Source organism: Chiloscyllium punctatum, chromosome 9 (genome assembly GCF_047496795.1).
Source record: "Chiloscyllium punctatum isolate Juve2018m chromosome 9, sChiPun1.3, whole genome shotgun sequence".
NCBI lineage: Eukaryota > Metazoa > Chordata > Chondrichthyes > Orectolobiformes > Hemiscylliidae > Chiloscyllium > Chiloscyllium punctatum.
In genome coordinates, this window is record NC_092747.1 from 115,224,279 (window position 1) to 115,356,927 (window position 132,649).

Here is a 132,649-nt window from a genome sequence, read left to right on the forward strand (position 1 = left end):
GGGATCAGGCTGTTTGAACCTGGTGATGAAAAAAGCTTAATAAATGATGTCAGAGTAAAAGATCCACGAAGAAACAGTGACCATAACATGGCAGAGTTTAGCATTGAGTTCTAGAGGGAGAAACTTGGGTCAGAAACAAGTGAGGACAGAGCTGGATGGACTGGGAAAGGAACTTAGCAGCAAAAATGGTGGAGGAATAATGGCCGATATTGAAGAAAATGGTTCATGGCCCAAAGCAAAGACTTGTTCCAGTGTGGAAGAAGGATTCGAGGAACGAAATATGCTAATCAGAGTTAATCAGGGAGGTTAAGGACGGATTGATTAAAAAAAATGTGGCAAAGATGAGTGGCAAGCCATAGGATTCGGAAACTTTTAATAACCAACAAAAAGGTGACCCAAAAATAAAAAAGAGGGAGAAAATAAACTTTAATGATCAACTTGCAAGTAATATCAAGCTGGACAGCAAGAACTCATTTAAATATATCAAAAGGAAGAGGTAAGTCAATTTGAACATAGGCCCCCTACAAAATAATAATGTGGAACAAGAAATGACAGAAGAATTGTGCAAATACTTTGCATCAGTTTTCACAATAGAAGACAATACAGCATTCTGACATTACTAAATATTCAAGACGCAAAAGGGAAAATAAGATTATTAGAGAAAATGTGTTAGGCAAACTAATGGGGCTAGAGACCAATAAATTGTCTAGAGCTGATAGAATACATCCTCTGATAATAAATGAGATAGATACCGAGTTGGTGAATGTACTGGAAGTAATCTTCCAGGAATCCTTAGGTTCTGGAAAAGTCCCAGAGAATTGGAAAACTACTAAATAATGCAGCTATTTAAAAAGAGGAACCAAAACAAAAGCAGTTAACAATAGGCCAGTTACCTTAAAATGTGATATAGAGTTATAGAATCATAGAGATGTACAGCATGGAAACAGACCCTTCGGTCTAACTCATCCATGCTGACCAGATATCCTCAATTAATCTAGTCCCATTTGCTAGCCCTTGGCCCATATCCCTCTAAACCCTTCCTACTCATGTACCCATCCAGATGCCTTTTAAATATTGTAATTGTACCAGCCTCCACCACTTCCACTGACAGCTCATTCTATGTGCGCACTACCCTCTGTGTGAAATAGTTGTCCCTTAGGGCCCTTTTATATCTTTTCCCTCCCATCCCAAACCTTTGCTCTCTAGTTCTGGACTCCCCCACCCCAGGGAAAAGACCTTGTCAATTTATCCTATCTATGCCCCTCATGATTTTATTAACCTCTATAAAGTCACCCCTCAGCCTCCGACGCTCCAGGGAAAGCAACCCAAGCCTATTCAGCCTCTCCCTATAGCTCAAATTCTCCAACTCTGACAACAATCTTGTAAATCTTTTCTGAACTCTTTCAAGTTTCACAACATCCTTCCGATAGGAAGGATTGCACACAATCTTCCAAAAATAGCCAAACCAACATCCTGTACAGCTGCAACATGACCTCCCAACTCCTATACTCAATGCTCTGACCAGTAAAGGATACTAAAACCTTACCAAACATTTTCATCACTATTCTATCTACTTGTAATGCCATTTTCAAGGAGCTATGAATGTGCACTCCAAGGTCTGTTTTTCACAACCCTCCTCAGGACCTTACCATTAAATGTATAAGTCCTGCCCTGATTTGCCCTTCCAAAATGTAGCACATCACACTTACCTACATTAAACTCCACCTGCCACTCCTCTGCCCATTGGCCATCTAATCAAGATCCTGTTGTAATCTGAGGTAACCTTTTTCTGTCCCTTATACCTCCAATATTGGTGTCATCTGCAAACTTACTAACTATACCTCCTTTGTTCACAGCCAAATCATTTATATGTGAATGAAAAGCGGTAGGACAAACAATATTGGGAAAATGCTAGTCTATTACAAAAGATGCAATAACAGAGGAGTAAGGGATATATAACATGATCAAACAAAGTCATCTTAGCTTCTTCAAGGAGAATGCATGCCAGACAAATTTACTAGACTGTTTTGAGGTGGTAACAATCAAGATAGATAAAGGGGAAGTGGTGGATGTAATATATTTGGATTTTCAGGAGGGGTGAGATAAGGTGCCATACATTAGGATGCTTAAGAAGGTAAGATCCCATAGTGTTGGAGATAGTATACTGGCAAGGACAGACCATGAAATACAAAATGCTAAATTCCATGTTCAATTGTAAAAGGGAAGGCAAATGGAATGTTGGGCTTTATTTCAAACAGAATAGAGTATAAAAGTAAGGAGATCTCATTGGACCTATACAAGACCCTAAACAGACCATAATTTGAATACTATGAATAGTTTTGGGCTCTTTATCCAAGGAACAACATGCTTGCATTGAAGGCAATCCAGAGAAGGTTCACTAGGCTAGTAGTGGGTATGGAAGGACTGTCTTATGAGGAGATGTTGCATTGGTTGGGCCTGTACTCATTGGAATGAGAAAGAAGAATATTGAAGCATACAAGGTTTTTACGGGACATGACAGGATAGATGCAGAAAGATTGTTTCCCCATGTGGGAGAGTCTAAAACCCAAAGGCATCAACTTTGAATAAGGGCTCATACATTTAAATCAGAGATAAGGAGGAGTTTCTTCTCTCTGAGGGTAGTAATGTTTTTACCACAAAGGGCTGTTGAGGCTGGGTTATTCAGTACATCCAAGGCTGAGATTGACAGATTTTTACTCAGTAAGGAATTCAAGAGTTATGGTAAAAGGCAGGTAGGTTAAGAATGATCAGGTCAGCCATAATCTCATTGTCAGGTAAAGCAGACTTGATTAGCTGAATGGTCTACTGCGATCCTTGCGTCTTATGGTTTTAGGAGTCAGTAAATTTAGTTTGCTCCATCATTCTCATTTCTGCTTTACTACAGATATGAACTATAAAAATGATCCCTAAGAGTATAGTATATCATACGGGAGTGACTCTAGGTTAAATGACAGCTTCTATTCACAGTGCTTTAAAATAGCTTCTAGCATTTTCTGCAGTTTCTTTACATTTCCCTGAGTCCATACTCAGGCTTAACTAATCAAATATTTTGTGCATCAATCATAGATGGACTCAATCAAATGCAGAACAACTCAAGAAAGGAGGAAAGGCAGGAGTGAAGGAGCAATGGAAGGGAGAAAGAAAGCAAGGAAGGAAAAAGAGGGAAGGAGGAGAAAATGAAAGGGAGGAAGGGACAGATGGAAGAGGAAAAGAAGAAAGGTGGAAGAGAGGGAGGGAAGGTTCGAGGGAATGATGAAGGGAGAAAATGTGGGAGCAAGGGAAGGAAGATAGGAAGGAAGAAAGGAAGAATGAGTGGAAGACAGATACTGGGGTAGCTATTTTACCATCCATTGGAACAGGCATTTGGGGACTTGGTTTTATCTTCGGGGGTTAATTTTATGCTCCTATATTTTATTAAGTCTCAATAATTTGTGTGAAGAACACAAAGTGACGAAAGGTTGTAACAAGATGATAAAGTTTCCAGATAATTTATGAGCTGATGTTCTGTGCACTGCATTTACCATGCCTGCAATACGCTGTGAAAACTAAGACATCTAATCAATATGATTCAATCCCTACACTGTAACAACCTAATCTCAGAGCCTGTTTTGTACTCCAGATTATAAAAGAGTCATATGAAGATGTATAGGAGATTAATTTTGGTGGAGTGGACATACCAGATATTTAGCTGTGGTATGCAGTGCTTACCAGAACTGCCCCATATATAAGACCTTTGTACTCTTGCAATGATTGTTGATAGACCACCACAATTTTCAATTCAATAATCTAATAGACTTAATGTTAACCAGTAATAAAGAGAAACTGATGTAAGGTGACAAAAATCCCAGTTTTGGAGGCCATCATTTGCAGGCCAAGACACCCCAAAAATATCCAAATCTTGGATGGATCAATGAGATGTTTGAATGCCTGTTTTAAGATGGCTCATACAGTATTGAATCTTCTTTGGACAGACTTTCTAGGTGTGAATACAATGGCTTCCAAACATTATTTTTAGAATTCCTGTAGAGTCAGGACAAACATTTCCATTCACTTTGGTAACTGGTACTAAACATGCTTGCAGGCTTCTAGCCCTTCCTGATGAAGAACTTTTGCCTGAAATGTTGATTTTCCTGCTCCTTGGATGCTGCTTGACCTGCTGTGCTTTTCCAGCACCACCCTGATCTAAATTCTCTAGTTATGCTCCCCACTCACCCAACTCTCCTCCCACACATACACATCCTAACACTTAACTTGCAGGATGCTGTCAGACAACAAGCCCAAAATGCATTAAACCAGAACTATCATGGTCGTGACTCCAAGACACTCGATCCTTGAAACTATTGCCATAACACCATTCAAATGTTCATTTTATGGTGCGGCAATAGAAGTGTCTTATAAAGCACAGCACAAGATGATTTTCATTCCGAGTTTAGGCTTTGGTTTTGGGTTATGTAAGACTGGCAAATTTGAGATTTCATTCTCTCATTTTGTTTTGCAATTTTGCATCTGAAGTATGCAATACTGGCATGAAAGACTTTAATGCCCGAAAGAATAAAATTGATTAATGTATATTGAAGAAGCAAGTGTAGAGTAAAAGTTAATTTGTTTATAAAAATTTTTTCCTACTACACAAAAATTAATAATCTCCATTGAATTCAGAAAAAGAAGTTGACAGTAAACTTTAATATGTAATAAAAATTGTGTAAGTCTGTACAGATGTTTTAGAATGTAAATGCATTAATTGAATCACTGAATATTAATAATATGTACTTGTTGTTCTAAAAGCATAAAATTGATCACATATATTGCACATTAAAAACTACAATGTAAAACTATATGCTGCTGTCAATCCAAGTATCAACACCATCTTCATTAGTTGACTTCACCCTGTGGAGATACCTGAATAGCTGTGTACTTTATTGGTGGAGGAGGAGGTTTAAATGGAGGCGGCCCATTCCTGTTAGGAATCAAAACCACAATGTTATTTATTCATAACATAAACTGATTTTTTTTTTTGCTCCAAATATTTTGTTCTGAATTTCATATGATTCCCAGGCCAGCATGCACTGGAGAAGGTTTTCATCTCCTGTTCCTGGGGTGTATTCCAGTCTCAAAGCAAAACCGAGATTTAGAAAAGCAATCTACCCACACTATCTATGCCCAAGAGGTTCTACTTGCTACTGTAAAGACTTTTTTTAAAAATAAGGGAGAATGAAGATAATGCATAACGGAAGTGCAGTTGTGGAACTGCCTAAAGAGTGCGTAGGACAAAAATCACAATCATGTATTCTACCCAGTGAAGACGGTTACCTCGAGAAATATCCAAAGAGTGCAGTGTGCCTAAATCCTATAAAATCACTAGATTGCATGGAGAAAAATTGAGGAGGAAAAGAAGCCAAACCGAAAATCCAATTATGCACAAAACACACTCAAAAATAAGCTTGATCAAAGAATGCATGAAAGACTACCAGGATTACAATTAACATACTAACGACATTCAAGTTTCTAGAACATTGGGTTCAGAATACCCAAAAGTGAAATTTACATCACACTGGAAGGCTACACCATTACACAATTCAGAAAGACTATTATTTGGAAGGACTAAATAATTTTGTGACTATCTGATTATAAACTTGCTTTCACTCTTACTGTATATAATTTTATCTTGGAAAATCTCAGATGTATTATTGTTTTAAGAGCTGTACTGTTTTAAAAGCTGGATATGCTAATGAGGCAAGGACCATGATGAAACCACCTGATCAACTATAATATGCAATCCAGCAGAATCAAACTAGATAGAAGATGCACACACAATTATCCATAACTGAAAATTGTAATTTGAGCTGTTAAATTAATCTGTGTGAAATCTCAAGGAAACTGGTCCATGTTTCTAAATCTGTGTTACTTACCACACATTTTCTATTTCTACCTCAGTTTCCTCCATGATTTCATCTTTTTGTACAGAAATGGACATTTTGGTCTACTTCCCATTCTTGTCTCATGCTGAAGGATTGAATTAATTTTACTCCTAACCCTAGCCCACCTTGTGCAAATGCTGCTCCTTTGACAAGGTTTTATTGTCCTTGGTTTTTATTTTCAGAGGGGTCATAAAGGCAGAGGTTCCGATATGTCTTGATATATCTACTTGAAAAGGCCTTTAAGCTTATTTCTTTCAAACACTTGTACAATGAAAGGGGAATGGCCTGTTCTCCCAGTTCAGGATTTTATTTCTGGTTTGGATTTAGCAAACAGTCTGCTTGAGGCTGCTGATCAAAGAAACAGCTTCATGCTGGTCCTCTCTTTCTGAAATAACTCCTGAAAGAACTTGTGTTTGGCTTTACCTTCTTTTGCCAAAGGGCTGTTTATGGGGATATTGCAAGTATTTGGGACAGCATCATTAAGTTGCGATAGAGTCGACTGAGTTTTCAGATAGGTTACGTTATTCTAAATTTAGTTCTCTTTTGTTTGTGTTTCAGTCAGTAGTCCGTAAATAAATTCTATTTTGTTTAAAACTGAGGGGTTTGACCAGCTGCATCGCTCCTGGAATAACCATTCTACACCTGCTTCAAACATCTACAAAAGCTAGGGTCTGGGCTACCTTCTTGAAATGTTTTGAAAGGGTCTGGCCTGGTTCCTAACAACCCTTACTTTCACATGTTCCATCCAAACCTGACAGTTCCCTTCCCCAACTTGCCTGGTCTTGAAGTTGACTTTACGTGGAATATCTATGAGAAACCCATCATACATAGCTCAGAGGTTCTCATGAAAAAGCATGAAGTCTGAAATGTTAGCATGTTTCATTGCTGTTTCCAGATTTTCTGCTTTCATTTCAGATTTATAACATGTGTACTATGGTGGTTGTTGAAAACAATTTGTAAGCATTTTGATCAAACTGAAAATAGCATCAATATGAAAGTTAACAAAATAATACATACATTTTTTTCCTGACTTGCCAGTATTTGATGAGATAAGGTAATATAGCAGTACAGATCACCAAGATCAGAATTACCATTATCACCACTGCCACTGACACAGTGCCTTCAGTGTCTGCAAAAGATACAATAACATATTGATAATTTTAAAATAGCGCTTACTTTTTATTCTGAAATGCTGAATAAAGCTTCATGGAGTGTTGGAAACAATTGTAAATATGAATGGATAATAGGGAGACTTAAAGAGCTATTTCTCCATAATAAACCCTAACAGTGCTAAATTTCTGTGTCACATGTAGGTAATTGGGTGAACCAGGTGGACATTTAGGAACAACATGTTTTAGGAACTAGAAAGAATAGAGAAGTTATGGGTTTAGGGGAAAATATATTATTCCAACTTAGGTTTATATAGCTTTCTTTTTCCATGTATCGATAGGGTGAATTTCATAAATTTGTGCTCCCAAACTAGATATTCACATGACTAGAGTGCATTTTAGACATTCCGACAAACAAATTGCAGTATTTCAAAAAAAAGACCTACCAACTTGTCAGGGTCAGTACAGATAGGCCATAAATACAAGACTGTTAGGATTACTCATAATCTCCAAGAAATTTCTTTTGGTCGATTTGTGTAAATTTCACTGCAGGGGTACCTCTATAACAGGAACACCCGTGGTTCAAGATAATAGCTCAACATCACCTCTCAAGGGCAATTGGAGATGAGCAACAAATATTGACACCATGGCAGAAAATCAGCATTAACACTGTTCCTCAGCATTATCAAACATAGGCAATAATGGGTGATAAGTGAAACTAGGCTTAAAATTAATAATCACAAGCAACTGAGAATTGAAGTGAAGTTGATCTCCAGTGTTGGGGACAACAGGCAATCATGAATCTCCAATGAAAGTTGTCTTTGGTGACACATAAAGCAATCTTTTTATTTCTCAGTGGAGATTGCTTTTCATTGAGGTTGAAACTAAAGGAAATTGGGCAGATTGTTCAAATATCTGCTTGTGGACAATCACTCATTTAATACTACTGGCAAAGTCCAATTTCTCCCCATGTCCCATGAGTGAATAAAATAAGGAAAAAGATTAGGAATTTGTATCTGATACATAAATGGGTCTTCATGCACTTGATATAATTAATATACCTATATTAATTGAAAAATATGCACAGTTAAAATGATCCTTCTTGCTCAGTAGGAAACTCCTGTTTTCCACTGACTCTAGGTCAATGAGCATTATGGGATAATTTAAATAGTACGAAAAGGTGAAAGTATCTGCCATGTGGAAATAATTTATCAGTATCAAGATATGTCAGATATATATCATCAAGGAATGAGTGTTAAATATTTCTGTTTGGCTTAACACTTTAAAATATGTTTTATTTCCCTAGCAGATGCAAATCATAAACTGTACAAAATAAAGTTATCTCTGCTTTTCTCAGGCTGATTTCACCTTCATTGAGTTACTAGATTTGAATACGTGGACAATAAACAATTGTGTTCTTTTATTGAAGGATGCTCCACCTAAAGAAAGTCTATGTTTCACCAAAAATCACTGGTCTGAATTTGTTAACCAAAGGATAATGTGACTGTACCTTCTTGTTTTACGACCATAGATGTCACTGCACAAGTTGACTTCTTAAGTCGTAAAAAATGTCCCTCCAAACACAGGATTGAACTTAAATGCTGAGTATAAAAGTTAACTACCAACATGGATGGTCACTATCTTTGTTGCTCACCATTTCGAGCTGGCTGGTTGATCCTTTGCACAGCTATAAAGTACCACAGGTAAATCATCCATTTTTTGCATGGAACATTTATATGTTAAATTCACAAAGTCAAAAAAATCTTTACCCACATTTATAAAGTAATATTTACCTTTGTCATCCATGTTAATGAGGGTTGTCTCATTGCCATAATTCGCTGTTGAGTATAATGTGGTGCCATTGAATGGTAGTTCGGTATTTTCCAGAGATGATTCAGTACCGTTGGTTAATCCAAAGCTAATTGATGACTGAATGGTGGTAAACTGTTTCTCACTAGTGGATAACCCAATTGTGGTTGATGGTCCATGGCTGCTGGATGATGCAATGGCAACGCTAGTAGATGATCCAAATGCAGCTGATGTTTGAGAAGATTGAATGGTGGTGGACAATCCAGCATTAGTCAATAGTACAGTGCTGGGAGAGTTTTCTGAGATGGTGGCTGAACCAGTGGCAATTGATAGCTGCATCATAGTAGTTGACCCACTTCTGGTATAGGATTCATTGCCTAAAAAAGATATTTTCATGTATTAATTAGTGATATGTATAGTAGAGTAGGGAGCTACATAGCAGGAAGCACAATTTAAAATAAATCTAGAATTAACTATATTTATGAAATTAAGATGACCAGGATTCATTGAGGAGTCTACCTTCAGTTTAATAAGTGAAAACCAATGCAAAAGCCTGCAATAGTGTACTGACACCAACAGATTCATCAGTGATCCTTAAGAATGAAGTTGTTGCGAAATTTGTTCTGAAGCCTGTGGGGATAGTAGCTCACTGATTAATTACTTGAGTGTTTGGGATATTTCACCCTAAAAGGATCTTTGTGCAACCTTTTGAATAAGCTACAGAACACATAACAGGTGATGGAATAGGTGGCTTTATGTTATATAGAAATGGAGGAGGAATCAGAAAAATAGGCCCCAACCATGTTTTTGTATTGTTCTACTGAAATGCTGTCAAAACTTTGACTAGGTGCAGAGTGATTAAATCACTCCAGCTGTTGAATTGTTATAACTTATTTTAATAAATACATGAACAGATAAAAACATTTACTTTCAGAGGGTAAAAATGGAAAAATGAGATTTATATCTTCTTCTGCTGTCTTGTGATTAATTTAGAAGCAACACAGAGAGCTGTGTAGATGCTTCATATAGATCTCACAAAAGAACAAATAACCTAAATCATTAAATTAAAGCAGTTCCTCTTAAAATCATATAGGAAATAGTTACAAGCACTTGTGCCACAGTTTGAACTTATTTCAGCTCCTTTTTTTTCTTGTGTCAATTACAAATCTTCACTTGCATATGGAAGCTCACACTGCCTATGAAACAAAACATATATGTAAGTTCTAGGAAATCTAGGATAGCATGCCCAAGGTGAACAGTGAACCATTGTATTGTGATTAAATAGTTCATGGGAATTCCATTACATGTTACACCTGAATGGGGTAATGCACTGGCAATCAATTCCCATTATTCTTAGAGTTGTTACAAAAGTCAAAGTTTTAAAAGAAACATGCAAAACCTCCAAACTACCTAATTTTTATACCCTAGTTGACAGAAATCACGGACCAGGTTTCTGTACTTAACAAGAAATCAGTATTTGTTAGAGGCCATTCAATTCTATCTAGAGGTAAACAATTAAACTAAATTAAGGGCACTCAGAAATTAAAACTCTAAACCCTTAACTGACTGAGACACACACACACACACACACAGGCAAAAAAAAAATCACATGGTGGAAGGGCAACTGGAAACACAGTTAGCCCATCTTTATTCACATGATCTGTCAGGTTGGTTCTTGTGATCCAAAGTTTCCCTCATCGTTCTTTTACAAGGTTTACAAGAGGCACAAAGCGGTTGGTTCATGTGGAAAACTTTGACTTATCCAATTCAAGATCAGAGTTTGCATTAACTGCTGTAGGAAGTATAGATCCATTTTTTTTTAGGTTTACAAGAGTTTACTGCAGACAACTGAAAAAAAGAGTTTTTGGCTGCAGTGGATCTGCAGGGTTCTCTTCTAGTTCAAATAGTTTCTCTCTGTCTTATTCCCAGCCCAAGCTGTTCAGCCACCTGACAACCAATCACATGGCAGTTGACAGCCAGAGGACCGTTGTCATTAATGACTGGTCCCCAAGTCCACAAACCAATCAGCTTCACTTATAAACAACCCCTCAGCTCCAGTTCGTCTGGACGTTGCTGGAACCGACAGCTGTATAAACAGGGTTCATTTTTGGTATCAAATTCCTTGCTTTCAAAGTAGCATACACCCGTGTAAATCCCAGTTCCTTCTTATTTCAATCCACAGTATTAAAAATTACAGAAAATAGAAGACACAATCTTTATGAACACCAGAAAGTGACAGCCTTATAGACAATCTTCATAAACAACTAAACATATTCTTTCATAAATAGAATTTCTTGCAGCAGCTGGTGGTGAGATGAAATGCATTATTTTGTCCATGCTATGTTTTATTTTCAATGTTTATTTCACCAATTTGAGGATTAAACTAGATTTACTTGAAAAAATTACCCAGCCTAGCTTGGAGCTTCATTTTCCAATATCTTAGCTTGAATGCAACTTCATATTTCAATACTGGTTAATTCCAAAGCAACAGAATACTTTCAGATAGTTTTCATTACAATTTTGTACAGTGATTGACATATTAAGGCAAAAGCAAATTTAACTTGAGTAACTAATACAAGTATATGTATTTTGTTAGAAACAATTGAAGCCGAGTAGTCTGTGGAATGGTAGACTTTCTTGGTTACCTGAAGTTTCCACTTGACTTCTTTCCACTAATCACCATAATTTTTATTTTGATTGAAAAAGACTATGGAGAAATAGTTCACTTGACCAAATCATTGACTTACAACCAACAGTATGGTGGATTAACGGCAGAGACAATTACAATCACATTTCTACGACCTGTACCCAACCTTTCAAAATTCTGCCTCTGTGTTTTTAACTATATGCAACAGAGGATTAGAGTAATGTAGCAATAGTCTCAGCCAGGAAAGGCATTCAGTCTCTTTAACCCATTTACCTGCTGTATTCCTGTATAAATAATGCGTGATTGGCAGCTTTAATTTATTTTAATAGCTTTACTTTTGATTTCCCTTGATTTTGCGACAAATTTCAAAAGGGACTGTGTGTTTGATGGACCAGTTAAGTTGGATGGTTAGCATATGATTTGGATTAATATCAACACCACCCGTTCAATTTATGTTTGAGCTGAGATTGACTGGAGAGCTTCCTCTTTGCACTGCCCCTGAGAGTGGAAGACAATGACAAACCACCACTGATACAAACTGCCAAGAAAACTGCTCAGTAAGAAGCTCAACGCAGATAATGAATCAAGGGCCTGCCTTTGGGAAGGATGCACATAAATGCTGAGGATGAATGAACAAACATACCATGTGTATATCTAGTGGCTGTATTTCTAGTACATTAGTTCTTATCAGGCCATCAAGAAAAAGATAGGAACTCCCATCGAAACTGATATCATAAGCTTTATAAACCAATGTTGTTAGCATACAGGTCAAATATTATTAAAGAGGCCGGTAAAGAATCAGATTAGTCATTGAACATTTTCTGTGTTCAAAATGAACAAATACACTTTATTAATTATGATAATTTGTTGCTCAGTTTTTCATCAGGCGTACTGTTTTTATTTTAAGTAAACCTGATCTATGGTTTATTCCTCTGTGCTACACTCTGAATTAGTTTTTATCCTATTACTTCTAGAAGAGTATAGAATCGTAGAACTGTGACAGCACAAAAGGAAGATATTCAGCCCTTTTTATTCATGTTGTCTCTGTACAAGAGAAACTTCGCTCATTCTATTCACCTCCCCTGCCCATCCCATGTAACCCTGCTTATTTTTCCTTCTCAGATGATCATCCAATTCCCTTTCAAAGGCCACATTGAATCTTCCACCATCACACTCCAGGACAATACATCCAGTATATGAACCACAGACTGAGCAAAAATGATTTGCCTTTGGTTCTTTCACCTTGAATTACTGCCTTCTGATAATTGTTGCCCTTTGGTTTACAACTCACCGCACTGAAAGAAACAGTTCTATTCTATCTACACTATCCAGAGCCCTCGGGATATTGAATAACTCAATCAAATATCCTCTCGGAGATTCATAGATTCATACAGTCATACAACATGGCAACAGACCCTTCGGTGCAACTCATCCATGTTCAAGTTTCTTCATCTAAGGTAATCCCATTTGCCTGCATTTGGCTCTCATCCCTCTTAACCTTTCCTGTTTTTGGACCTGTCCAAATCTCTTTTAAATATTGTAACTGTATTTGTATCTCGGGCAATTCATTCCACATGTGACTGAAAAAAACTGCCCCAGAGAAGGAGGACAAATTCTTTCACAGCCATTTGTGAATTTAAATTCAAATTTCAATTTGAAATGTACAGAAGTAAAAAAGGAACTTTTAAAAATCTGAAAGGTGATTATTGGGAATTCTAATCTCATTCAGGTCTGATCCATGCATTACTTTTATTCTTCACAATATGATTGCCTCTGAAAGAATCCAATGAGCCACTAAAAAGGGCATAGAAGATAAAATGAAGCTAAAGGAAAACTCAGTTATAGTGATTGGAATCAGGTGAATCCCACTGACCATCAGATTCTTGACTATGTTTGAGGTAGTTCAATGTAGTAGGAGGTCAGTACAATGCTGTTTGGTTTGCACTGTTGCTGAAGATTAATTCTGACCATTACACCAATCAGAAAAGCCTTGGCTGATCAATATAAATAAGGGGTTCATAATCTCCTCAGTTTAGGGACTGACTCTGAGCTAGCTGATCATAGCCAGTGTACTGTCAGGGAGTTTCTGATGGACGGAGATTTTGTTTCAAGTTTGTATACTACAATACTAGGCCTCGGCACCAGCACCAACTGTAACAATATCAGCAGCAGTCACACCATTCCACAGGTATGGCTCCGGGCAGAGCCTAGGGAGTAGCACCAAAGTCAACGCCACAGACAAAATCAACAGATAGGGCCCAGCACCAGCACAACCAGGAGGAACAGCAGTAACAGTAGTAGCAATAGTACACAGTCTTTCTCATTTTACTCTTTTTTAAATGGAAAACAGCCTCAATTTCTAAAATACCTCATGCTAATTGAAATGCCACATTCCTGGAACCATCTTTCTAAATCTTTACTGCTCCCTTTCTAATTCTTTCACATCCTTCCTAAAGTGCGAGACAGGTCCCTTTCTCTGAAGGACAGAAGTGAACTGGTTAAACATTAAACTAGTTCAACACACAATCATCCATTTTACACCTGAAAAGACAGGCCACCACCAGTTGAAATGTAGGTTGAGAGGGGAAATCTTAGCCACCTCCCTGATATCTAACATTCACCTGATAGAATTTCCAGGAGCACTGATAAATGGAAGACCAGTGCATCCCACATGAAACATACCCAAAGTTACCTAAATATGAAGGTTGGCAGTCACCAAGCAGTTGTGTTCAGCAGTCATCAGCAGTTGTAGAGTTTAAGGCAAGGTGGAACAGTTGGGATTAATCTTCTGCAGCAGTGCAAACCAATCAGCATTGTACTCACCTCCTATTATGTTGAACTACCTCATACTTATCTCCTTTAATCAAAAAGAGAGGGAGACAGAAAACAGCAAGTTAAAGACAAGTTAGCCTAACACTTATCATGCAGATGTTAGAATATGATGTGATAGGACATTCAAGGTCATTAGCAGAGACAGCATGATGGGAAACATGTTTAATTCAATTACTAGAGTTCTTTAAAGAAGTAACATGTACTGTGGATAAAGGGTGACTGGTAAATGTAATGAACTTAACTCTCCAGGAGGCAATTGATAAGGTGTCACAACAAAGGTTATTGTAGAAAATAAAAAGACTATTATAGGAGTTACATATTGGCATGGATGGAAGATTGGCTAGCTAATGTGAAACAAAGAGTGACATAATTGTTTCATTTTCTGGCTTGCAAGATGAAATGAGTGTGGAATCAGTGCAGGGGCCTCAACTGTTTACAATTTACCTGGATATTTAGATGGATGAAAGTTTTGGTTACTAAATTTTCTGATGGCACAAAGACAGAAAAGTAATTTGAAGAGAAAGCTACAAGACATAGGCTAAGTGAAAAAACTAAGATCTGGAAAATGGAGTATCGTGTTGGAAGATGTCCATATTGGAAGGAAGAATAATTAAAAAGACATTATCTAAGTGAAAGGTTGCAGATCTGTAACAAGCAGTGTGGTTTGGCTGTTTCAGCATATGAATCATAAAACATTAGTATGTAGATGCAGCAAGTAATTAGGAAAGCTAGTGGAATGTTATTGATTATTGCAATTGAACACCAAAAATAGGAAGGTTATGCTTTGATTATACAGAACGCTGGTGATCTCTGGAGTACGGTGTACAGTATTAGTTTCCTTTTTTAAGGAAGGATGCAAAAGCATTCGAAGTGTTTCAGAGAAAATTTACTGTAATAATACCTGGAATAGGCAGATTGTCTTATGTAGAAATGTTGGGCAGGCTAAGCTTGTATCCTCTTGAATTTCAAAGAGTAAAAGGCAATATAACTGAAACATAAAATGGAATCTGAAAAATCTTGATTGGGGGAATGCGGAAGGGATGTTTCCCATTATAGGAGAACCTAGAACGAGGGATCGGTGTTTAAAATGAGAGGTTAACAATTTAAGACAGAGATCAGGAAAATGTGTTCTCACAAAGGGTCATCAGTCTGTAAATTGGTCTTCCACAAAATGCAGGGGAAGAAGAGTCTGTGAATATTTTTAAGTCAGAGGTAGATACATTCTTGACAAGTAAGAAAGTGGAAGGTTATCAGTTACAGGCAGGAATGTCGAATAAGAAGATCAGTCATGATCTTGCTGAAAAGCAAAGCAGATTTGAGAGGTCAAATGGTACACACCTGCACCTAATTAATATGTTCAAATTTCTATGATACCAAATATTGGGCAGGCATATTGCTGACAGCAAATGATTAGTTTCTACTCTATGATGTAGATCTCTGGTCAGACCAGTGGAGCTTAAGTTGACCCTGCAGCTTTATAATTTATTGGTTCTGATAGATCTCAATTTGGAATGTCACAGGGAGAATACATATTGGAGAATTAGATTCAAGGGATAGCATAACCTTGAGTCGGTCACATCCTAGTCCAGTTTCTTGTCAGCCTGTATAACTAAACTCTGCACTTGACAATCAAAAATGTACATTCAAATTCTCAGGGATAGGGAAAACAAAACATAAATTTCTACTAATTTCCAAATCTCCACTACATCCAAACATAATTGCGACATTTTAAAAGAGACGGCACACAAGTGAAACGATGATTGATTCAATGGATAAAGGAGATGACCCTACGTAAGCCCATGAGGAACATTTTAACTATAGAGAGAAAAAGGTTAATGATAACTTGATTGAGATTTCAAAGCATTACTGCTTTTATTCTGGTTTTGTTTCTCATAAAGGGATCTCAAGGAGAACCTACAATATATAAAACCTAAATCAGACAGAGGAGGTGAAGGGAGGCTTCATGAACATCAATTTAAATGAGCAGAACATAATTTTAAATTAGATTCTTAAAGAATGTTCTTTCCTCAAAGGATTCTAAATGTTAGAAATGCCTGTAAATCAGTAGAGTTCAATATATTTCAACACAATAAAATGCATTTGGTTGCTAGGCTGGGTGAGATTTAATATTGGAGAGGTGAATGCTATTGGGTTTGAAAGACCTTTCCTTCACCTTGACTGATCTTATTCTCTTATGAAAGTAATTATAATGTTTTGTGTAATAGGTATTCTGGGAAAAAGCCTCAAGTCTGAAAATGTTATCCAGTACAATCTGACTTTCGAGTGACCTGTGATAAACCTGACAAAAAGTAAAGCTCAAAAAAGTATCCTTCTGATGAGGAGTTTGAATGAATGAATGAATTACTTGGAGAACAAAAAGAGAACTGCATCCATTGAAGATTCGAACCATCAGCCCCCAAGGACAAGCTGCCAGATTTAGCAAAAATTCTAACAAAAATTAATAAACCTGAACCATTAGGCTAGATCTTCTAATACTGAGAGCAACTAATGAGACTTTTGCTTTTGCTGCACTCTGTGACCTCTCAGAAGTCCTGCCCCTGTACACTTGCAGTAATTTAATTTTGCAATTGGCATTTTCTATTGCCCAGGTAAATCTGAAAACATCTACAGTACTGACATAAGCTTCAGAGACTTGGCCCCTAATGCATGACACTTACCTGGTAATATTTACTATAGTATTGTCCTAATGTTTATTTCTGGCATCAATCAGTGACTAACAACAATGATGAGTGGCCAACCCACCCACCCATGCCTCAGGACTTGCTCAACTGCCCCCAGTGCAACAACGTCTTTCCCCAAATACCTACCAGCCTGACCTCACTATCTGCCCTGAGGTTTTCCATGTAACGCACACCCCGATACATTCACACCCCAAGACCTCTCACTCTGTTCCCCACTCACATACCTGCTCACAGTGTGTTAAAAAAGGGATGTGTCATACAAGCATACTAACATATAACTGAATTAGGAGAAGAAGTAGACCATCTAACCCTTTGAGTGTGCTCCTCGACTTGATAAGGTCTGATGCCTTTGGTTGAACATCACTGCCAGCATGTGATCTCAGTTTTTGAAGAGACAGATATCTTGAAGTTCATTAACAACACTAATTACTTGTGTTGCTGTAAGATCACAGATGTATACATAGTCAGAGTTCTGTGCTTATAGAATGTTACTCTTATATTATGTAACTAAAACTGATTGACTGAACATACCATAGTGACTCAATCCAATTGAAAATGAGGACTAGTATGTAAATTTAACACAACTAATTGAGAATCTAAGAAAATCATGTTACATTTAATGTTCAGGAATTTTACTGTACGAACGATGCATTCTGTGAAATCATTCAACTGATGGTAGTGACGAGAGGATGGACCATTATCAGATCCATTGAACATACTCAATATGGCAGTCAGTGTATCAACAACCAATGCACCAGCTATATTTTTAATTCGTTATACAAAAGGGAATCAGGTGAACTAATCAGTCTGCAGAATGCAATTATGTCCTTGGAAATGGAAAATGTCAGCAGCAATCTTGCGTCGCAATTCAGAATGCATCTTGTGTAAAATGAGAGGGTGTCTCAATTATTTATATTGACATAGAAATCTGTTATTAAAGTTTGGAATCTTTAGCTATTGAGTTTACGACCTCATTGATCATAGAAATGTTGAAATCTATGCATGCATGTGGACCAGTAATGGCTGGACCAACTGCTACACTACATGAAAGAGTTCAACGATTTGTCTTGAGGAGCCATATTAACTTTGAAGATAAACAATGCTAATGCAAGAGATGCCAGTACCATTGTATGCAGCAAGGTTATCATATGTGAATTGTACTGCATTGTGCAGGTTTATCGAAGTACATGATGAACAGATGTGTAGAGAGATGATATTCAGACTTACACCAGTTTTTATCTTGCCATTTCATGCAAGTTGTCCATTTCTTTTTGGGTATATCACTTGGATGGATGTAAAGGCTTCAGCTCTATCGATACCATCCATGGGATGTGTCATGTTAAGCACATGCACTGTCTGGCATCTGTAAGCAGTGATATTCCAGCTACCTCTTTGATTTCGCTGATGTCCTTGCTTTATTTTTCATTCCCTCTTCTTCATGTGTAGCAGTGCAGCATTGTGTTTCACTTTAACTCTCCCTGGACAAATGTCCTCCTCTAGAAAGCATAGCTTGCCTTTATCAAGAAATGCTGAACGCTGTCTTGGTGGGTGAGACTAGAGACATTGCATTGACTAGACCTGATGACGGTTGCAATAATTGCCTTAGAGTCAAGAACCTGAAGATGTCGCTGACCAGTAACAGTTGTTGTAAACCAGCATCTGTTTTCTAACAATGTGTTAGCAGTATATTGTTTGGGTTCATTTAGAAATGTCTTTCTGAATTATTTAATGGTTATGGAGACAAAGACCTGTTCCGTAAGCCTTTAAACTAAGTTTGTTTTGGTGAAATCACATCCAGTACTTTTTAAAATTCATTTGTGGGACTTGAGCATTGCTAGCTGGCCAGTATTGATAGCCCATCCCTATTTGCCCTTGAGAAGGCGATGGTGAGCTGCCTTCTTGAATCACTGCAGTCCACTTGGTGTGGGTTGACCCACAATGCTGGTAGGGAGGGAATTCCAGGATTTTGACCCAATGAGTGTGAAGGAACGGCAGTATATTTCCAAGTCATGGCGGTGTGTGGCTTGGAAGGGAACTTGTAGGTGGAGCCAATCAAGCGGATTGCTTGGTCCTGGATGGTATCAAGCTTCTTGAGTGTTGTTGGAGATGCACCCATCCAGGCAAGTGAGGAGTATTCCATTACACTCCTGACTTGAGCTTTGTTGATAGTGGATAGACTTTGGGGTGTCAGGAGGTGAGTTACTCAGCACAGTCTCTGACCTGGTCTTGTAGCCACTGTGTTCATCTGGTGAATCCAGTTGAGTTTCTGGTCAATGGTAGACCCAAGGATGTTGACACTGGGGAATTCAGTGATGGTAGTACCACTGAATGTCAAGGGGCAGTGGTTAGAGTGCCTCTTATTGGTGATGCCTGGCATTTGTGTGGTGTGAATGTTACTTGCCACTTGTCGGCCCAAGCCTGGATATTGTCCAGATCTTGTTGCATTTGAGCATGGACTACGATTGGTGCTGAACACTGTGCAATCATCGGTGAACATCCCCACTTCTGACCTTATGACAGGGGAAAGGTCATTGATGAAGCAGCTGAAAATTGTTGGCCTTGGACACTACCCTGAGGGACTGTTACAGAAATGTCCTGGAGCTGAGATGACTGACCCTCCACAACCACAACCATTTTCCTTTGTGCCAGGTATGACTGTAACCAGCAGAGTGTTTGCCACCGATACCCATTGAATCCAGTTTTGCCAGGGATCCTGATGCCATACTTGGTCAAATGCGACCTTGGTGTCAAGAGCTGTCACTCTCACCTCACCTCCGGAATTCAGCTCTCTTGCCCATGTTTGAACCAAGGCTGTAATGAGCTCAGGAGCTGAGTGACCCTGGCAAAATCCAAACTGGGCGTCACTAAGCAGGCAGTTGCTGAGCAGGTGCTGCTTGATAGCACTGTTGATGACCCCTTCCATCACTTTACTGCTTGGTGGAGAGTAGACTGACTGGGCAGTAATTGGCTGTATTTGTTCTGCTTTTTGTGTACAGGACATACCTGGGCAAATTTCCACATTGTTGGGTAGCTGCCAATGTTGTAACTGTACTGGAAGAGCTTGGCTAGGGGAACGGCAAGTTCTGGAGCACACGTCTTCAGTACTGTTGCTGGAATGTTTTCCGGGCCCATTGCCTTTGCTGTGTCCAGTGCCTCCAGCTGTTTCTTGATATCATGTGGAGTGAATCAAATTGGCTGGAGACCAGTATCTGTGACGCTGTGGACTAGTGGAGGAGTCCGAGATGGATCATCCACTTGGCACTTTTGACTTAAGATTGTTGCAAAAGCATCAGCCTTATCTTTTGTAAAGATGTGCTGGGCTTGTCCATCATTGAGGATGGAGCCTCCTCCTCCCGTGAGTTGTTTAATTGTCCAGCGCCATTCATGACTTTATGTGGAAGGACTGCAGAGCTAAGATCTGATCCATTGGTTGTGGGTCGGCTTAACTCTGTCTATCACTTGCTGTTTATGCCGTTTGGCATGCAAATAGTCCAGTTTGGTAGCTTCTTCAGTTTGGCACCTCATTTTTAGGTATGCCTGAGACTGCTCCTGCCATGCTATCCCGCACTCTTCATTGAACCAGGGTTTTACGTCAAAACTTGCCATGAATTGGCCAATGTTTTGACTTAGGTGTTGTTGGTGCGACATCAACTCAAAAATGTGAAGTTCTTGAAGCTTCAGTTGTTCTTCTAAAGTCAAAATGTGTTGTCAGGATCTTTGTTTGTTCCTGAGTGCAAAGTGTCCTTGCTGCAGCATTACAATGAGAGTTGCCAGTGCAATCTGAGATGTAGCATTGAGATACAGTTTAAAGGATTTGGAGATGTGCTATAATGGTTCTTAGAGGCTGGTACATGTCAGATTCCATTGTTCATGTCAGTGGCTAGATGTGTGCTGACCACCTACCAGCCCCAGTCATTGCTGACCAGCTCACTCACACCAGCACTTCTGAACGCAGAGTCCAGAGAAAGAATAAAGTTGTTTTAGGATGAGGACCAATAGCCCCTCTAACCAGCAACACCCCATACTCAAAGTCGACCTTTCCCACCCAAGTCAAAACACCCACTGGCTGCTTTTTGGTGGAACTATTTATAGTACTAGCAATGAACACCTCTTGATGTGGCACTGCAGGGATAACAGAGCTGCTGACTAAATCAGATTTGCCAGGAGATCTCTGAGTGACTGATGGCGGTCTCAGCTCCAGTTAATGAACTCTCTTTAGCGCATTAAACGGCAATGAGGCAGCTGATGTTGTGAAGGATGTATTTCCTGCTATCACTCTGGTCACTTGGGTGGATCATCCATTCTGTTCTGATCCATGTGCCTTACCCTGTTCCCAATGCCTTACCCTATTCCCAATACAATTTTATGTCAGGCAAATCTTTTGTTAAAATACCCTTAGGAAAAATGATATTTTCACCATAACATTATTTTGTGTCATTTGTTTCATTATTTTTGATTTTCCACAGACACACAGAATATTCAGAAATCAGGTAGGTAATGTGTACAGGCAATCTGTTGCTTTTTCAGTCCTCTCAGTGAAAACTGAATCTCACGGGCAACTTGCTGACTGGAGGTTTGGGAAAAGTGGAATTTGGCAAAGCCTTCTGGAATCTTCATAGAAGGTTCAGGTTAAAGTGAAGAGGAGGTTATGATAGGAGGCAATGCAAAGGGGTTGATTGTGGATTAGAGGATCCTTGTGGGACCAAGAGAAGACACCATAAAAGTTTTATTGAGAATTAAACCTCTTTATGGACTTCTGGCACTAATAGATAGGACCTTGCCTGAACTACATTCAATTGTGTTAAAAGTTAAAAATCACACAACACCAGGTGAAGGAGCAGTGCTCCAAAAGCTAGTGCTTCCAATTAAACCTGTTGGACTATAACCTGGTGTTGTGTGATTTTTAACTTTGCTCATTTCAGTTCAACACTGGCATCTCCAAATCAAGACCTCAATTGTGTTGTCATCGTATCTACATCACAGAACCAAGTTTAATTTTGCAATGAATCCTCTTTAGCTCTCTGCATAAGGTACTTCACTTAAAGTTTCTCCTCATCTAAAACTGACATTTAACACCTTGATCTTACTTTTGATGGTGACATTAATGTAAGAACTGTGATGTAGATTAGTTCCTGGAATATTAACATCACAGACGTAAATTCCGGTGGTCTCTTCCGTTATATTCTTCAAGATCAATGGATTGGAACTTGATACTGTCCCATTAACCTTCAGGGAAAAAGACACAAGAATTTATAGAGAGGCATAATTTTCAGTTAAAATGGGACTTAATATTTAAAAACTGTTGAATAGGCTGCACAACTGAACAAAATGAAATACTTGAGATGTTTGAATATGTTGTGGCCTGTTACTTCGTCAGCTTCAAGCAAGGTGAGTGTGATGTTGAGTCAAAGCATTGATCTGGGCTAACTCAGTTCTTAAAGTAGTTCATCCCAACTAGAAAAGCTTAACATGTCACAACAAGTCTAAAATAATAAAAATAATTCTGACCGCAAATTTATTTCTTCTGACCTGACATAAAGTTCAATGAAGGATTAGTGGTGCTGGAAGAGCATAGCAGTTCAGGTAGCATCCAAGTAGCTTTATAAAGTTCAATGAAGCCAGGTAAGGCTGAGAACCAAAATAGGTCTGATACTGGAAATAAGAAATATAATAAATAATGTTGGATATACTCAGCAGATCTGGCAGCTTTTATGAAAAGAGAAACGGGTGAACATTTCAGCTGAAAGCAACTAGAAAGTCCACCCTATCTCTCAATGGCTCCTCTGAGCTACTCACTTTAGAACACTCCAGGATTCCTACTCATCTTTTTCAGCAAATACAAAATATGAGACAACCATTCTAAAAAAAAATCACAAAGACTATGTTTTTCCATGTCAGTGTCACACAATCTTTCTTCCCAAGGATAACCCCAGTGTAGCAAGCTGTCAAAGAAATTAATTCATGGCCCATGACTTGAAATTTTCTTTAGATTATTTCTATTTATGTGTTTTTCATTATCATGCCTACCATATCAGGAGGATTAGCTGTCATTGAGCATATAAATATTGGTGGAATCCAAATTAGTCTGAGATGCTGACAGAGCCAAGGCAGAAGCAGGTGCATGGTAGAGTATAAAAAGATAGGCACGCCCAGCCTGCAATTATTAACTTCTGCAAATTTGCCTTTTTATATTTTATTTCTTTTGCTTTTGATGTAACTTGCATTATGTAACAGTATCGCCTTGTAGCAATTTGTATACGTTTATACTCGAATAAACCTTTTTCGTAAATGTTACATACGCTGCCTATTGTTTTAGTCTATCTTGCAAAAAGACTACATTTGGCAATATGGTGGGACTGTAAGTGCCCGAGTTGATCAAATTCACAATGATTATGCTTCCAGCCAACACGAGTGGGCTGTATCAATCAGTATTACTTGGAACCAGGGCGGGGGGAGGGATTTCTGGTCACAAATAAGATTCTTTCAATGCCTTTGTGGGTAACTTACTGCTGATAATAGCCTGGATGTTCACAATAATCCTGCTGTTCATCAGGCAGTAGGTGGAAGGAAAAGGGTGACATTTCAGACTGAAGCAGGCCCAGAGAATTTCCATATTGTTGTTAAATCAGTACATAATACCATTGTCAGATATTGCGTTTAAACTGGACTACAGTCTGAAACCATTCATAATTGCACAAGGCTATTGTCTTGGGCCAAGGGATCGGTTACCAGTGAGAGTGTTGGAGAGTGTATTGTGGCCTTGAAAGAAGCTGTGCATCCAGTGTAATTTTGCAGCATTTCAAGAGAAAGTTTTACAGGCCAGTTTATGTAACTTAAAAAGGTGAGGAGATTTGGAGTAAGTCATGCACATTGCTAAAAGTAGCCTGCAACATAACGTGGTAAAAACAATGACTGCAAATGCTGGAAACCAGATTCTGGAGTAGAGTGGTGCTGGAAAAGCACAGCAGTTCAGGCAGCATCCAAGGAGCAGGAAAATCGATGTTTCGGGCAAAAGCCCTTCATCAGGAATACAGGCAGAGTGCCTGAAGGGTGGAGAGATAAATGAGAGGAGGGTGGGGGTGGGGAGAAAGTAGCATAGAGTACAATGGGTGTGTGGGGTTGGGGATGAAGGTGATAGGTCAAGGAGGAGGGTGGGGGAAGGTAGCAAATAGTCCAATGGGTGGATGGGGGTGGGATGAAGTTGATAGGTCAGAGAGGAGGGTGGAGTGGATAGGTGGAAAAGAAGATAGGCAGGTAGGATAGGTCATGGGGACAGTACTGAGCTGGAAGTTTGGAACGGGGGTGAGGTGGGGGAAGGGGAAATGAGAAAACTGGTGAAGTCCACATTGATGCCCTGGGGTTGAAGTGTTCCGAGGTGGAAGATGAGGCGTTCTTCCTCCAGGCGTCTGGTGGTGAGGGAGCGGCGGTGAAGGAGGCCCAGGACCTCCATGTCCTCAGCTGAGTGGGAGGGGGAGTTGAAATGTTGGGCCACAGGGCGGTTTGGTTGATTGGTGCGGGTGTCCCGGAGATGTTCCCTAAAGCATTCTGCTAGGAGGCGTCCAATCTCCCCGATGTAGAGGAGACCGCATCGGGAGCAATGGATACAATAAATGATATTAGCGGATGTGCAGGTAAAACTTTGATGGATGTGGAAGGCTCCTTTAGGGCCTTGGATTGAGGTGATGGAGGAGGTGTGGGCACAGGTTTTACAGTTCCTGCGGTGGCAGGGGAAGGTGCCAGGACCTGACCAGGTGGTCACAGAGGGAACGGTCTTTGCGGAAGGTGGAAAGGGGTGGGGAGGGAAATATATCGCTGGTGGTGGGGTCTGTTTGGAGGTGGCGGAAATGTCGGTGGATGATTTGGTTGATGCAAAGGTTGGTAGAGTGGAAGGTGAGCACCAGGGGCGTTCTGTCCTTGTTACGGTTGGAGGGGTGGGGTCTGAGGGCAGAGGTGTGAGATGTGAACGAGATGCGTTGGAGGGCATCTTTAACCACGTGGGAAGGGAAATTGCGGTCTCTAAAGAAGGAGGCCATCTGGTGTGTTCTGTGGTGGAACTGGTCCTCCTGGGAGCAGATACGGTGGAAGCGGAGGAATTGGGAATATGGGATGGCATTTTTGCAGGAGGTAGGTTGGGAAGAGGTGTAATCCAGGTAGTCGTGGGAGTCGTGGGTTTGTAAAAAATGTCGGTGTCAAGTTGGTCATCATTAATGGAGATGGAGAGGTCTAGGAAGGGGAGGGAGGTGTCAGAGATGGTCCAGATAAATTTAAGGTCAGGGTGGAACGTGCCAAACAGAATTGTCCATGGACATGGCACAATGTGACTCAAGAGAAGCCATAGTTAACAATTGTCAGGTCTCTGTTAAAAGTCGTCAGCCAAAGGTTCAAACAAGGATAGTTACTAAGTCCAATTGTTAATGCTCAGGCCAACTTTGGACATTGAAATGTCCATGTATGAACATACAGTGCCATAGCTCAAGAAAAGGGTCAGCTCTTCAACGTATATTAGAAGAAGACACATAGAGAAATGGTGGAAGAAGCAGCAGCAAGTTGATGAAAGCTCAGTTGAGATCCATACAATAAAATGTATAATGATATCCAATGAAAATTCAGAGCCTAGGTAACATTGGATCGAGTCACAGGCGACATGGAAGTTGACATGGAGGCATCAGTCAATGTGATTCCTGAAACACTCAAACATTGAGTCAGCTTCAGTTGGAGAAATCACACATAGAATTAAGAAGTTATACAGGAGAGAGAATCCCAATTATGGGAAAGAGAACTATAACTAAGAAAAAAACAAAAGGCAAAATTGGTCATTATTGTAATGAAGGATTAAAACCCAGCTTTGCTCAGAAGGAACCGGTCATAAATACTGGAGTTAAACTGGAGCGAGATTTTGGGCATAGAAACAAGACTCATCACACAAGGTGTCATAATCACCAATGATCTCTGAGTGGTTAATGAAACTGACCATCTGATTCAAGAATATAATACTAAAGTATTCAAGGGTCTTATGGGATCTCTGAGTCAGAAAGTCTAGGTTTAGGTCCCACCAGCGTTTGAGATGTTTCATATCATATCTGAACAGGCTGCTATAAAATAATTATAATGCTAATGTATGGGTTCAGAGAAATGCCAGAGCATTTCACTGCAGACCCTGTGCACTTTCCCCAGCTGTAAGGAGAAAAATAGAGCAACATCTGAAAAAACGGCCAACAGAGAGTACTGCATACATCGAACGGAGTAATTGGTGCATACCAATAGTGGTAGCAGCAAAGGTAAATGGTAGTGTAAGAGTATGCAGGCTTATAAAGTAACTGTAAATCAGGTACTAGATCTTAAAAAGAGTCGAGAATGGGACGCTGAAAAAGCACAGCAGGTCAGGCAGCATCCAAGGAGCAGGAGAATCAACATTTTAGGCATAAACTCTTCATCAGGAATGAGGCTTGTGGGCCAGGGGACTGAGAGATAAATGGGAGGGGGGGTGGAGCTAGGGGGAAGGTAGCTGAGAGTGTGATAGGTAGATGAAGGTGGGGGAAAGGTGAAAGATCAGAGAGGATGGTGGAACGGATAGATAAAAAAATGATGGACAGGTCAAGAGAACAGTGCCAAGTTGAAGGCTTAGGACTGGGATAAGGTTGGGAGGAGGAGAGCTTATGCTTGAAATGTTGATTCACCTCCTCTTCGGATGCTGCCTGATCTGTTGTGCTTTTCCAACACCACACTCTCGACTCTGATCTCCAGCATCTGCAGTCCTTACTTTCTCCTATGAGATCTTAACCAGGCAATAATTTGCCAGATGTCAAGGATGCTCACTATCTTGTCAGGAGGCCAGATTTTTTTATAAAAGTAGATCTGAAAATGCCAAACTCCAACTTGAACTAAGTGAGGAGCTCAAGTTATCTTTGACTCTTAATAACCACATGAGACCATTTCAGTTCCATAGGTTGCCATTTGGTATTTCTACAGATTCCCCCCCCCGCCCCCCAGAATATTTCAAAGGGTAATGAACCAGTTTGTACAAGGAACTTAAGGAATAGCTATTACTCCTTAAGTTGTTATTATCTGAAGATGATATATATTTCAACTCTAAATAGGCAGATCATGATGATAGAGTGATGTAAGTTCCCCAAATTTTGGAAAAGCATAGAATTCAGATGAAGGCAGTCAAATGTGATACGTTTGAAAGTTCTGTCATGTATTTGTGTCATAGTGTAGACAAAAATGAGTCATCCTACCCAGAATAAGGTTTAAGCAGTGAGAAATGTGCCTCATTCTGAGGACATTTTATTTTGGGTCCAATGAATGATTGTGGTAAATCCATATCAAATTTGGCAATCTTATTCCATCCATTCATCAAATTCTTGAGGAAGAGTCTTCTGTGGTTTAGGAACAAGGATTGTTACAAACCGTTCAAGTTCTGTAAAAGTAAATTGGAAGGTGGCACAATGCTTGTGCACCACAATGTAAAGGATTCAGCTAGCCTGTCATTTCCCTCCATATATATTATGCACTGTCATCCTTCATGTGTTGAAGACCAATTGTACGTGAGTGCCAGTGAGTGGCATTATGCTCAAATAGAGTTTGAAATGCTGTCTTTGGTTGTTTTTGGAGTAACAAGTTTGTGTTTGGCCACATGACCTTAAGTACAGATGACCAGAAGTTAATAAAGACAGTGTTACGTGGGAGCCAGAGATGTAATTCCAGTTTTTAATGTGATTTCCATAATCAACACTTAAAAATAAATTTGACTAAGAACCTAGTGAGAGGCTCTCTTAGGGAACCAGGGTTAGATAAGGACATAGACGCAGTGAAAAAGTGTAGATTATGCCAAGCTGTAAAGAAGAAGCTGCCATTCAATTGTGGAAATAGTTAGTTAAAGTGAGGCAGAGGCGGCACATTGATCTTGCAAAATGTGAAGGGTAACAGTTATTCCTGGTGATAGTCATCCCAAGTGGGTGGAGATGTTTCTGATGAATCAAATAACAACTAGAAAAACTTTAGAGACTTTGTATAGTTTGCTTGCTGCTTATGGATTCCCAAAGGAATTTATAATCTAACAAATTAATCTCATTTTACTTTTTGTTTTCAGAAGTGCTTTCACCATGTCATTACATTCCATGACACCATTCTGCTTCAAATGGAGCAGTAGAGCACACAATTCAAATTATTAAGCGCTCTTGTCCAATAAATCCTAGATACAAACTAGAAGAAGTACCAGATTGGCTCATAAACTAGTGAATTGTTTTGCTTACTTATTGTAACACAGCACATTATTGCCTGAAAATGGCCACCTGTGTATTGTATCTCACAAGGTATACTAAAAGCTGGTTTTCTGCCTGTTGGCAGATTTAGCACAGTCAGTATAAAACTAATGAGCCACACAGAAAGACAGTTACGATATGGGTAGAGCCAGAGAAAGAAATTTGAAGTTGAACCAAACCAAAAGACAAACCAAAACCCCCAGACCTCACCAGGAACTTTCCTTGCTGGCTATATTCACGGGTAACGTTCACATCTGTTATTCTGACTGAACCATTGTATTTCCTTAGATTTGCTGTTAACATTTTCTATAGTTTTAAAAGGCTGAACTGCTTCTAACCATATTGATCCCAATGTTCCTTGAATTACAAGCAAGAACAATACATAGCCTGGCACTTGAGGTGTGCAGTCAGAAGATGAAAAAGATTGATTAACAATATAACCTAATCGACGGCAAATGACCAACACAGAAGGATGTGTGAACAGTTTGAATTCTATGAAACTGTGAAAGCCGCAAACCTTACAGAGTTTGTGCGAAAAAGACTCACAGTTGTCAGACTCTTATTTTGGGGCAAGTCTGAATGACCTCTTCAGTAGTTTGGAATGGGGTCAGAAATTGGACTAAAAATAACACAATTTTGAGGATCTAGTGCTGCAGATGGAGCAGTCTGGTCAACTCACAGAGGAAGCAACATTTACACAGAGACTGACTGACAAGTACATCTCTACAGAAGGTTACTTGAAGTCTTAGTGAAAAGAGAAAATTTTGTGGGGATTCTTGTGAACAGACCAGTTTGGAATTGATGCATCTCTTTTGGGAAGTTGTCTTGAGCAGTCAATGTGGACTTTTTAAAAATGTTTTTCTACATACATAAACACACAAAATATTTTCCTTCTTTCTTTATCATAGTTAACTTTCTATCCTTGTATTTTATCAATCATAATTGTTTGATAAAATTGTTTTTGTTATAATGCATTATTCTTATTACATTCAGTGTGTAGCTCTGAGCCCAGGTAAAACTCTGCAGGGACTCTCACTCCCTTCAGGAGCAACTGTTCAGAAATGGATGCATTACTATATTTTGGTAAAAAGAAGTTTCATTTCCATTATGTTGCAGTTACAAAGTAAATGTAGCCTGAATGTGGAGTAAGAGTTGAAGCTAATACTAGTGAAGACAGGAGAAAATTTTATTTGGATTTTCATCAAATCAATTCAAGTCAAAATGTTCCACAACTTTCACATTATTGTGAACTAGTTTGGTATTGTATCAATAAATGTGGTGTGAATAAACTATAATTTTAAAACACTAATATAGAGGAATAAATGCAATACATCACTCATTAGGTTCGATTTTATAGAATGCAATGAAGAAATGTTAGACTATTCCAACAGTTTTGTAGTTTCTTGTAAGTAACACATGTATTTACTTACGGAAGCTACAGTTTTGGAAATTTACTTCACATTAATCCGTATCTATTTACCCTAGCCAAAAAGCAATGATAACCAATGGTATCCCCACTTTGTAAAAGAAAATCATTCATATTTTAATAAGTTTTCTCTTTTTCACATATGAATCAGACCACTACCTTTGTCCATTTGTAATGTGGAGTCACTGAGCTGTTGACATGGCATGAAATATTCAGAGTATCTTCAAGAAATACATCGTAGGGCCCTTCAGGAGTAAATTCAATTCGGCTCAGATCTGAAAACAATAGTTAGGATACCCATTAAAGGAATTCAGTTAAGCAGTGTAGGCGACACAACAAAGGTGCATTCACTTCAGAAAGTGGAAACTTATCCCTGCTGCCTGTTGGTAGCATGTAGAGAAAAGTTTAGCTGGAGAGTTACAATCTCTAAACCTGATTTCCTCCCATCAAATTATTCCATTACTAGTGTGTAATTATCACCACTCCATTCTTCTCTTGAACTTGCATTCTGTAATAAAATCCACTCCATTCCCATTGAATTAGAAAACTTTCCCATAATTTATTCATACAAGTTATTGTAATGTTGTGTTCTCTTAAAACCATTTATTATTTATCACTTTATCATTTAGTGACAGTTCAATGCAAGCACATTTGCTGTGTACATTTTCTCTCCCTGTTGAGAGAGCAGCCCTTGATCCTCTGGGAATACAACAATTTTACCTTTTTGGATCACAAATCTTAGTGAGGCAGTGATACTACTCTGATATTTGTGATAAGTATGTATCTCCCTGACATTATGCATGCCACCATTTTGCTGGTAAACAGTAAACACGAGTGAAAACAGACATTTATTAACATGTCAGGCTGTGGTTTGTTTAATTCAGTGGCAAGGCAATGAGCAGGATAATGCATTTGTGACCAATAAAGGTTGCTAATAAATCAGTCCACTGTTACTGATTTAGACAAGGTTCATTGACTGAAATAACCTGCAGCGACAATGTAACCTTGCTTTGCATAATGTTTCACAAATCATTACGACGTAAAAAAGAAATCCCAATCTTTCGCTTTAAAATTGTGCAGTAAACATTATGGATTTCTCAACTGTTTCAATAGCATTATTGTTCAAATGCATTTGACCATGCCCCACAAATGAGATAATGTCCAGATAATCTTTTTTAGTGATCATGTCAAGTTGGATATATTGACTAGGATACTGTAAGAACTCCCTGCATTTCTCAGCTGTTGTCTTGGAGATTTTACATTCACCTAGAAGTCAGTCAAACCTCAATCTAACATCCCACTTGAAAGATTACCTTCAAACCCCCTGAAATGTTGGCTTGGATTATTTGCTGATGCCTCTGGATTGATGTTTTAGCTGGTGGCTTTCTATAGCTCAGAAGTAATTTACTTTCTGTGGAGTGTTTTCAGATTTCCTGAGATCACAACAAGCACTTTATAAATTTAATTACTTTTTTCTTTACTGGATTATTTGAAGGAGGAAAACACACATCATAAATTGATTGACAGCTTGCTGAGGTTAACTTTAACCTGATGATCGCAGACGAATAGTACAAACAACATTTCAGCTTGCCAAGCAGTTATTTAATTGAAGAGCTTTTGTAGGTACAGCACTAAGTGATGAAAAGCTCGCAGCAGCATAAACTACATCCATTACATTATTGTTAGTTAAAGGTCTTCTTTCTAAATCCCTGGAGTTATTCAATAACAACTTGCATTTTAAATTACCACCATTAACCTAAATGCATCATAGTGATAGAGGGAGAGAGAACATCAGGAGCATATTCAATAACAAGGTGAGACACAAATTATTATTTGATTTTCTTTTCCCACAACTCTTTCTTTTGAGCATGCATCAGAATTATATTAAAAAGCTACAACCACTAAGTTGCAATTAGTTTTTAAAAAATGTTCCAGTGCATTGCTCCACATTAATCCTTAGTCAATGTTAACACTGTGTAGCTAGATTAATATTGACTCCAATGTTGTTAGAAAGCAAAGAAGCATTTTTATTAAGTTGGCATTCCTGTCAGAAAGTTCCTGATAAATTGGCAAAGTGTATGTATATTAAATGGCAAAACATAAAGGAAAGGTTCATTATAATGTAGGAAACAGTCTAAAGCTCTGCTCTGAGCTGTGTGCGGAAATAGGATGCTAAACAAACAAAAGGCAGTGATTTAAAAACTGCTTGGTTAAAAAGTTCAGTTTTAAGAATGGTTCTCAAGGTGCATAGAGACATGCAGCAGCAGAAGGTTTAGAGGCAAATATAACTTAATTCACCTGTGGGGACCTGGTTGGCCAGAAAATCATAGGCAATTTGGGATTGGCCGACACATTGTGAAATGTTCAGTGGAGTGTAAAGCCCCTGGAACAAGTAAACTCAACCAGGGTTAGGGATGTTATAGTTCTCAGGAGAGATCTGGAGTCAAAGCCTCTGAAAGTCCACCAATGCAGAAATAGGTGGTTGGTTTGGGGGGGCGTGGGATTTGAGTTGGCAGTTGGTAGCCAGAGTAGGAGGGCAGGTATAGTTTTCCACAGGATTCTTGGTCAGGGATGTAATTTAAATATAAAATTTAGATGAGAGAGTCAGAAATGGGAGGTCAAAAACCAAGGGTACTAAGTAAGAGGCCCGTAGGTTGATTGATTCAACATCCGGTGATTTTGATTTTGGAGGCGTCAGGGCAGTAGTGGAATTGTGTTGGGATTGAAGCTTCAGAGAAATTATAGTTTGATGGAGGCCCAGTCTTAGCCAGACATCTGGATTCAGGGAGGGGGTGTAAAGGCACTCACCTCCTGGATATCGCAAGTCCTCACTTCAACCAATTTTCTGATGTTTTGTGCTCTGGAAATCCTACTGATGAAGTTTTGTTTTCAAAAGTGGAATAAAACTGAGATTTCTCATTGATTCTACTGGTACTAAGGCAGTATTCCTATGGTATTTCAATCAGTGCCCACTGAAACCATTGTGCTCAGTCCTCAACCAGTTTTAAATACACTTTAACCTGGAGTAATAGTAGGTAACCAAGATATTTATGCTATAAAGAATTGCACTGTAAAACTTTTAGCTTTTCTCCTTATTTCTCCATTTTTGTATCTAATCGATTTTAGTACCTAAGATTTGTACCTTGGTACTTTGTACCTAATAGGGCGTTGTGAGTAGCGTCATTGTACAGTTTTCACTGTACTTCTTTACTTTGTCCTTGAGTACACAAGACAATAAACCTAATTCTAATTCTAATGATAATTATATTTGTGTCTCAGATCTGACAATATTCCCTTGAAAGTCAACATGAAGTTTATCAATGGGTTATAAACAGAATTCTTTGCTCATAGATCAGTAGGAGACAGCATGAGGCCTAGTTTTTGGTTGCAGTTTAAGTGACTACCTCTGTTCAATCTGCTTTTCTGATTGAGAAGTTAAGAGACTCACACAACCATTTTTAAGTTAATTAAAGATATAAGCTCATGGAACACTGTGAATTACTACTATTGATTCCACCTGTACAAATCAAGTTGGAATATATTTGTCTGGTAAATGTTTTGTGAGAAAGTTGCAGTCCTCTCTCACTACATACAGCATCCACCATTGCTTGAGGGGATATATTTGAAGTTTCCAGGGTCAGCTTAAAAAGTGTCTTTTAGTTTTCCTTGTATTCAGCCGGAAGTGAAAACAGCAGTAGATTATTTCTAGATTGTCTCAGATTGATACAAAACCATTATCATTCCCTGATTGAGTATTGAAAACCTTGTACATTGCTTGTGTCCTGTGATATCAGGAGAGGATGGCAATTAAACTTCTTACAAGAAATTCCACTGTATATACTCAAGTGTTGGTGTACAAAATTCCCATGATATAAAATTATTCCTCTTAAAATGACATTTTCATATTCATGCTGGCATTAAAGAGTTATGTTCAGAATGCAATTTGTAGTTAGTTTGTTGCCATGACAAAAAAAAAGTTTTTATGATTACTCCAAAGTGTCAACTGTCTTTTCAATATGTGCATTATTGAAATATACTACTTCTAGGAAGTCAGATTTGGTTCTTAAGTATTCTACGTCTTATTGTTGCAACAATTGATTTGAGTTGCAGATTATCTCAGTTACATTATCAAGAAAGATAACTACAATGTAAAAGGGGCGCTATTGCTTCATTGCAGTGTATAAACAAACACAGAAGTTTGAACCTTCGCATTCTGATGAATAACCAAATCATGTACTGGGTAGGATCTAAAAATCGACAGCAGGACCCAACTGTGGGATTCCTGGTAAAAACAATGACTGCAGATGCTGAAAACCAAATACTGGATTACTGGATTTCGCTGCTCGTTGGATGCTGCCTGAACTGCTGTGCTCTTCCAGCACCACTAATCCAGTATGTGGGATTCCTGTCCCATTCTTATTGCTGGCAGATTTAATTAACACAGGAAAATGAGCAGCTTTTGAGGCCATACCCACCTGTCCCAATATTGTCAGTTTCAGTGCAGAAGCGGATATTTCATACCCACTGTAATTTTCCTGGATCTGGCTCAGTTTCGTAAGGCAACATATTTCACACCAGCTCAGAGTTGTCATGAGCCAAGAGGGAACCATGGTTTAGAGTTAAAAACTGTATGAAAGATAAGTTCTAAAAATATTGCCATCTTTACATCATTATCAAATCCTATATTACAGGTTATATGAGCTTTCAATAAAATGGTAACCCTTTGTTTTACAAAGAGTAACTGGCCACCGAATTGAACAGCACTATGGAGATGAAAAATGGGCAATTTTGGATTACCCTACACACTCCTGAGTACATTATCCAATGATTAAAGTGCTATTTTGCATTCCAAATTAGTGAAGTTCAGATTTGACTGTGTGAGCCATCATTTCTCCTTTATGCTTTCCTCGAGTTCAGCTGACCCTTCTGTTGGCTGTTTCAAAGCTTTGGCGGAATGATCAAATTTCTGACTGCCTTCGAGGCAATAATACATTCATCTTATGATGTTTTCTGGACACACTTATTCAATGGAATCTCATTGCAAAGGTTTTGCTAAATTCAAAACCAATTATTGATTTAACATACCAGGGGTATTTATAGTCATTCTGTCAAGGCTCTGTATGAATGCAACTCTGAGTTCAAAACCCAGAAAATAGAGCTCTGAGGAAGGGTCACTGGGTTGGGTTAGTCACCTTAGAGCTGACTCCAGGGTAGTAACATTTACTGAAACACCAAGGAGATGCATGGTCAGTGTTGTGGGAGGTGGGCTTGGTGATGGTACTGAGGGAAGGTGATGTATGCAGGGCACATGCCCTGGCAGCACAGAAGTGGTCACTGACCTGCTTGCCTTACCACTGTTCCTCAACACCGTGGGGTTGACTCTGAACTAACTAATAGGGCTTCCCGTACTGGTCCTCTGGGAACAAGATGCTTCTCCTGTGAACCACCCCACTCCATCCGACTTCAGCTCCCTATGGGAGAATCCCAGTGCCTTCTTCCCCTTCTCTGAAATGCTCAGTCTCTCTCCTTGACTGAGTAGAGAGTCTCGGAATTCCAGTGCTTAATCAAGTGTGCAACAGACTTTTAAAGATAACACAGGTACAAAGGATGCCAGGGTTTCAACAGATGCCAGCTGACTGGCGAGCTGTTGTAGGAAAGATGGATAATAAGATTTGGCAGAAATCAGTCGTGACAGATCACAGAGGGGCAGTTTAGGTAATTAATGAGACAATTTTGGTAAGATAGAGTGAGAAATCTTACTAGGTCTCATGCCAAAAAAAACACACCAATATCAGGTGCAACTTGAGACTTAATCAAAAAAAAGTAAAATGCAGCCCTGTTTGTTTGTCATGACAGATTTTGGGGTTTGTCAAAGACATTCCAATGTTACGGTAGGTCTTGTAAGTTCTGTTTATAGTGAATACTGAGTGGGTTGAGGGGAAAGTGAGGCCTGCAGATGTTGGAGGTCAGAATTGAAAAGTGTGGTGCTGGAAAAGCACAGCAGGTCAGGCAGCATTTGAGGGGCAGGCGAATCAACATTTTTGAGCATTCCTGAAGAAGGGCCCAAATTGTCGACTTTCCTGCTCCTTGGATGCTGCCTGACCTGCCGTGCTTTTCTAGCACCACACTTTTCGACTCTGAGTGGGTTGAGAGGAGTGTGATTTATGAGGGATTAGGAAAGTGAGAGAAAATAGGGATGAGGGTTTACGGAGAGTATGGGGGCAAAAGGAGGTATTGGTGCGAGGTTGTTACGAGAGGTAAAGGTGAGGGAAAGGGTAGTGATTGAGGCTACAGGAGGATCCACATTTACCTCTGGAAGTGGAGAACTGTATTAATGAGCAGAGGCTGGCCTAGGAACATCATAGCCTCGTTTCGTTTCATTCATTTCCACCTTTGGCTTTCAGTTTCTGAAGACAGGCCTGACTCAAGCTTTGTCCCTGACACTCCACCAGGAAAATAATATGGCAGGCACTGCCAATCAAAAGGCAGGAACACAATGTCAAAAAATCCTGTAAATCTCTGATTCTCAGTTCCAAGATAAAAATCAAGCCTGGCATAGAAATAACAGGGATGGAGAAATCAGAGATACTGAGAATATTACATTTTACTGAAACTTAGTCTAACACTAAGTGGATTGTGTGGTTTAATGGCCACTAACAGTCTGAATCATTTTGTTGCAATCAATACTCACAGTTATTGAGAGGTATCATTTTGGAGTGCATCATTCTGCTCTCATTTCCAGGCAGTAAGAACACAGCTTCACACCATAAAAACTTCCAATGATTTGTTTCAGTCTCTAAGGACAATCTTTGCTTCACCTCATACAAGCCGCTTGAATCCAGGAGGATCACTGATTCTATAACAACATCTGAAAGAATATGTCAGTCCAATTTCAATGTTTTTCTTATGCAACACCAACAACCCACAAATATGACATATAAGATAGAGAAGTAAAGGAACGTTCAATTGTGTAACACCTTTAGGATATTCCAAAGCATTTTATAACCAAGGTCACTGCTGTAATACAGGAAACAAGGCAGCAAAGTTGCATCTCGTAAGATTCTTCAAACAGCAGTAAGTAGTGTTAGTTTTAAAATTAGCTGGTTGAGAGACTGCCCTCTGAAATGACCCAGAAGCTATTCAGATCAAGGGCAATTAAAGATGGGCAAAAATGCTGGTTTGGTATAACATGAAAAACTAATACAAAAGAGGATACAGGATGAACGGTATGATAATTCCGCAACAACAGAGGTGTTGGGAGAAATGGTGCTGAAGTAGTACTGAGCTTGATTAGTGTTTTAATGAAGTGCAATGGGCAGTGTGCAAATGAAGGGTCAATGATAAATTCTTATGGGACCACAGTTATTACTGAGGGAATGGGAAAATGGCCAAGTGAAATTTCAGCAAGGATAGATAAGAATGCAACCAGATGAATGCAGTGGAGAGTTGTTAGGTGGTCAACCAGGTCAAAGATGAAGAAGGATGAGTTTCATCTTCATTGCCTGCCTGACAATTCTGGATTCATCATCTTGTTTTTCAGTGAGTGACTGAGTGACACTTACGTAATCACCAATAACTACGGTTTTAGTAAAATGTAAAGTTTTTCTACCATTATCCCCATCTTGAAGCGGAAGTCCATCAACGTAGAATGTGATATTTGGCTCTGGATATGCTCTTTGTGAGATGCAGGTAACATTCTGAATCAAAATAAAACATTGTTTTATTTATAATTTCAAGGAAAATATTCAAAGATAATGAATGGCATAGTTGATAATGCTTTTGTTTGTTCACATTTTAAGATGTATGAGAGATTTTTAAAATTCCAGCAGATTAATTTGATGTGACATTTCATTCCCACTGGCTACCTAAGAAAGTAAAAACAATGACTGCAGATGCTGGAAACCAGATTCTGGATTAGTGGTGCTGGAAGAGCACAGCAGTTCAGGCAGCATCCAAGCTCCTTGGATGCTGCCTGAACTGCTGTGCTCTTCCAGCACCACTAATCCAGAATCTGGCTACCTAAGAAGTCTAGTGCTGGAAGTAAAATTTCAGTTGGCTTAAGATTCTGTCAGTGCTAGGTAACATCTAGGTAAATTTATATGATAAAAATGTTGTTAAACTAATAAACTTCGAACATTAACTAAACTATCAAATCTTCCAAAAAAACAGGAGTTAGCAAAGGCCAATGTACCTTGACAAATGATTTAACACTAAAATATTGAATCTGATGAACCATCCACATCAGCAATATTTTACATCAATCATCACCTTATGAAGTTGTTTTCAATGTCGGAGGGCCACCATTAAAGTGTCAGATATAATATGACATTCTGTATACAAGACCATGTTTGGTAGTCAAGGCAGAGGGCAATAAAACTGCATTAGCTTTGATGAAAAAGATTGAGAGTTTAAGAAGAAAGCAACTTTCCATTTAAACCAATCACTGTTTCCCTTAATCATTTCTCTTTCAAAGGCACTTATCCCAGCATCAGGAAGATGGGGTTTCACCGAGAGTTGCACCCATCTACTCCTCTTTCACCATCTCCATCTCGTTACCCCCTTTTTTAAATTATACTGTTATTATGCATTAACTTCAGCAAAAGATGATTACAACACCAAGACAAACTGCAAGGGAATCTTAAGGGTGAAAGCAGAACAATATTAGTGGAGGAGATTACAATATTTACCAAGTGTAGCTTGGTCAAAGGAAAATAGTTCAGTTCCTCGTGAATTTCTGGAGTTGTCGGTTCAGCTGAAATATAGAGATTCCAAAATTTATGCGGTTGAAAAGATTTGTCCCTACCTTAAATGTGATAGAAATAACCCATAAACGCACATATTAAACATAAACAGTACAAAAGTCAAATGTCAAGCATCACTTAAGCACTTCTTAATTCCTGGAAATGCGTACAAATATAGCACTTGAGATAAGTTGTGAGTTTGAGACATTAGGTAGAAACTTTTAAAAACGAAATCTTTCAGTGGTGCTTTTCTTAGTTTGACTCAGTGATGAAACTTCTGACTCTAAAGCAGTTTAACATTTATGCCACACTCCATGGTTTAAGCATATTACCAAAACAGTAGAGGCAAATATTTTAATGTCAAGAATGCCATTTTTTGGATGCAGCTTTAAACTGAGGTCTTATTTTCCTGCTCAGTTAGATGTGCAAGATCATATTATACAATACAAGGAAATTGCCCAATACCATGTCCAATGTTTCTCCCTCAGGTAACTCCAAAGCTATTATCAACATCTTAATTTAAAGATTTATTCCCATTCACAATCAGAGATAGATCTTCATCTTCATCGCCTGCCTGATAATTAGGTTGAGCAGATTCTCTGCCCCTTATAAAATCCTTCCAATTTTGATTCCATTCACATAAATGTAATGGAAATGTATGTTACTGGAATGATGGATAATCTGTTCTGCTTAATTATTGCCCAGATGTCCACAGGCAAGTTTTCCAGCAGAACCTGCCAGATAGCAATCAAAATTAGCTTTTCCTCTTTGCCGTACAATAAGGTTACTTGTAGTGCCCTTTACTTTTCACTTTCCTCCAGCTGTGATCAGTTAACTACCAGAAAACAGAAATTGAAACTGGAGTTGTATTCTCCATGTATCTTAGCTGCACAATAGGCAGTGAATTCTATTACAACCAGGTGAAGAGGGCTAAATCTATTGGCCTCTTTTAAACCCTTGTGGTTAGTCAAAACAAATACTTTTATTAGCTCAAAGATAATATACTTAAATTAGTTACAATCAAAATTAAGGCTCCAATTACAAGGTTTATTTAATGAAGAGGAAATGTATTATTTACCAGTGCTGAAAATAATAATAAAATGTGACACCAGATGCCCTCAGAAATACGGATATAAAGTTTAATTTAATCTCATACAGAGAAGAAGAATAAAGCTATGCAGTTCAAAGTTTGGGAGAAGATTTGTAGCTCGAGTGCTTGTTGTTACGGTTCTGTTCGCCGAGCTGGGAATTTGTCTTGCAAACGTTTCGTCCCCTGTCTAGGTGACAACCTCAGTGCTTGGGAGCCTCCTGTGAAGCGCTTCTGTGCTGTTTCCTCCGGCATTTATAGTGGCCTGTCTCTGCCGCTTCCGGTTATCAGTTCCAGCTGTCCACTGTAGTGGCCGGTATATTGGGTCCAGGTCGATGTGTTTGTTGATAGAGTCTGTGGATGAGTGCCATGCCTCTAGGAATTCCCTGGCTGTTCTCTGTTTGGCTTGCCCTAAAATGGTAGTGTTGTCCCAGTCGAATTCATGTTGCTTGTCAGAACACTACCATTATAGGGCAAGCCAAACAGAGAACAGCCAGGGAATTCCTAGAGGCATGGCACTCATCCACAGACTCTATCAACAAACACATCAACCTGGACCCAATATACCGGCCACTACAGCGGACAGCTGGAACTGACAACCGGAAGCGGCAGAGACAAACCACTATAAATACCAGAGAAAACAGCACAGAAGCGCTTCACAGGAGGCTCCCAAGCACTGAGGATGTCACCTAGACAGGGGACGAAACGTTTGCAAGACAAATTCCCAGCTCGGCGAACAGAACCACAACAAAGCTATGCAGTTACAAAGCCTTGGTATCCTGGAGGAATTAAATTTAACATGAGAGCAAAGTTGTTTAACTGATCACTGGTGATCTCAGCATCAGTGAAATTTGTAGATACCCTTAAGAATTTGGTAAATGATTCTACCTTCAATTTGCTTTTTCACTAGGTACTGTTTTTGAGATGGGGAGGAAACAGAGAGAGAGAGAGAGAGAGAGAGAGAGAGAGAGAGAGAAAGAGAGAGAGTATCGTCCATTCTTTGCTACTATAAATCCATACATTACTTTTTCTCCTTCTATTGCTTGAAACCAGTTGCTGAAATAGGTTTCGTTTGCGTATTCCAAGTATGGCTCCAATGTCTCTCCAACTAGATACACTCTGGCAATCATCCATGTTCAATATATTCCATTTATTAGGCACATGCTAATTTAAACAAAATATACTTTATTTTTGACTTCTCTTTCAGTAACTGGTTTCAGTGCCTTCAGGTAAAATGGTAATTTCAGTTCAGACAGTTTTATTTATCTGAATTGATTTCCTGAACTTGCCTCGATCTATGGCCGGGTGATTTTTGCAGTCCTTTTAGGTCAGCATTTGTCCATTTATAACCAAAATAGTCCATAAAAGGTCACAAGCATTTAAATCAGATGGTGGAAGTTGCAAATTGACATTCTGTATCTTACTACTATTGTGACAATTCATTAACCCAACAGTTGAGTAGTGTGTCTTTAAATGTATTGGTACAGCCAAGTGTTTGTGCACAAACATCACAATGAGGTCCTTTCTAAAAAAAAAAGTGAATTTATTTTCTTCAGATTTAGTTATTCTTTCAGGTATGGCATTTATTGTTCATCCCTAGTTTGATATAAATGAAGGATCTGCCGAATTACTTGAAAGCACAATTAATACTGAACCACACTGGTGTGGAACTGGAGTCATGCTTGGTCTGATTAACGTGATTTATTTATTGTCACAGACTGGATTTATTCCATTTTCTAAACTTATTAAGGAACCAAGCAGTGTTTTTTATTTGGATGTCACAATCTGACAGCATCATAGTAACATTTACAAATAACAGATTTTTATATCCAGATTTCTTAAAATCAATTAAAAACATCAAAGCAAAAGTTGAATTTTTGTTCTCTAGCTTATGATTTCAGTAACACGACCATAACAGTACTCTTTCCATGAATGTTTGTTGTTGATTTTAAATCTTACTCATTGAGAAAGAGGAACTATGCAAGAAGGTCCATGCATCTGATTTGCAATGCTTTCAAATTTCTAGTTATTCTTGGAACATTGGCAACACTATAAATTATACATTCTGACCAACCTATCCCTCTCCAAACCATTTCCATAATTTGCATTGTTATCAAGCATATGAAAACAGCAGAGCTGAGAAAACTTCCTTGGAGGTCTACATAATGCCAAGCAGGCCCACAAAGTGTATGAACATTACAAATATGTCTTCTAATTCACTTTTAAACTGAATAAGGGATTGCTTACCATTACAATGACTTTAAAACAATTAAACATTTTATTTTTCAACGGGCTTACCAAATACGTTGACTTTAGTTGTGACGTTAGTCCTTTGATCATCTAATGTCGTCACCTGACAGATGAATTCCCCATCATCCACTGCCAGAACAGGATTGATCTCCAAACTATAGTTTGTCCCTAATTGGATTCTGTCTTGGTATTGGCTGGAAATATTAATTTCAGATCCAAGACTATTTGACTGAGTAAGTTTTTCAACAGTTCCATTGCTTTTCTATTAAAATAAAACAAATTAGGAAGAAGAGTTAGCTTAAAAGTCACATCTTAACTATCAGACAAATGTTCAACCATCACAGAGGAGTCCATAAATGTATCGATTATGTGGCCCTGTGCACAATATTAATGCACACTATCCTCCGCACAACATTTCATTCTCGAGTCAAACTACAAATATATTGCTCCTCTTGATATGTTGTAGTTATACCATTATTTGAGTAAAACTCATGACATCCAACTTTTAAAAGGACCGGAGCCTGTAATCTTTCCTTTTGCACAATGTAAGATGCTTTTACATCACTTCAATTAATACACTGTTATATCAGACAATCTTCAGAATCAGCACTAAAAAGATGATAGTGGGATCAGTCTTTATTAAAGAAATCATTTACCAGAGTGTCAATCATGTGAGAACACAATCATCTGAAGATTTCCTCAAGAGAATCCTGATCTTTCATTGTTACTGCTTCAATATCCTAGAATTCCCTAAGACCATCTTAGGAGAATCATTACCACATGGATTTCAACTGGAATGCATTTCTGAGGATGTAACCCACTCTTCAGAACTAAAAGGGTAAGTTTTCTTAAAAATGCTTTTAATCATTTGTTAACTCCTGTATCTGCAACACAAAGCAATATAAAATTTACAACCACCTCAATGTCCATTCTAACTGTCAGCAAACCAATTTAAGCGATGTACTGAATATTAGGGTTGCGTTGCAGGATTATAAGAAATCTTTTATGCAATGATTGTCTCACTGTGAAGACATTTGCTTTCAGAATTAATTGTCTCAGAGAAGGTAAGAGTGAGCCATGTTCTTGGAGCACTGCTTTCCATCTGGTGTAGATACATTCACAGTATCATCAGGGTTGAAGGGGTGCACTGTTCCTTCAGTCTTGCAACAACATGGGTCATCACATAAATTAAAATAGTTTTTGCAATTGCCAAAAATGGTTGATTAAATACCTTATTCCAGCCATGCTTAAAATGAAAAAGGTGTCAAACAGGTTTCTTAGTAAACACAACTGCTGGTTCATCAAAATAAAACATATTTGATAAAATTGCATGAAATGGTTTACATACCCAATAATGTACAAGAATTAATGCTTAGCTCATTAAATATCAGCAAAACACACACAGACCCTTCAGAAAAAGAGTGAAAAAAGACTGTTTTGCAGACAATAACTTAAAAAAGAATCCACACTTTTGTAGAATCTCCACAGTGTGGAAGCAGGCCATTCAGCTCATGGAATCCACATCAACCTTCTGAAGCACATCTCACCTAGCCACAATCTGTTCTGTTGAAGATAATTGTAACATAACAACTTTACTTTCAATGTAACATAATCTTCAAATCCGCTGAGAGATAAAATGGAAATTCAAATAAATCTTTCAATGAGATTATACTCGTTGTCCTCATATAATTTCTTGAGATTGACATGTTGTCTCAGTCTTTTTTGTAGAAGAAGACCTTGCAGATCTCAACTCAATACAGAGTCATAGAGATGCACAACACCGAAACAGACCCTTTGATCCAACTCGACCAGATATCCTAACCTAATCTTGTCCAATGTGCCAGCACTTGGCCCATATCCCTCTAAACCCTTCCTATTCATATACTCATCCAGATGCCTTTTAAATGTTGTAATTGTACCAGCCTCCACCATTTCCTCTGGTAGCTCATTCCATATACACACCACCCTCTGCGTGAAAACGTTGCCACTTAGGTCCCTTCTAAATCTTTCCCCTCTCACCTTCAACCTGCTCCCTCTAGTTTGGGACTCCCCCACCCCAAAGAAAAGACTTTGTCTAATTACCCTATTCATGCCCCTCATGATTTATCAACCTCTATAAGGTCACCCCTCAGCGTGTGACGCTCTAGGGAATACTGCCCTAGCCTATTCAACCTCTCCGTATAGCTCAAATCCTCCAACCCTGGCAACATCCTCATAAATCCTTTCTGAGCCCTTTCAAGTTTCACGACATTCTTCCTAGAGGACGGAGACCAGATTGCACACAATATTCCAAACGTAGCCTAACCAATGTCCTGTATGTCGATATGTTTCAACAAATGGCTGTCGTGGTCTTTGTGTATCCTGATTTATAAGGCTATTAGATATAGGAACACAATTAGATCATTCAGCCCAATTGGGTCTGCTCCAATGTTCGATCATGGCTGTTATGTTTTGCAAGTCCATTCATCTATCTTCCCCCTGTCGCCTTTATTCCTCTTAATAATCAAGAACATATCTATCTCTGTCTTAAGTTCACTCAATGATTTAGCCTCCACAACCTTTTGTGGCCATGAGTTCCATAGATTCACCACCGTCTGGCTGAAGAAAGTTTTCCTCATCTCAGTTCTCAAGGGCTGTCACTTCACTCTGAGGCTGTGTACTTGGGTCCTGGTCTCTCATATTACTGGAAGTATCTTCTCCATGTCCACTCCATCCAGATCTCTCTGTATTCTGTAAGGTTCAATCAGATACCCCACCCCCCAATATCTGTCTAAACTCCACTGAGCACAGACCCAGAGTCCTCAACTGCTCCTCATATGACAAGCCCTTCACTCCCAGAATCATTCTTGCAAACCTCCTCTGGACTCCCTCTGATGCCAGCACATCCTTCATAAAATATGAGGTCTAAAACTGCTCTCAATATTCCAAATGCAGTCTGACCAGAGCCTTATATAGTTTCAGCAGTATACCCCGTAATTTAACTCTCTTGAAATAAATATTAACATTGCATTTGCCTTCCTAATTACCAACTGAATCTGTGTTTTACCCTTAAGAGAATCCTGAACTAGGACTCCCAATCCCTTTGTGCTTCAGGTTTCTGAAACCTTCCCCATTTAGAAAATTGTCTATGCCTCTATTCTTCCTACTTAAATGCATTAAGAAAGTGACATTGATTCTGTAGCTCAGAGCAAACAGGCTGTTACTATTTTATCTTGTGATGGCCCCTAATGAGTTGCAAAACCAAGTCAAATCCTTATGAACCTTATCCCATCTATCCATAGTGCTTTGTGCTGAATTTATGAAGCTCAACTGATTCCCCTATCCACAATTCATGGTGTTTGGTAGTCAGCCACCAGACATCTTTTTAAGGTTTTCACAAAATCCTCTGTGCTTATTGTACGTGTGGTTCCCAGCTGTTTGGTAATAATTCAAATTTGAATATTTAGCTTTATGAACTGAATTGCATATTACACCAAGTACAATTTCTTCATAAAATGGGTTAATTCTTTAAATATTCTCAACCAAGGAGAAGAATCCTGTCTTCCCTGGGGTATCAGCATAAGCCATAAGTCCTTCGTCTCAGGAATTACTTTTGTAAATCTTTCCTGTCCTCCTTAATGCCTTGACATTCTTCCTAAAGTGTGATTCTCAGCACTGGACTCAATACTCCAACTGAGGTCAAAGCAATGGTTTATTAAGTTTCATGATGCTCTACTCTCCCTTTTTAATGAAATTCTGATGTATCAGATTTGAATAGCTTGAAACTCCAATTGGGATGATGTTGTCAGCTATTCCTGCCAGCACAATAGGAAATTCAATGAAACAATATTCCTGATAAACTTTGGATTATTTGAAATTGGCGCACATGTTTGAAACATCAACCAATCAGATCAAAGCTGGGTCATGTGAGATTGGGAGATTCAACCATCAGATTTGTCAACCATGCTGAAGCACAAGGTTAACATTTTGTGATAAGTCAAGTATCAAAGAAGGGCACCTGAACAAATCAACCACACATCCATTGATATGTTTCCAATGTGAGGACTGACATGTGAAAACATCAAAGTGAGAAAAGCCTCCACTTCCAGCAATGTCTCTGATCCCACACCCCCTTTATGTGGATATCCTGATAAAGTCCTAAAGGCCAAAGGTAACCTTGTGCATCCAAGTACTTGATGTGCTTGTCGTTACATTGGTGGATTCCTGTTTAATAAAAAAAAAACTTGTTCGCAAGAATCAATAGTTTGATAGCTTAGAGTGTGTTCCACAGTGATGACCATGATGTGGAAGTGCCGGTGTTGGACTGGGGTGGACAAGGTCAAAAAGTCCCATGACGTCAGGTTATAGTCTGACAGGTTTATTTGAAATCACAAAGCTTACAAAGTGCTGCCCCATTATCAGGTGAAGTCACTTCATCTGATGAAGGGGCAGTCAAAGAATCATAGAGATGTACAGCATGGAAACAGACCCTTTGGTCCAACTCATCCATGCCGACCAGATATCCCAACCCAATCTAGCCCCACCTTCCAGCACCCAGCCCATATACCTCCAAACCCTTCCTATTCATATACCCATCCAAATGCCTTTTAAATGATGCAATTGTATCAGCTTCCACCACTTCCTCTGGCAGCTCATTCCATACATGTACCACCCTCTGCGTGAAAACTTTGCCCCTTAGGTCTCTTTTATATCTTTCCCCTCTCACCCTAAACCTATGCCCTTTAATTCTGGACTCCCCCACCCCAGGGAAAAGACTTTGTCTATTTATCCTATCCATGCCCCTCATAATTTTGTAAACCTCTACACGGTTGAGATTTCAAATAAACCTGTTGGATTATAATCTCGTGTCATGTGACCTTTGACATAATGATGACAGCATAGAATGCATGTTTGTGGGATAAATGTTTCTGTTGCTGCGCCATACTATTTAGCCACCTGAGCTAAGGGACATCAGGGAAACTACCTTAGAACATGTGTACATTATTAATGGAACCTGCTTGACTTTCTGTTCAATCTGCAATTCCTACTTGATTCTTCCCTCTTTACCATAACCATAGGAATACACATTGAAAATCTGCTGCTATCTCTGACAATATCTATTCAATAAGGCTGTGTGTTTTAAAAAGTCAATTTGATTGATATATGAATCTTTGCTCACTTTTCTGAGGTTTCCAAAAATATTTTGACCAATAGATTGGTTGATAGTTAAGTTAAAGGCTTTTCCTACCAAAGATCATTAACCTATTACCAACATGCTATTTTCATTTTAAGTTACCTGCACACAGGAGTTTAAACATTCAATTCGTGCTGCTTGTGAGAAGGGTTTCAAAAACATTAAATTGTAAAGCTTTAGGATAAATGATCTGAGTGAGCCATCAGTTTGAACAGAAAGTATTACATATTCTGTGATTTCAATGGAACCACTTCACAGCACTGTTCAGATTCCAGTTGTTGGGTCCCAGTTTTGCAAATATGAAAAACATAGGTTGTGCTGTCCAAAGGACAAAGTTGTAGCAAAAGCTACTAGACCATTGGAATCGAGAATAGCACTAAAATCACCAAGTATAACAGTTGAGAAATATTTGCTTTTCTGGGGAGATGGCCGCCTAATGGCATTATCATTGAACTGTTAATCCCAGAGACCCAGTTATCACGCTGGGTATGCAGGTGCAAATCCTGCCATAGCAGATACTGGAATTGGAATTCAAGAAAAAATCTGGAATTAAGAGTCCAATAATGTCCATGAATCCATTGTCAGGAAAACTCCATCTGGTTCACTGCTGTCTTTTAGGAAAGGGAACTGTCATCCTTATCTGGACTGACCTAAAGGGAACTCCAGACCCATACAATATGATTGACTCTTAATTGTGCTCTGGGCAACAAATGCTGGCCTAGCCAGTGACACTCTCAAACTGTGAATGAATAAAGATAAAGGTGTGCTGCAGCTAGTATCTGAAGGAAATCACTAAGCATAGCTGCCCAGAGATGATCTTAACATTCAGTTGATCATGTTATAGTCTTTTCTGTGGTGCATGGAACATCATTTTATGAAATGAAATAGGAATGGCAGAGTAATGGGCCGCAATCCCAGAGCATCTATAGTAATTGGTTTAAAAAGCAGTAGTGATTCAATGTAGCACCTGATTTGAATAATTATGAATTAAAATTTGCATTAATTATGTTGAATGTACTCTTGGGTTTGCAAGGCCACCTATTCATCAAACATGAATTACTTAATTTCCACACTTAGACAAGTGTATCAATTTCATGTGAACTAATGGTGAAAGATTCAATGTTTTATGTCATGAATGAGCTCCCAACGGAAACTGAGTTCAGATAAACCATAGTGATACAGTAAACTGGGTTGGAACACTTTGAGCAGCTAAGTCCCCCACAGAATAAAATTCAGAGATACTCAAGAAATAGGACTTTGCTTTAGATCAATGCAGCATGTTTAAATCAATCTTTTATTTCTGGAGGCTAGATATTTTTGAGAATAATTTTATCCCTCCCACTCTATCTGCTGTGTTGAGGGTTAAATCTGTAAAGATGTGAAACCTGATGTACTGGGAACACATTGACTTCCAATTTAATTGCTGCATGTTTGGGAGTGCCTGAGCAATATGTTCTGGAGAGACAGATCTGTGGCTATAAGATTAAATGAGGCACTCTTCATCAGATTTTGACAGTCAGTTAAATTTAAAGCAGGACTATTTGGTTTTCAAAGGCTGGAGAATTCTAGCAGCTAGTAGGAGATTAGATCTCCCGGCTACAGAAGTTAAATGCTTTTTAAAGCATGATCTTCTAATAACATCACAATCTTCCCATATTACTCAAAGCTTTTCTCTCTCCACTTTCTTCCTTACTTCAGAGTTCTGAGCCGCCCAATCTTTTCTTCCAAACTGATCAGATACTCAGTGGGAAAGCGAGTGATAAGTTGCTATTGTAGTCCTGCCACTAGATTGGGCAGGTTCTCTGCAAACTGAAGACTTCTCATTGGCACACATCGCTCCTTCACCATCACCCCGGCCCCGACACAAAATAATTAGGGCCTTTGCATCACAAGAAATGCTGACTGCTCTTTTCTGTAGAATAAGTCAGATGAATATTTTTTGACCGGTGCAGACTCAATGGGCTGAAGGGCCTTTTACTCCTCTGTAGACCCTCTGACTCTATGATGACTGTTCATGTCAGGTTAGAAGCAACCAGTTTGCCTGATACAGCGTGAAAATGTGTCCACATTCCTCTCCTTTAAGACCACATAATAGAAGTATCAATTGATTTCAGAGAAAATGTTTCTATTGATGACCTATTATTTCTGGAGGCTAGATATTTTTGAGAATAATTTTATCCCTCCCACTCTATCTGCTCAAATGTGTTTATCGCATACATGTTGTTCTGGTATAACGTGCATTTCATTAACACGAATTAACTATAACACAATTGATCAATTGTGGTCACAGTTTGGATGATGCAAAAGGTATACTGAACGTGTACAGAGATTTTCTTTAGCGATCTTGTACAACAAGGTTTTCTACAGCTGTTTTCCATAGCGCAGGGTTGCACAGGAGCACAACTCTCGCATTGTAGCAGAACAACCTGTATAAAGAATATTTAATTGTATGTTCCTGATATAGAACTTGGCTTAATGGAATCACAAAGTGGGGGACAGTGAGAGGAGATTGTACACAGCGTAACCAATATTTCTTGCACATTAACAATAAAACCACGGATTATATGCAGACTACACAATGCAAGCCCCTGGCGGAATGTTTAAGAAAGCATCAGAAAATTGATCATCTTCATATGCAATGTTCTATGTTCAATGTTCTTTCATTGAAGGGGTGTTAAATTGGCTTGCCTGGCCTGGTGTCAGCTTTTATGGAACAGCAACACAATGTAATCTTTCAAAAAAATTCCAAATATTTGAATAGAAAGAAACACTCATTCCACCTCTAAAGGCTGTCTATTCCCAATGCTTGTACTAGATCTGAATCAACAGCCTTTAGTGATACCTAAAGGCCACATTGGGTCCAGATACCCTTCTTTTATCATGCGTACTTTAATGGCAGCCAGTGCCATGTCAAACTATGTTACAGTGACCAACTTATAGCAAACATAGTTTGACATGTAGCAGTGATTAAATGACATTAGTAAATACAAAGCTATGCAGAGCCTCAAGATTTGAAACATTTCTGTTTGGTAGAGGATTGTTAAATGCAGGTACATACTCGAAACCACACCAGGCTAATATTTTGCCAAGCAGGAATGTTGAAACCACAAGGGAGTTGCACCGTGCTGTTCACCATTGCTTCAAACACGACCGGTGACACATTGTCCTGTGAATTAACTGCAGAAAAAACATCACAATTAATAAGCATGAAGAAATGAGTATAAAACAAAGCTGAGAGTGATGAGAATGTGAATTGGCTCAGCTTATTAAATAATTAATCCAAAACCTAAAAGTCAAAGGGAGTGATTCTCTCCAAACACTTCAGTCTCTGGTGAGACTATGATGTGCTGTTCTTAAGCTGCAGGGACTGTTTAACTCCTGTTCGGTGCAGTAGTCACCACCTTGGTAAAAAAAAACTTCAAGTGGTTGCTGGGAATGGCCACCTCAAGGAACGATGGAGACCTGATTGGCAGTAAATTGTCACTTGGTAAACTGGCTGTACAGTATTTCGTTAACTAGTGTTTCAATTAAAAATAGCTCTGAATAGCAATCAGCTGACCAGACGAGATCAGGTATGAGGCCACAACTAAAGCTAGATTCAGTTTTCACTTTCATTTCTTGCTGGGAGCTCAAAATTGCTTTTTGAGATGCTTTGTTAGGACTTCACCAACGTGTCATCAAATATACATGACAACTATTCTTTGAGGATGCACAACAATCAACAGACAGGATTGTTGGGGAACACTTCAGCGGTCCAGGACATTCGACCTTGGACCTTCGGGTGACCATCCTCCAAGGCGGACTTCGGGATAGGAAGCAGTGAAAAGTGGCCGAGCGGAGGCTGATAGCTAAGTTCCATACCCATAGGGAGGACCTCAACTGGGACCTTGGGTTCATGTGACACTACAGGTGACTAATATTACACACACACAGACACTCCTACACACACACACATATATACACTCTCTCTCACAGGCACTCACACCTTCACACCCCAGACACACACACACACACACACATACGCACACACATATACATATACATTTGTGGGGTAAATTTGTACTTACAGAGTTACATTGTACTTTGCTCAAAAACTGCATGAATCTATGAAAGACTCTGTTAACTCACTTTTTAGATTAGAATCAGTCTAAACATCTAATCAGAACACAGGGGACTAACACCTTCAACATCTTATCTAGCTGACACCCATTGTTACAGTTAACCTGAGAATGTAACTTTTTAAAAAAGTTTTGTGATTTACATATGAAAGAAGTGAAACTACCATGGTCATTCTAACAGATGAGAGACTTAACAAAATATCAAGGTATTTTTCAATGTATAATTTCAGTTACATCACACTGTAAACTTTTGCTATAAATTCTGTGTCCTACAATTGTGTCCTCCACAACCACCTAATGAAGGAGCGTAACTCCGAAAGCTAGTGCTTCCAATTAAACCTGTTAGACTTTAACCTGGTGTTGTGTGATTTTTAACTTTATTCTTTGAGGACTTCACCTGAATAGAGTGCAGTGCCCCTCTTATCTTTCAGGAGAAGGTGGATGTGTGGTCGTTGGCATCTTGCGAGAAAATCTCTTCAGTCTGCAGAGGAATGGGAAGGATGTAAGGCAAAATGGTGCAGCTCCAGTTGCTGTAGAAGAATGGATAAGACAAGGTGGTGTCCTGCCCCCGGTGAGTACAAGGGAATGTTCTGCTCTGGATCTCCTCCTTCAGCACCTCCAGTGCCATATCTGTGCTTCTATGCACATTCTCCCTCAATTCCCGAGCTATTCAGAGATTTCCATGTGTCTCAGCCACTGCTCTGCATGAAGGCAGTCTCCAAATCTTATTCTTGTTCTTCAGATCAGTAAAGGGCCCCATAGCAGCTTATAAGAACAACTAAAAGCATCACGAAAGGAAACTTCAAAATTAACAACAAGAAATTTTATCATTACATAAAGGAAAAAAGGGTGGCTAGGAGCAATGCTGGCCCACTAAAGACTGAAAGAGGGGATATTGTCAACGACGATGAGGAAATGGCAGCCATGTTGAATAATTACTTTGCATCAGTATTTACAGTCGAAAAAGAGGTTAGCTTGGGCGGCACGGTGGCACAGTGGTTAGCACTGCCGCCTCACAGCGCCTGAGACCCGGGTTCAATTCCCGCCTCAGGCGACTGACTGTGTGGAGTTTGCACGTTCTCCCCGTGTCTGCGTGGGTTTCCTCCGGGTGCTCCGGTTTCCTCCCACAGTCCAAAGATGTGCAGGCCAGGTGAATTGGTCATTCTAAATTGCCCATAGTGTTAGGTAAGGGGTAAATGTAAAAGATGTAGATGTAGGGGTATGGGTGGGTTACGCTTCGGCGTGGCGGTGTGGACTTGTTGGGCCGAAGGGCCTGTTTCCACACTGTAAGTAATCTAATCTAAGTCTGGAGGAAATTAATAATGGATCAAGAATAGGGACTGAATAAAATTAATGTAAGTAAAACATCAATAATGAGATAATTAACAGAATTAAAGAGTCACAAATCCCCAGGATCTGACTGTTTCCATCTGAGGGTGTTTAAGGAAACAGTGGTGCACAGTGTAGTTGCCTTAATTAACTCTTTTAAAGTTCTCTAGGCACTAGAGTCATCCCCCTGAATTAGAAAATTGGACATGTTACTCTGCTGTGTAAAGAAGCACAAAAGAGGAAACCAATGGAATTACAGAGCAGTTTAGCCTAACTTTGGTGGTGGGGAAATTGTTGGAGTCTATAATCAAGGTCACAGTAACTCAACAGCTCGAAATTGTTCAGTTAATTAGAAAGAGCCAGCTTGTATTAATTGTTATTCCTGACAAACCTTATTGAATTTGTCGAAGAAGTGACTAAGCTAGCGGACAGGGGAATGTCTATGGATGTTGCCATTAAGGACTTCTGGAAAGGATTTGATAAAAAGTCCCACTCCAGAGAATGATAACCCAGGTAGAATCCCATGGAATTGAGGATCGATTACTGATGTGGCTAAGAAGTTGGTTGTGTGGAAGGTGACAGAAAATAAGTAGAAAATGGGTAGGTGCATAAATTGGCAGTACGTGACAAGTGGTATCTCACAAGCAGCTACGGTTGGGGCCGCAATTATTCACATTGTTTGTTAATGTCTTGAGTAATTGTGTAGAAATTCATATCCAGATTTGCTGACGACACGAAGTTAGGTGGCATTATAAACAATATAGATGATAGCTTTAAATTACAAAGAGGTATTGACAGGCTAAGTGTGTGGACAAAACTGGGGCAAATGGAGTTCAATACAAACAAGTACGAGGATTTCCATTTTGGGCCAAAAAGGGATAGCACAGGGGACCTTCTAGATGCTATGAAGTTAAATACAGCGGATGTCCAAAAAGACTTAGGTGTATAGATCTTTAAAATGCCACAAACATATGCAGAAAATAATCAAGTGGGCCTAGCCCATTGGTGTGTCGCATGGCATAGTGATAATGTCACTGGATAAGCAGTTGAGAATCCCTTTTTGTTTTTTATGCTTTTTGTTTGGGTGGTATGTTGTCTCAGTGGTCAGCACTGCAGCCTCACAGCGCCAGGGACCCAGATTTGATTCCCGCCTTTGTCGATAGTCTGTGCGGAGTTTGCACGTCCTCCCTGTGTCTGTGTGGGTTTCCTCCCACAATCCAAAAGATATGCAGGTCATGTGAATTGGCCATGCTAAATTGTCCATAGCGTTAGTTGCATTAGTGAGGGGTAAATGTAGGGGGGTGAGTTATTCTTTGGAGGGGCAGTGTGGACTTGTTGGGCCGAAGGGCCGGTTTCCATACTGTAGGGAATCTAACCTAATCTTAACCAAGAAAGATAATGGAATGCACTCTTCCTAGGGGAGTGGAGTACCAGGATGCAGAAGTTATGCTGCAGTTATCCAAAACCCTGGATAGAATAGAACAGCAACAGAATGAAATAAAATAGAAGAGAAAGTAAATTTATTGTCAAATACACTTTTCCATGAAAAATACAGTGAAAAGTTTTATAATTAGTCCCACCACAATGCCTACATCTGTGGCAGAAGACATGTATAATAATTTTTAAAAAGTAAAAGGTAAGACAAAGTTCATCACAGTTCAGTTAATGACTCCTGAGCTTGGGGAAAGCTGATGGAGGAATGGTGGAATACCCTGAAGAAGCAGTTGCGACAGGACCGACACACCGGGCTGCTGGAACACTGGGCTGGAAGCTTCCACCGAAGAAGATCGCCATTCTGGACCGAGACCTCCACTCCTGGACAAGGCCACAGGAATATATGGGTGCTGAAGACGAAGAAGAGCTCCATGTGGGGATAAGACCGCCACACCGGGAGACTGTCACTTTGGGTCGACACCGCGTTTTTCCTCTTTTAGGCAGCAGAGCCTCAGTGCGGACTTGGAACCTCGGCCTAGCTTGTTGGTCTAGGCCAGGAAGTCAGTCCGGGACCTGCACCTTGGTTGCCTGGTCATCCTGGGCTGGGGTGGAGCTATATCTACCATTGGAGGCCTTTTCCTTCACCCTCCACTGTCCAGGCTTAAAAGGAAAGAAAACTAAGAGAAAAAGAAAACGAAAGAAAAAGAAAAAGAAAGCTGATGGGAGTGGAGGAGCCTCGGGCTCAACCCCTACTCTGCTGCCATCTTGAAAATGAACAGATCTTGGCCCAACACCTTAAGAAGGGTATATTGGCCTTCGACGGCGTACAACGGACTTTTGCAAGAATGATACCTGGACTTCAGAGGTTAACGGCTCAGGAGAGATTACATATTAGGCGTGTTTAGAATTTCATCAAGAGTGTGGCACTGGAAAGGCACAGCAGGTCAGGCAGCATTCGGGGAGCAGGAGACTTGACGTTTCAGGCAAAAGCCTTTCATCAAGAATAGGCTTGGGTGCCATTCCTGATGAAGGGCTTATGCCCAAAACATCGATTCTCCTGCTGCCTGACCTGCTGTGCTTTTCCAGCGCCACACTCTCGACTCTGATCTCCAGCATCTGCAGTCCTCTCTTTCTCCTCCGTGTTTGGAACTTAGAAGGTAAGGGGGTGATCTGATCAATGGCTTCAAGATATTAACAGGAAAAGATAGGGTAGGTAAAGATAATCTATTTTCACAGGTGAGCGATTGTAGAGCTAGGGGGCATGGCCTGAGAATTAGGGCCAGACCATTCAGGTGAGATGTTATCGAAGTGTATATGATCATGAGAAGCATGGATAGGGTGAATGCACTCAATGTTTTCCCCAGGGTTGGGGAATCGAGGACTGGAGGGCATCAGGTTAAGGTTAGAGGGGAAAGAATAAAAGGGAACCTGAGGAGCAACTTTTTTTTACACAGAGGGTGGTATGCCTATGGAATGAGCTGCCAGCAGAAGTCATTGAGGCGGGTACATTAACAACATTTAAAAAGCATTTGGACAAGTACATGGTTAGGAAAGGACTAGAAGGATATGGGTCAAGTGCAGGGAAATGGGGTTAGCGTAGACCAACATTTTGGTCAGTATGGACCAGTTTGGGTCAAAGGGCCTATCTCCGTGCTGTAGAACTGTATGCCTCTATGACACTGACCCAGAATCCCTTCCACTTCCTGCCTGCCTGCTGCCGTATGTTGAAAGGATTTCCAAGCTGAGGCAACCAGTGTGGTTGTGTTATGAGCACGCTTCTTTTGGCCATCATGTCCTGCAGTAAGAATGGAACACAGAGCCTCTGCCTCAGAGGCAGGGACACTGCACACTGCATCACAAAACCTAGAGGCTGCCTGTACAGCTCTACAAAAAGTTTCTGAGTGGCACTTAAGTGGTAAACTTGCAGTTTTGCAATGCGCGGTTCATTGACAATGATGTCAAGTTTTCCTACCTTTTCTCAACAATCAACACTGGACGGCTTCCTTTCCAATTCCATTTTGAATTATTTTATCACTTTTGTACGTGACCACTGTGAATTATTGTTTTTTCAGTGTTGTGTATGTGCACCCATTGTGAACTGATTGGATTTTGCCCCAATTAGGTCTTCCTTTTTATCATACCAACCCATATTCAAACCCAGCCGCTCACTTGCACAGAAACATCTTTGATTGCAGGCAATGGGCTAAATGAATTCTTTTGTGCATATTAACTCCACACATTATTTTGTAACATGAAACAACTTTCTATCACATCTGTCACATTGTCCGTCTAAGTATAATAACATTTTACAATTATTTTACTTCCTTGTTTTGGACACACTATTAAACTCTTTGTGGCATTTGTTATGATCAGACAAGTCAGAGCCCAAAATGAAACATGGATTCATAGACTTCACTTCTTCATTCGGTTTAATTAATTAATATAGTGGTTAGCCACTAAGATATTTATAAAGGAATGCAGACTTTAATTGACAACAAAACAGAATTTTATGAGAAAAAAGAAATTTTAAAAAGAACAAAATGCAGAGAACAACTTGATTGATCTTACAGCATACAGCAAACAAATTGTGAGTCTACTTCTCAATGCCAAATCACAGAATTATTAGAGTGTAGATGAAAGCCATTCATCCCACTATGCCTGTACTGTATCTATTATCTTTGAGTAATCTCTGTGTTTCCTCCTTATCCCTGCACAAATAACCATTCAATGCTGTCTTGAAAGCCTCAGTTGAACCCACCTGTATTCTATGATCCTATCAATAAAAGTAAGGATATTGTGTTCTTTATTAACTGCTGTCCATCTGTCCCGCCACCTTCAATGATATGTGCACATATGCAGCCAGTTCACATTGCACCCACACCCCCTTTAGAATTGTCTCCTTTATTTTACATTGTTTTTCAATGTTCTTCTGACCAAAGTGCAACACCTCCCTCTTCACTGCATTGAATCTCATTTGGAACCTATCTGCTCACTCCACCAACTTGTCAATCTCCTTTTGGAATTTCATACTATTCTCCTTCACACTTTACAATTCTTCCAAGTTTAATGTCATCTACAAACTTGAAAATTGCCCCCTGCACACCAAAGTCCAGATTATTAATATATATTAGGAAAAGCAAGGATCCCGATACTGAAACCTGGGCTAACACAAGATGTATGGCAACAATTAGTGAAATCCCCTTCGGCAGTACTTTCTAAGTCTATGACCCCCTATTGCTGAGGATAAGGGCAGCAGCTGCCATGAGATAGCCTCACGTTAAAGTTTCCCTCCAAGTCACATACTATCCTGACTTGAAAATATGTCACCATCCTTTTATTTGTTGGTTACTCAAAATCCCACCACTCTCTCCCTATGAACATTTGTGGGAATACCTCTACAAAATGAATTGTTGTGTTTTATAAAAGATTATAATGCTGTTGATAAAGTTTGTTAAAACTTTCTCTAGCCTGAAAAATATCCAATGACCATTACTTTTTTTAATCACTTAGTCAATTTCGTATCCACGTTTTCACAATGCTTATAACATGACCTATAATTTTCCTCACAACTTTGTTCCTCTCAATCTGCCCATGACAGAGAAGTTATATCCCATCTCAACTTTTTAGGATTTTACTGAACTAGCACATTACAGTTTCTTTGCCATAGACTAAGGAAATAATTTAATGAGTCCTTTTTAAACCTAGTTAAGTGAACTTTTCCATATATTAGAGAAGCTAAACCTTCTCGGTTCTAATAATGTGCTGATTTCTAACCAAACTCTCCTGGTTTGGAAGATTCACAAACTAACCCCTTCTGCTGAGTTGACTGATTCCCTGAGTTGCCCTAAAGTCTAACTTAGCTGAGAACATATACTTGCTTCTGAACACAACTTCTGAATCGAACTTAATAACACATGTTCAATTCTACTCAGTTGTCTCAACTGAGAACAAGTTTAAAGACATAAAGAACTGTGGATGCTATAAATCAGAAACAGAATCAGAAGTTGCTGGAAAAGCTCAGCAGGTCTGGCTGCATCTGTGGAGAGAAATCAGAGTTAATGTTTTGGGTCCTCAGAACGATGGAAGGGTCACTCGACTCAAAGCATTTACCCTGATTTCTCTCCACAGATGCTTCCAGACCTTTGAGCTTTTCCAACAATTTCTTACAAAGGTGCTGTGTTTTAAATCCAACAGTATAAGCATCTTTCCATTAACACCACAGGAGTGTGCAATCATCTACTGTATGCCAAATGTTGTTTTTAAGAAATACTTCCTAACTCTGTTCTCTTACCTTATGAAAAGCACCTCATTGAAGATCCCAACACCCATCTTTCTCTATTTTTAAATCTAACTCCAAAAACTTTATATCCTTCATCACATATTGTTCACTGTCATTTGATGAATATAATGTTGTTCTTACATACATGGCAAGAATGGAAATGGGAAAATAAACTCCCAATGGAGAGAGCTGAAAGCTCAATTATTATTAACAACTGTTCACAAATGAAATCTCTATTCTAAACATTAATATTTAAACTTTCTATAATAATATTGCTTTCTTTACTCACTCAACAGAAACTATAAGTGAACGAGACTATTTCAACAAATTGAGTAATCTATCTATCAGAATTTAAAGTTGATCATTTTTTTCTATGATCCATTTTTCACCAGCTGAGTTTGGACGTTTTTGTAATATTTGGGTAAAATAAGAGGCGAGGGACATCACACACATGCAGCAGCTGTCTTTTTGTATATTTGAATTAATGGACAGAAAATCAGTCTAATCCCATAGTGAATTTCAGCCAGTTCCTGACTTCTTACTTCTGACTTTGTTGCTCTCTTGTACATTTCATTCCAAAATGAAAAGCAAACTAGCACAGCACATTTTACTCGCTATAGAACCAAGTTAATATTGTCGGACAATATGTTCACGTTAGCTAATTCTTTCATGGAAAATGGTAACAGTTGCAGCTTTATTATAAAATGACAGTTTTTTTTTTAAAAAAGATGTTCTTGCAGTATCAGCATTATGAACAAAGGCGAGCAATTATTACCCACCTCTAATTGACCTCATGAATGTGAAGGTGATTGGCCTTTATAAATCACTGCAATTCATTTTGCGAAAGTATTCCTACAAATGCTCATTGGGAGAGTTGCAGGACTTTGAGTCAACAACAAATAAAAGGATGGTGACATATTTCCAAGTGAGGATAATATGTGACTAGGAGGGAAACTGGTACGTGGTACTATCCTCATGCAACTGCTGTCCTTGTCTTAGATAGTAGGGGGTCACAGGCTTAGAAAGTACTGTGAATGGGGGTTTCACTAATTGTCGCAATGCATGTTGTATTGCTACTATTATATACCAGTTGACAGGCTTTGGCTAGTCAAGAGATGTGTTACTTGCCCCAGAATTTCAGGCCACTGCCTTGTCTTGCATTCAAAAGGAATAGAGTTGATCAGAGATCAGAGGCCAAATAAAATGCCAAGAGCATATTAAGCATACAATTCTAACATCGTTTCTGTGGTTTTTCTGTGTGAGCCCTTTCAAGCTGAAGTGATCTGATGTGAATTAAAGTAATACCTTTCTGGTCCAACTCAAAGAGTCTTCTTGAGTAAGTAATATGAAGTTTATTGCATTTCAAGAACTATTCATAGGTTACATGAATATGACCTATGTTACTAAAGAGTCAGTAAAGTTCATATTAGTCTCTGGTCAGTATCCTACAAGAGCCTTATTTACTCTGATCAATTCTCCATGATATTATCACAATGGGGTGATAATATCACAGCCTTTAATCTAGTGTTGTTTATACTCTTATGCAGCATCTTCCACCAATTGTTTTTCCCTAATTATTATAACTATATTGTTATACATTTGCATACATCTTTACATTTACCTCTACACTATCTAATCAAATTTTTGACTATACAAATTCAAACAATCTTGCACTTTCACTATTCTCCCCAAACATGTACTTTTTGGAATTGGTTGAATGAGTTTGTGAGGGAGAAGGGAGTTTGTGAGGGAGAAGGGGGTTTCTGAGGGAGATGGGAGTTTGTGAGGGAGAAGGGGGTTTGTGAGGGAGAAGGGAGTTTGTGAGGGAGAAGGGGGTTTGTGAGGGAGAAGGGGGTTTGTGAGGGAGAAGGGGGTTTGTGAGGGAGAAGAGAGTTTGTGAGAGAACAGGGAGTTTGTGAGGGAGAAGGGGGTTTGTGAGGGAGAAGAGGGTTTGTGAGAGAAAAGGGAGTTTGTGAGGGAGAAGGGGGTTTGTGAGGGAGAAGGGGGTTTGTGAGGGAGAAGGAGGTTTGTAAGGGAGAAGGGAGTTTGTGAGGGAGGAGGGGGTTTCTGAGGGAGAAGGGAATTTGTGAGGGAGAAGGGGGTTTGTGAGGGAGAAGAGGGTTTGTGAGAGAAAAGGGAGTTTGTGAGGGAGAAGGGGGTTTGTGAGGGAGAAGGGAGTTTGTGAGGGAGAAGGGAGTTAGTGAGGGAGAAGGGAGTTTGTGAGGGAGAAGGGGGTTTGTGAGGGAGGAGGTAGTTTGTGAGGGAGAAGGGGGTTTGTGAGGGAGAAGGGGGTTTGTGAGGGAGAAGGAGGTTTGCGAGGGAGAAGGGGTTTGTAAGGGAGAAGGGAGTTTGTGAGGAAGAAGGGGGTTTGTGAGGGAGAAGAGAGTTTGTGAAGGAGAAGGGGGTTTGTGAGGGAGAAGGGAGTTTGTAAGGGAGAAGGGAGTTTGTGAGGGAGAAGGGGGTTTCTGAGGGAGAAGGAAGTTTGTGAGGGAGAAGGGGGTTTGTGTGTGAGAAGGGAGTTTGTGAGGGAGAAGGAGGTTTGTGAGGGAGAAGGGGTTTGTAAGGGAGAAGGGAGTTTGTGAGGGAGAAGGGGGTTTCTGAGGGAGAAGGGAGTTTGTGAGGGAGAAGGGGGTTTGTGAGGGAGAAGGGAGTTTGTGAGGGAGAAGGGGGTTTGTGAGGGAGAAGGTGGTTTGTGAGGGAGAAGGAGGTTTGTAAGGGAGAAGGGAGTTTGTGAGGGAGGAGGGGGTTTCTGAGGGAGAAGGGAATTTGTGAGGGAGAAGGGGGTTTGTGAGGGAGAAGAGGGTTTGTGAGGGAGAAGGGGTTTGTAAGGGAGAAGGGAGTTTGTGAGGGAGGAGGGGGTTTCTGAGGGAGAAGGGGTTTGTGAGGGAGAAGGTGGTTTGTGAGGGAGAAGGAGGTTTGTAAGGGAGAAGGGAGTTTGTGAGGGAGGAGGGGGTTTCTGAGGGAGAAGGGAATTTGTGAGGGAGAAGGGGGTTTGTGAGGGAGAAGAGGGTTTGTGAGGGAGAAGGGGTTTGTAAGGGAGAAGGGAGTTTGTGAGGGAGGAGGGGGTTTCTGAGGGAGAAGGGGTTTGTGAGGGAGAATGGAGTTTGTGAGGGAGAAGGTAGTTAACATGGGTTGTCTTCCCAAAGGTCTGAAGTCTGTGGCCCTCCTCTTAAACTTGAGAGTCATTAATCTCACATTCATAGAGTCACAAAATTGTCAGTCTGCAGATGGAGGATATTCAATCTATTCTGTCGACACCAACAACCTACTTGATCAACATTTCATCCACTACCTTAATCATTCATCTCTTGTATTTCAGTTACACAGAACTTTGACCGTGTGTGCTTATTCTTTTCAGGTCTTGGTGTGGCCCCTGCTATAGTCAACAATGTTTTCTTTTGAGGACCTTGGATATTCACATGTTGCTTGTTTCTTCTTAATGGTGTCTTCCATGGAGTTTTTTGCACTACATTGTCAATTTATGTCAATGGAATTTGATTCTTATTCCACCTGTTGGTTTGTGTGTCTTGAGTAGACTTCCTACTTCACCTTCTTGCCTTTTTTAGCCTCTCTGTTATCCCCTCACTGACTTTTGCTGACTTCCTCAACCTGGACATTCATTCTTGCTTGATGTGATATCCTTCATTGTCATTGGTGGTTATTTATGGTAAGATGCAGATATCAGATATTTTGGTTGAACTTAACACTTCTCCATTACCTCAGCCATTAATATTTGACATGAATTGTCATAAGCAATCGCTCAATGTACTTAGATACAAATGTCTCAGTATAGTTGCAGATGCATCTATTTTCTGTCTATTACTATATATCCTTTTATGAGTTGTAGTCAATGTAGTTACTGCCTCTTAGTTTGGACTTTATTTTGAACTTGGTTACCATTTGGAATCTGAATTCTCTTCAGTTTGATTGCAGTGGAAAATATTTCGGCCATACTGCTGTAGTTACCTTTTTGATGGTATGAACATTTTGTTCACTTGATGAAAGTGCCTTTAGGTGATTCTACTTTTTGTTTAGGTTCTGATGTGAACTTATGGAGCCTGGCAAAATTTTCTTCAAACTTTTCCTTTTTACTTAACTGTTTAATCTCTTCCACCTTTTGAATAAGATTGAGGTCAATATAAGCTCTCCCACTCAGCAGTGAAAATCCTTTGTTGTGAAGTATTTACAGAGTTTCTAGTAATTGGTGTCTCCATGTTGGACAGTTGCTTGTAGCACACTTTGACATTAAGTGTAATGCCACTTAGACAATGTGATTGCATTTCTGTTTGCTAGTAAAAGCATTTTTTCAACAGAGACTTGTTGTCCAGTAAAGGTGTGACACTTGCTCAGATTTCTAACTTGACACGCTTGCATCTAACAAATTTGAATGAATATTTTGGAGAGCTATGTAGATGAGGGGAGTGCAATTGATTTGGTCTGTATGAACCTCAGCCAGGTTTTTGACAAGATCTTGCATGGCAGACTGATTAAGAAGCCAAGAGCCCATGACATCCACAGCAGCTTGGGCAATTTTATCCAACATTTGCAGGAAGCACAAGGTGATAATTGAAGGATGTTGTTGTTACCAGAAGTCTGTGTTCAGTGATGTATTACAGGTTCAGTGCTGCTAAACAATGCTAAATGGAATTTCATCCTGAAAACTGACGGGATGCATTTTGGGAGGACTAACGAGGCAAGAGAGTACACACTGAACAGTGAAACCCGAGGAAGTACAGAGGATTGGAGGGACAGTTGGATAAGCATTAAAAAGGTAAATGGGATGCTTGTCTTTATTAGTCAAGGTTCGAGCATAAGCCCTTCATCATTCCAAATGAAGGGCTTATGTTCGAAATGTTGATTCTCCTGCTCCTCGGTTGCTGCCTAATCAGCTGTGCTCCACCCTTCAGGCTCACTGCCTTTATTCCTGATGAAGGGCTTTTGCCCGAAACATTGATTTAGCTGCTCCTTGGATGCTGCCTGAACTGCTGTGCTCTTCCAGCACCACTAATCCAGTATTTGGTTTTCAGCATCTGAAGTTATTGTTTTTACCTCTGTGCTTTTCCAGTGCCACACTCTTCGACTCTGATCTCCAGCATCTGCAGCCCACATTTTCTCCTCCTTTATTTATCAATGCCTTGTATACAAGAGCAAAGTGGTCATGATGGAGCTTTGAGTAACATTTGTTACGTCCAGGGTGGCACAGTGGCTTAGTGGTTAGCACTGCTGCCTCACAGTGCTAGGGACTCTGGTTTGATTCCCACCTTGGGTGACTGTCTGTGTGGAGTTTGCACATTCTCCCCGTGTCTGTGTGGTTTCCTCCCACAATGCAAAAGGTGTGCATGTCAGGTCAATTGGCCAGGGGTAAATATTGGGTTGGGGAATGGGTCTGGGTGGGTTACACTTTGGAGGGTCGGTATAGACTTGTTGGGTGGAAGGGCCTGTTTCCACACTCTAGGGAATCTAATCTCAGCTTAAACACATGTGGAGTTTTGGTTGCTTTACTATTGGATACCAGTTGAGAAGGTGTGAGGATATTCACTTGGAAGTTGTCTGGGCTGGAGCTATTCAGCTATGATAGGCTGCAGTTGCTTTCTTTCGAGCAGAAAAGGTTGAAACAGGATCTGATTGAGGTATATAAAGTTATGAAGAGCATTGATAGTGTAGATAGGGAGAAACTTGCCCCTTAGTGGAGGGTTAAATAACTAGGGGCACTATTTTAATGCAGAGAGCAGGAGATTTGGAGGGGATTTGAGGGTGGTGGATAACTGGAACTTACTTCCTACAACGCTGGTAGAGGTAGGAACCCTCAAGACATTTAAGAGCTATTTAGATAGGCATTTGACACATCATGGCATATGAACCTGGATAATGGGGTTAAAGTTGATAGACACTTGATGACCAGTATGGAAATGATGGGCTAAAGGACCTTTTCCTGTGTTGTCTAGACTGTCTGATTGTGACATTTGTGACAGGCACATTGATGCACATTGCATGCTGAAATGTTTGATCTGGGTCAATGATTTCCATTAAGGAAACTGAGGGTTTACCTTCTAGTGAAGATGTTAAGCGATTGTGTGAGTAGTTTTTTTGGTCTTTTGTTTTTCTGTGGTTGTGTCCTTCTTTGGCACACTTTCTGAAAATGACCTAATTTCTTACAAGAGCCACGCTCAGTTTTAAAAAATGGGCACCATTCCTGCTTATGAGGAGAGAAAATTCATCATTATCTCCAAAAGGCCTATTCAGCTTTCAGCCAAGTAAAGAAGTCAGAACCACGATCTCAAACAAAATGATTTACAAGACAGAAGTGATCCACTCACTGCTATAGGCTTCACAGACTTGGACAAGACACAGCAAATACCTCAAAGGACTTCGCATGGTAATGTGATCACAAAAAAGGTGTTCAAATGTCAACGCCTCCAAATTGTTGTATATTTCCTATTTAATATGAAGAGCCGCAAGTGTAATTGCAGGCTTTTTTTCACTAGGTGGTTCAGTGAAGTAATTTTCAAGTTTTTGAATTTTCTAATTGTTTTGTCTTTGTTATCTTGTCCTTATGAGAAAACCTAATTCACCAACAAAAACAAAAATCAACCCTTCAAATGACTTCGGTTTTTGTTCTGGCCATTTTTGTTCTCTCTCAGGAAGACAGCAGAAACCTTTCAGGGATGTCCTCAAAGCATCCACGAAGATACGAAACATTCTGTCAGCTTGTTGAAGCCCCAGCTTTATCTTACCAGAATGGAAGGAGCCATTCAAGAAGCTATCAAACACATCTGGGAACACACAGAGGTGAAGTAGAGGCACAAAAGAGACCTCAGAAACCTCCAAACATCTCATCAGCCTGAGGCACGACACACCACTTTCCCCAGAGATGGAGACATGCTGATCATACACTGGAATGATTTGCCACTTCATGGGTTGGAAGGAAGTCATTCCTGATCTCAAAAGGACTGCCTGAAAAGTAAAAGATTCTTTACATGAAAGCAGATTATTTGCTACTTGGGAGAACTTGCTGTGCAAAACTGGCTGTCACATTTAGACAGGAAATGTACGCTATGGAATTTTAATGAGATGAGACTACATTACATTTCACATGATTATTTGCCTATTTTATCTCCAAATGAAATAAACACCAAATGTCATTATAGAAACAGATTTAGTGCACAAAACTGGTCAGAACAAACGTGCTGAATTCATTCCATCTCTTTTTTTTTGGTGGTTAAGTTTTCTGAGAAGGATAAGATAACAAAGACAAAACAATGTTAGAAAATTACTCCACTGAACCACCTAGTGCCAAGAGCCTGCAATTACACTTGTAGCACTTGATATTAAACAGGGAACATACAACAATTTTTAAGAGTGATGTTTGGCAGAACAGCAGAAGCAAAAATTACAATTAAAGAAAGTGACTCTTTTACAAGTCTCTGAAGCCTGCAGGAGTGAGTGGATCACTTCTGTCCTGTAAATCATGATCCTAGTCTTTTGTTTGAGATCATCTGCCAATGTCTCTGTTAAATACAAGTGTGTCTAGTTGCAGAAGCCTGGAAAGTACCACCAGGGCCACGCTTCATGTTGAACACTGCAGCGCAGCAAGTTTACAAAAAGATCTAAATGCTATGTGGCTTGAAAAACTGGCCAGACTCAAAAAAATTAAAAGCAAAAGTGCCCTTATGCAAGAGTATTTCCATCATAAAGTTTCACACAAACCAAAAAGCTGAGTCACACATGAGGTTGCAATGTGGAGTGTCAAACGGTTAACTTTTACGGTAACTTTAAAATGCAGGTTACTGGCAAACACTACACGTTGAATGATTTTCCACTGACCTGCATTTTAAGAGATACTACACATCTAACTAAAGACAAATGTCAACTCATCATGTTACATATTTCCTCATAAATATGGGCTATTGTCATGCCTAGCATTGTATTCCTTATTTAACACATTATAGGAAACAAACTGGATGACTTTTGATCTCAAATGATACCGACACACATTTAAAGTATAATATTAGACCCAGTAGGTGAGTAACCCAGTGGGTAAAGGGTTTTATTTTCCTAATTGGAATTGATTGGATACTTGTTGCAGCTCAGAGAGAAAGTTGACGATGAGGGCTGTAGATAGGGCTTTAAACTAAATAGTTGGGGTGAAGACCAAGGGTTCAGTTGCACTGAAATTAGACAATAAAAGGTAAAAGAGAAGGTTTAACTGCAGGTTAGTGATGGGGCTGATTGTTACCAGAAAATAAAAGGAAGGGGCAGATTGTGTGAATAGAGAAAACGCAGGAAGATGGATAGGAGTAATGTTGGATTAGCCATGATCCTGCTGAACAGCAGAGCGGACTAGAAGGTCTGAGCTGCCTGCTCCTGTTCCTATTGCTTATGGTCTTAAGTAGACAGCGGAAAGAGAGCTGCCAGATTAATCAGACAGCAACTGTCTGAGATTTGCCAGGATTTGACAGGGTTCCTTCATGTGTAATAACTGGCAGTTCCCAGCTGTTGCTCCAGTCAAACAATCTGCAGGAGCACTCAGTGAGAGGAATACCTTAGAGCAGACCAGTAAACACACTGGTCACAAATGGGTGGCCTGCTCCCATGTCCATCAGAATGTGATCCTTCAGGGATTTCTGGCTCTTGTTAACCACAGCAAACTTTAACATGTCTATCTTCACCATTGATGCCAATGAGCATTGCATCCATTATCCTGCAACTCTCTCCCTCCCCTGCTGCTCAATTTTCCAACCATTGATTCTCCAACTGACACATTTAAGAGGGAGAGACAGTTTGACTTTAGGAAGAGCAGGGTGACAGTACACAGTATTTCTAAAATGCTGCTGGACCTTCTCCTATTTATTGATTTAGTCAGTGGAGCAAAAGAAGAGGAAGCAGCATTGGACCTCTTTAGGTGCAGGATAACATCAGACCAATGAACTCTAAACTTCAAAATTTGCAAATCACACACACCATGCCAAAAAGCTTGAGCATACACATTTTTAGTTCAAGTTATTTCTTTATTGCTTCTTTTAGGTTCTCATATCCGAGGAGGATTCTGGAATGATCTCCACTGTCAGCAAAATGTAGCATTTTTGTACAATGCGACCAATAACCACAGGATCAGGAACGCAGAATGGCCACAATTAACCAACTTACAGCATTATGAACAAGAATATCGAGAAAGATCAGAGAGTGGGAACAATTGGATAATAGACTGGGGGAAGTCAGGGGGGAATCTCTCCACTGATTAGAGTCATATTGTGGCACATAGGAGGATGGATTTGGTTGTGAGACGTCAGTCATCTCAACTCCAAGACATCTCTGCAGAAGCATCTCAGGGTAGTGTTGTAGTCTCAACAACCTTCAGCTGCTTCATCAATGACTTTCCCTCCATCACAAGGTCAGAAGTGAGGATGTTCGCTGATGTTTGCACGTTGTTTAGCATCATCACAACTCCTCAAAAACTGAAAGAATACCTATTCAATTGCAACAAGATCTGAACAAAATCGAGGGTTTGGGCTGACAAATAGCAAGTAACATTCATGCCACACAAATGCCAGGCAATGACCATCTCTAATAAGACACAATCTAACTGCAGCTCCTTGACATTCAATGGTGTTACCATCACTGAATCCTCCATGTTCAACATTCTTGAGGTTACCATTGACCAGTAAGTCAACTGAACTCGCAGAATCAACACAGTGGCTGCAAGTGAAGTTGAGAGGCTAGGAATACTGCCACAAGTAACTCACCTCCTAACTCTCCAAAGCCTGTTCACAAGGCACAAGTCAGGACTGCTATGGAATACTCCCAACTTGCCTGGATGGATGCAGCTCTAACAACATTCAAGAAGCTTGACACCATCCTGGACGAAGCAGCCTTTCTGATTGGCATCACATCCAGAAGCATTCACTTCCTCCTCCACTGATGGTCAGTAGAAGCAATGTGTATTATCTACAAGATGCACTGCAGAAATTCACCAAAGATCCTCAGACAGCACTCATGCCTGCTTCCATCGAGAAGGACAAGGGCAGCAGATACATGGAACCACATGCAAATTGCCCATCAAGCCACTTGAAAATATATTCGAGTGTGTGGTGCTGGAAAAGTACAGCAGGTCAGGCAGCATCCGAGGAGCAGGAAAATCAATGTTTCAGGCAAAAGCCCTTTATCAGGAACGAGGGAATGAGGCTGGGAGCCAGGGGTGGTGAGATAAATAAGAGGTGGGGGGGAACTGGGGGAAGGTAGCTGAGAGTGCAAGAGGTGGATGGAGGTAGGGGTAAAGGTGATAGGTTCGGAGGGGAGGAAGGAGCGGATAGGTGGGAAGGAAGATGAACAGGTGGGATAGGTCATGAGGGCGGTGCTGAGCTGGAAGATGGGAACTGGGATAAGGTGGGGGGAGAGGAAAGGAGGAAACTGGTGAAATTCACAAATGCTTTTTCAACACCATATCAGACATCAAAAACTGTAAGTACAACAAACTTTCAAGTACCCACCTCAATAATCGGCATTCCTTGAATAAAGAGTGGACTTCACCAGTTTCCGCATTTCCCCTCCCTCCACCTTATCCTAGTTCCAACCTTCCAGTGATAACCTGTCCTACCTGTCCATCTTCCTTCCCACCTATCCGCTCCATCCTCCTCTCCGACCTATCACCATTACCCGCACAGCCATCTACCCATCACACTTTCAGCTACCTCCTCCCCAGCCCCACCCCCCTCCCATTTATCTCTCCACCCCCAACGCTCCCAGCCTCATTCCTGATGAAGGGCTTTTGCCTGAAACGCCGATTTTCCTGCTCCTCGGCTGCTGCCTGACCTGCTGTACTTTTCCAGCACCACACTCTCGAATATATTTTCAAGTCAGGATAGTGAGCGGCTTGATGGGCAATTTGCATGTGGTTCCATGAATCTGCTGCCCTTGTCCTTCTCTATGGAAGCAGGCATGAGTGCTGTCTGAGGATCTTTGGTGAATTTCTGCAGTGCATCTTGTAGATAATACATATTGCTTTTCCAGCACCACACTCTCGACTCTGCTCTCCAGCATCCTCAGTCCTCACTTCCACCTTGGAAATATATTGCCATCCTTTCACTGTCGCTCGCTGGGTCAAAATCCTGGAGTTCTCTGGAATTTCTGGGCATTGTGGGTCAATGCACAGCACATGGACGGCAGAAGCTCACCACCAATTTCTCAAGGGCAACGAGGGATGAGCAATAAATGCTTACCAGCCAGCAGTGCCCACATTCCACAAATGAATAAAAAAAATCAGAGCTAACATGGATATAATGGGCTGATTGCTGACCTTTTGCACAATGGCATTCTCTGATTTTGTGGAAAAAAAACATCAAAGAAAGTCCACCAAAACCTTCCATTCTCTCATCTTATCAAATATTACCCTTTATTCTTGAGAGAAGAAAAGTAATTCACATTAATATATGGAACAATCCTTACTAGAATATAAAAGTCTGTACCAAGCAACGGCAGTTATATAAGCTGAATGCCTTACCTTCTTCAAGAACAGTGAGAATAGTCGATGCCTTTAGGCTTCCAGTTGGGAAAGTGATAAATGTACATGTATATGTTCCTGAAGAAGACACTTGTACGTTTGTGAAATGAATGTTTCCTGTTCCATTGGTTGGTGATGTTGATTCAAACTTTACAGATTCCATGGTGCGATAACTACCATATCGATGATTAGCAACTAGAAACGCACCGGAGTCATGATTGCTTTCGTTACTCCACTGTACCTGCACAATTGTAGTATAATTTCCTCCATTCAGGATGCATTTTAATGTGATATTCTCACCAGGTGAAGCAGTAACAGTTTGGTCATAATCAATGCTAATTCCTCGCAGACCTGAAAAATACAAGAAGATAACAACATAGGTACAGAATCATAGAAATCGCAATAGACAAAACTGTCAACAAGAGATTTACTTTTTGATGGCATTGCACAAAAATACCAAGAGTTACTTAAATGGATCCTGACTGACAATACTACAAAGATATTATTACATCAAACTGCTTGCAAGGCTTTAACGTGAAACACACAAATGGCCTGAATTGCGGACTTAAGGCAAAAAATATCTGAAGCTTACATGCTGGTTAATTCACAAATAGGGGATTTTAGCTTGCTTTATGGCTGGAAATTAGCAGTCAGAAATAAAAATTAAAGTTTTAGACTTTCTGCACACTTTATGCCTCACGGAACTTTCTATTCCCCTGTTTCACTGGATGCATTCTAACTCAGGCCAAATCAAGGTCTTGTAAAAAGATAAAAAGACATATTTTGTTTCCTGCTGACTTGTCCTGTGAATACAACTTGGAACCTAGTTTGCTTTATTAATCCACAACAGTGACAGAAATCTCTCAAAGAGTCATGCACTACAATATACAGATTGTTTTTCTCTATCACAACCAGCTTCAGTTCTGTCCTTTATAAAGTGTATGTATATTATGCTTCAGTCCTGCCCATGATGATAACATAACAATTTTTGAAGTTAAGTATTATTTACCAAACAAGGTCCATTTTCCCAACACTGCAAATTCTGTTTGTAGTCGTTAAGAAGAAAATCTTTTCTGAGGCAACAAGTGAAGTTAAGATTTGAGATGTCCTGCTGTGGGAGGCACTGCATTGAGTGTGGCATAATGTTAATGTTTATACTTAACTTATAATTCATAACTCACCATATAGATAAGTTAATTGGTCATTAAATGAAGGTACATGGCTTTATTAACTTTGTGAAGAGATTCAACAAATGTGTCACCGAAATGGTAGCTGCTCATTGACTGTAATGTTGGTGTCTGTGAGTTTCTGCTGAAGAGTATAATTTCTTCAGCACTGGATCTTAGCAGTTGTTCTTCTGCCTGTAGATCCTGCACATAGGGAATTTTCTCTAAAAGATTCCTCATTCCAAATCTTGTCCCTGCTGACACAAGGGGTTCCTTCCTTGTAAAGGGTGTAGTCTCACAACTTCATCAATCTCGATTCCCAAGGGAGATTCACCCATTTGAAGCTTCACCCTTCTTGATGCTTAGAAAGGCTCCATGCAGATTTAGATCATTGGTTAATATCTACGCAATGCCAGATGAGTGAAAACACTCTGAAACTGGAAAATTCTTTCTTCTGGATTCACCTGTGTCCTTTGATATGCTACTGCATCTATGACTTGTCATAGCTATATACTAACAGGTGGCGTGGTGGCTCAGTGGTTAGCACTGCTGCCTCACTGCGCATGGGATCCGGGTTCAATTCCAGCCTCGGGTGACAATCTGTGTGGAGTTTGCACGTTCTCCCTGTGTCTGTGCGGGTTTCATCCGAGTGCTCTGGTTTTCTTCCACAATCCAAAGATGTGCTGGTTAGGTGAGTCGGCCATGCTAAATTGCCCATTGTGTTCAGATATATGTGGGTTAGGTACCTTAATCAGGGGCAAATGTAAAGTAATCAGATAGGGGAATAGATTTGGGTGGGTTACTATCTGGAGAGTCGGTGTGGACGTGTTGGGCCAAATGGCCTGTTTCCACACTATAGGGATTCTTTGATTCTAAGCATCTGTGATTCATGCACAAGGACACCAGATCCCACTCTGTAATCTCACATCATTAGATAATATGCTTCTTTGTTATTCCCTTTGCCAAAGTAGACAATTTCATAGTTCCCCTTATTATATTCCATTTGCCAAATATTTGCCAACTCACTTATCTACATCCCCCTGTATCCTCCTTATGGCTTCTTCATAATTTATCTTTGTTTTCAGCTTTAGTCATTTATCTTTGACTTCTTCATCAAAGTCATTTACATAAATTTGAAAAAGTTTGAAAGACATTTAAAAAGTATTTTGTTTCCTAAATTATCTGTGGAAAATTTATCAAATAAATGGTAAGAACTCATCTGCTTATCATTAAGAGGCACAAACACTATTGTCTGACATCTGGAAAAAAAAACTCTGTTAATGTGTTTTTTTTTAAAGGGGCATGTACAATGGGCATGATAGAAATTTACAATTGTCAACAAAGAAATAGCATGCCCTTTTGAATCAGTAGATAATCTGACACCTACTGATAGCTGAATACAGTCATGTTGAGGAAATTCCAATTTTCTAAATTAATTCCAAATCCAATGAGTATTCAGATTTCTCCAAATGTGTCCCAGAGAATAGAACTTAACCTGAACTAAGTGGGATTGATGAGCTAGAGTAGATCTCAGTGTTCTCTATTTAGGATGTTAATCCTCATATTAGAGAATTACATTTACCATTTTCAAACTCTGACAAATACTGAGCATTGTGGCGGCATCAGCTGGAGTAGTTGTGAGCATAGTTTGTAATTCAATAACTTCTCTCTGGTGCCATCAGCTGTTAATGTTGGGCATGTTTGGTCGGCGGGGGAGTGGTGTGCATTTAATCAACAAGTGGGACCCTGCGACTTTCCCACCTCCATCCCAATTATTTCCCTATTAATGGCTTCTTCAGAGCTTTATCCACCATCATTCCTCCATTCCCAGGTCCCTCTTCAATCTGAGCCAATAGGTGGTTGCAGTACAGGCAGTTGCCACCATCTCCCAGTGGTGCTGCTGAATATAGAAGAGCTATCAGCCTTGAACGTGCAACAATGGCCTTTTGGATCTCACCACTCTCAGTAACACTCTCTCTTAACAGTCACACTAAATGTGTACACTGTAGCAGGGAGGACCCCATGGCAGCAATATTTAAAGCAGTTTTCAACTTATTAGAGTGTTGCTGATTACTTTCTACTGTACCTATTGGTGTTGATGGAAGTGTTTGTTGTAAGCCAATGCATTATTAACTCTTGTGTTGCATTTATCACTTTGTATCAATTAACAGTGCTTTTATTTGAGGGAGTTAGTTTATAGTTGGCACAGTTTGCAACTGGAAGGTGTCAATTTTGATTTCACAGATTTTGATGACACCTTTTCCTCTGGGGTACAGATGTCATAACATAAAATCTGCAGCATGACTGGGGTACAATGCTGCGGCTGTACATTTGGCAGCTATCCTAAAATGAGGAAGCCAAGCAGGAGTAGGAAGAAAGGGGAGACAACTGGCACATCCATGCCCCAAATGGGTCGAATGTGATCGCAAAAGTTGACACTGGCTTCGAAGGGGGTTACAATCCTGGCTCATTGCTCTGTAACAGTCTCTCGTCTTATTGTCACTCAATTATGAGCCATCACATTGTCCAATAGACCACAAACCTATCGTAAAAGCCATCACAAAATAACATTGTCACACAAACATCAGCCAGCAAAACATCCAGTATTCCATTTAATAGCCAGCAGATCACCTTTGGTGCATTTCCTTTGTCACTGTCTTGAGAGTGTCAGTAACTGGTCTAGGGCTCTAATGCAATGTTATATGAATGTGAAAAGCTGCTGACTGTCAGTGAGGGAGATTGCACATTGTCACATAGGATGCAATGAGCAGCTCTTGACCTAGCAAGTCCAACTTGCAGGCAAGAACAAGGACACTGGCATAGTGGCAATCACGGAGAGCAGGAGTGGAGAGCAGTTCTGTCTCCATGGAGCTACAACTCTCCTGAGGGTGGCAGCTCAAGAATCCTAATAAGCTGTCAGATCACAGATTGATAGACACACCTCGGAAATTTTCAAGTCTTTTTGAGTAATTGTTTCTGCAGGTCTGGTGGCAACAGTCTGAGCTCACACTGCAGAAGACTGTGGGTTGAATAGTAACAAGTTGAGGTTTCAAGACCTGTGTCTGGTCTTCCGCTGCAACCCTAGGGATTGGCGTGGTTTCAGTTCATGCTGTTATGAAATCTGAGACATTGGTTATCAGACAGCGCAAGTCGGGTCTACAAGTGTTCTCATGACGTTGACCACAATGGGAAGGAGATGGTTCCAAGATCTGCACAAACATCTGTAACAATTTGTAGTTGGACTTTTCTATATTCTTTGTCATTAACAGCAGAAATTCTAGCAGGTTAGCCAGGGGACCAAGCTTTCCAACTCTGACTCTCCAGCATTTGCAGTCCTCACTTTCTCTTATTTCTCCTTGCATGCCAATCAGCATATTTCCTAGACACCACCTGAGTAACTGCAGCAAAACAGGTGTACAACCCTCAGGACAACATTGCATTTTCCACTATGGGACCCTGCAGTCTTCTGGACTCAACATCAAGTTCAGTAGTTTAAGGGCTTGAACACTTTCTTCCATGTCCTTTCTCATTCTCCACACACCCTAGAACTTGTCTTTGCAAATGTTGTTTTCATCACAGCCAATCCCCTTTCACCTACTTATGGTCCCAGTTAGCAGCTTCCCTGGTTTAACGTTATCCATCCCTTTGTTTGCCTAATTTCTTTCTCTCCCTCTGGACTCCTTTAACACCTCCCCCATCAACCACCCCATCCCCTCAAGACTGTCTTCAGCATGCGCATCCAGATTTTCCTAGCGACCAACAATTCTGATAAAGAGTTACCAGACCTGAAACATTAACTCTGCTTCTCTGTTGACATAAAAACTGAAGCAATTGCAGATGCTGTAAATCAGATATTGCTGTTTCAGAAGCAGAACTGAGGAAAGGTCACTGGACCTGCAACGTTAACTCTGATTTCTCTTCACAGATGCTGCTGAGCTTTCCCAGCAGTTTCTCTTTTCTCTCTCCACATAGCTTCTGGACCTGCTGAGTTTTTTTTGGCAATTTCTGATTTTGTTTCAAATTTCCAGTATCTGCAGTTCTTCTCTTTAACTTAGTGGACAACCTCAGCATTCTTGTATGATTCTTACCCCCTCCCTGGCTTCAGTCTACTTGTGCCCAGTGATTCACCACATTCACATCCTGCCTCCATGTTTTCCACTGAAGTTTATGCAGTTCTAATATCTTAATTGCAAGATTTTGTTCAATTGTATCATCAGTATCCTCTTGCGCTGGGACCTGACCTTCCCACACTCATGGACTGGAAATTGCATAACTCCTCAAGGTGTTTTCTTCAGTGGGAGCAACGCATGTAACATAGGGTGGGTGTTTAGCCCAGCACATTTTCACCCACACCAAGCTCATCCACGTCATGCTGAGGCTGGGCAGACATCAAAATCAGCAGCCTGTCCACCACAAGTAAATAAGTAATTAAAGGTTAATCAAGCTTGGTTAAATAGTTCCAGTGCAACATCTACAAACCTTGGGAATAAGTTCTGTGTCAAGAGTGTGCTGTCTGCAATGGTGATTGCACTGTCCCCATGACCTGTCCTACCTGCCTATCTTCTTTTCCACCTATCCACTCCACCCTCCCCCCGCCCCTGACCTATCACCTTCATCCCCTCCCCCACTCACCTATTGTACTCTATGCTACTTTCTCCCCAACCCCACCCTCCTCTCATTTATCTCTCCACCCCTTCAGGCTCTCTGCCTGTTTTCCTGATGAAGGGCTTTTGCCCGAAATGTCGATTTTACTGCTCCTCGGATGCTGCCTGAACTGCTGTGCTTTTCCAGCGCCACTCTAATCTAGACAATGGTGATTTAACAACAGGAGAGTAAGTTGAAAAATCATCCCAGTGTTTCTTGTGATTGTCACAAAGGCCATCCTCAATTGGTCACAAAACAGCTGACATTAGTATTATACAATTATACGAATAGGGTGATTTCTTTTGCCTTGTGGCTTTATCTCTGGCATTGTCTATTCCACAAAGACCAGTGAGAGCAGAACTGGTCTATATTTCTCTGTACCAGGGTACTCCTGGTTGCTTCCACATGTGGCGAATTGCCTTGTGTGGGCATTACTTGGCCACTTAAAGATTGGTTTAAACATGGGAGAATCATCCACCACCTGAAGTAAAATGCCACCTCATTCCATCTATACTTCTTGCTGCCTTGGGAGGTCAGCAACATAATCAAAGACCCCTCCCACCCAGGTTATCATCTCTTCTGACCTCTTCTGTCAGGCAGAAGATACAAAAGCTTAAACACATGTACCAACAGGTTCAAGAACAACTTCTCCTCTGTTAACAGACTTCCGAATGGACCTCTCAAATTTTAAATTTAAATATTGATTTTGCTCTTTGTGACCTTCTCTGCAGCCATATCATTGCATTCCTTGCTCTGTTCTATTACCCTTGTGTACTTTGATAATGATCTGCCTGTACTGCACGCAAAACAAAACTTTTCATTGTTAATGGGTACATGTGATAATAATAAATCCAAACCAGTTTGAGACCTTAACCCCTATCCCAACTGGCTCCCTCACACCCATAAAAGTCCCACCTCCAGTATAAAAAAACCTGTTGTTTTATTTTTAGTATCATTCATTCGCATAACTGCAACATCAATTCATTCATTGTTTCTTATTAATTTCTTCATTCGCTTCTTGGTATCAATTGGGTTGAAGGAAACCCCAGGGGTTATATTGGCAGTTTAATCCTGTAGCTTGCCCGATCATAAACTGTAAAAGTGAAACTGAAATAAGGTAAACCTATTGAAGCTGGACTAGTAATGTGATTTCATCCCCAGGCAGCTGCTAGGATTAATAATGAATGCAAATTTCTCCCTCTTCACTGCTGTAACTTCAAGAGTCATGTTCTGGAAATAACTGTCTACATGTATAAATAGGGTCTGTACCAAACATTGACAGCAGTTATGAGAAAATGAAAGAAGCTGGAAGGTACCATAATGTTAATATTCAGGTATATTCACTGAGTTCAGTGACCACACTCCAAGTCAAAGTGGGTTGTTGGCTATGACTTAACCTTAGAGACACTTCTACAAATTAGTGCTTCTAGTTGAAAGCAGTGTTCACGCAGAGATAATCACATGAGATCTCAAGGCTAAGGTAATGTAATGGAAAGTACCAGAATGTGTTATCACTGCTGCTGCCCTGACCATTTGTTATCAGGTTCCTGTACTGAGAAATTATGGCAGGTTAATCAAAAATGACTTGTGGATGTTTACTGAAAAATACTAATGGATAATATACACAGGGGTCAGGTACAAACAGGGAACTGATACAAAATGAGCACTAGTATACATAGGTGTTGAGGGGCAGGCACACACTGTAGACTGGTAATTTCTGACAATGCCCAAGTTGATGTTAGAGGCTGCCATTGACTTACCGTGGCGGGTTCCCATCACATAGAACATTGAACACAGAACATTACAGGACAGGAACAGGCCCTTTGGCCCACTATGTCTCTGCCAACTACTATGCTATTCTAAACTAGCCCTATCCTGCACATAGTTCATAGTTCATCTCTGCCCATTCACGTGACTGTCTAAACGTCTCTTAAATTTTTTTTTAGATTAGATTCCCTACAGTGTGGAAACAGGCCCTTCGGCCCAACAAGTCCACACCGACCCTCCAAAGAGCAACCCACCCAGACCCATTTCCCTCTGACTAATGCACCTAACACCATGGGCAATTTCCCATGGCCAATTCACCTAACCTGCACATCTTTGGATTGTGGAAGGAAACCGGAGGAAACCCACACAGACACGGAGAGAATGTGCAAACTCCACACAGACAGTCACCCGAGGCTGGAATTGAACCTGGGACCCTGGTGCTGTGAGGTAGCAGTGCTGACCACTGAGCCATCGTGCTGCCCCACTGTCATATCTCTTCTACCAACCTGCCTACCAGGCTTCTACCATCCACTATATAATAAACTTACCTCACTCATCTCCTTTAAACATTTTGCCTCTCACTTCAAACCTATGCCTCCCTAGTAATTGAGATCTCCATCTTGAGGATAAAAATTCTGATGATCCACGCTATCCATGCCTCTCATAATTTTATATACTTCTACCAGATTGCCTATCAGCCTCTGATGCTCTTGCAAAAACAATTCAAGTTTGGCCTACCTCTCCTTGTAGCTAAGAGAGTTCAATCCATGCATCATCCTGGTAAATCTCTTTTGCACCCTCTTCAGAGCCTCAGCATCCTTCCTGTGGTGTGGCAAGCAGAACTGCACTCAATGCTCTAAAGCTTTCATACAGCTGCAACATAACTTGCTAACATTTGCACTCAATACCCGAACTGATAAAATGTGCCATATGCCTCTTTACCACATATCCACTTATATTGCCACTTTCAGGGAGCAGTGTTCTTGTACCCCAAGATCCCTCTGTATATCAATGCTCTTAATGATCCAGCCATTGACGTTATACTTCCCTCTTGCATTTGACCTCCCAAAATTCATCACCTCACACATGTCCTGATTAAACTCCAACTGCTGTCATTCTCTCTGCTTAAATTTCCAATCATCCACATCCTGCTGTATTCTTTGACAACCTTCCTCAATATCCACAACTCCACCAACCTTCATGTCGTCTGCAAACTTATTAATCAGGCCTCAGTTACAACATGGGGTAAACTCTCCTGCTGAATTTAAAACAGCAATACAGAAAAGATTTATCCGATGCAGTAATCAGTGAAAATTCGAGAGGCCAAGAGCTAGTTAAAGTAAAAATTAACAACTTTATTCCTTAAAGTATAACAGAGAATAATTAACTAACAACTATTTACAACTCCTTCCTCTAAACTACCTTTTACCTTCCCTTCTAGAATAGTAGTCCGATAAAACTCCCGAATATGATTTAGAAAACAAAACTTCTTATCTCAATACCACGCAGCTTTTGGTTCTTCTCTGTATTTCGATCTTCTTTTCTACTTCTTGGGGATTCTGTTCCACAGATTACTGATTGATAAAGTTACCTTTAAGAGAGCTATTTTTCAGGCAGTCTTTTTACATGCTGGTGGATTGGCAGTTCTCCTCTTAACTGTTCAATTTACTCCGGCCTTATACATCCAAAGCATTGGATTGCGTCATTGGCTTTTTAGATTGTCAATGTACTAAGTTCAAACTGGAATGGAGTTTGGTATTTTTCAGGATATAAGTTAAACTGATTGGCCTAATTCAAATGTTTTTTGTCGTTTCTAGGCAATCAGCTAATCAAGTTGCTCAACCAAATGTTAAATTTTTTTCAGAGCACTTTGTTCTGTCAGGCAATTCTGTTGCTTTTAATTCTCTGAAAGGTACAGTACACCCACATCTTCATAACACTCCCGCCTGAAGAGAAAAATGAAGCATCATAATGAAAAGATGGTTTCATTTCTTCCAATTTTTAAAAAAACACATTACCCTAATATACAGATAACTTTAATATAAGTTCACCTTAACTTATTCATATACCTTATATATATAAAACATTAAAAAAATACAAATCACATCTAAACTTTATCAGTTAAATCCGCAATAATGCATGTGTGATTACATTCTTACGACTTGCAACATGTATGTTTTTAAATTAAAAGTCTGTAATATAAGACTCCAACAAAATAGTCTTATATTCTTATTTTTAAAGCATTCTCAGAATGTAAGTGGATTGTGGTCAGTGAACACAAATGTATATGACACATTGTTTGTAACATACACATTGTAATGTTGTAAGGCCAGTACCAAACTCAATAGTTCCTTTTCGATAGTGGAGTATTTCATCTGGTGGATGTTGGTCTTCTTCGAAAAGTAACCACCTGGCAGTTCAATCCCATCCTCGTCTTCCTGTAGGAGTACAGCTCCAACTCCTATGTCACTAGCATCAATGGTGACTTTGAAATGTTTTGAACAGTTTGGTGTAGCTAAAAGTTGTTTGGTGGTTAATATTGATTCCAAATGGTCGAATGCCTCCTGGCACGGTTCTGTCCACCGAAACTTTGTGTTCTTCTTCAGCAAATTGGTTAACGGTGCCACTACACTGCTGATGCTTGGGGCAAACGTCCGATAGAATCCACTGAGTCCTAAAAGTTGAAGCACCTCTTTCTTTGAGGTTGGTTGTGGAAATTCATCGCTGGCCTTTGTCTTTGCGTCCCGTGGGGTCAACCTTCCATGACCGATGTTATGTCCCAAGAACATCACCTCTGCTTTCGTGAATTCCGTTTTATTTAAGTTTATCATCGGTTTTGCTTCCTGTAGTTGTTCAAAGAGCTCTGTCAACCTACTATGTGATTTTTTTTCCAGGACTTACTAAAGATCACTACATCATCCAAATAGTTTGTTAACCCAGCCACCACACTGTTCATGAGTCTTTGGAATGTGGTGGGTGCATTCTTCATTCCAAAAGGTATCATTTTAAACCGATAAAGCCCATTTGGGGTTACAAATGTGGAACCTTCTTTTGCCATCTCTGATAAAGGTACCTGCCAGTAACCACACATTAAGTCCAACTTGATGATGTATCTAGCTTTTCCGACTTTCTCCATACAGTCCTCCAATCTAGAAATTGGATATGAGTCTAATTTTGTAACGGCGTTGACCTTCTGATAATCCATGAAGAATCGTTGAGTCCCACCTGGTTTGGGAACTAAGACGATCGGTGAACTCCACTTGCTCTGACTCGGTTTGATAATGCCCTTATTGAGTATGGCCTCCACCTCCATCTGGACCTGTCTGGCTTTGAAAGGATTAAGCCAATAGGGATGGTGTTTTATTGGAGCGGTATTCCCTATGTCTACTTCATGTACAATAGCATTAGTCCTCCCCATCTGAATCTTACATGTGTCCTTATACTGCAGTAAGAAATCATTCAACTGTGTTCTATGCTCCTGAAACAGATACTTTACTAACCGCTCCCCACTCCTCAAGGACTTCTTCATTTTTTAATCCATTTTGTGGGACATCAACATCCATATCATCTGGATTTGATTCCTGACTCTCAGGGCAGTAACTAACACATGTTTCTTCAGTCCTTTCTCTCTAGTGTAATACAGTTTCAGCGTGTTCACATGACATACTTGATACCCTTTTCTTTCTATCTGACATCTTTACCAGATGGGTCACCTGACTCAACTTCTTCTCAATTTGAAAGGGACCAGTAAACCTGGCTTTGAAGGATATCCTATCATTGTTAACAGTACTGACATGTCATCCCCTTGGGAAAACATCCAAACCTCAGAGCTTTTATCTGCCACCTGCTTCATTCTATACTGTGCCCTCTTTAGGTTCTGTTTAGCTAATCGATTTAGATTACTTACAGTGTGGAAGCAGGCCCTTTGGCCCAACAAGTCCACACCGACCCTCCAAAGAGCAACCCACCCAGACCCATTCCCCTACATTTACTCCTACATCTAACACTATGGGCAATTTAGCAAGGCCAATTCACCTGGCCTGCACATCTTTGGACTGTGGGAGGAAACTGGAGCACTTGGAGGAAATCCAAACAGACATGGGGAGTATGTGCAAACTCCACACAGACAGTTGCCTCAGGCGGGAATTGAACCCGGGTATCTGGCGCTGTGAGGCAACAGTGCTAACCACTGTGCCATCATGCCGGCCACTAGATTTAGTCTCTCCCTCAACTCCAATACATAATCTATGTGTGAGATCTCCAACTTTGGTCCAATCTATTTTCCTTTAATTAATTTCAAAGGGCTGCTCACTTTTTGACCAAACACTAACTCAAAGGGAGTGAACTGAGTAGATTTTGTTTGGGGCATCTCTAATGGCAAACAATATGAATGGGATACTTTTATCCCAATCATTCGGGTAATCCTGACAGTATGCTCGCAACATGGTCTTCAAAGTCTGATGCCACCTTTCTAAAACTCCCTGGGATTCAGGATGATACACACTGGATTTAAAGTGCTGTATACCTAAGCTATCCATAACCTCCTTAAACAGCCGAGCAGTAAAATTTGACCCTTGGTCCAATTGAATCTCTCTGGGTAGCCCATACTCTGAGAAGAAAGCTGCGACCTCCTCGACCACCTTTTTGCCTTGATACTCTGTAATGGAATTGCCTCTGGAAATCTGGTAGACACATCCATTATGGTTAACAAGTATTGGTTCCTACGTTTAGTTCTCGGGAGGGCACCTACACAACGAAGTATAACCCGTGTGAAAGGTTCTTCAAATGCGGGAATTGGCAACAAAGGGGCTGGTTTTATTACCACCTGTGGCTTACCTACCATTTGGCATGTATGACACGTATGGCAAAAGGTAACCACATCCTTGTGCATTCCAGGCCAATAAAAATGATTTTGTACATTAGCCTGAGTCTTTCATACCCTTAGGTGACCTCCTACAGGTAGTTCATGTGCTACACGTAACACCTCCTGTCTGTATGCTACCGGCAACACAATCTGGTGCGCTTTGGACCATTTCCCCTCTGCACTAACCTGCCGTGGTCTCCATTTCCATTTTAGGATTCTATCTTTCGGATAATAACCCTCCGGATTATTCTCTGCCTCCTTTTCAGAGTATGCATTGACGTATATATGTTTTATTATTTTGCCTTGCTGTTGCAAGTCTCTGAGCCTTTCAGGAGTAAACACTTCTGTCTGACATTCTGCTTGTTCAGGTTTTCCCAGCACCATTACATCAAACAGGGTATCCGCTAACTGAACCTTCACTCTTTCATCTTCCTGTTTACTTCGTGCTGTGACTTATGATAGTGGAATCCAGTTACCACACAGTCTGGGAAAATACCAGGATGTTTTTGTTTTAATTCCTCAGTTTCTTGGTCTTCCTTGGATGTCACTCCCACCTTGGACCCTGCCAAATCATTCCCAAGAACAAACTGAATTCTTGGCTTCATTTCTGATGAAGGGCTTTTGCCCAAAACTTCAATTTTCCTGCTGCCTGACCTGCTGTGCTTTTCCAGCAGAACTCTAATCTTGATTTTAATTTCCTGGATTATCTCTGTTGTCCTTCTTAAACAAAACATAAAGTTGGCTGATCTCCAGTCTTCTGGGACCTCACCCAGAGACTAGGATATAAAGATCTCTGCCAAGGCCCCAGCATTTTCATCCCTTGCCTCTCTTAGTGTCCTGGGCTAGATCCCATCAGTCCCTGGAGATTTATCTATCATAATGTTGTTCAAGCCACCTAACATCTCCTCCTTCTTAATATTAACTTCCCCTAAATTATCAACATACCCCTCCCTAACTTTGCCATCATCCATTTCCTTCTTGTTTGGGAATCCCAATGAGAAGTACACATTCAAGGACCTCACCCACTTCCTCTGGCTCCACACATAATTTCCTTCCTTTGTCATTGCATGGACCTACCCTTTCCCTAGCAACCCTCTTGCTCTTGATATATGTACAAAATGCTTGGGATTCTCCATAATCCTACTTGCCAAGGACATTTCATAGCCTGATTTTGCCTTCCTAATTCCTTGTTTAATTTCTGTCCTGCTTCATTTATATTCTCAAGCCCTTGGTGGATTTCAGTTTCCTAAACCTTACATATGCATCCTTTACCTCTGAAGACTGAAGGGTGTTGCTTTGAACTTGACTGAGGACTATTGCCCTTAGGCTTTGAGATAAGGCCTTTGCTTGAAAAAACATGCCATACGTTTGGTACATATGTGGTTGGAACATGGTATAATGTTGAAATTGCACAGTGATATACAGCAACATGCCCACTCCCTTAACTGCTCACGGTTGATAACCATGGCCAGTTGTGTGGCTTTGTATCAGTGCTCACAGGCAAGGCAAGGCAGAAATACCGAAGGTCTGTTTGAAAGGGCAATGTACTAATAGGAAAAGCAATGCAGGGATGTTATGAGCACCCAGAAAATGGGTGAGCATTCAGAAAGGAAAGTAGGAACCCTGAGTTGCAATTTGGTCCAATCTATGAGATGATTGCTCACTCCTGTGTGCAAATGTTCTAGCAACAGCATTGTAATGAAAGGTGCCAGTGCCCTCCAAGGTGCAGCATTGAAGTGCAGAACCACACTGTAAGTTGATTCGAGATATGCCATCAGGATGTACCGAGGCTGGTAAGGTTTCAGATCCCAAAGTTGATGGGCAGGAGGCACATATGGTCATGGAGAAAGTGAGGACTGCAGATGCTGGAGATCAGAGCTGAAAATGTGTTACTGGAAAAGCGCAGCAGGTCAGGCAGCATCCAAGGAGCAGGAGAATCGACGTTTCGTGCATGAGCCCTTCTTCAGGAAATCCTGAAGAAGGGCTCATGCCCAAAACGTCGATTCTCCTGCTCCTTGGATGCTGCCTGACCTGCTGCGCTTTTCCAGCAACACATTTTCAGCACATATGGTCATGGTCTAATAGAGCGTGTCTTGAGATGTTGGTGTCCAATAAAGGGCTCAGAGGAGAAAATGGTGAGCCAGAGTCACACAGGCACTCTCTCTGACTTTCACATTGGGAAGTCTCAGTGTCAGGTTTCTATCTAGTGGGTGGAAGAATTGGAAACCATAGATTAATGAAGCAAGATTAAATAATAATGAGGCTACTCATGAGTTATAAACCACGAATCTTCATGTACATGAAGCATTTTTTTTCTTGATGTCAAGAAGCTCCTCATTGAATATCTCACTTGATTTTCCAAAAGTTTTCAACATGGCCCAAGTCATTCAGGGCATGGGAACATTCCACCTGTTAAGAAAATTTAACAATAAATGACATGACACGGCCAAATCTTTATTTGAAAAGGTAAGTTTTCAGAAGCATCCGAAGGATTGATTAGTAAGAACTGAAGAAACCAAGAGAGGATTTTTCACAGTTTGAGCCCAGATGGCTGGAGGAATACTCACCAATGGCAGAGCAAAGAAAATAGGGAAAGTGCAAAATTCTAAAATTCTGAGATTTTGAAGGTTTGTGAGACCTGTGTAATTACAGAGATAGAATGAACTGAGGCCATGGTTTGCTTTGTCAACAATGGTGACAGTATAGAAATTGAAGCATTGCTAGTCTGGCAATTAACATAGATCAGTAAACAAGGGGGATAATGTCTGAACAAGATTACTGATGGGAGCTAGGATTTAGACAGCAGATGAGATGAAATTAAGAATAGCCAAGGTTAGAGGTCACTGATGGCTGGTACAGAATGGTGGCTGGAACAGAATGGTGGCTGGTAGACATTGAGAACTGATACAAAAAGTGTGATTAAGAGCTCATTATAGCCGCAATCTGACAAAACATTTCCAGACACAGCTGCAATTTTGCTTTAAATAGTGAGCAGTGGGGAACTGCCAAAGCTTCCTGAGAAATCATTTTTTGCCTTTGCTTACATTCTATATTTATAGATCTGTAGTCTTGCACTTATTAGTTAACTTATTGAACCATTGCAAGAATTGATGTTTGAAATAATGCATTTCTTACAAAATAGAATGTAAATTATGGCAAAGTATTCTCTTTCTGGACGATACCAACAATGAGCTAGTCACCTCAGCTTCCTGTTAGACATTTGAGGTTACTGATGCTGATAATGCTTGTTCCATGTATTAAGGATATCGGTGTCTTGACCACATCCTGAGTCAGATTGTGATACAAAGCATAGATGCAGCAGTTTAATGGAAAGAATGAGACTGCGGCTCAGAGTGACAGATTATTGCCTGTGATTAGAAACACATTTATCATATAAAACTAAAATGTTCACAGTTATCAGTAAAATGACATAATTGCAAAACTCCATTTGAAAACATAGTTTACGTGGCTACTCAACTCTGTAACTCCTCAGAATTACAACTTTAAACTTTCACTTTAATAATTCCATATTGTTCGAACAAACCTGAATCAATGGTGGAAATGAACAATATTTCCAGAGGTACTTACTTTGTAAAGAAATGTCCTAATATAATGGATGATATATCGTTAACTTCTGTCTATTTTCCATTTCAGGAGCTTGGATTAATTTAGTTAGTAAGATTTAATAGAATTTGAAGCCCCACATTGGTTATATTATAGTTATGTGCATCTGGGGCAGGTGTTTCACCAACAGCAATTGCATGAGACAGTGCTGTGGGGCTGTGAGGAGGTGGTGGGAATGAAGGACGAGTGGATCAGAGGGTGCTGGAGGAAACTGGAACTGTGGAATGCTCACAAAGGAGGGAAGGGCACAATGTGTCTGGTTGTGGCATCTGAGGGAGATGTCAGCTTACAATCCTTTGGATGTGGAGGCTAACGGGGTGGTAAGTGAGGACTGGGAGAACATAAATTGTTGTAGGAGAGAAAGGGAGGGGTGAGGGCAGAAGTGCAGGAGATGGCTAAGGACCCTGACAACCATAGTGGAGAGGAATCCTTGGTTGACGACAAAGGTTTTATGAACTATGCACAGTTTTAGTCTCCATACCTGAGGAAGGAAGTGCTTGCTTTCAATTAACTGCAACAAAGTGTTTATAAGATGGATTGCTACAGTACGAGCTGTCTGGCCCTTGAGGAGAGTTTAACTAGAGTGGCCTTATATACATTCCTGATGAAGGGCCTTAGCCCGAAATGTCGATTCTCCTGCTCCTCAAATGCTGCCTGACCTGCTGTGCTTTTCCAGCAACACACTCTCAATTCTAATCTCCAGTATCTGCAGTCCTTACTTTTGCCTGGCTTTATATACACTGGGGTAAGAAGAAATGGGATGTGGGGAAATCCCATTGAAACACAGAAAATTCTGAAAGATTTTAACAGCTATCCAGTCATCCAAAAAAATCATAGAATTGTTACGGTGCAGAAGATGGCCAGATGCCCCATCACGTCTGCAGTGGGTCTCTCAGTATTCTTGCTTAGTGTTGGATTCCAGCCTTTCCCTGAATGACTGCACAATGCGGTTATTGAAATAATCATCCCAAGACCTCATTGAACCTACCTCAACCACATTTCCTGACAGTGCAAATCTGAGCCTCTGGCTGCGAGAAAAAGCTTTTGAAAGATAATTGTCAGTGCCTGTGCAATCTCCACTTTCACTTCCTTCCATACCCTTGGATGCACCTCATCTGCCCCAATGCCTTATCAACATCTTAACAACCATCAACTCTGCCTTAGCAACTTTAAAATCATGACTGAGTTTCTTCCTCTGTCACTGTGGTCAGGGCATTACCTGCCTTGTAGGTAAACACAATGGCAAAGTATTCATTTAACAGCTCAGCCATGCCCATTGCTTCCATGCATTAAATTCCTTTTCTTTTACCACCCTGTTACTGTATATACAGCAGACTTTGCCAAGTTTCTGGTATCGAGACTGGCTCTAATGCAACAAGGGGTATGTTGGGTTCCACGAGATCAGTTGTGTTAGGGGATTGTCTAGTCCGAGGTACAGGCAGACGTTTCTGTGGCCAGCAGAGAAAAAGCAGAATGGCGTGTTGCTTCCCTGGTGCCAGGATCAAGGATGTCTCAGAGAGGGTGCAGAATGTTCTCATGGGGGAGAGGGGCCAGCAGGAGGTCATTGTTCACATTGGAACCAATGACATATGAAGGGAAAAAGTTGAGATTCTGAAGGGTGATTACAGAGAGTTAGGCAGGAATTTAAACAGGAGGTCCTCGAGAATAGTAATATCTGGATTACTCCCGGTGCTACGAGCTAGAGGGGGCAGGAATAGGATGATAGAGCAGATGAATGCATGACTGAGGAGCTGGTGTATGGGAGAAGGATTTACATTTTTGGATCATTGGAATCTCTTTTGGGGTAGAAGTGACCTGTACAAGTAGGACGGGTTGCACTTAAATTGGAAGGGGACTAATATACTGTAAGGGAGATTTGCTAGAGCTGCTCAGGGGGATTTAAACTAGTAAGGTGGGATTCTGGGGGGGGCAACCAAGGGAGATAGTGAGGAAAGAGATCAATCTAAGACTGGTACAGTTGAGAACAGAGAGAATCAAATAGTCAGGGCAGGCAGGGACAAGGTAGGACTAATAAATTAAACTGCATTTATTTCAATGCAAGAGGCCTAACAGGGAAGGCAGATGAACTCAGGGCATGGTTAGGAACATGGGACTGGGCTATCATAGCAATTACAGAAACATGGCCCAGGGATGAGCAGGACTGGCAACTTAATGTTCCAGGATACAAATGCTACAGGAAAGACCGAAAGGGAGACAAGAGAGGAGGGGGAGTGGTGTTTTTGATAAGGGATAGCATTACAGCTGTGCTTAGGGAGGATATTCCTGGAAATACATCCAGGGAAGTTATTGGGCTGGAACTGAGAAATAAGAAAGGGATGATCACCTTATTGGGATTGTACTATAGACTCCTTAATAGTCAGAGGGAAATTGAGAAACAAACTTGTAAGGAGATCTCAACTATCTGTAAGAATAATAGGGTGGTTATGGTAGGGGATTTTAACTTTCCAAACATAGACTGGGACTGCCATAGTGTTAAGGGCTTGGATGGAAAGGAGTTTGTTAAGTGTGTACAAGAACATTTTCTGATTCAATATGTTGATGTACCTACTAGAGAAGGTGCAAAACTTGACCTACTCTTGGGAAATAAGGCAGGGCAGGTGACTGAGGTGTAAGTGGGGGAGCACTTTGAGGCCAGTGATCATAATTCTATTAGATTTAAAATAGTGATGGAAAAGGATAGACCAGATCTAAAAGTTGAAGTTCTAAATTGGAAAAAGACTAATTTTGACGGTATTAGGCAAGAACTTTCAAAAGCTGATTGGAGGCAGATGTTTGCAGGTAAAGGGACGGCTGGAAAATGGGAAGCCTTCAGGAGTGAGATAATGAGAATCCAGAGGAAGTATATTCCTGTTAGGGTGAAAGGAAAGGCTGGTAGGTATAGGGAATGCTGGATGACTAAAGAAATTGAGGGGTTTTTTTAAGAAAAAGAAGGAAGCATATGTGAGGTTATACAGGATAGATCGAGTGAATCCTTAGAAGAGTATAAAGGCAGTAGGAGTATACTTAAAAGGGAAATCAGGAGGGCAAAACGGGGACATGAGATAGCTTTGGCAAATAGAATTAAGGAGAATCCAAGGGGTTTTTGCAAATACATTAAGGACAAAAGGGTGACTAGGGAGAGAATAGGGCCCCTCAAAGATCAGCAAGGTGGCCTTTTTGTGGAGCCGCAGAAAATGGGGGGGATACTAAATGAGTATTTTGTGTCAGTATTTACTGTGGAAAAGGATATGGAAGATATAGACTGTAGGGAAATAGATGGTGACATCTTGCAAAATGTCCAGATTACAGAGGAAGAAGTGCTGGATGTCTTGAAACAGTTAAAGGTGGATAAATCCTCAGGACCTGATCAGGTGTACCCTAGAATTTTGTGGGAAGCTAGAGAAGTGATTGCTGGGCCTCTTGCTGAGATATTTGTATCATCGATAGTCACAAGTGACGTGCCAGATGACTGGAGGTTGGCAAACGTGGTGCCACAGTTTAAGAAAGCTGGTAAGGACAAGCCAGGGAACTATAGACCGGTGAGCCTGATGTTGGTGGTGGGCAAGTTGTTGGAGGGAATCCTGAGGGACAGGATGTACATGTATTTGGAAAGGGAAGGACTGATTTGGGATAGTCAACATGGCTTTGTGCGTGGGAAATCATGTCTCACAAACTTGATTGAGTTTTTTGAAGAAGTAACAAAGATGACTGATGAGGGCAGAGCAGTAGATGTGATCGATATGGACTTCAGTAAGGCGTTCGACAAGGTTCCCCATGGGAGACTGGTTAGCAAGGTTAGGTCTCATGGAATACAGGGAGAACTAGCCATTTGGATACAGAACTGGCTCAAAGGTAGAAGACAGAGGGTGGTGGTGGAGGAGGGTTGTTTTTCAGACTGGAGGCCTGTGACCAATGGAGTGCCACAAGGATCAGTGCTGGGTCCACTCCTTTTTGTCATTTACATAAATGATTTGGATGCGAGCATAAGAGATACAGTTAGTAAGTTTGCAGATGACACCAAAATTGGAGGTATAGTGGACAGCAAAGAGGGTTATGTCAGATTACAACAGGATGGGCCAATGGACTAAGAAGTGGCAGATGGAGTTTATTTCAGATAAATGCGAGGTGCTGCATTTTGGGAAAGTAAATCTTAGCAGGACTTATACATTTAATGGTACGGTCCTAGGGAGTATTACTGAACAAAGAGAACTTGGAGTGCAGGTTCATAACTCCTTGAAAGTGGAGTCGCAGGTAGATAGGATAGTGAAGAAGGCATTTGTTATGCTTTCTTTTATTGGTCAGACTATTGAGTACAGGAGTTGGGAGGTCATGTTGCAGCTGTACAGGACATTGGTTAGGCCATTGCTGGAATATTGTATGCAATTCTGGTCTCCTTCCTGTTGGAAAGATGTTGTGAAACTTGAAAGGGTTCAGAAAAGATTTACAAGGATGTTGCCAGGATTGGAGGATTTGAGCTATAGGGAGTGGCTGAACAGGCTGGGGCTGTTTTCCTTGGAGGGGTGACCTTGTAGAGGTTTACAAAATCATGAGGGGCATGGATAGGATAAATAGACAAGTCTTTTCCCTGGGGTCGGGAAGTCCAGACTAGAGGGCATAGGTTTAGGGAGAGAGGGAACAGATATTAAAGGGACCTAAAGGGCAACCTTTTCATGTAGAGGGTGGTACGTGTATGGAATGAACTGCCAGAGGATGTGGTGGAGGCTGGTACAATTGCAACATTTAAAAGGCATTTGGATGGGTATATGAATAGGAAGGGTTTGGAGGGATATGGGCTGGGTGCTGGCAGGTGGGACGAGATTGGGTTGGGATATCTGGTCGGCATGGACGGGTTGGACCGAAGGGTCTGTTTCCATGCTGTACATCTCTATGACTTTGACATTTCTCTTTATGTTACCTGACAGTCTTTTTCCACACTTCCTCTTTGCTCCTCTTACTCGGTTTTTCACCTCCCTTCTGAACTTTTGTATTCATCTTAGCTTTCCGTTGTACTTGTTATCTGATACTTGTTGTTAATAATGTTCTGTCTAAACCCCAAGGCTGGGTTGCCAGGCAGCTGCTTGAACGGTTCACATACACCGATTGGTAAGATGGTTACAGAGGTAAAAACAATGACTGCAGATGCTGGAAACCAGATTCTGGAGTAGAATGGTGCTGAAAAAGAACAGCAGTTCGGGCAGCATCCGAGGAGCAGGAAAACTGACGTTTCGGGCAAAAGCCCTTCATCAGGAATACAGGCAGAGTGCCTGAAGGGTGGAGAGATAAGTGAGAGGAGGGTGGGGGTGGGGAGAAAGGAGCAAAGAGTACAATAGGTGAGTGGGGGAGGGGATGAAAGTGATAGGTCAGGGCGAGTCTGTTTCAGGACTTGGTTGAAGAGCTTCAGGGCAGAGGAAATGGTCAAGATGGTTATAGATTAAAATGAACTTTATAAGAAAATACAGAGAAACATAGAAACAAGAACCTTCGAGCCTGCATCACCATTCAATATGATCACGGCTGATCCTGCAATCTCAGTATCCTGCTCCTGCTTTCTCCCCATACCCCTTGATCTCTTTAGCTGCAAGGGCCACATCCAGCTCCCTTTTGAATTAATCCCATGAACTGGCCCCAACAGCTTCCAGTAGAAAAGACTTCCACAGATTCCCAACTCTCTGAGTGCGGAAATTCTTCCTCATCTCAGTCCTGACTGGCTTACACCTTATTCTTAGACTGCGAAAGAGCAGAGAAATGAAATTACAATGACCAGCTGGAATCAAGTATTTAATGCCAATATAGATACAACAGTTCAAACAACCCTTATTAATTCTGAACTCCTCAACATTGTTTGATGTATTGCAATAGACATGAGAAAAAAATCAAACAACAGACTTGTGAAGTCAAATCTTTGAGAAAAGTTAGCAATCAGGACTTTGGTAACTGAGGTATTTAAGAGCAAAAACAAAGTCTCAACCACAGGTCTCTTCAGCCTGAGAAATTCAGCACAGCTAACAGAAAGAGGTTTCGCTGTCTGGTTTAAAAGCGAAGCAAAATTAATTCATTTCTGGGACATGGCTTAAAACCATAGAATGTAGAAACGAGATAGCAGTTTGTGCACAAAGATGTGGTTACACCACATACAAAGGGACTAAAAGAAGATGAGAGAAATAAAAGCATACAAAAACATGAGAGAGCAAGGAATGTGAAATATACAACAGGGTAACATGGAAAAGTAATTTAGTTACAATGAACACAAAAGACAACAAAAACAATAAAGAGTGCAGCAGCTCTCTTTGGAACAAAGGGGCGTGTAGCTACATTAAAAATGTCAAGAGCAGACTCAGTGAGTTGAAGTCTGGGATAATAGAAGGGCTCATTAAAGGATTGGCCTGCTCAGTACGCTCAGTGGGTTACACTCATATGGTGTTGATTGGAGTTTGTGGACGTGCAAAGCAACATTATATCGATTCCGTAGATGATGATTGCATTTCTGTCATTTTGGGTTTCATTCATTTCACTGTCTCACAACTTTATCAACATTGAAACTACTGTGTCATCATGTAGTCACCCTTCATAACAGGAGTAAGATGCCATGCTGGGAAAATGAGTGAGAACAGTCTCCTTTAGCAAGAAGAAACTCGTCTGCCTGATGAATCCACACAATAATCTTGTAGCATTTCAGCACCAAGACCTTTATTAAGATACTGCTGGAATGCAGTCACATATAAAACTCATGATTGTTACATAAAGTTTTATTTTTGTGTAGTGGACTAAATTCATTTTACTTTTACTATGTTAATTCACTAATATGCTTTATCTCAACGAACATGCAACATTCATCTCCAGACTCTTTTATGTCATTGTAATTGCCCAGCCTAAATTTTGGGTTTACCACCCTTACCTGTGGGATCTACACTATAGATTAGAGTGTTGCTGGAAAAGCACAGCAGGTCAGGCAGCATCCATGGAGCAGGATCTACACTATATATTGTTCAACTCAGGGGAAGCAATGGCCTAGTGGCATTATTGCTGCACTGTTAACCCAGAGACCCAGGTAACGTTCTTGGCACCTGGGTTCGAATCCCATCAGAGCAGATAGTGTAATTTGAATTAAATTTTAAAAATCTGGAATTAAGTGTCAAATGATGTTGATTATCAGGAAAAGCCCATCTGGTTCACTAATGCACTTTAGGAAAGGAAACTGCTATCTTTACTTGGTCTGGCCTGCATGTGATTGACTCTTAACTGCCCTCTGGGCAATTAGGGATGGGGATTAAATGCTGCCTAGCCAGTGATGCTATCGTCCTTTGAATGAATAATGTAACAAAAATTAAACACTCACTTTTTCCATATCAATGTATGACATGCATCTGGAATACTTAGGCCAATCTCACCTAGTTTATTCTTTTGAACTATGGCATCAGGTCTTTATTAATTTTCCCTGTACCTTCTACAAAATGCATCACCCCATCCTTCCCCGTTTTAAATTCCATCTGCCACTCGTCTGTCCATTCTACTAGTCTATGTCCTGTTGCAGACAATTTGTACCATCAAATTGCAACACCTCTAAATTCGATATCATCAGCAAATCTTGAAATTTTAATTAATACTCATATTCAAGTTGCGAAAGATACCAAAAAAGACAATGACCCTTTACAAATACCACAATCGAAAATACAGTTTATCACACCTTAGTTTTTTGTTCTTAAGCTAATATCTTTTTCAAGCTGACAGTGACTCTCCTATTTGATCACAGAATCACAGAACTGTTCCAGTGCAGGACGCCAGATAACTGAAGTGTCTCATGTCTGAAAGCATTCTCATCAATCTCTTGGAGTCATAGAGTCATATAGCATCGACCTGCCCCAATATATTTGCATCCTTTCTATAGTGTGGTGCCCAGAACTGTACACAACAATCCAGCTCAAGTCTAACTGATCTAAGGTCATTGTAACCTCTGCCCTGTATTCCAAACCACTATCTATGAAGCCCATGTATGCTTTATTAATAGCTTTATCTGCCTATCTATCCTTTAATGACTTATCCACAGACACACCCAGGCCTCGCTGCTGCTACGGACTATTTAGAATAGTATAATTGATTTTATATTACTTCTCAATGGTCCTCTAACCAAAGTACATCTCCTCACATTTTCTCCATCTGCCACCAATCCACACATTCCATCAATGTGGCAATGTCCTTTTGATGTTCTAAACCATCCTCCAAACCAACTCTCCCAAGTTTTGTATCATCAGCATAGCTTGAAATTGTTGCCTGACTCCAAGATCTAGGTTACTTACATATATGGAAAAGCAAGAGTCCCAATACCAACACCTGAGGAACTCCATTAAAAACTTTCTACCAGCCCAAAAAGTACCCACTAACTGTTACACTCTGCTTCCTGTCTTGCAAACTGTTTGATTACTTGTTGCCACTATTTCTTTTATTCCATGACCTACAACTTTCCTCACAGGTTTGTTATGTGCCACTGCATTGCATGCTCTTTAGAAGTTTGCGTGCACCATATTATTGGCCTCCATCATATCAGCTCTCAAAACACTCCAGCACATGAGTCTTGTCTCACTCATAAGCAGCATCCACAAATTCCCACATGCCACAGGACAGGCATTCTGCTTTGCTAAGCTGTCTGAGCTTGCCTTTATTAAAAGTCTTAATCTTGTAGTGAACATTGATTACTTTTACTGTCTTTTGAATATAAACTGGAGATTCATAGACAGTAGAAATTCTTCCCCTTACTTCAAAGTGGTTCCTTCTCCTGTGTCCATAATTTTTTACTTCCCTGCACTCGTATTAGAAATGTTCGTTTTTCAATTTTGATAAGTCTTAATTTTAGTCATAGAGTCATAGAGATGTATAGCATGGAAACAGACTCTTCAGCCCAACTCATCCATGCTGACCAGATATGTCTACCTTATCTCATTCCATTTGCCAGCACTTGGCCCACATCCCTCTAAACCCTTCCTATTCACATACCCATCCAGATGTCTTTTAAATAATGGAATTGCACCAGCCTCTACCACTTTCTCTGGTGGCTCATTCCATACATGCACCACCCTCTATGTGAAAAAGTTGCCCCTTAGGTACCTTTCATACCTTTCCCCTCCCCTCACCCTAATTCTATGACCTCTCGTTCTGGACTTCCCCACCCCGGGAAAATAATTTGTCTATTTATTCTATCCATGCCCCTCATGATTTTATAAACCTCTATGAGGTCAACCTTCAACGCTCCAGGGAAAACAGCCTCAACCTCTTCAGCATCTCCCCATAGCTCAAATCCTCCAACCCTGACAATATCCTTAAAAATCTTTTCTGAACACTTTCAGGTTTCACAACATCCAAGGACACCAAAAGTGGCCTAACCAACATCCTGTACAGTCATAACATGACCTCCCAACTCCTCTACTCAATGCTCTGACCAATAAAGGAAAACATACCAAACGCCTTCTTCACTATCCTATCTACGTGCAAATCCACTTTCAAGGAGCTATGAACCTGCACTCCAAGGTCTCTTTATTCAGCGACACTCCCTCGGACCTTATTATTAAGTGTATAAGGCCTGCTCTGATTTGCTTTCCCAACTGCAGTACCTTGCATTTATCTAAATTAAACTCCATCTGCCACTCCTCAGCCTTTTGGCTCATCTGATTAAGATCCCATTGTAATCTGAGGTAACCCTCTTCGCTGTCCATGACACCTTCAATTTTACTACTTACTAACTGTACCTCCTATGTTCATATCCAAATCATTTATATAAATGATGAAAAGTAGTGGACCCAGCACTAATCCTTGTGGCACTCCACTGGTCACAGGCCTCCAGTCTGAAAAACAAGCCTCCACCCCCATTCTCTGTCTTCTACCTTCGAGCTAGTTCTGTATCTAAATGGCTAGTTCTCCCTGTATTCCATGACATCTAACCTTGCTAACCAGTCTCCCTTGGGGAACCTTGTCAAACACCTTACTGAAGTCCATATCGATCATGCCAACCACTCTGCCCTCATCAATCCTCTTTGTTACTTTTTGAAAAAACTCAATCAAGTCCATGAGGCATATTTCCCATGCATAAAGCCATGCTGACTACCTCTAAATATGTGTAAATCCTGTCCCTCAGGATTCTCTCCAACAACTGGCTCACCACTGACATCAGGCTCACCAGTCTATAGTTCCCTGGCTTATCCTTACCACCCTTCTTAAATAATGGTACTACGTTAGTCAACCTCCAGTTTTTTGCCACTTCACCTGTGACTATCAATAACATTTTTATCTGTGCAACTTCATGAAATAATATAAGACCAGTCCCGTGAGATTCAGAAATCACTGGAAAAGCACAAGAGATGAACATACAAATTGATACAAAGAGTTGGCTATTCAGCCCCTTTAGCCTGCGCCACTACTTGATAAGATCATGCCTTTGACTCCCTTATCAGTCAAAAATCTATTCAACTCAGGATTGAAAATGCTCAATGACCCTGTTTCCACAGGCTAATGATCCTCAGAGGAAAAAAAGTTCTCATCTCCGTTTTAAATGGAAGACTCGTTATTTTTAAAATGTGTCCTCTAGTTCCAGTCTCTCCCACAAGTGGAAATATCCTCTCAGTATTTACACTGTCAATTCTATTCAGAAGTTTATATGTTTCAATAAGATCATCTCTCAGTCTTCTAAACTCAATGGATATAAGTCCAGCTGGAATAAGCTTTCCTCTTAAAACAAACTCTTCATCCTAGGAATCAGTCAAGTGAATCTTCTCTGCACTGCTTCCAATGAAATAATACCCTTTCTGGAATACAGACACCATAATGTGCACAGTTCTTCAGATGTGGTCTCATTAAAACTATATCCAGCATCTTTCCTTTTTTTTATTTCATTATTTTGCAATAAGCAACATTTCGTTTCATTTGCCTTCCTTGCTGCATTGTAACCTTTGGCTCATCATGCAACAAGACACTCAAATCCCTCAGTATAGAGTTCTGCAAACTCACTCAGTTTAAACAGCATGCTTTTCTTTTGTTCCTGTCTTACTTTTCTTCCTGCTGAATCCAAAAAAATGATTACTTTGATACATCTGTCATAGTTTTTCCCACTCAATTCATCTACATACCTTTGCAGACTCCTTATTTCCTCGTGACAACTCACTCTCCTAATTATCTTTGGCCATCAGCAAATTTAGCAACAATGCATCCAGTCCTTTCATCCAAGTCATTGTTATAGATAATAAATGATTGAGGCCCCAAAACTGAGGCCAATGGCATTCCACTCGTTACATCATAATTTAGTGACTTTTTAAATGCAAAACAGGAAGAATGCAGTGGTGCATTCGGGGTGCAAAAGCTCTTTAGGATCTGTCAGATGGCTCTGCTATATCCATCAGAAAATCTTGTAAACATAAATAGTATAGGTGAAACAAAGGTATCAGTGTGGGTGCATCATCACAAATTTCCATGCAACCCATGGACTTTTGAGATCTTGAGCTGTTCTGGTGCATGGTCTTCATCAGTTACATGTAATGTTCATTCATGAAAGACTTCCTTGCAGGTCAAAACAGGACAACTGTTTGATGTTGATTCACACTAGATGAACTACCATGGGGACTTCTCATTTTCAAATCCAACACAATGTGAGGGGATTAAAATCTTCCTGTGGGTGATTTAGGTTAATCATTTGGAGATGGTCTTGATTTGAAATCAGATTGTTGGAATGCGCCAATGGGCGGCATTGCAGCAGTCAGTTTCATTTGGTTTTGCCAGCTCTACTAACCGACCAGAAGACAGGGAACAGTCGAGCTGCTTTTCATATCTGTGCCTAGGAACAAAGGATGGAAGGATATGGTCTGCGTACATTCTGAGAAGGGCGGTAGACATCCAGAGAAATCTCCCTTAAATTAAAGCAATTAGCTGAAAAATAAACAATCAGCCTGCTAACAGAGACAATGGAAAGTAGTTAACAGAGTATGATTTGTTATGTGTGAAATTAAGTTGAAATATGCTAAGAGTTGCAATAAGTGTTACTCTGTACAATTGTTTACAGGCCCTAAAACAAAATCGTTTGCCAAAATGTGTCTGGCTTTGCCTCTCTAGGGATTAATCAGTGTGACTTGGCAAAGTACCACATGCTTTTCAAGTATTAAAACATAGATAACATAATCTCATTAAAGAAAATAGGAAGTGAGAAAATGAGATAATTGGACTAACATCAGTAGTTAACAAGTTCCCACAGTCTATGATCAGTACTTCTAAATAGATAGTAATATGTAGTTATGGAGAGCCAAAGTAGATTACTGAAAGTGAAATTGGGTTCAACAAATTTATTAGAATTTATTGAGAATGATAACTAGAGAAATGGATTTGGGTGTCCTTGTATATGAATCACAAAGAGACTGATTTCAGGTTTTTAACATGGAAAACACGGCATTTCAGAAAAGCATGTTTCGCCGCTTACCCTGGTGATAGTGCCATACGATACAATGTCAAGCGAGGTCAGACTTTGAACCCACAAAAATAGTGCCGTGGTCATTCTGAGCAAATCTCTCATGGACAGATGGATATGGGACAAGTAGATTGGACGAGGATAATACCAAATAGATTATACATTTGCCTTGGTTCTGTCAATTATCCGCCACTTGAAAATGCAGTCTGGCAGCCATGTTTGTTAGGATTCAATCAGTTCAGGCACTAGATAACACAGGAAGAATGCTGGGTTATAAAAGCACGAGTAGATCTTTGAGGCCCTTGCACTTCTTCTGCCATTTAATTAGATCATTGTTAATCTAAATATTAACTTAACCAGTCTGCCTTGGTTTCAAAACCCTTAGCTAACAAAAAGTTACCAATATCACTTTGAAATTTGTTTTTACCAGGCAATAGCTGATTAGGAGAGGACGTTATAGATTCCAAGCAGCCTGTGTCTGGTGAAGTGCTTCATGTCACCTTGAACTGTCAAATGGAATCTTGTCCCTTTTTTCAAGATTCAATCACCTGAGGAACTAATTCCTTCCTAATTTATTAATGCAATCAACTCGTTCCTTTTAGGTTCTAGATTCCCTACAGTATGGAATCAGGCCCTTCGGCCCAGCAAGTCCACACTGACTTTCCGAAGAGTACCCCACCCAAACCCATTCCCCTACCCTATAGCAATTTAGCGTGGCCAATTCACCTGACCTGCACATCTTTGGATTGTGAGAGGAAACCGGAGCACCCGGAGGAAACCCACGCAGACACGAGGAGAATGTGCAAACTCCACACAGACAGTCACCCAAGGCTGGAATCGAACCCGGGTCCCTGGTGCTGTGAGGCAGCAGTGCTAACCACTGAGCCACCCTATAGCTTCAAGAGCTCAGCGAAATTTTCCTTAATGTCCCTCTGGCAATTAAATAGTCTATGCAATCTGTCCTCATCAATTACCTCTTTCAACCCAATGTCATTCTGTGTACATATGTTGCCACGAGTGTAGCACTGAATAAATTTCCTAAAACACAGTATCCAGAATCATGCACAGTCCTCTCACTGTGTTTTAATCAGAACTACATATCATTTGGAAGATATTCATGATATTGATGAATGTGATGGCAGATGAAGGCTGCAGCAGTGGGGAGATCCCCAATTATCGAGGTTTCCTTGCTGTGGGAACTGTATCTACCTTGTGTCACAAAACATGTGGCAGCTGATGTATAACAGCATCCCCATCCTAAAAGATATACTACACAAAGTGTCAACCTTGAAAAACACTGACATTGCTCATGGAAATTCAACATCATCTTCTCTCTCTTGGAGCAGACCCTTCAAGCCTTGCTTAGCAACTTCATGGAATGATAATGAAGAATTTGTCTCAACCTCAAGAAACATCAAATTGCTATACCAGCCTGTCCCAGGCCAAGTTCCAGTCTATCTCTCCATTAAGATCAATGTTGATTATGTCCCCTGCCTAGGGCGTCACCTCTCATTTAAGGCTTTAACCAAAGCTGAGAATCAATATCACATCCAATTTACAAGTACTGCCTTTGGATGCCTAAGGATGAGAGTCTTTGATGATCATGGCATTTGTACTGATACCAAGATCCTTGTGTGTAGGGTAGTCATCCTTCTAACACTTCAACATGGCTCCAAAACTTGGATTACATATGGATGCCACGACCAGTTGTTGGAGAAGACCCATCAATGCTGCTTGAGATGGAACCTCTGCATCAGCTGGGACAACATTTGTACTAACCTCAGCTTTTTTGAAGGAGCCAATAGCAGCAGCATCAATGCCAAAATCTTTCGATCATAAACTCCGCTGGGCAAGCAACATGTATGGGATGCCTCAATTCCCACTGCCAAAATAAATCCTCTTCACGTAGCTCATGGAAGACACTTGAGTGAGGGGATAACAAAAGGAGCACTTCAAAGACTCCCTGAAGGTTTACCTCATGAATTGCAACATCAACGTCAATGCACAGGAGAACTTCACTCAGAAGAAACTGACTTGGAGATGCCACCTGCATGAAGGGTTGCAATTGTTCAAGAATACCGGTCAAAGAGAGAAAGTACAGAAAAGGAACCAAAGTAAGGAATACCAGTGATCTTGAGGCCACCTTCTGGTAAAAGCTGCCAAATCTGTAATCAGAGACAGCTCTAGATTAAGGCTCATGGACTACGCAAAGACTTACAATGCCATGACCAGTGACATGGAATATCCTCATTAGTGAGTAATTGCAGTTGATAACTTAGCAATAAATCTTTCCATTCCGCTACTATTTTCTCTCCATTTAGGAATTGATCTGGTTTATAATTCCTAGGTTCAAATTCCATAATTATAATTTAAAATGAAGACTATAAACAGATACAGGAAAAGAGCAGGGTAATAGGATTACAGTTATACAATTGAGTTCATTTTTCAATAATTAATTTATAGTTAATTATGTGTGATAATTGAGTAATCAAATTATATTAATCATTTTGTCAAAGTGTTTCACCTTATGCTCTTCCTGATGACTGCTTCAAATAAATGTGATTTTTTTCGGCAATACACAAGTTCTGTGCTACCAAATAACTATTAGTGAATGAATTAATTAACCTAGTGCTATATTCTGCTCCACTGTAATCAATGTGGGATGTTATTGCAACCTTTCTGGCCCTTTTTCTGTAGTTGCCTCTATACTTGACATGTGAAATATGTCACATGGCCACGGGCAGATGCAAAGCCACAGTTTTATGAGTTAATTGCATAGTAAATGCTGCGAAGCCTGTCAAGGTTGAATAAGCTAAGCTGTGGGACCTGGATTCCCTGCAATTAACACTTCCCAATTTGTATTCCCTTGAGACTCAAAAGCCTATTAAGTGAAGAAACCGACTGTGAGATTTCAAGCCTTCAGCTCTATGACCTAAATTAGCTCAGGTTATTAACTTATGGCGTCTTAAAGGGATACAATCACTTTCTCTCTAGTTATATAACAGACCTGTCTATTACTTCAGTTATAGAGCCAGAGCCATAGAGATGTACAGCATGGAAAGTGGCCCTTCAGTCCAACTCATCCATGCCAACCAGATATGCTGACCTAATCTCGTCCCATTTGACAGGACTTTGCCCATATCCCTCTAAACCCTTCCTATTCATATACCCATCCAGATGCCTTTTAAATCTTGTAACTGTACCAGACTCCACCACTTCCTCCGGCAGCTCATTCCATTCATGTACCACCCTCTGTGTGAAAAAGTTGCCCCTTAGGTCCCTTTTACATCTTTCCCCTCTCACCCTAAACCTATGCCCTCCAGTTCTGGAATCCCCCAACCCAGGGAAAAAGCTTTGTCTATATATCATATTCATGCCCTTCATGATGTTATAAACCTCTATAAGGTCACCCCTCAGCCTTCAACACTCCAGGGAAAACAGCACTAGCATACTCAGCCACCCCCTGTAGCTCAAACCCTCCAACCTTGGCAACATCCTTTAAATCCTTTCTGAACTCTTTCAAGTTTCACAACATCCTTCTGCAAGGAAGGAGACCAGAATTGTACGCAATATTCCAAGAGTGGCTGAACCAACGTCTTGTGCAGCTGCAACATGACCTCCCAACTCCTGTACTCAATGCTCTGGCCAATAAAGGAAAGCATACCAAAAGCCTTCTTCACTATTCTACCTGCCTGCGACTCTACTTTCAAGAAATTATGAACCTGCATTCCAAGGTCTCTTTATTCTTTCTAAGAAGTAAGTTCTATTATGAACCTGCATTCCAAGGTCTCTTTATTCTTTCTAAGAAGTAAGTTCTATTATGAACCTGCATTCCAAGGTCTCTTTATTCTTTCTAAGAAGTAAGTTCTATAATCGATTTTGAGACTATGTGAACCTATGATTCTTCTCATCTATGAACAAGTATTACTTTGAATGTATCACGCTGTATGTTGTAATCTTCCACTTCCTCGCCTTTAATATACTGATTATCTTCAAGTACTAACTTTAAACACACTTCATACAGATTTTATGTATTAAGTAACTTTGTCATTTATGTATTAGGGTTAAGATTTGGTAAAATTTTGTGATTCTTTTGGTATATTTCATTAACTTGTACCAAACACCAAAAGTCACTATAGAACTCCACGGCAGTAAGGCATTCTCTCAACCTAAAGGCTCCTACCTTAATGAAAACTCTACACGACATTCAATATTAATTCCTATACATCAATTGAGTAGGTGGAATAATGAATCTAAAAATTAATAATTAGTGCCTGATATTATGCACTTTTCAATCTCAAAAAGTGGACACATAAACTGCCTTATTATCTCAGGCTGAAGTAATAAACTTAATGAAATAATATAAAAATTAGAAGACGGCTTCACCTTTAGGAGCAAGTCATGAAAAAAAACAGAGAACAAAGTCAGGAGATGACCATCACCCTTAAAAGACCAATCAGAACTTGATCAGATGGCATCAAAATCAATCAGAGAATGATCAAACACTGCCAGAAATAAATGAGGAGGTTCAGAAATGTCACCGATCTTGCACATAGCCTGTGATTCCCAAAGGATTAATAAGCACCAACTTTCAGCAGCATACACACACTGAAAAGAGCAGAATATAAGAAAGACTATGATAGTCAGAGTACAGCCAGAGACAGCGCTGCAATTAACTGGAAAATCACAAGCTGGTGTTCCAGAAGATACTGGTCTTTTACAATTGCTTTAGTTAAACATTATATCTTACATGGGCCATAGATCAATTAATCAATCCAAAATGTTCGTAAGGTACTTGTACCTGGAGTGGTCCATGGTTATCCCAAATCAAATATCCCATGGGATTTCTTATGTAGTAGAAGGGTCCAGTCTAAAAGCAAACACCAACAAAGGTACTACACAGGTACACAATGAGTCTTCACTGGTGTTGGACTCTTCACAACTGTTTGACTTCTTACAATAAACATAAGAAAAAAAATCAAGTCAGTGCTTTGAGAAACAGCAGCAATTAAGACATTGGTAACTGTGGGATCTAATAATAACAAAAAACTACATTCGCTATTAGATTTCATCTGAAGATTTCAGATTGCTAACTGACAAGAGGTTTACGTGGCTAGGGACGAGTGAAACTAACTGGGTTCCTGTCAGGGCCGCAGTTTGAAACTGTAGCAAGCAAAGCTGTGAGAAAAGTGTAGGGAGCAAAGACCCGAGCACAAAAATTGCCATGTGAATGAAAGATGATGAGACAAGAAATTGCAAGAGAGAGTAAGAGTTGTGGAAAATGTAAAACTGCAAGCTGTAAAAAATAGGAGAAAATGAAGACTGCAGATGCTGGAGATCAGAGTTGAGAATGTGGCGCTGGAAAAGCACAGCCAGTCAGGCAGCATCCGAGGAGCAGGAGAATCGATGTTTCGGGCATAAACCTTTCATCAGGAATCCTCATGAAGGGCTTCTGCTGGAACTGTTGATTCTCCTGCTCTTTGGATGCTCCCTGAAGTGTGTGCCTTATCTGCTTACTGACCAGACCTACTGATGCACCCCTACCAAAGCTCATTAACAGGATTAATTGGCCCCCCATTCCAAATCCACAGAGTTTTGAGCCCACCTTCTCCCATCCAGCATCATACTCTCGAAGCTGTAAAAATAATTATGATTTTTTAATTATTATTAATTATTAATGAACTCAGAAGATAGAAAAATAGTCATCAGTGTGGCAACTCACAATGGAGAAAAAAAGGAAGTAGCCCGATTTGATAGGCCAATACCAACTGAATAGATGAAGTCTGGGACCATAGATGGTTTATTAAAGAGTTGACATGTTCAGTGGGCTACATTCCTTATGGTGTCAACTGAAGCTTGTGTTTGTGCACTCCAAAGCAACACGGAATAGCATGTGGATATGATCTTACATTGCTGCTATTTCTTGTTCAGTTTGCTTTGATTTTATCAACTCTGAGCTTGCTGAGTCATAATTTGGTCACCTTTCATAGCAGGAATAAATCATCATGCTGCCAGCATGAATGAGCATATTCTCTTCTAGCAAGAAGACATAGGCCTGAGGAATCACCACAACAGCCTTAAACTTCAGCAGCAAGTTATTTAGTAAGTTATGGTCTCAATGATGGATCAGAACTCCAAAGTGACATTAAAATTATAAACTCCAAAATGTGGATTTTAAAAGAAGTCTGCTCCAGTCAGAAAACAATGACTACGGTGTAAATTCAGATGCTATCTAGCAAAGTCCTGGGTGATACCAATGGAAAGTCACATCTATTGATGTTCAAGAAAACCTTAAACTGACAGAGAGAAATGTAGCTGAAAGAAATAACTAGGGAGCTGAGTCTCTCAGCTTCTTTCAGTAGAAAGCCACCACTTGTAGATTTTTTGCGTTTTAGCCTTCTGGGAACAAACAATCGGTTCTGTTATAATGTGGTAGCTCCATTCTCATGCAATCCCATGTTATGAGAAAATTGTTTAATAGCAGCACCATTTAAACCAATGGGGCTGGAATGTGTTATAATCAATACTTTCTTAAAAGTTTGATCTTTAGAAACCGTGTCCCCAGTTCGTCAATTGCAATATAGCAAATTTGCATTAACAAAACGCACGTTATAGCAGAACGACCTGTACTTAGAAAAGGTTAAAACCTGACCATTAGTCTGTGAGTGTTACAGACCTGATATCATTGTGAATGGGCAGGAGTGCTATAAGGTCATAGCACTGAGAACAGCTGTTTAAACACACCTGCACTACAGGTAAAGAAAAAGGATAAGACTTTCTCTCACTCTAAGGGCCGTCAGTTACTCTCTGTCAAAAGGAATCAAGGCAAAAGAGGTTAATTGACCTACAAAGCCAAGAGTCTCAAGCATTATTGTTTGAGATATTCCATGCAGAAGTATAACAAATTTGGGAACCTCACCTGAGAAACCTGGCCATAACAGTACTGGTATGTAATATTGCTGGAATTCAATCACATATTAAATTCGTAATTGCCTCAACCAGTGGAGAGTAATCCCCACCACACTGTTGCATCACCTCACCCCCAACAAATGCCCATTGGCTCCAGATTTGCGCATGTTTCTTGATGACTTCTTCAGTCAAATGCTGCCTTGTTGTCAAGGGCTGTCAGCCCCACCTTCTTTCCAGAGTTTAGCTCTTTTGTCTATGCTTGGGCTCAGACTGTAATGAGGTCAGAAACTGAATGGTCCTGACAGAACTCAAAATGAGCATTAGTGGGCAGGTTACTGCTGACCAACTGTCGCTTGACAGCATGATCAACATCTTCCCATTACTTTGCTTTGAACGGTCAGAGAGCACAAGCTATTCCTGAGCATAGGAGAAGTGTATGCCTTGTCTGCTTACTGACCAGACCTACTGATGCACCCCTACCAAAGCTCATTAACAGGATTAATTGGCCCCCATTCCAAATCCACAGATTTTTTAGCCCACCTTCTCCCATCCAGAGAATAATTGCCAGCAGCAGAGACAGAAGACTCAAGCCATCGTCACCAGATTTCACACCCAATCCATCTCTGTAACTTACAAGAATGAACTTGGCTATATTTGTATTAATATTCAACAGTTATTCTGATGCTTATTGCTACAAATGATCATTTCCCTTTACCAGAACTCAATGATTACATATAGATACTTTACTGCTCAATCATATTTAGATATATTTCCAGCTTAAGAATTGGTTCTGATGCACTTAAGATGTGCCAGGAGATGTGAATATTCAATCGAATTAAAAATGTTAGAAGTATCCAGCCAATGTGATTAGATTAATTATATTCCTCAATTTCCCTTGATTGGATTGAAAAATCAAACAAACCTGATTCAACTCATCCTGCTTGAAATTCTAAGGTAGCAACAGCTAAATCCTTACTACTATTGCCTGCTGCATATATTAAGGAAACCAATAGCATATGTGGCTGGGGAAATTTGCAGCTGGTTTGATCTTACAGTTAAAATTCAGTGCATCTATCCCAAGTGTTTTTTGCAAGCTTTCAATTAAGCTTTTTTTTAGTTATTTCTACTCCTCCCGGAGCACCTTTGGGAGACTTTTTTCATTTCTGAGCAGTACGTTTTTTTTGATATAAGGAGGCAGTAACAGAAAGCTTTGAATTTTAAAATTCCCCAGTCACTGCTTACTGGGTTTCACAGGGGATCCATTTTTCTAAACAGCGGGAATACAAAGCAACAAAATTTCTGTTCATAAATACAATAGTTCTGACATCCTTGACAGTCTATCTCTGAGAATCTACTGCTTTGTGTTGCACCTGTCTTTTAGATGTAATATGAGTGCACCAATGGTAAATTTAGCAGTAGGAAGACTTGTGCTCAATTTGCAATGGTATTTGTGTCACTGCTAAATTCAGCATGAAAGTTTTCCATTCATCCTGGGTGACCAACTTATGTAAAATAAAAATTCATTTACGCAGCACCTTCCATGTAATGAGCTTCATGAAAAATAACTGGGCACCGTGCCAAGCAAGGAATTATTTGCCCCAGTGACCAACGGCTGAGTCAAAGTGTCCAGTTTTAAAGGCGTCTTGAAGTGGGGAAGGGTGGTGAAGATATACAGGGAGGAAACACAGAGATTACCATCTCTGCAGCTGAAGGGATAGTTATTAATGGTGGTGTGAGTTTAAAATATGGAAAGAACATGAAGCTGAAAGTTGTCAAATTCAAAGATCTAGTGGGAGTCGGACTGAAGGAGATTACTGAGAGAGCTTTCGGCCTGCAGAGGTATTTACACATGGACAGCAATTCGATTTCAGTCTTTTTGTTAAAATTGATTAGCGGCCAAAGAGCCATGACTGCTTGAAATATTTTAAGTTAAAAATCACACAACACTATGTTTTAGCCCAACAGGTTTATTTGGAAGTACTAGCTTTCGGAGCCCTGCTCCTTCATAAGTTACCTGATGAACCTGTTGCACTAGAATATGGTGTTGTGTGATTTATAACTTTATCCACACCAGTCCAACACTGCATGATGAAATATTCTAGCAATCCCTGTAGCCATAAATTAAGGGTAACTAATTTTGATTTAAAAGCATAAGGAACTATTTCTTTGGAACCAGGAGGAGAAGTACAAAGAAGTTAGTGCCTAATTGGCATATGACAGACACCCACACTTTGTCCAAGAATATAAAGGGCTATCCAGGTATTGAGTTTTGTTTGAAACCTTTGGGTCATGGCTGGCACGCTACTATTCAAAAACCTGAAAATTACCAAAAAATTTCTTGCCTCTTTTGCTGTCATCACTCAGTGGGATGGTCCTGTCAATTATTATACATATAAGACTATAAGACCATAAGACATAGGAGTGGAAGTAAGGCCATTCGGCCCATCGAGTCCACTCCGCCATTCAATCATGGCTGATGGGCATTTCAACTCCACTTACCCGCATTCTTCCCATAGCCCTTAATTCCTCGAGACAACAAGAATCTATCAATCTCTGCCTTGAATACACTTAGCGTCCCGGCCTCCACTGCACTCTGCGGCAATGAATTCCACTGGCTCACCACTCTCTGGCTGAAGAAATGTCTCCGCATTTCTGTTCTGAATTGACCCCCTCTAATTTTAAGGCTGTGTCCATGGGTCCTAGTCTCCTCACCTAACGGAAACAATTTCCTAATGTCCACCCTTTCCAAGCCATGTATTATCTTGTATGTCTCTATTAAGTCTCCCCTTAATCTTCTAAACTCCAATGAATACAATCCCAGGATCCTCAGCCATTCCTCATATGTTAGACCAACCATTCCAGGGATCATCCGTGTGAATCTCCGCTGGACACGTTCCAGTGCCAGTATGTCCTTCCTAAGGTGTGGGGACCAAAACTGGACACAGTACTCCAAATGGGGCCTAACCAGAGCTTTATAAAGTCTCAGTAGCACAACGGTGTTTTTATATTCCAACCCTCTTGAGATAAGTGACAACATTGCATTCGCTTTCTTAATCACGGACTCAACCTGCATGTTGACCTTTAGAGAATGCTCGACCAGCACTCCCAGATCCCTTTGTACTTTGGCTTTACGAATTTTCTCACCGTTTAGAAAGTAGTCTATGCTTTTATTCTTTTTGCCAAAGTGCAAGACCTCACATTTGTTCATGTTGAATTCCATCAGCCATTTCCTGGACCACTATCCCAAACTGTCTAGATCCTTCTGTAGCCTCCCCACTTGTGCAACAACAATGAGTGTTTATCCATTTTAACACTCAAAGAGCAGTTCAAAGGAGAAAGCGAGGACTGCAAATGCTGGAGATCAGAGTTGAGAGTGTGGTGCTGGAAAAGCACAGCATGTCAGGCAGCATCCGAGGAGCAGGAGAGTCGACATTTCGGGCATAAGCCCTTCATCAGGTTTTCCTGATGAAGGGCTTATGCCTGAAACATTGATTCTTTTGCTCGTCGGATGCTGCCTGACCTGCTGTGCTTTTTCAGCACCACACTCTCAACAAAGAGCAGTTCGGAGCCAAACCTTCAAACATGTCAACCCAGTTATCCAATCCACTCCTCCACTTGCTAGACTGAAGTGATGAGTTAATACTCAGACAGTTTTATATACATAAGATGTTATGCAATGGTTTTCTAAGCAAAAGAAATCATTAGTAATTTACTTATATCCAAATACTGAACAAGTACAATACTGACCAATGTCAAATACAATCATTTACCAATGGAAATTTCAAATCTATTATATTTTCCATTACTCTGATCTTAGCTAAAGAGCAGATAGACGTTTAGATGGTTTCTGCCTATTGCAGACAAGTTGTTTTACATTTTTAGTTTAAAATGATGCTTTTTCTTTGCATCATGCTTCAAATTCTTACAGGACAATGAAAGAGAAATAATAGAAACGGTAGCGATATATATCCCAAAATTTCCTGAGAGGAAGCATCATTTCAGTTACTGAGAACAATTTTTGTGTTGCACTTTCTTCGAAATGCTGCCTGGACAAGCTCAGAATTAACCACTTCACATTTATTACACATCGAAGGCTTTGAATTGACAAAACAAAATATGTTGTGTCATGTGATACCACAGCTTATCAAACAGTTTAGTCAATTTTAGTTTCATCATGAAGGCATTATTTTAGTTAGTGTTATAATGTTTCCCACTCTACCACTGCTGCATTTTGGTCTTGAGCATTAGAAGGACATGTACATTATGAGTGTTATTGTTACCATCTTCACTCATCAGGTCCTGAGTGGGATCACAGACAGCTTCTATGTGTTATTAATTATACTTTCATACCATGTTTCCCAGAGAAGGACAAGGAGAGAATCTCCATCCAAATCTTTTATTATGATTTTAACCAAGATGATTGAAAACCCAAGAGAAACAATGGATAAGGTTGATGTGAGCTGACAACATTCCCTATCTTGGAATTTCACTGACACTGAGCACATGTTACAGCAGCAAATCAGAAAAGCCATTACAGACATTTTAACTGAATGCATGAATGAAGCAATGACTTAGTGGTATTATCACACAACTATTAATCCAGCGACACAGTTAATGTTGTGGGGACCCCTTGGTTTGAATCCCTCTGTGGCAGATCAATTCAATATTTTTTTAAATTCTGGAATTATAGCTTAATGGTGATCATGAAGCTGTTGCCAATTGCTGGAAGGAGTTATCTGGTTCACTAATGTCAAAATTTTAGGAAATTTTTTTTCTGGGAAATAAGCTGCCATTTTTGACCGGCCGATATGTGATATCAGATCCATTGCAATGTATATAGAATACAGAACAATACAGCGCAGAACAGGCCCTTCGGCCCTCGATGTTGCGCCAACCTGTGAACTATTCTCAGCTCGTCCCCCTACACTATCCCATCATCATCCATGTGCTTATCCAAGGATTGTTTAAATCTCCCTAATGTGGCTGAGTTGACTACATTAGCAGATAGGGCATTACCACTCTCTGCGTAAAGAACCTGCCTCTGATGTCTTTCTTAAATCTATCACCCCTCAATTTGTAATAATGCCCCCTCATACAAGCTGACGTCATCATCCTCGGAAAAATACTTTCAATGTCTACCTGATCTAATCCTCTGATCATCCTGTATGTCTCTATCAAATCCCCTCTTAGCCTTCTTCTTTCCAATGAGAACAAACCCAAGTCTCTCAGCCTTTCCTCATAAGACCATCCAGACCAGGTAATATCCTGGTAAATCTCCTCTTCACCTTTTCCAATGCTTCCACATCCTTCCCGAAATATGGCGACCAGAAGCGCATACAATATTCCAAGTGTGGCCGCACTAGCGTTTTGTATAGTTGCAGCATGATATTGCCGGTCTGGAACTCAATCCCTCTACAAATGAAACCTAACGCACCGTATGCCTTCTTAACAGCACTATCAAGCTGGGTGGCAATTTTCAGGGATCTATGTACATGGACTCCAAAATCCCTCTGCACATCCACACTACCAAGAACCTTTCCATTGACCCAGCACTCTGCCTTTCTGTTATCCTTCCCAAAGTGCATCACCTCACAGTTAACTGCATTGAACTCCAACATTGATTCTTAACTGCCATGTGGACAATAAATGGGACTCTCATATCCATGAATAAATAGGGAAAAAAAGTTTTATTTTTCACTAATGCAAGCAATTAGCATGTAAATTTTGCAGTTTGTAAATAAATTGATTCTAAACCAATTGATTGTTAAACAGTGCCAAATTATTCCTGAAAGCCAAGTGGTCCTTTAAAAAAATTACATTGTATTTTGAAAAAAAGTTGCAGCATGTTTCATTATACAGTTATGATATGGTTAATAGGCACTGACCTGCAAACAGTCGACAATCCCTTGTGGATATTATACTAAAGTGAGGCCTTGTTTCAATGGATGTTAAAAAATCCCTACACAAAGTAATGCAGGGAGGTTTGCCCACTATCCTGACTGGCAATTATTCCTGCACTATTAACATGAAAATATATTAACTGGTTAATCATTTCATTGTTATTGATGGTATTTGAGTATCAATTCGTCTGAAAGTCTATAAATCCACTTTCAATACTTTAGGTTTGGAAACAGTTTAAATGAAATATTTAAAGGAATTAAGTCATATCTATCATGATTATTGGTGAAGTATTGTCTTCTTCATCTAACTTGACCTTGGAATTAGAGGACAATATTTATCTCAATTGTATCAAAATCTTAATAAGAAACAATAAATCTGTAACAATATAGCATTGTACAATACAGGGCCTCTTGTGTCAGTGTCCTTTCCTTTGGGTGAGAAGTCTGGGGTTCAAGTCCCACCTGCTCCAGACATGTGTCGTACATATCTGCGCAAGTTGATTAAAAATATTTGCAATGCTTTCTCTTTGAAGAATAAATTCTAGCCATACAAAGTTGACATTCTAGAGTTTGGAGTAGACTTTTCACTTTCATACTGCTAATAAGCAGCATCATGTACTAAATCCATTCATCAGAAACTCTGTCGCATTCAGCATTCCAGTGAACTGACATCAACATGACAAAGATTCTTAATGTTTTTCCTCTCTTAGGACTTCTGTGTTAGGACCACCGAAGACAGTTTCTCAACTGCGACCAGCTTAATGTTCTGACATTAACAAAAGGAATATTTATTGTATATTTTTGGGGTGTGCCCAGCATTTATTGCCTACATTAAGTTACCCATGATAGTTAGCTTCTTTCTTGATCTGCTGCAGCTCATGTGGTGTAGGTACACCCAAAGAGCTGTAAGGGAGACAGTTCCAGATTTTTTACTCAATTACAGATAAGGAACAGCTATATACTTCCAATTAAGGATGATATATGAATTGGAAAGGAATTTGCAAGTGGTTGTGTGTTCATGTGTCTGCTGCCTTTGTTCTTCTACGTGGTAAAGGTTACAGATTTGGAACATGGTGGTAAAGGATCATTGGAGAGTCACTGTAGTACATCATGAATCTGATATACACAGCTGGCACTGTGCATCTGTGATATGAGTAAATGTTTAGGTGACGTATGGAGTGCTGATAAGATGGATTGCTTTGTCCTGGATATTGACAAAGTGAGGCTGAAACTGCACTCATCCAGGCAAATAGAAAATATTCCATCAAATTCCTTTGGAAAGGCTTTGTAAAGTCAGAAGATGAATTCCCAGCCTTGGAACTGCTCTTGTAGACCTTGAGAACAAAATACCTTCTCTCCATGTGACCAGAGCACAATACAGAGCTAACAGCATAAGCAACTACTCCCATATGTATATATGTATATGTGAGACAGATCATGACAACATTTACATCATTAGATGTTTTCCCAAGGTTTTTTTTAACCCTGGGCAACATTGATAGCACATAATTTAAATTCGTCAGATAATGTTGGTTTCATGGATTAGTGGTGCTGGAAGAGCACAGCAGTTCAGGCAGCATCCAAGGAGCTTTGAAATCAACGTTTCGGGCAAAAGCCCTTCATCAGGAATAAAGGCAGTGAGCCTGAAGCGTGGAGAGATAAGCTAGAGGAGGGTGGGGGTGGGGAGAAAGTAGCATAGAGTACAATGGGGAGAGGATGAAGGTGATAGGTCAGGGAGGAGAGGGTGGAGTGGATAGGTGGAAAAGGAGATAAGCAGGTAGGACAAGTCTGGACAAGTCCTGGGGACAGTGCTGAGCTGAAAGTTTAGAACTAGGGTGAGGTGGGGATAGGGGAAATGAGGAAACTGTTGAAGTCCACATTGATGCCCTAGGGTTGAAGTGTTCCGAGGCGGAAGATGAGGCGTTCTTCCTCCAGGCGTCTGGTGGTGAGGGAGCGGTGGCGAAGGAGGCTCAGGACCTCCATGTCCTCAGCAGAGTGGGAGGGGGAGTTGAAATGTTGGACCATGGGGCGGTGTGGTTGATTGGTGCGGGTGTCCCGGAGATGTTCCCTAAAGCGCTCTGCTAGGAGACGCCCAGTCTCCCCAATGTAGAGGAGGCCGCATTGGGAGCAACAGCTACAACAAATGATGTTAATGGATGTGCAAGTACAACTTTGATGAAAATGGAAGGATCTTTTAGGGCCTTGGATAGAGGTGAGGGAGGAGGTGTGGGCGCAGGGTTTACAGTTTCTTCGGTGGCAGGGGAAAGTGCCAGGATGGGAGGGTGGGTTGTAGGGGCGCGTGGACCTGACCAGGTAGTCACGGAAGGAACGGTCTTTGCGGAAGGCGGAAAGGGGTGGGGAGGGAAATACGTCCATGGTGGTGGGGTCTGTTTGGAGGTGGCGGAAATGTCGACGATGATTTGGTTTATGCCCAGGGCATCAATGTGGACTTCAACAGTTTCCTCATTTCCCCTTCCCCCACCTCACCCTAGTTCTAAACTTCCAGCTCAGCACTGTCCCCATGACTTGTCCGGACTTTTCCTACCTGCCTATCTCCTTTTCCACCTATCCACTCCGCCCTCTCCTCCCTGACCTTCATCCCCTCCCCCATTCACCCATTGTACTCTATGCTACTTTCTCCCCACCCCCACCCTCCTCTAGCTTATCTCTCCACACTTCAGGCTCACTGCCTTTATTCCTGATGAAGGGCTTTTGCCCAAAACGTCGATTTTGAAGCTACTTGGATGCTGCCTGAACTGCTGTGCTCTTCCAGCACCACTAATCCAGAATCTGGTTTCCAGCATCTGCAGTCATTGTTTTTACCGTTTAATGTTGGTTTCATGCTGATTTTTAAATTCTGCCTGGTTTACATTGGCCATCTAATGCCAGGCTAGCTGTATGCAAATGTTTTTGTCATTATAAACATATGTAAAACTTTTTTGTAGTTTTAGTTTTGTTTTTGCTCTTTGAAACTGCTATGAGCTTGCCCTGTCCTCATTTGACAATTTCTTTCATGATCAGCTTGATGATCACAGAGCCAAAAGGAAGCATCTCTCTTCCTGTCTTGCCCTGCCTTCCCTTCCCTGTGCTTGAGGCAATATGTTAACATCATTGACGGCAGCTACACCACAGGGCATACATTACCAGCAGAAAAATTAATGCAACACCATACTACACCGCACCACATACAGAATGATTTGGAGATGCCAGTGTTGGACTGGGGTGTACAAAGTTAAAAATCACACAACACCAAGTTATAGTCTAACAGGTTTAATTGGAAGCACACTAGCTTTCAGAGCGTCGCTCCTTCCTCAGGTGGTAGTGGAGGGACACAATTCTAAAACACAGAATTTATAGCAAAAATTTACATTGGGATGTAACTGAAATTATACATTGAAAAATACCTTGATTATCCGTTAAGCCTTTCATCTGTTAGAATACAGTATAGTTTCACTTCTTTCATGTGTAAATCACAAAACCTTTTTTTTTAAAATTTGCATTCTGAGGTTAGCTGTAACAATGGGTGATAGCTAGACAATACGTTTTGTAATTTACACATCAAAGAAGTGAAACTATCATGGTATTCAAACAGATGAAAGACTCAACAGACAATCAAGGTATTTTTCAATGTATAATTTCAGTTACATCACACTGTAAATTTTTGCTATAAATTCTGTGTTTTAGGATTGGTTCCTCCACTATCACCTGATGAAGGAGCGACACTCCGAAAGCTAGTGTGCTTCCAATTAAACTTATTGGACTATAACCTGGTGTTGTGTGATTTTTAACCATATACAAAATGTTCGTGTCACACACATGTTCTCTTGTCACTGCCAACCTTAACATTGTACGACATACAAGACGATGATTGTAACTCCCTCAGAGGAAATGCCACAAATGTCCGCATTTCTTTGACTACATGAGGCAAGAGTTTATCGGAAGATGACAGCACTTACCCTGGATAAGATTTGTCAGTACTAAGAGACAGAGTAGAGGGTGGCCGTTCTTTACTTGTGCAGCCATCGTTTTCATGTCAGCTCATCACAGCTTGTTCAGCAATCGTTGTTCACCAGAATCGCTACAACACAGGAAGTTGAGCTGAACAGCTATCAGCGAAACACAGTAAATGTTTGCTCGACCTTTGCTTCATTTCAGCATTCAGCCACATCCGTTCAACAGCTACACCTGCAACAGTCGACAGTAATCCAAAGGTAAGATGACCAGTTATGCAAATATACTTGATCAGACAGAACCTCCACTAAGAATCATTTGTTTTTCTCACCTCGCCTGGAAGGTGTCAGCAATATTTCACATCCCAGCAAAATTCTGACCTCAACCTTCCTCACAGAAGATAGATACATTACCTGATTGTTCAACAGGTATTTTTCACTTAAAGAACAACTTTAATGTATAAAGTACCAAAAGGTACAAGCGAAGAATTGTATGGAAACGAGATTGCAAAATCAGGCCTTTCAGCCGAACCAATCAATGTTGCTTATCCTTCACACATCCAATAGGCCAAATCCCACACCTCAGCCCATTCCCATGTCCCTTTATTCCCATTTTCTTCACCCACTTCTCTAACCTACTTGTAAATGCTGACATGGTCACTGCATATCAATACAGTTGTTTGCGTAAAAGATTTAATCTCATCTCTGTCACTTGATCTTATATCTATGTTCCTTCACTCTATACAAATTCACTGTTGTAAACATCCTGTTTTAACTATTCTATGCTATATTATCTTGTAATTTTAAAAACATTATCAAATTGGTCTTCAATCCTTTCTCGTCTAATTAAAAGAAGCTCAATTTTTCAAGTAATCATACCATTATGAAAGAATTTAAATCACACTAATTAATGTCCCTGATCATTTTCTCTTTTTGGCTCCCAGAGTTCAAAAAGGCACATAGAGGACTGAAAGTTCCTCATGATAATTTCTGCAACAACTGAGAGATCTATAATCAGGCGGATAGTTGGTCTTGGGCCTGGTTAACATAATTGGAAGAGCTTCATATGCATTTAACTCGGATTTATCTATCTCCCCTTAATATCCAATGGTATTATAATTGCTGAATCCTCCACTTTCAATATCCCAAACAGAAACTCAACTGGCCCAGACATATAAATACTATGGCTGCAAGAGCAGATCAGAGGTGAGGAATCCTGCAGTGAGTAACTCATTTCCTGATTCTCCAAAGCCTGTTCACCATTTACAAGGCACAAGTCAGGAGTGCAATTTGCCAAAATGAATGCAACTCTAACAACAGACAAGAACCTTGACACTATCCAGAACAAGGTGGAAGTGAGGATTGCAGATGCTGAAGAGTCGGGAGTGTGGTGCTGGAAAAGCACAGCAGATCAGGCAGCATCCGAGGAGTAGGAAAATCGACATTTAGGGCAAAAGCTTTGCATTTCCAGTACCACACTCTCGACACTATCCAGAACAAAGCAGCCCACTCGAGTGATACCACATTCACAAGCATCCATTCCCTGCACCACCAATTCCCAGTACCATCAATGTGTGACATCAACAAAATGCATTGTAGAAATTCACCAGGGCTCCTTAGGTGGTAATTTCCAAACCCATGACCACTACCATCTCGAAGGATGAGGACAGCAAAAACATGTAAACACCACCAATTGCAAGTTCCCCTCCAAGCCACTGACCATCCTGATTTGGAAATATATCACCGTTCCTTCAGAGTCACTGAGTCAAAATTCTGGAACTCCCTACTTTAGGGCATTGTTGATCTCTTTACACCAAATAGGCTGTAGCAGCTGGAGGTAGCAGCTCACCGCCATCTTAGGGATTGAAAGTAAATGTTGACAAAGAACAAAGAACAATACAGCACAGGAACAGGCCCTTCAGCCCTCAAGCCTGTGCCCTCACATTTTGACCCAACAGGAATCCCCATGAATGAATAAAAGTAGAGCAGCTATTGTAAGATATCAAATCCCCAGGTCTGTATTTGAAGTGGCTTTCAGGATCCTGATAAAAGCAAAATATTGTGGATTTGAAAGTCTGAAATAAAAACTGAAAATTCCACAAAAACTGCTCATTCTGAAGAAGGGTCAGATTAGAATGTCTGGTCGGTGCAGATGAGTTGGACCGAAGGGTCTAATTCCGTGCTGCATCACAGAACATTAACTCTACAAATGCTGCCCAACCATCACTATTTTTTATTTTAGGATCCTAATAATCTACATCATCATCATTGACTACTTGGCTGTGCAGTTGTAGGTGATGCAGAATAATGTGATTAAATAAGGATTCAGGTGTAGGCCTTGTCTCCCAAGATCGATCCACAAGGTAAACACTTAGAGTCATAGAAATCCACAGTGTGGAAGTAGGGTACTCACCCTATTGGGTTCACACTGACCCTCTAAATAACATTCCACCGAGATCAAATCCCTTACCCTATCCCTGTAACTCTGCATTTTCCCATGGCTAACCCACCCAATTTGCACATCTCTGGACACAATGGGCAATTTAGCATGGTCAATCCACCTAACATGCACATCTTTGGACTGTGGGAGGAAACTGGAGTACCCAGAAGAAATCGACACAGACCCAGGAAGAATGTACAAACACCAAATAGACAGTTGCCTGAGGGCAGAATTGAACCTGGGTCCCTGGTGCTGTGAGGTAGCAGTCCTAACCATTGACCCTTTGTCAAAAGTCATACAGTCTAGTCAGAATGGTCAACTGCCACACATTCTCAGATGCTAACCTCATATATGGTGGCCAATGGGTGTGATACCCATGAGTTATGGATAGCATGTTTCTGAAATATTAAGTTGCCTTTTTCATGGCCCTTGCTGGAATGACACATTTGCACTCATTCCCAATTCTTCATGGTCCCCCCATTCCATAAATCCTCAATGCAAGTAAATACAGTAGATTACACAATCTAATGTCCCCAAGTGCTGATTCTCACAAATAACTAAGGAAGTAGACCAGAGCGTCTCACATTAGTATTAGGGAAATTATTGGAGAATATTCTTAGGGACAGGAATTGCTTGCATTTGGAGAAGAATGAACTTAGAAGGATAATCAACATGGCTTTGCGCGGGGGAGTTGTTGTCCTACAAATTTGACTAAGGGATATGGACCATGTATAAACAGGTGGGATTAGTTTAGAATGGCATCATGGTCGGTACCGGCATTGTAGGCCGCAGGACTGCTCCTGCTCTGTGTCCCATTTCTCTTCACACTCTATGACCTCTGTGTTGCTGCAGATGCTATTGAAGGCTGTAAATAATATTATTCCAAGTCTTCTCATGCAGTGCTTGTGTGTTATGCTGGAGCTGTGTTAAGCTCATGTCAATGGGCGGCACGGTGGCACAGTGGTTAGCACTGCTGCCTCACAGCGCCAGAGATCCGGGTTCAATTCCCGCCTCAGGCGACTGACTGTGTGGAGTTTGCACGTTCTCCCCGTGTCTGCGTGGGTTTCCTCCGGGTGCTCCGGTTTCCTCCCACACTCCAAAGATGTGCAGGCAAGGTGAATTGGCCATGCTAAATTGCCCGTAGTGTTAGGTAAGAGGTAGATGTAGATGTAGGGGTATGGGTGGGTTACGCTTCGGCGGGGCGGTGTGGACTTGTTGGGCCGAAGGGCCTGTTTCCACACTGTAAGTAATCTAATCTAATCTAATCTAATCAATGGATGGGTAAACGAGCCAAGCCCATGAGAATCAGGATCAGCGTTAATAGGAATGATGCATGGGAGATACAACTGGGAGAAACAACCATTGGCACTGCGTAAAGTTGAACTCAGTCAAATTGCTGGTGAAATAGTTTAGTTTTTCTCGAAATTAATTTGTACTGCTATATGTTCCACATGTGGTAGTTGAATCTCATAGTGTAAAAATGAACTCCCTGCTAGTGACCTCAACCAGAATGCTGCTTTGACATGTCTTTCTTCAGTTCAGGTCATGGTAAACTCAGTCATTTGATGAGGAAGCATTCAGTTGAAAATATTGTCATGCCTGATTTCACAATCCAATAAATGCACTGGATGGTAATTCTAATTAGTTTCACATAGTTTAATCAATACTTCATTCCTCCATATACTTATATGAAGCTCAGTCACAATTCTACAACTTGCCTTGCTTGTTGCAAAATAGATAGTTCATCTGAGTGTTGTCCCTAGCTCACAATAGGATATCTAGCTTTTATTTGCAACTTTGCTTTTTTTTTGGTGTCTACATTTTTTCATTCTCATTTCACAAATGTGCATAATTACCTTTTGTAAGCACAACGGATGAATGGCATTTTTTCTGATTACACAAGCCATTAACTTATTCATCTGGGTAATTCCTTTTACCACATGTTGGCTTCAGGAGCCCTGCATTAAAATGTGACAGGAAGCTTGAAAATAATGCTGTCACTCGAAGGCTTATTAGGACATAGATTATTTCACAACAGAGACTCCTGAGGGGGAGACAAAAATGCTGATTCTTTTATTATAGGTGCTTGCAATAAGAGAAATTGCAGCATCTCCAGCACTTTCTAACTTGCTCCTCAGTTTATTTGAATAGCTATTGGCACAAGATATTTTCTGATGCTATGGCAGTAAAATAATTTTGATAGAACTCCTACTAACCTTCTGCATAATCACATCGCATAAGAGAAATGAAAATATTTTTAATTGACTGCGGCAATACTAGGAATGAATTTATGTTCAACTAGATACAGATGAAAAGTCAAAGAATATAAAAAGTTGCCTTTTTTATAATTGTACCACTAGTGGCATCAATAATGTTTGCATTCAATAGTTAGCCCCCATGTCTTCTAAGTTCACAAACTACAAGGGTAGGTAAAAAAGTATTGAAGTGATTTATACCAGAGCTAATTTAGATCATGGGCATTTCCCTGATAGCTTCTGTAATAATCCCACAATCGCTTAGACTTATGTTTGTAGAATTACTATAACTAATCCATGGGAAGTATATTACCTTCTGTAAACAGCCTGGTTAATTTTATTAAGCCCTAGCCTGCCATAAATGACTCAGATAAAATTTAAGTTACTGGGATCCCTATCTTCAGAATACATGCTGCCCCACTTTTGGAGTAATGAGAGAGAATTAGGTCTCATTTTGGTTGTAGTAGAAATCTTAAATATGACTACTTATTATTTTTTAAATGTTATTGCTAGAAATTCATAAATAGTTCACTCTAAGTGAATACCTAAATTGCTATGACAAAAATAAGATCAAAGAACCATAAGACATAGGAGCAGTAATTAGGCCATTCAGCCCATCAAATTTGCTCTGCAATTCGATCATGACTGTTAAGTTTCTCATCCCCATTCTGCTGTTTTCTCCCTGTAACCCTTAACAATCAAGAACCTATCGATCTCAGTCTTAAATATATTCAATAACCTGGCCTCCACAGCCCTCTGTGGCAGAGAATTCCATAGAGTCCCCACTCTCTGGCTGAAGAAGGTTCTCCTTATCTCCATTCTAAATGGTCTTCCCTTTACTCTAAGGCTGTGCCATCGGGTCCAAGTCTCTCCAACCAATGGAAACATCTTCCCAGCGTCCACTCTGTCTGGGTCTTACAGTATTCTGTAAGTTTCAATTAGATCCCCTCCCGCATCCTTCTAAACTCAATCGAGTATAGACTCCAAGTCCTCAAACTTTCCTCATATGTTAAGCTTTTCATTCCTGGGACCATTCTCATGAACCTTCTCTGAACACGTTCCAGGGCCAGTACATTGTTCCTGAGATATGGGGCCCAAAACTGCACACAATACTCCAAATGTGGTCTGACCAGAGCCTTATAGAGGCTCAGAAGTACATGCCTGCTTTTATGTTCAAGTCCTCTCAAAATAAATGGCATCATTGCATTTGATTTTCTAACTACCGACTCAACCTGCAGGTTTACCTTGAGATAATCCTGGACTAGAACTCACAAGTCTCTTGCACTTCAAACTTCTGAATTTTCTTCCATTTTAGAAAATAGTCTATGCCTCTATTCTTCCTACCAAAGTATATGACATCGCACTTTCCCACTTCCCAGATGGTACTCCATCTACCACTTTTCTGCCCATTGTCCTAACCTGTCCAAGTCCTTCTGTGATCTCCCCACTGCCTCAATGCTACCTATCTCTCTGTGCATCATCTGCAAGCTTAATCAGAATGCCCTCAATTCCTTCATCTAGATCGTTAATATATAAAGTGAAAACTTGTGATCCCAACACTGAGCCCTGTGGAACACCACTTGTCACTGGCTACCATCCTGAGAAGGATCCTTCTATCCCCACTCTCTGCTTTCTGCCAGATAGCCATGCTGCTATCCATGCTAGCATCTTGCCTCTGACACCATGGGCCCTTATCTTACTCAATGGCCTCCTGTATGGCACCTTGTCAAAGGCCTTCTTGAAATCCAGTTGGATAACATCCATTAGTTCTCCTTTATCTAACCTGCCCATTACTTCATCGAAGAATTCTAGCAGATTTGTCAGGCATAACCTCTTTTTGAAGTTGATTTTGGCCTATTTTACCACACGCTTCCAAGTATTCAGAAATCTCACCCTTGAAAATGGAATTCCAAAATCTTACCCATAACCGAGGTTAGGCTAATTGATCTGTAATTTTCCATTTTTTGCCTTACTCCCTTTGTAAAAAGGGGTGTCACATTTACAATTTTCCAGTCCTCTGGGACCCTCCCTGACTCCCATTCCCTTAGAACTCTGGGGTGTAGTCTGTCTGGTCCAAGTAATTTATCCTTCAGGCCATTCAATTTTTCTAGCACTTTCTCCTTGGTGATGGCCACTATGCTGAGCTCTGTACGCTCACTCTCTTGAATTTTTGGGCTATTACTCGTGTCTTCCACTATGAAGACCGATGCGAAGTAATTATTCAGTTCCTCAGCCTTTTCCGTGTTCCCTATGAATATTGCACCAGCATCATTTTCCAACAGAGCAATGTTCACCTTTGCTTCTCTTTTGCCCTTTATATATCTAAAGAAACTCTTACAGTCTTCTTTTATATTACTGGCTAGCTTACCTTCATATTTAATTTTCTCCCTCTTTATTTCTTTTTTTTTGTTGTCCTCTGTTGGTCTTTGTAAACTTCCCAATTCTCTGGTTTCCCACTGCCCTGTCCTACATTATATGCTTTTTCTTTTGCTTTTATGCTATCTCTGACTTCCCTAGTCAGCCATGATTGCCTCATCCTTCTTGTACCATGCTTCTTTTTCCTCAGCATAAATCTGTGCTGTGTCTTGTGAATTACTCCCAGAAACCTCTGCCATTGTTGTTCCACTGTCTTTCCTGCTAGGCTCCTTTCCCAGTCAATTCTCTCCAGCTCCTCCCTCATGCCTCTGTAGTTGCCGTGTTCTGTTGTAATACAATTACCCCTGATTCTATCTTCTCCCTCTCAAAATGCAGAATAAATTTAATCATATTATGGTCACTGCCTCCTAAGGGTTCCTCATCAAAAGATGTGACACCAGTTTGATGTTATCTATAACTGTCCAAAAATAACTATTTAAAGTAAAGTTTTACCTTATCTTTTGATAAATTCCAGGATCTTTTCTGCAGTTAACATCTCACGTCTGTGTGATGGAGACATGGCTCCTTCCAGAGACATGGTGAAACTTGAAACAACTCTACAGAGGCCAGTATACTGTCACCAAGTCACCCTTTATTTGCACTTGGAGAGTATTTGAAACTGACTCAGCTCCTTTAGAGTCAAATACTGAGGCGCTGGAAAAACACAGCCAGTCAGGCAGCATCCGAGGAGCAAGAGAGTCGACATTCCAAGCATAAGCTTTTCATCAGGAATGAGAGGGTGGCCCAATAGGGCTGAGATAAAGGGGATGGGGTAGGCCTGGGGGGAAGGTAGCTGGGAATGTGATAGGTAGATGAAGGTGGGGGAGAAGGTGATAGGTTGGAGAGGAGGGTGGAGCGGATAGATGGAGAGGAAGATGAACAAGTAGGACAGGTCATGAGGGCAGTGCCAAGTTTTTATACTGGATTTAGAATAAGACAGGTGGAGGGAAAGTGAGGAAACTGAAACCACATTGATTCCAGGTGCTTGAAAGGTCCCCAGGCAGAAGACGAGGCGTTCTTCCTCCAGGTGTCGGGTGGCTAGAGATTAGCGGTGGAGGTAGCCCAGGACTTGCATGTTTTTGGCAGAGTGGGAGGAGAAGTTACAGTGTTTGGCCACAGGGTGGTGAGGCTGGTTGGTGCGTGTGTCCCAGAGATGTTTTCTGAAACTTTCTGCAAGTGGGCGTCCTGTCTCCCCAATGTAGAGGACACCACATCGAGAGGAATGGACATGGTAGATGGTGCATGTGGAAGTACAGGTAAATCCCTTTTGGATGTGGACGGGTCCTTTGTCGCCTTGGATGGATGTGAGGGGGGAGGTATGGGTGCAGGATTTGCACTTCTTACAGTGGCAGGAGAAGGTGTCAGGAGTGAAGGGTGGATTGGTGGGGGGTGTGGACCTAGCAAGGGAGTTGCCAAGGGAATGCTTTCTCTGGAACGCAGAAATGGATGGTGGGTGGTGGGGAAATATATCCCTGGTAGTGGAAATGGAGGAGGATGATGCAATGTTTCTGGGGGTAGAAGGTGAGGACCATAGTGCGGGTGGTGTTGGGGGCGAGGTGGGGGAAAGTTTCTGTCCCCCCTCTGAGCCAGCTCTCAGAGTGAACAGAACCTCTGACACTCTTGTTCAATTTGTTTGTGGCCGGCCAGCTTGGAGTCTGTTTTTATAGATTTAATTTTCATTTTTCTTTACAGCAGTAGTGCTTATTCTCCCCCCCCCCCCGCAAAGCACTCGTCTTGTATGTGCATAAGTGCAGGAACTCAGTGAAAACAGCGTTGTGCAAAATAGTTTTATTCAATATTTCCACCACCAGGAAAAAAGTTCCCCTGTGGCCATCTTTGTAGTGGCTCTATTTATGTAAATATTCCTGTTCTTTTTTTCTTCTTTCTAGTGAGATTGGACAGACTGTTTTCCTTGGAGCAGCAGACGCTAAGGTGGACATGATTGAGAGGTATAAAATAATAAAGGGCATAAACAGAAAGAAACCTTTTCCTTTTGTGCAGGGATCAATGGCCAGGATGCATAGGTTTAAGGTAAGGGACAGCATGTTCAGAGGGGATGTGAGGGATGTGAGAGAACTTTTTCACCAGAGGATGGTGGGAATCTGGAACTCACTGCTTTGAGATAGAAACCCTCATAACATTTAAGAAGTATTTCAATGTGCATTTGCGATGCCAAGGAATACAAGACAATGAGCCAAGTGTACAAAAATGAGATCAGACATTGTCTGGGCATTCAGGGGCATTTTCAAGTTGACAAGCAGTGACTAGTGAACACTGTCATATCCCACAACCAGGAACATGAGCGTGAATGTAAATCTGTTTTATTATGTGTGGTCAGTGATGAAATAATTCCACAGAGGTCAGTATCCCATCACCAAGTCCCCCTTTATTAACACAGGGAGAGTCCCTGACACTGACGATATCCCTGTTTTTATCTGTCAGACGGTGCAGCCTGATTGGATCAGATTAACCGCCCCAATCAGGGAACTCATATTCTATAATGTCCACGTAGCTGACCTTGATACAATCACTGTAAAATATTGTTTATGCCTGCTGTGCTCAGCACTAATTCATTAATTAAATTATTAGTTCTAATTAATGTTCTAATTATGTAGACTTATTTGCTTATCAAAAATATAATCCTAACTAAATGTTATTACATGTCATACATGTTCTCTGACCCATCAACTGAGATAATTTGGTTTGATAACTGAAGCTATAGAAGAACATTCTGGGTATGTTGGAACACAATGCAGATTTCAGCCATCAGGGCCACTATGGACTTTAATATACAAGATCTAAATATTTTATTAAAAGAATGTGGCCATACTTATCCCATTAAAAGCGCACAAATGTTGGAGGTAGTGCGAGAATACACACTTCTGGAGCAGCACTGTGTTGCAAAGAGTGCACTTTGGGAAATTCTGGGCAAACATTCCATGGTCTCCAAAGATAGAGTCTTCAAACAGCATTCCCTGTTGCTGGCTGTGTATGGATGTCAACATTGCTACTCAATGCATCAGCATCTAACTAAGCCAGCGAGAATTTAGGTCATTTCTTCCCTTGAGTCATTCTGATTTATTTGGAGTCTCAATCAGCTGCTGCATGTTTTTTGCTTGCTCTTTTAGCAATTGCTTTCATAATTCAATATCTGCACTCTCATATTTATGGGGCAATGGGAGAAGGGGAGGCCATTAGGAACTGAAGAATCTGACAAGTTCACAGACAAAGATGCCATTTTCATTTTAATGACATGACCTCATTTTTTGTCCCATTCCTGCTATCTACATTGACTGGGAGCAAAACAAAATAGCTCCCTGCTGAGTGACTGACTAGGTAAAGGAAATTAGAGGACAAATTGGAGACCTGGAACATGCGATGATTTAGGGGACCTACTGAGTATTAACCTTTTGAATCTCAGAATAAAGAACTGGGTGGATCATAATGAGGTTTGTTTTTAACTTGTTGCTTGGAGGCTTGGAGGATTTGAGCTAAAGGGAGAGGCTGACCAGGCTGGGGCTGTTTTCCCTGGAGTGTCGGAGGCTGAGGGGTTACCTTATAGAGATTTACAAAATTATGAGGGGCGTGGATCGGGTAAGTAGACAAAGTCTTTTCCCTGGGGCCGGGGAGTCCAGAACTAGAGGGCAAAGGTTTAGGGTGAGAAGGGAAAGATATAAAAGAGACCTAAGGGGCAACTTTTTCACGCAGAGGGTGGTATGTGTATGGAATGAGCTGCCAGAGGAAGTGGTGGAGGCTGGTACAATTGCAACATTTAAAGGCATTTGGATGGGTATATGAATAGGAAGGGTTTGGAGGGATTTGGACCGGATGCTGGCAGGTGGGACTAGATTGGGTTGGGATATCTGGTCGGCATGGACGGGTTGGATCAAAGGGTATGTTTCCATGCTGTACATCTCTATAACTGTATGACTCTATGACCTCTTGAGGGTTTGTTCCCCAATTAACAGCGATTACCATTCGGCCAATTTTTTACTGAATTCAAATGTTCTCCATCTGCCATCGTGGGATTCAAGCCCATATCCCCAGAACAGTGAGATTGGAATCAGCTTCCCTTTGTATTATGGAACTGTATTTAAATAAATCAATAAGGTATCCCTTACCCCAAAAAAGTAAGCATGTGTACACTGTCTTACCCACTGCCATAAAATGACAGCAGTCACAAACACATCAAGATAAGGCCACAGTATTTAACCAGTCTCCCGATGTCCTCCATCCTTCACTGGGAGAGGGGAAATCAATAGCGAGCTGTTGTATTTTTCAAATTCATCTATTCCCAATCAGCTAGCAAGAATTTCTTTAAGAAGAGGGATTTTTTTAATCCAGTATTTAACAACTGGTTCAAATAAATGTAGGAATATGGAACTTCCAAACTTACCACCATGAAAATGTGACATTATCTGATTTAACAGGTGACGAGAAGACAAGATGCCTGGAAAAATGATCCTTCAATATTTCTCAAGCAGATAATAAGCTGCTGAACTAACAGTGTGGCAGAAAGGTCAATGATTTGGTTTGGAAAAGCATAATTGCTGGAGAGGCCTTGCAAGGAAAAGTCAAATGCACTTGGGAAAAATTGAGTTGTCCCTGAAATCGGGTGAAGGGTCCACGATGTGTGGGTCAATCAAAGCAATGCTGGCAGCACAGAAACATGACACTCCCTGCTAACTCCAGCCCAGTGTTGAGCATGCTGCCTGGTGGACTAGCATTACATATGTCAGGCAGCATCTCTTAAAGGGAAGGCTCATTCCAGCTGCTGCAAACGCTTGAAGTGTCCTGAGGAAAAGTGTCTGAGTGGGAGGAATGCTGAATGATGGCACAGTAAGACAAAGAATAAGTTTCCAAGGTTCTTCACTGCAGCATGCAGACCATGTTTCAGTCAGTCAGAAGTTGGAGACAGAGGTTTCCTCTTCTCTGATGGAATCACAATCCCTTCTAAGTGGGAAATTTACACACAAAGTCCAAAACTGTGGATGTAAGCATTGTGAAATTAAAGCTAACACTTACACAACTGTATGTGGGTAAGCTGCGTCATAAAGGGTGAATTCAAACATTGCAGCAGTATTGGGGTAAAACAAAGAACTGCAGATGCTGGAAATCCAAAACAAAAGCAGAAATTGCTGAAGAAACTCAGGAGGTCTGGCAACATCCGTGGAGAGAAAGCAGAGTTAACGTTTCGATTCCAGAGACCTTTCTTCAGAATGTAACAGAAATGAGATGGTGATGTAGGGGTCATGCCACTGCACTCATCATCCAAAGGCCTAGGTCAGTCTGACTCCGGCCTACAATGTCAGGGGGCAGATCAGACATGTTGGGGATTATGAACGTTTCAACCAAATTGGAGCAATATTGGCCTTCAATAAGCATTTGGAAATGTCGAGTTTTATAAGCATTTGGAAATGTCGAGTCTTGTGTATATTTTAATAGGTTGTGAGTTGCAGTGACATTTTTGATGAATTGGGAGCTACAATCAAATCACTGAGGAATTAGACTGGGAGCTGGAGATGTCCTTTTCAGCTAATTCCAGAAGGGCGGGTTTATGTTGGTGTCATCTGAACTACCATAGAGGTATCTTTATTCAAACCTTGGTGGATTCAAGAAGACTTTCAGCTTATAGTTGAACCAAACCCTGTGCCTTTGCAATTTTGTTCTTTATAATGTCCCAAAGACATATCCATAAAGGGAACTATCATGGGAACTTCGTACACAATCTGATGATTACAACAGGAATTTAAGGTTGAGTACAAAATTATAGATGGGATCAAGAGCAAGAAACCCTTGATGGAGGGAATGCTAGCCGAGTGTATGGGAGATAAGCTAACATTTTCTCAGTGATAGTGCAAGAACGAATGTGCTGACCTTGGACACAAGAGAAGGAAGCAAAATGAGTGAGTAGTAATACATAGCATAAAACAAACCAGACAATTTGATAATATGCACATAAAGACAAATTCAGATTTTGACAGAGAGTATTAAACTTTTAGAGGAGGATGAAAACAAGTCAATGAACAGGCGGAGTATCAAAGAGGTCATAGTGGAACAGCTGACAAAAGGTTTCAATGAGGAAAAGTGAAAGCAAAGCACAGGAAGATATTTTGAAGAATGAGGGAGACAACCTGTAACTTCAAGTTTTTGCAAGTTAAGGTTAATGTCAGGTTCGGTAGAAGGAAAGCTCTAGGGATTTAAACAGAGTCGACAAGCTTGAGGGACAATTGAAAGATATGAAGGTCACATATAAAACTGGGCACATGAAGTAGCTGACTGGAATGTTTGTAGGAAGAAAATCTATAGGTTGTCACTAACATTTTCTGCGACCAGGGTTTTTTTTTATTCATTCATGGGATGAGGGAGTTGCTGGCTAGACCAGCATTTATTACCCAACCCTAAGTTAAGAGTCAACCACCTTGAATGGCAGGAACCTCTTACATCTCTCAGGGATCTGGAGACCTTCCTGATAGTCCCCAAGAAGCAGATAGGTTTTGTGACACAGTCATTTGAACCTGGTTGCAGTGCCACAAAAGTTTAATAACTTCATGTGAGTGATCAAGCTCAGTGTCCTATCCTACCAACTATGTCACCAGCCTCACGTTGCCCTATTCCTCATTACCTCTTCACTCAGCTACCGAAATTCCCCATCAGCCGTGATTCATCCCTTCCTTTCATAGCCTCACTTCAAATGTTTTCATGAGAAATAAGCCTTTCGGTCAGACAGAGAGACCCAAAGAATGCAGAGTCTCTGAAAAAGAGGTTGGAACGTACAGACACTCCAAAACCTCAAAAGGAACGGTGTATTGAAAAATAGGATGTGGCAGAGGAATTTGGCAGCATCAGCCAAGAAAGTAACAGTGAACATTTCAAGTCCAGTGACCCTTCATCAGAATGGAACTTCATACATTTTTGCGAAGGTTAATCAAGGCACTTCAAAGCCTGTGCCCTGTGAAGAACAGAGGGTTGGTGGGGATGTCAGAGCCATAAATAATAAATGGAAGTCATGGGCAGTAATGTGAAGAAAAGTGTTAACTGTGTCAACACTCCAATGATAGGTCCTGAGAATTTCTGGAGTGGGCAAAGTCATGAGACTAAGGACTGAGATCTGGTGGAAGAAAGCACGAGCAAAGCCCGCTGTATGCATATACAGAGGAACCTCAATGATCCAGCATTCGATTAATGAATCTTGGATTATCCAAACAAGATTGCAAGGTCCTGATGTGTGGCTAACTACATTATCAGGTATTGATGATCTGACATTCGATTAACCAAACGATTAACTCCCTGTCCTTCGGACAATCGAGGTGCCTTGACTAACCTTCCCAAAAATGTATTGAGTTCCATTTTGATGAAGGGTCACTGGACTTGAAATGTTCACTCTGTTATTTTCTCGACTGATTGTAGGCAGTAAATATTAACAGTTGCACTAGCCTTATTTTCGGCCCTCAAATATGGCAAATTCTGAGGATATCCCAATGATATTTCTATTGCTAAGGGTGCCAGTGTCAATTTGGGCAAGATAGGATGTTAGTTTTTCTAACTTCACAATCACATATCCTTTTGTTGCTGTTCCTTGGGCCACAACTTTGTGTGCTTTCCACTGTGGGTAGTTTGTGAGCCCTGTGTCATCTGCTTAAGTACCTTTCAGCCCTCAGGACTCGACATTAAGTTTAATCATTTCAGAGTGTGAACACTTTCCTCCACATTCATTACCCACAGCCAACCCATTTGCTCCTGGTCAGGTTTAAATAGAAGACCTAAGACATAGTCAGAAAGATTCGCGCAAGCCCAAGTTGCTGTGAATGCTGTTTTTCTCTGTTACTGCATTTAGCTGTTCAGTTTCAATTCGAGCCCTTTTTGTATAATACTCAGGTCTTCTTATCCTATCACACTGGATCTAGTATTAGACTGCCCCATGATCTGTGGATGATGAGTCCACCGACAAAATAGTTCAGGATCAAAATATGTTCGGATCTCCGATGATGAAAGCCTTTTTTGATTCAGTCAAAAGATTGCTGTTAACATTCAATCCAGCACCATACCTGATCTTGCTTTGATAGTTGCCTTAGGGATTCATTTACTTGGGCTAGGTGGGATAAGAATTTTCCCATTGAGTTTACCAAACTGATAATGTGTTGTTGGAGTCCTGTAATATTCCTGGCTCATGGAAATTCCCTGATGGATTTCATCTTCTGCAGATTTGCCATGCTCCCTGTTGTTTGGACAAAATGGCCAAAGTATTTTATTATTGTTGTGGAATATTTGTACTCATTAAGTATCATCCCAGCAGCTTGTAACACTTTCAAGACTCTCTGTATTATTTTGCCTTTGTGTCATTTGGTAATCATGGACAAGAACATCATCCATATGGTACAAGACTTCAACACCTTCATGTATAGTGGATTACAAAAGGTAAATGGTGAAACAACAATGACCAAAGGCCCTTATGAAGATGGTTAGAGTTCCTTATCTAGTGGAAATTGCCAAATCATTCTGTTTGTGTCAAGTTGGTGAAAATTTTTCAGTTTGAGAGTTTAGCACAGTTCTCATCTGCAAATGCCAGTTGGAAATATTTTTCATTTTACTAACTTTCTACATCTGCTAATTAAACACAAATACTAATAAATCTATTTAGTTTGGATAAGTAACATGGTAGCAGAGGTTAGTTTGGGTGACCCACGAAAAGTCATCTTAATCTCGCTTTTGGTCCTTTTTAGATATGGGTGTGGTATTCCGAGCTATGAACAATCAGATGGGTTTGGCATATGCTTTCAGTGTAATGTGACACCTAACATTTTGTCAGGCACTTTGAAGTGTTTTGGAAAATATCTTTTAAATTCATTTGCTGTTTCTTCTTCCATTTTAAGAATGATATTGAACTCTTGACAGGCGTTCATGTTAGCAGTGGGCATGGCTATTTCTGAATAACAGATTGTTTCCAAGATTTCCTGTCTTTAGGGATTCAAGTTGTCGGAAACTGACATCTGACTTTGAGGCAAATTGCTACTGGCCTGTGAAGTTTGACAGATGAAAGCTGCAGGTAATGTTTGCAGTCATTTAAGATCATCAGACAGAACAGTGATCCCAGCTCCTGTATCTAATTTAGGTCTATATGATATCCATCAACATCAGTGCGATTTGCCCAAGGAAAGTGATTTCTTGTGTAAGGCTTCCTTTAAAAGCAGTTTTCTCATGTTCTAAACATACAAGTCATTTGAAGCAATCTACTATTTCACAATAATCTCAAGGCAATTGTGGCTTTGATGGTGAGGGTGGGGCTTCCTTCCCATCAGTGGACCTCTAATGTAACATTGTGGGGACCTTGTAAAATGGCAGTTGGTGCCTTGATATTCTTTCAGTTCTGCACCTTGAGAGTGAGTGATTTGGAATGGGTTACACTCACTCTATCCTTGTTCACCCTACCTGGGTCCCTATATATTGTGTAAAGTTATTTGTTCAGATAGGCTGGAATAAATTGCTAGTTTCACACATTGGAGTCCTTATCTCCTATTGTGCTGTGTGGCTGGTTACCATGTTGAAAAAGGGCAAACCGTGAGATTAAGGTGATTTTCAACAGGGGATTATTTTACTAGTCACCACGTCCCAGCAGTTTTCCTCCTTTTGGCTCGATGGATGAACTGACCTCAAAGTCCTACATCTGCTCTCTCTGGTAATACGAGACTTCTCCTTGGGTTTTTTCCTGCCACTTTCCACCATTTTTCTAGGCCTGGTCACTACTTAGCAGATACACTTAGGGGTGGCACGGTGGCTCAGTGGTTAGTACTGCTGCCTCACAGAGCCAGGGACCCGGGTTCAATTCCAGCCTCGGGTGACTGCACAGAGTTTGCACATTCTCCCTGTGTCTGTGTGGGTTTCCTACCCGTGCTCAGGTTTCCTCTCACAGTTTAAAGGTTAGGTGGGTTGGCCACGCTAAATTGTCCAGAGTGTTCAGGGAAGTGTAAGTTGGATGGGAAATGCAGGGTTACAAGGATAGGGATGTGGCTGTGAGGAGAGTCAGTGTTGACTTGTTAGGCCGAATGGCCTGTTTCTGCACTGTATAGATTCTATGAACATCATTTAGGGGCTTCTAGGAGCTTGAGACATATGGAGTCTGAACGTAAGGTTCATGGAAAATTAACATGAACTGTCTATTAATATATGCAAACCCATGGTAAAGCAGGGTTTTGCTTGTGGGATCTGGCATTATTATGACAGTGCTCTTTATGACCTTGGCATAATTGGTCTAATTTACTCAACAATAATGTTGCACCTTGTGTGCCCAGAACCCTCAAAATCACAGACAATATTATGTCTTTCCCACATGCAGCATCACTCCTTGAAGTTTTTATTAATTGTAACAAATTCCTCAAAACCTACATAAGCTGAACCAGAGCCAGTGCAAAGTACAAAGTAATTAACTTACAAGTTAATGATAATCCCTTTAAAAGCACTGACAGGGAGTCTTTCATGCTGCTGAACACGTGTTCAGCTGTGCAAATTTGAGAAAGGACATTAAATAAATCAGTGGGGTGAAAACTGGCATCACGAGGGCCACATTCTGTGAAACTGCATACTTCCAGCACATACACAAAATATAAGTCACAATCTAGATGGATCAGTGCATTTTTCCTGTGGTC

At 40.5% G+C, this 132,649-nt stretch overlaps 1 protein-coding gene across 1 annotated transcript; it reads right to left on the reverse strand.

Moving 5' to 3' along the window:
* Positions 1 to 4,701: 4,701 nt before the first annotated feature.
* On the reverse strand, positions 4,702 to 115,017 carry LOC140481034 (T-cell surface protein tactile-like). Its single transcript, XM_072576631.1, has 12 exons — positions 114,903 to 115,017; positions 69,637 to 69,987; positions 50,038 to 50,156; positions 41,855 to 42,068; positions 38,416 to 38,480; positions 37,338 to 37,425; positions 36,420 to 36,596; positions 29,888 to 30,003; positions 22,126 to 22,264; positions 8,842 to 9,234; positions 6,957 to 7,068; positions 4,702 to 4,978 (listed from the first exon to the last, which is right to left on the reverse strand). The coding sequence occupies exons 1-12, from the start codon at positions 114,976 to 114,978 to the stop codon at positions 4,894 to 4,896; spliced, it is 1,935 nt and encodes a 644-aa protein (XP_072432732.1). The 5' UTR covers positions 114,979 to 115,017; the 3' UTR covers positions 4,702 to 4,893.
* Positions 115,018 to 132,649: the final 17,632 nt, after the last annotated feature.

Bases quoted from the DNA above. Each gene is read 5' to 3' on its own strand.
- LOC140481034 (XM_072576631.1), bottom strand. From the start codon at position 114,978: ATGAAAACGATGGCTGCACAAGTAAAGAACGGCCACCCTCTACTCTGT. The intron at 36,597-37,337 runs GTAGAAAAACTT...ATATTCTTTCAG, and splicing joins GCTTCAAGATGGGGATAATG to ATGTTGTTATAGAATCAGTG. The intron at 22,265-29,887 runs GTAGTGGTCTGA...TTTTCCCTGAAG, and splicing joins CACATTACAAATGGACAAAG to GTTAATGGGACAGTATCAAG.